At 45.5% G+C, this 144179-nt stretch overlaps 1 long non-coding RNA gene across 1 annotated transcript; it reads left to right on the forward strand.

Moving 5' to 3' along the window:
* The first annotated feature begins 16419 nt into the window (after positions 1–16419).
* LOC144823549 (uncharacterized) lies at positions 16420–89440 on the forward strand. Its single transcript, XR_013608811.1, has 2 exons — positions 16420–16552; positions 88192–89440. It is a non-coding gene; the product is annotated as an uncharacterized LOC144823549 (long non-coding RNA).
* The last annotated feature ends 54739 nt before the right edge of the window (positions 89441–144179 follow it).

Genomic DNA, 144179 nt, shown 5'->3' on the forward strand with positions numbered 1-144179 from the left:
TCAGAAAAATCTTCAAATGGCTCCCCTTCAAAATCAGATGCACCGTCACCCAAGCCCTCATCATCAGCCTCCTGGACTAAGGCAACTCCCGTTACATGGGAATCACTGGTCAACCACTAAACAGACTCCAGACCATCCAAAGCGCAGCAGCCAGGCTCATCCTTGACCTCCCGAGGCAGACCCACATCTCCTCCCATCTCAAAGCCCTACACAGGCTCCCCTTCAGCAAATGGTGCCAGTTCAAACTGCTCACCCATGCCTACAAAGCCCTCCTCAACCACAGGGTGAACTTCAACCAACCTACCCGCATATTTTGTTCCTCATCCCACTTCCTGGACCACACCCGCATCCACAGAAGCAGGAGCAGTGGCCGTGCCTTCCCACACCTGGCAACTTAGTCCTGGAACTGCTTCCCCCTCCAACTCCGTGCTTCCCCCGCCCTGCAGGAGTTCAAGAAGGACGTAAAGACCAGGCTTTTCAACTAACTGGTGCCATTCGGGGGCTACACTGGCTTACCAGGGCCAAGCGGATCCAATATAAGGCTCTTTGCCTATCTTTCAAGATGTTGAAGCTTGGCTCACCCAGCCTCCTAGCTAACTTGCTAGTCACGTATGTTCCAACTCGCCAGCTGTGCTCCCTGGGGCAGCATCTGGTTGGAGTCCCCCGTGTGAAGCGCCTTCGGGCCGGGGGTCGATCCTTCCGCTGTTTGGCAGCTAAGCTATGGAACTCTCTGCCTTTCCAGATCCGTAGCTAGGATCGCCTGCTGGACTTTAGAAAAGCAATTAAAACTTTTCTTTTTCCCTCTGTCTAGTTATTGTTTGTCCTCCTGTCCGTTTCTGGCGCCTTCCTGTTCTGATACTTAGCCCTGATTTTCTGAACTTGGCAGCGCTGGGACGCTTCTTCGCTGAGGCAGCTGTGTGCTATACAAACTTAGATAACATAACATAACTCATCTCCGCAGCAGCATCACCCTCTCCCTCCCATGTGTACTGCACCGGAGATAAGTGTTGGGGGAACGTTTGATGACTGGGCAGGGACGGGGTTTAGATATTGTCCTTGCAACAATAGATTCGTTATAGAGTTTCTTGAAGACCAGTAAGTAAATTAGCTCAATTTAAAGTGAATATAAGTAAATATAATCTGCTGATGTCCTAAAATGTGGAATGGAATTGGCCCACTGTACCCTCTGGTATAGTTTGACTTGAAGGACGGTGATAGTTGAGGCTTCACATATTAGTCAAGAATTTTCTTTTTCAAAGTTACGTGAATGAATGTACTGGACACTGAACAAAGAGACTGAGGTTGTTGTCTGCCCACTGAGAAGAGACTAAATGTGGTAAACCTCTGCAGAGAGAAGACAGACTTCTCATCATGAGCTTATGGCACAGACAGGATCTGAACAATTGACTGAGTGAAGTCGAGTTTCATCCTTGAGATGACTTTGCGGCTGGGGTACAGTCGGACACTGGTATAAGTGGAAGCGCCCTATTGAAGTTGTCATTGCAACTGCTTCTTCAGGGGCCCTGTCAGAGTTGTTTGAATCCACGGACCCAATCCCGATGATGAGAATTGCTGAGTGTTCCAACCTGCTCTCTTCTCTTAATGTTTCACAGTGCCAGGGCTGGGAATTCAAGGTGAAGGGGCAACCTCCATGTTTCATACAGGTCAATCCACTCAGTATTTGTAGAGTGTGCTAATCACCCCAAGGGGTATCCAGGGCTACTCGAATAGGCAGGTCTTGAGGCCACTCCTGAATTCGGTGTGGAAGGTAGAGGTTCGGAGGTGGATGGGGGGTCATTCCAGGCCTTGGTAGTGAGGTGGGTGAAGGAGCGTCCTCGGGCTTGAGTACGATTGATGCGGGGGGACGGTGGTGAGGGCTAGGGAGGCGGACCTCAGGTGTCTGGTGGGCTGATGGAAGGTCAGGCGGTTGTTCAGGTATCTCTTTAAGGAGTGTGTGGTCTACTTATATATCGCTGGGGTTTGCCCAGCACTGCGTGAAGGGCAGACACCAGCGGTAGGTCTGCAGAGGCACATTGCTCCAGGTGGCTCTTGTAGTCAAACACTATCCCGATCTTTGGCCTGTTCACATCTAACGTATATGTATAAAGGGGTCCCCGCAAGGGAAACGTGTTGAGTACAACACACACGACCAACCGTGGTTGGTAACACTTTTCACAAATTCATGAAAATCAAATCGATATGAGTATTGTCATTTATTTTACAATACCACTTTGGAAATATATCCACAAAGTTTCAAAAGCCCCAGAGAGGAGGGGAGAACAAGGGAAGTGAGGGACAGGGTGTGCTCAAAGCTGTGTACAGTCAAAGAAGAATAGACATAATCATAAGAGATGAAAAACAATCATATACAAATTGGCATATTACTCCGGCCAAATCTAACAAAAAGAAGCCTCTGTCTTCAAAAAGTCCATTGTATTGATTATACAAAAACCTTTCAACGGTCACATTAACAAACATTCAAGTTGGCTAGAGGGCATGTGTCGGAGGTATACAACAGGAAAGCCGTCGACGTTTCGACCCCTTGGCGTAGGCTAAATTAGGTCCTTTTAAGGGGTCTTCATCAGGACAGGTGCAAGGTAAAGGGAGGGGCGAAGTGATCTGTGAATTTAAAAATAAAGGGCAAAATCACTGTTTATTATTAGTAACCGTCACTTAATGAACATGATTTAATTATGTGGGTATTAAAAACTTAACCATGGGCTTAGGGCCAATTAGGCCTCCTAGCAGAGGAATTAGCGTGAGACCACATACAAATTCTTGGTCAGACTCTACGATATCAAATACGCTACTATACAGAGGAAGAAGTTGGAGCAATAGGCCCTCAGGCGACTAGATTATTGGAGGAAAACACTCACATGTAGTATCAACCCATGGGTTGATCAATGAAGCCTTACTGGCGCGCTTGCGAACACACACTCGAAATCAGAGGGTGCTGAAAGGAGTACATCAACTGTAATTAAACCATTGAAACAGGAGATTAGGTCAAACACTGTTTAGGTAGTGACCTTAGTCCAAAGAATGGTCATGCCTATCAATTACTTACATAAAATAGCGTGAATAGTCGGATGGCACCTTGGGTATCAATCAATACTTCATCCAGCTTCTGCAGTGAAAGATCGCTGGTGGTACACAAGGGGGAGTTTGAGTTTGCTAAAAATTATCCATACACAGATTAACATGATGGAAATGCGGGCCATAATAGCCACGTACATACCTCCGTTATGGAGTCAGTCTGGAAGCCGACCTTGCTTAGCTTCCGTGTCGGTTACCGTTACCCGTATGCGACCAACATTCATCAACAATGGGAGCCCTATGTAAGAGAATTATACTTGGTATAAATTTACCATTTCTAAAATAGTTCACTTAGGAATAATAATTGGTGCTGGCTTACTCGTAATCTCGAATCTCGAATCTCGAGGAATCTTTATATCAACCGCCAACTCCACATGATTACTTAGGCGGGTAGTAGGGCGGGGAACGTGAACGGTAAACTCGGTGAAGTTTGGCTAGAAAAAAAGAAAGAAACAATTGCAGTAATGCAAGGGGCCGGTCAAGCAACCGTACTGTTATCGCACAGGAGTTTAACTCATTTAGCCATGAAGGCAAAATACTCACAATCAATCCGGGGTAGTGGAGCGATCAAGGCTTGCGCACAGGAAACTTCGCAACGCTGCTATGCGGAGTTGGGGGCGGGGTCAGCCTTAGCTGGCCGGCATAGACATAGAAAAGTTACTTGGAAAAACTCGGGGGGGGGGTTTATTTATGTTTGTCAACACATAAATTGAATATTGACAACAACTAAATAATGTTCGTGTGTTGGCACATTTTATGGGGGCTGGCAGACCTCTCAAATCTGAGGAGATGGAAAACAGGTAAACTACGCTACACTTCTCCGCGGAGTTGGGGGAGGAGTCAACCTTGGCTTGACAATGTAAACAGAGAGAGACGAGTTACTTGGGACATCCGTTTCACGGAGAAAATTATTATTCATATTAATCAACCCCTTAAAGGATTACTACATGCGCCTGTCACCAATATTTTGAGCTCGTGCACCTCTCAAGCATGAGGGTGTAGACGGGCATCATCATACAACATTTAAAAATTGACTGCTTCCGTTCTGAACTTATATCTATCACCACTAATTGTAGGTCGTGCACCTCTCAAGCATGAGGGTGTAGACGAGCAACATCATACAGCGTTTAGTGCAACATAATTCTTAGAAACAGTTGAAAAATTAAATAGTTATGTTATGAAATTATATCCATATATATACACACCCGCAATAAATCATGCACTTCTCAAACATGAGAGTGTAGATGAATGTCATGAGGGCACTAGTCCCAATTGCAAACCATCGATATCACATTCCTTAGCAGATGGAACCAAGGGCAGTATAAGGATAGTGTTAGGAACACAAACCATAGGGGTCTGTAATTACATCATTTGAAAATCTCTTGTTAGTGCCACTAAATTGTTCAACCTAGAGCTGCCAACTGTGCCAGGCTGCTGTCTTGCTCGTTCAGGCCGTTTTTAATTGAGTCTAGAAGGGACATCCATTTGGATTCACGTGTATTCAGGGCTATTCGCAAGTTCCCACCTCTTGTCCCGAGAGAGATTTTTTCGACAGCCCACCATCTTAAGTCAGCCACCACATGGCCTGCCTTCTGCCAGTGGTCAACTAGTGGTGCACCCAATACCTTACACCGCAATCTACTGCAATGGGAGGAAATACGAGATTTGATCTTCTGTTGGGTCTGGCCGACGTATAGCAAATTACATGGGCATTTTACGATGTATATCACGCTACTGGAATTGCAGTTTGTGTGAAACTTAAGGGTGTACAAACGTCCACCATGAATAAATGATTTGGTTGGAATAGTTGTTTCGCAAGCCGTGCAGTTCCCGCACCTAAAATGCCCCAATAGTGGCGGTAGATTCCATAACGATGTGATTGTTGGGTGGCTCTCCGGCTCCAGGTAGGAGTGCACCACCATGTCCCGTATGTTTTTTGCCCTTCTGAACGAATGAAGTGGAAGTTGAGGTTGGTTGATCTCACTTGCCACCAGATGCCAGTTCTTATTAATAATCTGCTTGACCTCATTACTCCGGGTAGAGAAAGTTGTAACACAAATGGAGCGTTCAAGTTCCTTGGCATTGGAGGGTACAGGGTTTAGCAGGCTTTCGCGTGGATTGTACCACGCCCTTTTTCTGGCACGTCTCACCATTCGTGTTGGATAACCTCGTGAGATCAAGCGGTCGTTTAATGTCTCAGATTCCTTGATGTAATTGGCTCGCGTGGAGCAATTTCTCCTGATCCTCAGGAATTGCCCCACGGGCAAATTATCCTTCAGTCCTCTGGGGTGGTGACTCCCATATTGTAATAGGGAATTACGCTCAGTGGCTTTTCTAAATAATGTCGTCTGTAGATGGTCCGTGTCCACATAAATAGAAATGTCAAGGAACGGTATAGACTCAGTACTTAATTCCATGGTAAATTGGATGTTGGGGTTTCTCAGGTTAAGCCAGTCGTGGAATATAGCTAATTGTTGTTTATTACCCTCCCAGATACACAGAACATCGTCGATGTAACGGACCCAGAGGGACAACTTAGTCTGAAAAGGATTGGTGGCAGAAAAAATGTATTGATTTTCAAAATTATCCATGTAAATGATGGCTAGGTTTGGAGCAAATGTGGCCCCCATCGCTACACCCTTAGTCTGAACAAAAAACTCTTCCTGAAAGATAAAATTTTTTTTTTGCATAGCAATGCTCAGTAACTCGACTATGAAGTCCGTAGGGACTTGAACCGGGGCAGGTCTTGTGTTCAGTGCCCTCCCAATAACATCCAAAGCCTCCTGTTGGGGGATGCTGGTATACAGCGATATAATATCGCACGTAACTAGAAGCTCCTTTTGCGGGTCAAATGGTCTTTCGTCTATCAAATTGATAGTTTGAGTTGTGTCGCGGAGGTAGGCCCTGGTGTTCAATGCAATAGGTTTTAAAAAGAAGTCAATATATTTACATAGTGGCTCTAACATCGAACCACACCCCGACACAATAGGACATCCAGGGGGATTGTCAAGGTTTTTGTGAACCTTAGGCAAGGTATAAATTGTGGCCAATCTCGGGAATTTTTGATTTAAAAATTTAAATTCCTGCTCACTAAGGAAACCATCATCCAGACCTCTCTGTGTAGTTGCCAGGATGGAGAGAGCCAAATCCTTTGACGGATCATTTTGTAGCTTACGGTAGCTGATACCGTCTGACAATTGTCTCTGGATCTCTTCCTGATATTTAGTCCGATCTTGTACGACAATTGCCCCGCCTTTATCGGCGGGTTTGATAATCACGGCTTTGTTAGCACCAAGATCTTTCAGGGCCTTATTCTCTTTTTTGCTCAGATTGTATTTCACAAACTTTTTTTGAACAAGTAATTGGTCTACTGCTGATGTCACGATTTCCTCAAACGCCAAAATCTTATGGCTCATCGCATATGTGGGCGGAAAGAAGGTAGAAGGTTCTCTGAGGCCAGTAATGGAGCTTTGTTGTCTCATGGTTTGATTTCGGAAGTAGTAACCTAACCTGATCTTCCTAAAGAATCTGTACAGTTCTGTTTTGAGCAAAAACTTGTTGGTGGGTGCTGTAGGGACATAAGAGAGACCTTTGCTCAAGGCTTTTATCTCCTCATCTTGTAATTGGTAATTGGAAATGTTAATCACAGGATTGGTGTTAGACATGCTGGAACTGAGAGTGTTCAATCCAGAAGTGGGAACATCGTTCACCACCTGTAGGTGTTGCGTCTGGTCGGGATCTCTCCGTGCACCTCGGGGCGGAACGTCACCCGTTTCTGGGATTTGCCCCTGTTGCCGTCCCATCCGGAGTTCTGCTGCTGGCCTCTGGCCTGTCCCCTCGCCCAATTGTTGCCACGTCCTCGGGGGGGCTGCCATTGTCCTTGACCCTGATCTAAAAAATGAGGTTGGAATTGTGGAGGGTATTGTTGGTAATTGGGGTCTGGCGGTGGATAATTGTAAGAGGTGCTCGGACCAGTATCCCCGTCACTCCCAGAACTATAAGAGGAGTCGGAGAAGATAGTAAAATTGCGCCTTCCCCTGTAACCACCCCGCCGGCGGTTGGAAAAACGCCCCTGAGTGTCCTGTTTATAATACTCAGGATGTAGGTACGGGTAGACAACCTTTTTATCGAACTGTTTCAGATCTCTGGCTAATTTCTCCAACTTCTTAGTCTGTGCTGTAGTGTCAAACTCTTTAATGGAGACATCCAAGTTCTCCAAGGCTTCTTTGGCTTTCGTGAGCGTGCTATCACCCAGGATTTCAGCTTTAAGGTCAGCTATCTCCTTACTGAGTGAAACCACTTGCTCGGCAGCGGTTTCAACCCCCAGCACCATCCAGTGCCGGGAGCAATTATTCGCCACGTAGCTAAAGCCTTCTTTAAATCTTGGTACATCCACGAAAATGGCTGGTTCGATTTTAATCTGTAACCCCACCGGAATTATGTTCTCTTGTAAATATCTAGTGAACAAATGTCCATGCAACCGTGTTCTAATGAGTTTTTTCTCAAGTCTCTCCAAACGAGAAATTTTATCATTAAGGGTGACATCAACTGTGGGAACGGAAGTAGATAAAAATGTTGAGGACAAGTCTTTTGTCAGCTGATTAATATATTCCTCTGTATAGGATAGAAGCTCAGATTCCACCATGGTTTACTTAAATGAATTAAGACTCAAAAACCTCGCAGGTCAGCACCTGCGCAGAGGACATTACATAGAGGGGGGTTGGACCCATGCAGTCGCGGGGACCTGGGCGTTATATGGTATATGTATAAAGGGGTCCCCGCAAGGGAAACGTGTTGAGTACAACACACACGACCAACCGTGGTTGGTAACACTTTTCACAAATTCATGAAAATCAAATTGATATGAGTATTGTCATTTATTTTACAATACCACTTTGGAAATATATCCACAAAGTTTCAAAAGCCCCAGAGAGGAAGGGAGAACAAGGGAAGTGAGGGACAGGGTGTGCTCAAAGCTGTGTACAGTCAAAGAAGAATAGACATAATCATAAGAGATGAAAAACAATCATATACAAATTGGCATATTACTCAGGCCAAATCTAACAAAAAGAAGCCTCTGTCTTCAAAAAGTCCATTGTATTGATTATACAAAAACCTTTCAACGGTCACATTAACAAACATTCAAGTTGGCTAGAGGGCATGTGCCAGAGGTATACAACAGGAAAGCCGTCGACGTTTCGACCCCTTGGCGTAGGCTAAATTAGGTCCTTTTACGGGGTCTTCATCAGGACAGGTGCAAGGTAAAGGGAGGGGGCGAAGTGATCTGTGAATTTAAAAATAAAGGGCAAAATCACTGTTTATTATTAGTAACCGTCACTTAATGAACATGATTTAATTATGTGGGTATTAAAAACTTAACCATGGGCTTAGGGCCAATTAGGCCTCCTAGCAGAGGAATTAGAGTGAGAAAATCTCTTGTTAGTGCCACTAAATTGTTCAACCTAGAGCTGCCAACTGACCATTCTTTGGACTAAGGTCACTACCTAAACAGTGTTTGACCTAATCTCCTGTTTCAATGGTTTAATTACAGTTGATGTACTCCTTTCAGCACCCTCTGATTTCGAGTGTGTGTTCGCAAGCGCGCCAGTAAGGCTTCATTGATCAACCCATGGGTTGATACTACATGTGAGTGTTTTCCTCCAATAATCTAGTCGCCTGAGGGCCTATTGCTCCAACTTCTTCCTCTGTATAGTAGCGTATTTGATATCGTAGAGTCTGACCAAGAATTTGTATGTGGTCTCACGCTAATTCCTCTGCTAGGAGGCCTAATTGGCCCTAAGCCCATGGTTAAGTTTTTAATACCCACATAATTAAATCATGTTCATTAAGTGACGGTTACTAATAATAAACAGTGATTTTGCCCTTTATTTTTAAATTCACAGATCACTTCGCCCCCTCCCTTTACCTTGCACCTGTCCTGATGAAGACCCCGTAAAAGGACCTAATTTAGCCTACGCCAAGGGGTCGAAACGTCGACGGCTTTCCTGTTGTATACCTCCGGCACATGCCCTCTAGCCAACTTGAATGTTTGTTAATGTGACCGTTGAAAGGTTTTTGTATAATCAATACAATGGACTTTTTGAAGACAGAGGCTTCTTTTTGTTAGATTTGGCCTGAGTAATATGCCAATTTGTATATGATTGTTTTTCATCTCTTATGATTATGTCTATTCTTCTTTGACTGTACACAGCTTTGAGCACACCCTGTCCCTCAATTCCCTTGTTCTCCCCTCCTCTCTGGGGCTTTTGAAACTTTGTGGATATATTTCCAAAGTGGTATTGTAAAATAAATGACAATACTCATATCGATTTGATTTTCATGAATTTGTGAAAAGTGTTACCAACCACGGTTGGTCGTGTGTGTTGTACTCAACACGTTTCCCTTGCGGGGACCCCTTTATACATATACCATATAACGCCCAGGTCCCCGCGACTGCATGGGTCCAACCCCCCTCTATGTAATGTTCACATCTAACAGCAACAAATACGAAGAAACAAATTGAGGTCTAAATGGTGCATATAATCCTTTATCAATCTTCAGATTTGGTGGCGAGTTCCAAATGTGACCTTGCAATGGGAACAGAGCTATACTTCTGCAGAGCACAGTTCTGTTTCTTTGCAGGGGTATTTACTTCACCGGGGATAATAATATCCACATTCTTGCAAGTGCATAGCATTTTCTAAGAAAAATATGTTTGTGGCCTCTTCAGACGAGGAATCCAAAAACCACACCAGTGCCTTGCAATCAGACAAACTCCCTAGGGCAGTTCACAAGCACTTTGCGAGCTTGTAGTAGCGCTTGCTCTGACACACCCAGCTTTATGATGCTGAGGCTCAGCCTTGCATTACTTTCTAATCCTATCGCTACCCTTTCTCACACTGCCAAGCTTCAAAGCACTTCCCAGCCTGGACGCTCACGGAGAACCTGCAAGTTCCAGCAGCGCCAGGTTCCAAGAAAGAGTTATCACCGCTTAAGAGACCAGGCTCTGCAGGGGACAATGCTCCATAAGCCCCACACGCCCCTGACTTGAACCGGTTTGGTGGGTTTGGAGATTGGCCTAGTCATGAGTTGGTTCTGTGCCAGGTTTAGCATAGTCTTCCCAGTGGGTGAGAGTTACTCTGTTTTATGGAACCTTTCTGAGGTGGTTAACCCTTTAGAACTTTGTCTCCTTCTCTTGAATAAGACCTGCTTGCAGGGGATTCTGATGGAGAACTAAGGCAGATCAATACCAACTGTGTGTAGGTGAGACTTGTTCATTATGCTGATTATCATCAGAACAAAATACTGAATGTATTAGCCATGTCCTTTTTTTGCCGGCTGCAGGCAAATCTGAATTAATTAGTTCCTGAAAATAACTAGTGCTTTATGCACTCAGCTGCTACTTCAAATGATTGAGCTTTGTTGTCTTGTGGGAGTTTCCTTAGTGCTTCGAGGGTGCATCAATTTCTCACTGAGTATATATTGACGGTTAAATGTAGTGTCTTATTTAATCCTATAATATCTTGCAAAATTGTTTTATTAGTGTTTTCGTATAAGTCTCTCACTACTTCGCAGCCTTTTGTAAGTCCTCCAGTTCAGTGGTTCTTAGCCTGTGGTCCACGGACACCTGGCGGTCTCTGACACCTACTCAGGGGGTCCATGACTGTTTAGAAAATGAGGCCACTTTAGGAGACTAATAAAGTATACATACATTAAAAAGCATTAAAATGCTTTGTAAATATGGAGGAAATTAAAACTAATTATTAAGTTGGTATCCTTATCTTGATTTGTGGGAGCAGCACAAGTACAGAAAACAGAATTTAGTATAGAGAGGGTGACTGGAATTATGTTGCGGGGGAGCACCACATTATGGAGCACGGTCGACTAAGTAAAGCAGCAAGAAAAGGCAAATTATGCGGCAAATGCGGCAGATATTATGATAGCATTTCACTTCATTATTTTGTCATTTGTACACATAGTAATTCTGTCTACACAAAGATTCTGCCTTTTTAGTACCAGTTTAACAACTAAATACATAAATAAGCAACTGAACGATATCTATTTAACCTTTGCGAAGGGCCTTCCACTGTACGCAAGTACGTTGTTAACTTTTGATCCGTTCGAACCTGAAACCATAATTTTTTTAGTTAAACTCTGCATATTATGCAGCAGATAATGCATTATGTGCAAATGCAGCAAATCCATAATTATGCAAAATACAAAACCACAACAGATTGGTATAATTCCAGCGTCCTGTTCACAGCTGAAGCACTGATATGTGTTGACAAACAGAGAACACGCTTCAGGAGCAAAGAAGACAAAGTGATAAGCTACCGTCTAGCATATCACTTCACCTTTTAGAAATAAAACAATATCTTGAAAAATTCTGTATCATTAACATTTTGATTTTTGCTCATTTTGTTTGTGAAATAAATAAAATATTCATTGCTTTGTGTGTTTGTTTGATGTCTACTTGTTTTTGTTTTATTGTGTATTATTTTGAGGTTCAAATTGTAGAAATTGCTTAGGTGGGGATCCTGCAGTTTCAGTTCATCCCTGTTCTTTTATGAGGATGCACGATTCACTCTTCCAAATTCCAAAGGATTTTAGCATAGAGGACAATTTATTAGCCCCATCATTATTAATTCAGAAATCAGTTACAAGAAGGGTCACTGCTCTCCACGCCATATTTACTGATTTTACCACAGGAATCTATTGTAATGATCCAGGGAAACTGGGTACAGCTAACACATTGTGGGATCTTTGTTGTACTCTTGAGACCCTTTGGTAGCCTTTCCCCTCAAACATCGGTAAGAGTAAGAATATACCCTGATATGGTTGCCACCGAAAATATATATACGAATAAAAGCTTGAAGCAAGGCTGCATTTTAGCACCCTTGCTTTTTAATTTTTTACCTGGCAGATTTAGCAGAAGCGCTCTCAGCGGTGAATACCTTTCCTCCCAAACTAGCTAGTCAAAGGCTTTGCATTCTTCGGTGCTCTGATACCAGTTGGTATTCAAATAGCCCTGAATGCCTTTAATAGGTACTGTCAAGACAATAACCTAGTGATTAATAAAAAGACAAAAAAAGTCCTAGTATTTTGCAGGAAGGTGAATAAAAGGGCTACTGACAACTGAATGGCACCAAACCAGAACAAACAAATGGTTACAAATTCCTTGGTGTATGGTTGGAGGAGCAAGGAAGTCCAAAATTAAGAACACAACAGCTCGAACCCACAATGCCTCCTAGTGCCTGTGTAATAAGATACCAGTGCTGTCATTGAATCCTATTTTACAAGTAATCTCGAGTAAGTTGATGTCAACCCTTACCTATGGTTTGCTTACCTACTGTGGGAGACTTTCAAGATGGGTGGAAAACACACAATGCCTTACATATAGACTTATTTAGAATGCCAGCTATCACTGCACAAGCGCGTTTAAAATGTAATTTGCACAATAAATATTTTCTCTCTTTTAAGCTTTATTTGTGACTTATTGCTGAAAGTTCTGAGTAGTACCATCACAATCAAGTTACTACTGCAGCAAGAAATCACTGTTGCTGGGATTCCTTGGCAGGCATATTGGATGGTTGCTGTAGAAAACTTGCAATTTGAGCCTTTGTGGAACAAAACACTAGTACCAACACCACAATCTAAAAAAAGTTAGCCATGTAATAAACCACGCTCATATAATTCCATGAAGATTGGGCCTATTTAGAGCCAATGAAATACACATAGGAGGTCTGCAATAATTATTTGGAATTACCCTTTAGTTTGGAGCAAACGAGAAAACTAGCCAGAGTAAGGTTTTTGCCTGTTCAGGTTTAGTTTTTCTTCTGTCTAGGCGACACCTTTTCAGACTTTTGGTTTTACACTTAAATGCATGGAAAAGCAGGAAAGCAGTGATAGCTTAACTGGCTCTGGTCCTCAATTAACTGGAAATGTATGGATATTGCCAAGAGCGGCCCATGCAGGTAAGAGCAGTGGGGGGGTGGGGAGGGAGTCGACAGACGACGACGGCGACGACGAGGGAAAATTAAATTTAAAAAATAAAAACCACTTACCTTGCACTCGCCGCATTGCCGAGTATGATGCGGGGAACGCAAGGTAAGTGGCTTTCGTTTACATTTTGGTTTCCCCTCGTTGTCTGTCGACTTCCTCCCTACCCCGCCCCACCGCTCTTACCTGCACGGGCCGCTCTTGGATAGTGCTTTGATTTTACCACATAAAGCTGGTATTTCTAATAGAGCTTGAACCTGATGTTTTCTACAGTTGTTTGTAAAATATCATGAAGTTTGGTGTGATTTTAATTAATTGTACAATAACTGATTAATTTCTTCCTACACTACACACCACCCAATCGTGTCACGCTCTCTTCTGCAGAGACCGGGTCCTTCAGCAAAGTCTCCTAGGTATAGATGTCGCAGAGGGGCCTAGAGGAAAGAGGGTAGCGTATAGAGTGTTCCACACTCAAACCTTTTGTATGTGATCAGGGATGACCAAGAGGTTGTGGGAAACCACTGGTAGGCACACGGTAGGCTTGGACGGCTGGTTAAATGTGAAAGTCTCTATGGAGATGTCAGTTTGAGGGCCATGCAAAACTTGGTGGAATATGCGGATTGTCTCCAGCTACGTTTTTTGTTGCACCAGAAGCTAGTTTCAGGTATTGCGGGCTGTGATCTGCACATTTAAGCTTAAGAGTCTACAGTAGTTGCTTGCCATTTGAATGTTTCACCCAACATCTATTTATAGCATCCAAGGACCAGACAGCACAGTTTAAACATAGCATCTTTAACCAGGGCCGGACAGGCCGTAGCAGGCACTGGGCGTTTTCCCGGTTGGCGGAAGGGTGGGGGCCAGTTTTGGACTGGTGGGGGCTTTTTTTGTTAGTGGGGCTGGTTTTAGCACACCCCCTCCACCTCTCGGGCCGGTCCAACTTAATTGCCAGGGCTGGTTTGCATTCTCAGTCCTGCCCTGACCAGAACACGTTGTATTCCGAGCTCTGACCGGTAAAACCACTACCAAACAAAGGAGAAAATACAAAGAGATACAAACAACGAGTGAAACATGAGGCAGGGGTAACAATCACTAGAGAAATGTGATGTGAGGAGGTTTAAAGTAAAAGTACGAAAGCGAACACGTAGCTGAGTTCAATTTATTTAGTTAAGACAATTATTTATTTCATTACTATGTTTTGATCTAGTCCAACCCTTTTGTCAGCATGCAGGGCCACCATACCGAATAGCACGCAAGTGTATGGATCCAAAGAATATCCATAATAAACTGTTCGTACAAAGTATGTCAGGTAAATGATCTCTGAATGGTTAAGGTGTAGCCTCTGGTATACATTTCAAATTGATGGTGATATCTGTTGATTTTGATATTTATCGCCAAAAGATAGCTGCATTTCCTGCACTCGGCAAAGCATTTAATGCATCATACAACACAGTCACACAACGATGTGATTGGGCTATAAGGCAAAAGCTCAAATAATAATGGCACATATAAGTTTCATGTGTGTATAAAAGGCTTTTTAACTATTTGTAGATACAATATATTTTTAATTACCCTTTTTGGAAACAAGGTTGCACTGTGCACTGAAAATACCCAGTGGGAATGACATGGCCAATAATATAACTATAATTTTTGCAACCCGTTGAAACAAGGTGTTCCGTCTCAATAAACCCCATTATCAGGAACAGGTTCTGCAGACATAAACGATACTATTGAACTTAATAGGCTAATTTTTTGATGATTGCAAATGTAAAAATGAACACAAACTTTTTTGGTGCATATATTTCACTGTGGACGAGTAAGGTGTTAGTGCACATTGTACTCGCTTCCCACGTTTTGCAAGATTAAAATCTTCCAGCGTTGTCCCGCCTCGATCTAGAGAAAACAGTGCAGCATGTGCAAAACCATCTGCAAAAACAATTTAGCACGTTTCTGACCATTTAGAAAGGCAAATGTAATCAGATCAGAGCTGGAATTTGAAAATAATGACCCCAGGAACCCATGTATTGCAGATTAAGGTTTGGCATAGGAAAGGGGCGGACAGTCAATTTATACAATTATTTTTTGAAAAAATCTGTAGCAAAATTCATTGGCCACAAGGACAAGTGTGACAAATTTGTCTCGCTTACTTTATTGGTCACAAAGAGGCTGCATTTTAAAATATCTTTCAGGGAAAAACACAGGGATAAAACAGCTGCTTCAGAGATTGTTGTGTAACCCAGCATGTTTCAGGTGATTATAATTAGGTTAGGACTCTTGGTTTTATTGTGTTTATGTTTTTTAACATTTCTGTCTGTATTTAGCCATATTTATATTTTGGGCCATCTGATTAGTACTTATCCATATTTATTTTATTTTGTGTTTAGAGAATAAATGGAGTCGTAAAATGGTATAGATACACATTTATTTAACTGATAAACCTGCACTCATATATTGAGGCCTGTCGTTTTTGAGCAAATTAAAGTTTGCCAAATAGAACAACACACTATACCCACAAGTAAATATTTGCATTATACCACAAGTATATGTTAACATATAACTGTGTTTAAGGAAATCTCATCCTGCTGTCTATCTGCTCAGCTGTTTGCCTAGCATTCGCGAACCATAGCATGGAGAGCCACTCACAAGAAGCACAATTTCTGTATTTTTTAGCTTTTAAAAATTAATGTAGACAGGAAATATATTGTTTTCCGTTGTTATTTACCTGTAAATACCAGTAAAAATAGCAAATTGTCAAGCTAAATTAGAATAGTAGCAGATCACATATTTTTATCCTATCTCGACAGATAAAAGGGCTACTGCTTTTAACACTAAGATTTTTTTTTACTTCCAGTTCATAAGTTGCAGTCCTTCTAATAAAGCACAATGATGTATTTACCAGCATAAAGAAACTGAATGCAAACTGTAAGTTATGGGTGTCGATCCTTACTGTTTTTTCTCAATCTGGTGTTAGTCTAAGATTGCATAGACGGGCTAAGGAACTACTAAAGTCTTGTTAGGAGAGACGACCGCAATCACGGCGTTACGTTTCATATGCTGACTTTGTGTTTTTCTTGACCACTCACTCTTAACATAAAATGTCTACAAGTTTGGACGATATGTGATTCCTACAGCTTATAACCCTCATTGTCTTAAATGCCTTTTCCTGTACCTTTTGTATCTGATTGTGAAATAAGGAGCTGTGACATCCTACACTAGTATAATTTGTGCTATAAAAGAACTAATAAATAATGAATTAATTGTTGTCCCTTAAATCATTATTGTTGTAATTACTCATACACACAGATAAATCTTGCATTCTTACAGCTCTTACCTAGGAGGGGTTAACTAAAGTCAACTACCACTGCGTAAAGGGAGCCTCTCACAACAGAGATAGGGAAGTGATACCACTTCCCCTGGGATCACAGCTTACTGGACTTTGGACGTTGCCTTGACTCGTCTACCGGTATGTGTCCCAGTCACCCATCCCCTCCTCTTCCCATGCTGTGTCTCTCACCCTCCCCTCCTCTTTACCGCCTTCATTATCCGTCTACTTCCCCTGCTCCAACCCCCCTCCCCTAAATCTCTCACCTTGCCTGCTGTTCCCCTTACGTATTTGTGCTTATTGTTTATCTCGACCCTACATTTAACTATGTTGCCATGCTCTAAGAACTGTGTAACCTTTGTAACGATGTAACCTGTAACTATGATCTGATGCTCATGTAAAGCGCTCTGATACCTCCGGGTCTAGCCAGCGCTATATAAAACTTTTTAAAATAAAATAAATAAAACTACCCACCTGCAGGTCATAGTTTCTCTAAAGTGCTTGTGAAGTGATATGCTACGTGCCTTTGTTTCCTCCTGTTGCATTGGCATCTAGGTGTTACTCTACAGATGGCTCCCAGCCAGGATGATACTTGAACAAAGGAAGGGTTTATGGCCCTTTAAATCACTCCTTTGTGGTTTGCTGGATTGGAAAACAAGAATGCCCCCTTGCTGCTGCAGGTTGCTGCCTCGAATGGAATACAGACAATGCGCGGGCACTGCTGAATTGTGTCCCCGTGTCAGAAAATTACACAGGACAAACTCAGCATCTTTTCCTGGGTAGCCTGATCACAGATCTGGGCCAGATAAAGCTGACGTCACGTATGTGTCACGATCCACCTACTGTCCAGCACTGAATCAGATGTAATTCCCACCCATAACATGCAAAAACTTAGTTCACTGAGTTTGTTTTGTGCCCAGTTCAAACACTCGAGGTCAGAGGTGGAAAGAGGATGTGAGCAGTATTCCCACTTTCAAGTCTGAACCGAGAACCTTCAACAGAAGCAGTCAATTTAAAAGTCTTATAAAAATGCCTGGTTAGTAACTGGTCGGGTGCACTCCAACAATAGGGGCTTGGATTTCGTATTTTATTGTTTTTTTTTATTGACCGGTGAATCATCAGTGGTCATAGTATGACATTACCCCTTTGCAAGGCCTGTAAATTAGAACATTTGGGGCTTATCTCTAACATCTGACTGATAGGTTGGCCTTGAAAAGACAATGACCAGTCCCTTAACACTTCACATCGATATATAAAGAAACGAAGCAAGGGCAATATTTTTTTTAACTATGGCAGGGGTAGCATATTAATTGGACAGATTCCGATTTGGTCTCTACCACTTGATTTTAGCTGTGCCGAGTGGAGCACATAGAGGTCAAGTGTTGCCAGCTTGCGGCTGCGACAACATGTCTCCGCAAGACCTGGCTCACTTTTTATTTCTATGCCCTTATTATTCAAGTCCAAGACAAATGTTTTTAAAACCCTTGCTTAAAAAGCTGAATTTTGTACAGATTAAGCCTGCCCTTTTATATCTTCAGATGCTGCCTGATGACAGTACCTTTTTTATCTGTGAGTTTTTAAAAACAGCCCGGAAGTTCAGATTAAGCATGGAAGGATGATCCCTAGATGACTTGCACTAAACATGAAATCATGTCTTAAACAGGCATCTTCATTTTTATTTTTATTTTTGTCTACTGTATTTTTAACTTACCGCATTTCTAACTCTCTCGTGAACTACCAACTTATAAAATACTGTGTGTTTTTAAAAAACTTTTGCATGAATTGTATAATAATGTATTTTTGTGCTTTTATGACTGTTTTTCTGACAGTCGAATAAAGGATTTTGACTATGACTATGAATTGGACTGTGCTTCAGAAAATTGCCAACGTATCCTTTGCGACTTGATCAGTAGAACATTGCTTCTTCAAGGAAAAAAGTATTTTGCATATCATTAGACAGATTATTGCATATTGATTCTTTTTTAAAACATTAACTATAATCACAAATGTAATTGAAAAATTTGGGATCTGCTGGCTACAAGAATAAGTACAAAATATGGGAATGTTGGATATAAGAGTAAGAAAAACAAGCATTGGAAATGCAATAGGTCTCGCATTAGAAAAGTTGGAGTTATTGGTCTTGTAAATGACATATTTTATTTATTTGTTGGTTTTTAAAATTGCTAAATTGATGGCTTTGTCATTTACAATGCCAATAGTTATAACTTTCGCGAATGTGACACCTATAGCATTTGGAATGCAACATGTTTTGTATTTACGTGACTTAGATGGCAGCTCTGGTTGTTAGGCCACATCTCTAGAGAGCAGGAGAGTGCAGCAGGGGAGAGAAGCACAGCAATGCAATAGGTCTCGCATTAGGAAAGTTTGAGCTATTGGTATTGTAAAGGACACATTTTTTATTTATGTGCTTGTTTTGAAAATAGCGAAATTAATAGCTTTGTTATTTACAATGCCAATAGTTTTATCTTTCGCAAATGTGACACCTATTGTAACACAATATGTGTTGTGAGGGTGAGTGAGGGTGAGGGGTTGAGGGTGAGGGGTTGAGGGTGAGTGAGGGTGAGGGGTTGAGGGTGAGTGAGGGGTTGAGGGTGAGTGAGGGTGAGGGGTTGAGGGTGAGGGGTTGAGGGTGAGTGAGGGTGAGTGAGGGTGAGGGTGAGGGGTTGAGGGTGAGTGAGGGTGAGGGGTTGAGGGTGGGTGAGGGTGAGGGTGAGTGAGGGTGAGGGTGAGTGAGGGTGAGGGGTTGAGGGTGAGTGAGGGTGAGGGGTTGCGGGTGAGTGAGGGTGAGTGAGGGTGAGGGGTGGAGGGTGAGTGAGGGTGAGTGAGAGTGAGGGTGAGTGAGGGGTTGAGGGTGAGGGGTTGAGGGTGAGTGAGGGTGAGGGGTTGAGGGTGAGTGAGGGTGAGGGGTTGAGGGTGAGTGAGGGTGAGTGAGGGTGAGGGTGGGTGAGGGTGAGTGAGGGTGAGGGTGAGGGTGAGTGAGGGTGAGGGTGAGTGAGGGTGAGGGGTTGAGGGTGAGGGTGGGTGAGGGTGAGGGTGAGTGAGGGTGAGGGTGAGGGGTTGAGGGTGAGTGAGGGGTTGAGGGTGAGTGAGGGTGAGGGTGAGGGGTTGAGGGTGAGTGAGAGTGAGGGTGAGTGAGGGGTTGAGGGTGAGGGGTTGAGGGTGAGTGAGGGTGAGGGGTTGAGGGTGAGGGTGAGTGAGGGTGAGGGTGAGTGAGGGTGAGGGTGAGTGAGGGTGAGGGTGAGTGAGGGTGAGTGAGGGTGAGGGTGAGTGAGGGTGAGGGGTTGAGGGTGAGTGAGGGGTTGAGGGTGAGTGAGGGTGAGGGGTTGAGGGTGAGGGGTTGAGGGTGAGTGAGGGTGAGGGTGAGTGAGGGTGAGGGGTTGAGGGTGAGTGAGGGTGAGGGGTTGAGGGTGAGGGGTTGAGGGTGAGTGAGGGTGAGGGTGAGTGAGGGTGAGGGGTTGAGGGTGAGTGAGTGAGGGTGAGGGTGAGGGGTGAGTGGGGTGGAGAGTGAGGGTGAGTGAGGGGTTGAGGGTGAGGGGTTGAGGGTGAGTGAGGGTGAGGGTGAGGGGTTGAGGGTGAGTGAGGGTGAGGGGTGAGGGTGAGTGTGGGTGAGGATGAGTGAGGGTGAGGGGTTGAGGGTGAGGTGAGGGTGAGGGGTTGAGGGTGAGTTGAGGGTGAGTGAGGGTGAGGGTGAGTGAGTGTGAGGGTGGTGAGGGTGAGGGTGAGTGAGGGTGAGGGGTTGAGGGTGAGTGAGGGTGAGGGTTGAGGGTGAGTGAGGGGTTGAGGGTGAGTGAGGGTGAGGGTGAGTGAGGGTGAGGGTGAGTGAGGGTGAGGGTGAATGAGGGTGAGGGGTTGAGGGTGAGTGAGGGTGAGGGTGAGTGAGGGTGAGGGGTTGAGGGTGAGTGAGGGTGAGGGTGAGTGAAGGTGAGGGTGAGCAAGGGTGAGGGTGAGGGAGGGTGAGTGAGGGTGAGGGTGAGGGGTTGAGGGTGAGTGAGGGTGAGGGGTTGAGGGTGAGTGAGGGTGAGGGTGAGTGAGGGTGAGGGGTGAGGGTGAGTGAGGGTGAGGGTGGGTGAGGGTGGGTGAGGGTGAGTGAGGGTGAGTGAGGGTGGGGTGAGTGAGGGTGGTGAGGGTGAGGCTGAGGGTGAGTGAGGGTGAGGGTGAGGGTGAGTGAGGGTGAGGGTGAGTGAGGGTGAGTGAGGGTGAGGGGTTGAGGGTGAGTGAGGGTGAGGGGTTGAGGGTGAGTGAGGGTGAGGGTGGGTGAGGTGAGTGAGGGTGAGGGTTGAGGGTGAGTGAGGGTGAGGGGTTGAGGGTGAGTGAGGGTGAGTGAGGGTGAGGGTGAGTGAGGGTGTGAGTGAGGGTGAGTGAGGGTGAGTGAGGGTGGTGAGGGTGAGGGTGAGTGAGGGTGAGTGAGGGGTTGAGGGTGAGTGAGGGTGAGTGAGGGTGAATGAGGGTGAGGGTGAGTGAGGGTGAGGGGTTGAGGGTGAGGGGTTGAGGGTGAGTGAGGGTGAGGGGTTGAGGGTGAGTGAGGGTGAGGGTGAGGGTGAGTGAAGGTGAGGGTGAGCGAGGGTGAGGGTGAGGGTGAGTGAGGGTGAGGGTGAGTGAGGGTGAGTGTGAGGGGAGATGTATATGGGCATATAACGAGAAAGCGAAAGTGAAAGAACAGGTGATGTGGAGGACTCAGAGGTAATCAGAACGGAGCCGAACGCAGAGGAGATGGGCTTTGAGCTCCAGTACAGGTAGAGAGAGGAATGACAAGGACACGAGGGCAGCTTGGGAAGGACTTCTGCTGATTACCTTCAAGTACCGTCTTCCACTGCCAAGTAAACTGCTCTCAGGACAGAAAGGGCAGAGGGGGAGCATGAAACAGAAGACAGGTATAGTGACTAAGCAAAGGGCAGGGCGACAAACAAGAATAATGATCATACGGATAGGGGTTCAAAGGCGGCAGGGATGAGGCTCATGAAATTACGCGTTGGCAATTTGGATAAATACATTAAATGATTACGTTAAACAGAGTAGGCTATAGCCAGAGAGAGGAGGCATGCAGGGAAAGAAGTTAAGGCAAGAGGGAATCAAGGCCAGACTCTCCTGCTCTGGATTCATAATAGAGTGTGAAGAGGGTTATTAGATGACGTGCAATATTAGGATGTAAAACTGTTAACAAAAAAAAACCTTTAGAAATAAACATTTTTACGCAATAAAGTGCTATAGTAGTTTGATGCACTAAAATCACACTAACGCTGCTATGATTGGTTCCTGGCAGTGCTCTTTGCAACCAGACTGGAGATGCATATGAAGCGGTACTGATTCTCACAAGAATGAAAACTGGTCTAATGAACAGACTATATGTTTACAGACTCATCTATGAAACAGCAACTTTGTTACCCACAAAAACATAACTAAAACAGACAATAGGTCCAGGTCATTGTTGAGATTGCACACAACAACTTAAGACACCGAAGGGGAGACACACGGCGGGCAGGGGAGGGGGCGGAGCGGGGAGAGCGGCATGAGGGTGTGAAGCAGCCGGGGCCTTTGAAGTGAAGCTAAGCTTCACTTCAAAGGTGTGGGAGGAGTGTGGCTTTGGGAACAGATGGCGATTTGGTGATGTGCACGCGCATTTTAGGTCTATGCGCTTGCGCATTGACCTAAAAGCGCACGAGCACAGCACCAAATCGCCGCAGTTAGTTAAACTTTGTTTAAAGCCCTATAGTCTCGCTTCTCTCAATGCGCATGCGCATTGATAGGTCACGAGACCTAAAAAGGGATGAAAGACAAAACGAAATTGTATTGCATTCCTATTCTCTTTTTTATTTTATTGAGCAGAAACATATAACTGTCCATTACATCATGGAAATGAACATCTGTTAGCGATATTAATCTTCATAATATCTTCATAATAAATAGACATCATAATTAAAGCACAGGGATAGGTTGTAGCTTGGTGTTGTATTCCCAGGCCTTTATTAAACACTGAGTAAAGTGCAATGCGCTGAAAATACCTCTAAGAAACGTCCTCTTAAATTAAATCTAGGACAATAACATCAATCCACTGTGCTTCTCTCAAACCTAGATATTTTTTTTATTTTTTTTATTTTTTATTTTAAAAAGTTTTATATAGCGCTGGCTAGACCCGGAGGTATCAGAGCGCTTTACATGAGCATCAGATCATAGTTACAGGTTACATCGTTACAAAGGTTACACAGTTCTTAGAGCATGGCAACATAGTTAAATGTAGGGTCGAGATAAACAATAAGCACAAATACGTAAGGGGAACAGCAGGCAAGGTGAGAGATTTAGGGGAGGGGGGTTGGAGCAGGGGAAGTAGACGGATAATGAAGGCGGTAAAGAGGAGGGGAGGGTGAGAGACACAGCATGGGAAGAGGAGGGGATGGGTGACTGGGACACATACCGGTAGACGAGTCAAGGCAACGTCCAAAGTCCAGTAAGCTGTGATCCCAGGGGAAGTGGTATCACTTCCCTATCTCTGTTGTGAGAGGCTCCCTTTACGCAGTGGTAGTTGACTTTAGTTAACCCCTCCTAGGTAAGAGCTGTAAGATACAGTGTGTTGTGCCAAGACACCATGATAGATAAATACTATAATGCACATTTCATATTTTTCATAAGATTTATGTTATTGCAATTTATATAGCGCACTTATACCCATGGGTGTCTTGGCGCTGCAGCCTTACCGAGCCTTAATAAAGTGCTTCTATTCATCTTCTGCCCCTCCTACAAACCAATGATTTTCTATGGACATAATAGGTATACTTTACTCCGTCTTACACCTTGTCCCTTTCTAATCCATCCATATGTGTCCAAACCACTGCAAACCTTTTAATCACGCCAACTCTTTTTGCATCGGCCTCTTCAAATTTCTTTGCTCAAATCATTTTACTGTCTAATTCTAAGTATGTGGGTACTCCAGCTGTCCTCCTGTTCAGCAGAATCAAGGATTGTGCCACTAGCGAGGCAGTCGCAATTAATATTTCCACCCTTTAACTTTTGGCAAAGTTTGTCTCTGCTTTGACACGACCAAGAACTCTACAACAGTACTAAGAGCACCAAATATTTTTTCCCAAAACTGGGCCAGCATTGGGCAAGTGAAGAAGGTGAGCAGCCAATCTCCTTCTCCTATTTGCTGGCACCACAAGCATCTGTCCTCTAATTCTGGATACATTCTATGGAGGGCTTTAGGAGTATAGTATGCAATCCAGCATGACAAAAATGACATTCTTTTAAAGTTGGCGGCCTACAAGGCCTTGCTGGCACGTTGCAAGATCATCTGCCACTCAACCTCAGAGAAGGAACATTGCGTTGTCTCAGTAATCTTAGCCTGAAAATTCTTTACCAGGGGGCAGAAATCTCTATAGCAATTACCCACCCCTCTTATCTTTGGTCTAAAAAAAAAGGCAGCTGAAACTGGTGATGGAACCTCTTCTCCTTCTTCCACAAAATTAAAAGATATATTAAGAAAGGTATTAACTCTTCTAAAAACACTTTATAAAACTCTGTTGGAAGGCCGTCATTCCCACAAGTCTTCTGCAGGACATTGAGGCTAAAGCCTGCTGAATTTCAGAGCTGTAATATCAATAACTAATCCCTCTGCATGAATATTTGACAGCTGCGTTAAATTGATATAAAAAAAATAGTGATGTTTTTCTTCTTTCGAAGCCTCATATTTAGTCGCGTATAGCTTATTATAGTGGTCTAAAACATTTTTGCCACCCTTTTCTTTTTGGAGACCGAAAAGATTCCTGCAGTCTCTGATTCCTGCAGTTCAGTAATTAATGCAGCTTCCCACTTCACCCTGGTTGACCAAGCCAGGTTATTTGCCTTCCATCTGGCTTTCTTCGTATACCTGCTGATGAAACAACCGTGAGCTATTTATCTCCTCTATTATAAAGAATTCCCTTAACTCTTGTTTAGCACCGGCTAGCTGCAGCGCGGTTGCAGCTTGACCCCAGACAAGCTTATCTTCATCTGTGAGGCAGTATCAAGTGCTAGTTGGAGTTCGACTATTCGTCCACCCAAGTTTTAGATTGTGCGCCATGAAAGCCACAATCTGACATTGTTGCCTTGAAAGCTCCCAGACTGAAAAAAGGGTTGCAGTGCCCTTATTCACCTGAAAAACTCTTTAATCCATGTTTTCGTATTGGTCAGCCATTCCTAGATGGAAAGAAGAATGCGATCCATCTGCCACTTGGACCTTTCTCTTCGTCTCGCTTCTTTTGCCATCTCCACACTAGCCACCTAATGATCCCAAAATTAATTAGCCCATATTTGTGAATCAAGACACTTAAGGGAACGAGAGATCAGAAAAGAGTCTATACGAGAGGCAGACTGGAATTGATGGGAGTAGCAAGCGTATTGCAAAATTTCCAGGTGGGCCATACACTATAGGTCAATCAATTGGTGGTCTTGTTTCATTGCATCCATTACTTTTTTAGGTCTCGCCTGAGCCAGCGCATGCGCTTGACTAACGAGAGATTTACTGAGTGGACTTCAGAAATCCAACCACAACCTTTTGCTTGTGGCCTAAAGCTTGCGGTTACACGCACACACCCAGCCGCCATCTGGCTTTTCTCGCAGCACCCTTACAGCACATGATCAGGCGCCATCTGTCTTTCCTGTCGCTTGCTCTCCCAAGTGCCTCGCTCCGCCCCTCCCCCACCACAGAGCGCGATCACTTTCGCAGCCGCGCGGCATTAACACATGCACTTATGTCTGTCCCAGGCTGGTGAATGCACTGTAGAAATGCAGCAACTGAGACCAACCGTGATTGAAATAAAATCTGTAATCCTTTACAATTTTCTAATTTTGATATTTCGAAGAGCATGATGGACGTTGCCCTCTGTTACCCTGTCAAAGCTGCCTCTATTCAAACAGGCATGAACGTTCCACCGCACCTGCCCCCTCCCTCTGCCTAGCAGGGCCTCGGATTTCCCGCCCTTTATCACCCCTCACGCGATGGCCTCCTTTTCCTGCTCGTACACGACTTCGCTTTTAGTCTGAGTGAGATCTTGGAAGCGCAGATTTTGAAGAGTGATTGCTCTGCGTGTCTCTGCAGAGACGACTAAATAAGGAATACATTTTACAGGGATCCATTTGCCATCATCAGTTGCTGTTTTCTACATAGACAACGAAACCTGACTGTTTTGATCCAACCAAACGTCTGTGCTATATCTAAGCAGCACACATTGTCTAAGGCGGTGCTGCACCAGAATTCTAGTAGTTTCTGAAATCTTAAATTGGACGGAAAACTCGCCTTTCTTTCGCGGCCGCGCTGCATTAACACATGCGCTTATATCTGTCCCAGGCTGGTGAATGCACTGTAGAAATGCAGTAACTGAGACCAACCGTGATTGAAATAAAGTCTGTCGTCCGTTACAATCTTGTAATTTTGATACTTCGGAGAGCATGATGGACATTGCCCTCTTTGACCCTGTCAAAGCTACTGCTTTTCAAACAGGCATGAACGTTCCACTGCACCTGCCCCCTCCCTCTGCCTAGCAGGGCCTCGGATTTCCCGCCTTTTATCAGCCCTCACGTGCTGGCCTCCTTTTCCTGCTCGTACATGAGCAGGAAAAGGAGACCTCACGTACAATCCGCGTGAGGTCTTGGAAGTGCAGATTGTGAAGAGTAATTGCTCTGCTTGTCTCTGCAGAGACGACTAAATAAAGATTACATTTTACAGGGATCCATTTGCCATCACCAGTACATCGGTATGTCCTGAGTTCCAGTATTCATAGTGAGCGAAACCTAACAGGAAGTGAGATCCACTACATTTGTTTTCACTGATATATACTTACACTACATAAAACTTTTTTTTCAACTATTTTAATTATTATTTCAAACATTATTTTAACCAAACCTCTCTCCCCTTTACAGGATTTATTCCTGCCAAATCCACACTGCCATTCAGAGTTCTACTACTTTTTATTTCATGAGACTTTAGCCTGACCACAGCCAAGCTACAGAAAAGACTCCAGCGCATCCAGAACGCCTCCGCCTCCGCCCGACTCATCCTGGATGTCCCCCGACGCAGCCACATCTCCAGCCACCTGAGGAACCTGCACTGGCTCCCCGTCGACAAGAGGATCACGTTCCGGCTCCTCACCCACGCACACAAGTCTCTCCACGACCTGGGCCCCAAGTACCTCAACGACCGCCTGACCTTCTACACGCCCACCCGCCAGCTACGGTCCACCAGCCTCGCCCTCGCAGCCGTACCACGCATCCGAAGAGCCACCGCCGGAGGAAGATCCTTCTCTTACCTGGCTGCCAAGACTTGGAACTCCCTCCCCATCCACCTTCGGCTGACCCAGGACCATCTCGCCTTCAGGAAACAACTCAAGACCTGGCTGTTCGAGTAGTAGCATACCCCTCCCCCCAAGCGACTTGAGACCCTCCCGGGTGAGTAGTGCGCTATACAAATGGCATGATTGATTGATTGATTGATTGATCCGTTTAGTACTTCCCCTGTTTACACCCACATCTGACCATGGAAACAATATAAGTATCTAAAGAAAGAGTACCAATAAGACTTCAAAAGTGGGACTGTTCCAGAAACAGTAACATATGAAAAACAAAAGTAACTTGGGGTGAGGATAGCTGGCCATGAGAAGATTAAAAACATGCATTGGCATAGCCAAGTGTTTAGCCATGCAACAGTTGATGTAGCACCAAGGATATTGTGCTGCATAACTAAATACTTATAAGGTCCCAAAAGCCAGACCTATTGGCTATGCCAATGCTTGTTAGTATTTGGCTTCAGCTGTTTTTTTGTTTTATTTAAGGCATCCCTTGCCAAACCCTGAATATAATTAATGTCTCCCCTTAAACTATAGGACCCACTGCTCCCCTAGCCAGCTCATTAATCTTAATGATCTATTTGAAATCATCTGAAATCGGGGCATAATAACTCACAAAATTAAATAGATTCCCATTCACCCCTGCGGTAATCCAAATCCATCTATCATGAGGATCCCTCTGAACCAAGTCTATCCCTCACCCAAGAGGCCCTGTGACAACTCAGTTGCGGCTGCCGTCAGATTCCAGGGTCAAGGAATGCCTAGAGAAAAAGCGTACTGCTGCTGCTGTTGGGGAGCGCCAAGGGGGCCAACACCAACATATCCAAGCGGCTCCCATCGCATCCCATTTAAACCACGTCTCAACAGTGTTTCTCTACTGTACCAGCATCACTATCTCTTGCATCACTTTAATATAACACCATCGCCCATTGCGAATGAGCCTCAAGAAGCCAGCAGCCCTACATCACATCACACTGTGCTACACTACCGGAGCCAGAACCCATGGTCTTCACGGACAAACAGATCATGGAAAGGATAGCGAAAGGAAAGACAGAGGGTGCACCGGGTCCTAATGGCATTCCACCTATCCTATATAATCAAGACCCGGAATATTGGGCAGCAGCACTATTGCCACAGTATAATCAGATTTTAGAAGTGGGAATCATTCCAAACTCGTGGAAGGGGTCAATTATATCGCCAATCCACAAAAAAGGCAGCAAAAACAATGCAAAAAACTACAGACTTGTTGCCTTAATAGACAACTATGCCAAATATAATGTGGCCTCTTACTGGATGAACTTACTGACTGGGCAGCAGAAAAGGCAGCAATTCCTATTAATCAAACAGGCTTTTGCAAACACACTGGTACAACAACAAACATACTCGCCTTATCCCTTCTAATAGAGGCTGCCAAATCTGCCAACCACGCTCTTTTCATCTGCTTCATTGATTATTCATCTACCTTTGACAACATCAATAGGAACAAATTATGGATTAAGCTATCAAAAAGAAAAATTCCATCAGCTTCATTGTCCCAGCTGATTACACTCCATACTGACACATGGGTTCAAATCAAGCTGGGAGTTGGCGACTGTCTGTCGAGAAAAGTTCAGATGACTGAGGGCCTCAAACAAGGCTGCTTCCTGGCCCCGAATTTGTTTAACCTTTATATGTCAGATCTCTCCCCCGAGCTAGGTAACTGCAACTCCCATGCTCCTAAACTGGGTGGTTTTAACATCTCAACCTTACTCTTCGCCAACGATATTGCCTTAATCAGTCGCACGCTGATTGGTCTACAACATCTGATCAACACAGCTTTTAGCTACTCGGCTACAACTTAGAGAATACTAAGGTGATGGGAATAAACTCGAGGAGGGCCACACACAGACTGGCTAGTAGGAGGCTCCCCATTGGAAACTGTGGAATAATACAAGTACCTGGGCGTAATAGTGGACAGCAAGGTCATGTTCCACCTACAGAAAGAAGCAATAGTTAGGAGAGACACTGCAACAGCAGTAGCACTAAAAACATTAAACTCAAAATAGCTGGCTTGAGCCTCACACCTTTGCTACAGGTGAATCAAGCAAAACTCACACCCTCCGTCACCTATGAAAGCGAATGCCTATGAGGAGGCGATGCATTGATCCTGGACAGTACAGCAGCCAGGGCAATGAGAACTATATTTAGTTTTCCTAAATATACATCTCCGGCACAAATAAGGCTTGAATTCGTCCCAAGGAACCAACAAATAGCACGAAAGGGCACATACGCCAAATGCTGGCACAAAATAAAGGGAGCTGATCTGAAGACTCTGAAAAACCTACCTCTGGAAAGAGCTTGAATCCAAAAAAGTCAGTGCGGCAATTACTTATTTACAGAATTCTATAGACAGCTTGGCTCTACGAAATCTGTGGGAGAGCATTGGATCCCATAATGCTTTTAAAAAGCTGGTAAACAAAACAGTAAAAATTATTTCATCAGTGTAAGATAAGGCAGTGCTAACGAAAAGGGCACATGGTTAGTTCATTCTACAGAGTTATACTAGAGGCTCGCCTCAACCCTACTTAGGCGCCGGCTTCACGTGGTCTACAAAGGAAAAATACTTTCAACTAAGGTTGGGCATTCTCCCATCACTGTTTTATCTGCCCCCGTGGAAATGTCCACCATCAACAAATAACTGCTGACTATGCGGTGATCCAAATAAGGATATGGCACATCTGCTATGCATATGCAGGAAATTGGCCAATGAACAAAGATACATATTAAAACCTGCTTTGAAGAAAAAGGGAATAAGAACATGTAGGCAGGCAGTTCAGGCATGCTTTGAGGGCAAGGATCTCCAACTAGCCTTCCTCCTTGTCCAATTTCTAGACAAATGCAAAACAAACAATTGATGGACATGTGGTAAATAAATAATTAATTACCGGTACTATTTTTCATATAATCAATAAAACAGGTAGCTCAATAAATAAGAGTTCAGGATTCGAGGTATCTTGAGTCGACAGGCTTTAAACAGGCATAAGGACAGGAACAGGACAGCCTGCAATAGTACGGGATGGCAGCTGCCAGGGAATGGAAATCGGGGCTTGGACAACTTTCAGTAACAGTTCACAGTATATATATCAAAACAATTGCATTACATTCAATACAGTAGGCGTAGCAGTAGGCGTTTCTTGTAGCAGTCGCGAAAGATAAGGGTAAAATGATGTAACAAGAAGGCGTGTACAGGGCGTATACATAGACATGTGATGTAAACGTAACAGAAGTGTCATAAATGGGGCGGAAACATGGAGGGGGCTACCTGAGCAGCTGGGACCTTTAACCTAGTGGTGCGCGCAAACGGGCAATGACGTGTTACCAGGGAGAACTGGGGGCTATGGCTTCTGCACTAGAAGAGGAGACTAAAGTCTGGAGTGTCAGAGCGACATGTACCTAAGACATATCTGGTATCTGGTGTTTGGAGTACATATTGATAGAATCCAAAAGTTATCAGGGCAAAGGCTACTAGACACTAAGACTGGTGCATGCATAATTCTACATGTATTGCATGTACGAGGAATATTCTATGAATATTAATACAGTATTTCTTTTACATGGAGACATAAAGGCTAGACCATGACGGAAACTATTGATGCGATTCAGTAGCTTAGGAATGCAGAGAAGGAGGGCCGGACTGATAACTAGAATCATAACATACTCTTGGCAGACTGGGAGGCAGAGCCAGGCCGAGCCGGGCACTGTGAGGCATGAAAGTAAGCTAGGGGTCAGGGATGCAGGTGGGGGCTGTATCGCTCCTCGGAGAGGGTTCAGGAGACAGGAGCTGAATCTGGTGTCCGGGCCCTTTTGAGGCCTAGAAACGGGGACAATTCAATGAGTTAACGTGCACACTGTAAAATGTAGCAACGTAGGTTTACATAGGCCTAATATTCGTTGCTTTCACAAGGACTGGAAACTGGCATACTAGAAATGGACACAACTGTAATTGCGTCTTTAATCGATCAGAGGGGAATACATGCATATCGATCATGCACATATAGTATAAGATGGGGAACACGTAGGCACATACAACATGGCAAAATTTACTTTTCCACATTCCCTCCTTGTGCCCTACGTTTCCATCAGGAAACATCAATATTCATGATACCATCTATCATTTCATATAGCATCATTTGCTCGTCTCGAATTGTCTTGGAACGGGACTTAGGACTAGGAGTACAAGAGGTAGCGCACATGCCGCAAATCGCAGGGCCACATTGTATACAGAGGCAGCAACTGAATATGATCATTACTGCAATACCCAGGAATGACAGTACTTTCCATCCCCAGGCAGATATAATACTCCAGAGCCAACCGGACCATGTCCAGGTGCCTGGATTCTGGTGTAACTGATGGGCAATTTTATGAAGTCTGGTTATAGCTGAATAAACAGACGGCGCGTTATTAGGAATGAAAATGCAGCAACTAGATCCGATGACTCTACATGCTCCTCCTCTATCGGCCAGGATGACGTCAAGAACGAGACGATTTTGGAGCACGACAAATCTCATAGCAGATTGCTCTTCAGTTAAGTTACCTAGAGCAGAAGTAGTCTCATTCACTACTGCTTCAAGGGTTCTGGTTAACCTACGTATTAACTTACTATTCTGGATAGGTCCTATAAAGAAGAAGAAACCTTTATTGAAGTCTTGATACTGTTCTAGAGTAGTTTCAGTTTGATCGACAATCGGGGACTCGATCTCCCTTCTATGTCTAATGTGTACTAGATGTGTGTTTCTGTGATAATCAGATGGGGCTAGAAAAACTGGTGGCAGTAGGAAGGCAATGTAACATGTTCCATCCCAATCGAGGGGCAGACGAACATATGCGGTCTGACCACAAACAAAATAAGAATGACGTGAGGCTTTGAAAATAGATTTCCCACTGTCACTATACTCGACAATAGTAGTATAATCACTATGTCCTACATGTGCGGAACCATTCTTTCTGACACATAATTCGCCTTTGACTGGTAGTACTGAAATAGCAGGTAAATCTGGAGTAGTATCGGACTGAACATTCAGGACCATGAAATTCGAAGAATAATTACCTAAATCATATACTTCATTTTCTAGATCTAACCCTGTTCTATGGGAGAGACCTTGCTTGTCTGGAAAACATGTTCTATTCAGAAGGGACATATCAGTTGAGGATGACGTTAAAGTGGACCATGCTCCACACGAACCATTATGTGAAAACGGATAAGGAAAGAGTGGCAGAACTCCCTTCGGTGTCTGGAAAGGGGGAAGTCGACCACACACCCAACAATTAGTGGCATTGCTGGTCTGGTGTGAATAGTGCAACATTCGGATGAATGTATTATTTCGCATAGCAAGACGATAGGATAGCTCGTGAGGAGGCAGATCACTAAATGTGTGCTCTACTGTATCATTAGAAAACATATGTACATGTGAAACTGGAAAACATAAATGTAAAGCATAACTTGTGCAGGTAACCAGAAGACTCAAAAATAACAAGAAACTTAGAACAATAATACATATTTTAGAGTTTTGACTAACTCTCTCACTGTGGGGGTCTATCTCATACATGTCAGGAACCTGTCTAACCGTTTCACCCGAGAGGGACTTAGACAATTAAACTGGCTGACTTATTTTACTAGACCGGAGCTTCTGTTTATACTCCTGTTGCGGAGTTTTCTCTAACAGGGGAACTTTGAGTTCAGAGTCAAGTTCAGAGTCTGTTTTTAGGCAGTCTTTCGGAATAAGGCAGTCCTTAGCAAAAGTCTGTTTACGTATTCCATGGAATTTCTTTATATGGCTCAGATGGACCCACCCCTTCCTGCCCTCGAGCTTTACGGCGGTCCTTGTTGTTAGTAAGATCATCCGAGGCTCCTTCCAGCGGGGCTCCAGCGGACTTGAGCGATCAAAATTTCGGACGAATACGAAGTCACCGGGGACGACTTCATGCGGTTTCACCTCGGTGTTGTCTGGAAATGTGGCGGCAACCTGTGAACGACAAGAGTGTAGGGCAGACATCAAGGAAGCTAGGTAATCTGTCAGCATATTACTGGAAACATCTGTAATACTGCGGGGTCTAGGTGTACCCCACATGTTTGGGGGGCGGCCGAATACGACCTCATACGGGGACAGACCTGATCTGGAATGTGCAACCATCCTCATATAAAATAAAGCAACTGGCAGAGCTACTAGCCAGTCTACACCTTCCTCTTTACATACTTTTGCAATGCGTATTTTCAGAGTCTGATTATGTCTCTCTACGAGACCGGCTGCTTCAGGATGGCGTACACAATGGAAACTCCACTGGTACCCTAACAGAAGGGAAACATGTTTCATAAGCTCGGATGAGAATGGCTGGCCGTTATCTGAATACACGACCCTAGGGAGTCCATAGCGGGGAAAGAATTCACGAACCAACTGCCTGGCAGTGGTCGCGGCTGTGTAATCTGGAACTGGATAGGCTTCTGTCCACCTGGACAAGGCGCATACAACTACGAGAACATACTTGAAACCTCGACATCGCTCCATCTGAATATAATCCATCTGGAGGACTTCAAAAGGGTGGTCAGGAGGTTGGAATCCACCTTGTTCCACCGGGACACTTTTACCTGGGTTGAACTGACAACATATCATACAGGTACGGACTTTCTGCTTGGCTGCAGCTCGTAAATGTTTGTTGAACCAAAGGTTCTGAATACTGTCTAACATAGCTTTTTCTCCTAGATGTGCTGGACTATGTGCGGTATTAATAATGACTTGAACCATAGAGTCGGGGAGAAACCATGTGGCCTTTCCCTTCGTCAACCATCCTTGATCTGTCTGGACCCCTCCTTGTTCGGACCATTTCTTGATTTCTTCAGGAGTAGCATGTAACTGTATGTCTATGACATCTTGTGTAGGGTCCTTAACTGTCATACAAGTAGTCTGATCTGGAGTAAGTGTCGGTGTCGTGTTAACTGGAATGTCTGGAATCTGAGCTGTAAGCTTGGCTGTGCGATCTGCTAAATCGTTACCTTGGGAAATGATGTCAGTAACTTTCGTATGTGCCTTGCACTTCATGATAGCGATAGCTGTCGGTAAATGTATTGCATCTAACAGAGCTTGAATGAGGAGACCATGCTGTATCTTGGTTCCATGAGAAGTCATGAAACCTCTCTCCTGCCAGAGCACTCCAAAGTCGTGTACGACTCCGAATGCATAACGTGAATCTGTATATATGTTTACTTTCAGGTCCTTGGCACGTATGCAGGCTTGGGTCAGAGCTACCAGCTCTGCTGCTTGAGCAGACAAGGTGTCAATACGATGTGTTTCTATAACTTCGGTTTCAGTAGTCACTGCATACGCAGCTACTAGTTCTCCTGTATTTGTTCTCATACATGAACCATCCACATAAAGTGTCAGGTCAGGATCAGGTAATGCAATATCTGTCAAGTCTTGTCTTGGCTTTGTCATAGTGTTAACAACTTCCACACAGTCATGTGTGGCAGGATTTGAAGTAACTGACGGTAACAGTGTAGCAGGATTTAGAATATTGCAGCGTCTGATTTCTATGTGTGGCTGGAACAGTGTAAGTTCATAACCTGTTAAACGTGCAATTGTCAAGTGCTGAGTCTGTGTTCGGTTTAAAAGAACTTCCACCGAGTGTGGAACTTGTACTGTCAGGGAATGTCCTAACACTATGGAATCACTTTGTCTGATAGCTAGAGCTGTGGCTGCAACTGACTTGAGGCACGCAGGCAGAGCCTGGGCTACTGGATCTAATGTGCTCGAAAAATAAGCACAGGGCTTGTACTGTCCTGCTTGATCTTGTGTGAGAACAGATAATGCAGTACCATCACGTTCTGTGACAAAAAGTGTAAAAGGCTTACTGTAGTTCGGTGTCGCTAGAACAGGTGCTTGGCATAAGGCTTTCTTTAATTCATTGAAAACAAGTGTATGTTCCTGGGTCCAAGGGAGGACAGTCGATACGGCTGCCTCCTGTGTCGTTAACTGTATCAGTGGCTTGGCTAGAAATGCATACTGAGGAATCCATTGTCTGCAGTAAGAAGTAAGGCCGATAAAAGCTCGTACCTCCTTCTGTGTCTTGGGCTGTGGAAGACTCGCTATTAACTGGATACGGTCAGGTGTCAACTGCCTACCCCACTTGGACAGTAAGTGTCCCAAGTAGACCACTTGCTGGACACAGAATTGTAATTTAGAAGGGGACACCTTGTGCCCCTGTTCGGCCAGAAAATACAGAACCGTAAGTGACGCACGCTCGCAGTCACGTTCAGAACGGGCTGTGATCAGTAGATCATCGACATACTGGAGCAGGGCAGTGTCAGTTGGCATGCGGGTATTGTCTAGTTGTCTCTTAAGTGCTTGACTGTAAATACTAGGACTTTCTGTAAAACCTTGAGGAGCTCGTGTGAATTTATAGCTCCTTCTATTTAAACAAAAACCGAAAAGGTACTGGCTGTCTGGAGGAATGGGGACACTGAAAAATGCATTCTTGAGATCGATAACTGTGAAAAATGTAGCTTCAGAATCAATGGCTGTCAATAGGGAAGAAATATCTGGGACTACTGGATACTGAGGAATGATACCTTTATTAAGCTCTCGAAGGTCAATCACTAATCGATATACTGGGGGTGCATTTGGATCAGTACGTTTCAAGACTGGAATGATAGGAGAATTACATACATTGGAGTCAGTTTCTACAACCTTTCAATTTCCAATCTTTATTTCGACCATTCGGTCATAAAAGATACACAATACAAATAAGATCACATGTAACTCTGTCATAAGCAGATAAAACAGTGAGTACATATGTTAAAATAATCTATACAGACATGAGAGCATTTTAAAAAGGGGAAACATTACTAGGCACTACCCAGCGTATTTTAAAATGCGATTACGCGTGTACCAAACATTAATAAAAAATTTGGAAAGTGCAAAAACTGTTGGGCCAGAAACATCGGATTTTAAAATCCTGTACATTGGTGCGTATTCCCTGCCCCCCCAATTCTTTATCAGAGGGAGGAGCCAGTATTTCCTAGCTGCCTTGTATGCTGGGCAGAAGAACACCACGTGCAGGTCATTTTCCTCTTTGTCAAGTCAGACAGGACAGTGCTTTGTGGAGGGAGCCGATGACCAAGAACTTGTAAAGGCCCGAAAGGGCAATGTGCCATGTCTCCATTGGAGGAACAACTTCCTAGCAAGTGTGGGATATATAGGGTCCAGTACCTTCTCAAGTCTATAGAGATCCTTGGTTTGCAGGAATACAGATGATAGGGACCCCTCTGGCTGGGTAGCTTGGGCCCTTGCCCTTTTATGTTCGTGATATAAATTCGCCAGGGACCTCTTGGAGATGTTTGGTGCAACATTCGCCGGCTTAGACCACAAATCAGGGAGCCCCAATTCCACACAGATAGCTTGAATATTTTTGACCCAGGGGATGGAAAGCGCCTTGGGGTGATTCAGTAGTTCGACAAGTTCCGCCCTATAGTCGGCGAGATTATTGCTACTCCAAAGCCTACGCCAGAAGGCAATGGGTCTCAAGCTTATCTCGTCGGCAAGTGGTCGTAACCCTAGATCAAGCCTCAAGGGGAGGAGCGGAGTACTAGGGGGAAGTGCGGTTATCTGTCTTATGAACTTATTTTCTGTTAGAGACAGGTTCCGGCATGGCATATGGCCCCACAGTTCAGCCCCGTACATGATCGCCCCCCTGGCCTGGGCCCTATATATCTGGATTAGAGCCCCCAATGGGCGGTAGGACGAGCCGGTCATCATCCGGGAGATGCCCCCAGTAGTTTGTATTAATTTAAGATTTGCCCTACTCTGGTGGGGTCCCCAGGTCAAGGTTTCGTTGAGGGTCACACCAAGATATTCAAAGGTGGCTACTCTTTCCAACCAGACGGCACCCAGATGTGGATTCGGGCGCTGCTTCTGGCTTGGGTTCAGAACCATAAATTTGGTTTTATTAGCATTGATTTCCAGCCCTCTGTCACAGCAGAAAGCCACAAAGGAATCAAGTATCCTTTGTATGCCCATGGGGGTTTTCGATAGCAGCAGTGTGTCATCCGCAAACATAATTGCGGGCACCCTGCTGCCATTTAGTTTTGGGGCGTCAGTATGGTCGGTGGCATTGAGATGGGCGATTACCCCGTTGACGAAGAGGCAAAACAGGGTCGGCGCCAGCACACAACCCTGTCTTACCCCTCTGCCCACGGGGAATCTGTCGGTCAGTTCCCCCGACCTCCCACACCTCACACGGGCGTAGTTATTGTAGTGGAGCCTCTGCAAGATCAGTAGGATGTCTGGGGGTACACCCATCTCCGCCAGGACGCTCCAAAGTTTCCCCCTGGGAACCAAGTCGAAGGCGGCCCGTAAGTCCACAAAGATTGTGTACAAACTGCCGCCCTCGAACTTTGCTGTCCTCCAGTAGATCAGATTCAATCTAAAAACCTGGTCCACTGTGGACACCCCCCTCCTAAATCCCGCCTGGTAGGGACTAAGTGCGCCCACCTCCTCCATCCAATCCTGAAGCCTGTTCAACAAAACCCTGCCGAACAGCTTCTGTGCTACATCTATCAGACTAATCGGTCTGTAGTTGACTGGGAGGAGGGGCGAGCCCTTTTTAAAGATGGGGACCACCTCAGCCCCCAGCCACGTACAAGGGATTTCCATCCCGCCTAGAATACTGTTGAAAAGGGCGGCAAGGTAAGGCGCCCAAACATCGGGCTCCTGTTTAAACAGGTCCCCCGGTAGCCCATCTAGTCCCGGCGCCTTCCCCGAAGCCAGACCTGAGATGGCAGCAGTAACCTCACCTAATGTTATTGAGTCCCCTTGGCAGCCCGGCCAGTCCACCTCTACAACCACTCCTTGAGCAATAAGTTCATCAATAATTTTGGATAAGGCTGCTACAGCCTCAGGTGTCAATCTGTACTGTCTGATTTGTGGTAAAACTACACCTTACTTGAGAGTCACTCGATGGGGTGTGATATGCATACAACCTACATCAGTTTGACCTTGCGCCCATAAATGCTGTGGTACATTCAATAATCTTGGATCAAAATCACGTAATACATAGTGACCTTTAAAATCTCTCAAAAACAAACGGACCCCTTCTGGGGAACAGCAAATAACTGCTCCTAATTCTTTTAATGTCTTAATGCCTAACAAATTTTCTGGACATGATTTCGTGAGTAACAAATCAGTGGTTCGGGACAAGGGACCAACTTCTAGAGTAATTGGTTTCGAAATTTCATTAACAATTGGCTTTCCTGAAAATCCAAGGGAAACATTTTTAGAGCCTGAGAGCGGAGCCCCTGGAACCTCGTCATGACTGATAGTAGTCCTACTTGCCCCTGTATCAATCAAAAACTTTCTGTCTTTCCCTAATACTTGACTGTGTACATAGGGACCCTCTTGATCTACAGGTATCTCGATGAGAGGCAAGCCTACCTCCCTCTCTAGGCTGTTTCATGAATACGGCTGATAATCTGGATACTCTGTCTGAGCATACTGGTACATTTGCTGTGTAACATGCTGTGTTGCAGCGATAGGCTGCGGTGCTGGAACTGTCAGTTGTGCATTCTGTGGTGGCTGAGAAGTCTGTGAAACTTGTTCTTGTCTAGGCGGACGTGGTCTTTCTTTAGTCTTACCAGTAGCTATGTTGTGTTTCAGAACTGCACACTCGTTTATAAAATGACATGGCTGTTTACAGTAATTGCAGGTCCCTTTAACGGGAGCTGTAGGATGACTGGCTTGATTCGGACCCCTCTTCTGACTGTCTTGTGGAACAGATTGTGCAACTAATACTTTCATTTTCGTGTCTTTCATACGTCTTCTTTCGTGTTCTTGCTCTTCCCTGATTCTGTTCTGGTGATACTGGAGCATTTGTAACATTTGTGACGGAGTATTAGCTTGCCAACTACTTTCGACTTTCAATACTCGATTTTTAACTTGTGGACTTGAATTCTCGACTAGTTTGGTAACAAAAAGATGAGGGTACGATTCACTACTTGTTTTCAGACCACTGTTAATAATAAAACATTTTTCGAATCTAGAATAAAAATCACTAGTATCTTCATCTTGTTTCTGTTTACAGGCTGAGATTGCATCCCAGTCTTCCTTTTTCGTGGCTAGTAATCTTGGCAAAACCTGTATCAATAACTCGGGCAATTCTTTAACTTTACCCCCAAGACCGGTACCTGGTACTCGTGAATTTTCTTCAGCTTCTAGGGCTGTCCAATCTATCTTTTTCTCTCCCACCTCCCATTCTTTTTCCTTGAGTTTTTCATATACCTCTGCGGGCAACAGGACCTTTAACATTTTAATGATATCAGGATAAGTGTATTCTCCCATACGGAGCATGTCTTTTAATTCACGGTGGAACCCTGCTGGATCTTTGTCGTGACAGGGAATTAACTTTTTCATCTCTAAGAGTTCCATCTTTGTGATAGGGGTGTAAACAAATACTCGTTCTAGTTCACCACCCGCTGTCCTAACTGGGTGTACTTCTCGTAACGGATGCTGTCTATCTATGCAAAATGATTTACTTTCTGGAGGTGAGACATGAACAAAATGCGGATTTAAAAACGTTCGATATTTGTGGCGCTGTTCTAGAATGATACTAATTAAATCGGTACCTAGACCTCTCCATTTATACTGGAGTAACTCGTTCAATACATCATGTAACGGACCTGGATCAGAATGCTGTCCCTCATACAGTGTAATGAGGTGCTGGATCATATACATACCCACCAGTCGCTGCTCGGCTGGGGGCAGTTTCAGAAACATTTGTGCCACTATTTCGTCTGGAAAAGTGGTAGAATCAGTAGTCCATCGGACTGCTGATCGGGCTAGTTCTTGTTCATGCATGGTACTAAGCTCACTATAACCGATTCGCGATTTCAGAATATGATCGGTAGCTTGGAATACTTGCTCAAGAGAACCTTGTTCTGGTGCTGGAGGAGGGAAAACTTTCTTGTGATCTAGGCGTGAATGTCGGTCGGGAAGTCTAGTTCTACCTACATACGCTATTCTGGAGGGATTCTCGTCGTCTACCTCTTCAGTAGAAGAGTTGTCTTCTTTCTCGGTTACTTGTGCTGGTTCTCGTTTCTCGTGTATCTTTATTATTTCCTTACGGATTTTCTTGTACATACTCTCTATACAGTTCTGTGTCTTGTGTCTTCCCTCGGCTATATGGTCACTCCACCTGGTCAGGACTTTCATTTCTTCCGGATCTTTATCCGGATAATCTTGTTCCCTTATTAAACAATTAATTAGAAACTTTAAAAGCATGAGTTGAATCTCGACTGTCCTTTGAACCATGGCATCGCCAATACTTCCTGGATCTACTCCTGTACGGATGAAACAATATATTCTGTCTAGATAACCTTTCATATTCGGTAGGGTGTCCAAATATTCGGTCACCCGTCTTACACGTAATGAATACAGGACCATATCATCATCGCCTGGGACCGGATCATAACGGCATTCGGTAAGTGCTCGCTTGATATCTGCGACTGACTGAAGTTTGGGCGAACGCTGTAACGCTCGTGCATGTAGCTCGAGTAATGTGATACGTCTGGGTTGAGGCGGGGTTCCAGGAGGACTTCCCCCCGTGGCCCCTAGACTAGAATCGTCAACGGGTACTTTACGTGCTGGGAGAGTGACTGATGTAGCGGGTACATGTACTGTAGGCTGGACCGGGGGTACCGTAACAGGTGCTGTAACGGGTGCCCCGTTGGCTGGAGGAACAGGAATTACATTATTTACGGGAGCTGGCGGAACAGGATTTGCATATGCTGGGACTGTGTCGTCCAAATAGGACGAGAGAAAAATATCAGCTGCGGTCGGTTTGTGACGTAACTTAATCGGAACTAATGGCGGTGGAAAATTACATGGTGCTTCCGGGGTTGCTTTCGGCAAGCCCTCGGCAAGAAGAGGATACATACCCTTAATAAGGGCATTTCTCTGTCTGACTGTTCGGCTTTAACTCGTTCTCCTACTTCGATTAATTCCCTTTCTTGGGCTCTTTCCGAGGATTCTCTACTTAATTCTGTTTTTCTGATTTCTTTTTCCGTTCTTCTATGAGATTCTTTGCGCCATAACTCGATGGCATCTTTCTGTGACTGTCTGGATTTCTTTTTCCATAATGCTTCTTCTACTCGCATGATGCACTCGGCATCCCACGTACCTGATGTGGGCCATCTATATTTCTCTTCTAATTCCTTGGTGTACTCCACCCATAAGTCTAGATATAATATGGCACTTAAGCCATGCTTATGATACATAAAATGACCTGGACTGTCCCTAGGCGGGACAGGAACTGCTTCCTCTAATAACCCTTTTCTGGTTTTTAACTGACGTAACTTCGAGAATAGAGGCATTGTCTAGGCTGGAATCTGGACACAATACAATACACGATAAACACAATAATGACTGGAAAAACAAATCATTCATACCACGACATTGAAAACACATGGAATAACATTTAAAATAACAGTTCGGACAGAATATTACCTGATATACTGAGAACAGAACACATGAATTTCTCGAGAACGGAACTTACTAGAATGACTAGATGCACTGCTAAAACAGCACGAAACTTACCGGTCCCATAAAGAGACACGTCAGGACCCGCATCCACCTAGGTGGACACTTCGTGTTGGATCTGTGTACCCAAACCCACGGACCAGAGACAAATTAATTGACCCTGTCTAGATACTACCCCAGCAACGGTACTCACCGGGCAGCAAGAACGGAAGGCCTCGGACTGGACTGGACTGCTACGACGACGGACTACGAACTTCGGACTTCAGTTACAGGTGGGCCTCCGGATACCTCGGACCTTGGACTCTCGGCTTGGGCTCTGGTCGGGACTCGCCGCGTTCCTCACCGCCTCGTCTGGATGCTGGACCGCAACCTCCGTCTCCTCCGTGGGCCTGAGGGATACTTGAAGCAGAAATATCTGCACGTGCACGGTATGGTTCCGTCACGGCTGCAGAGGATCGGGGGGCCTGCGTGGCTTCGCCGGCGCGTGGGGAAAGGGCAAGTCCCTATTCGGGCGCCATTATGTGGTAAATAAATAATTAATTACCGGTACTATTTTTCATATAATCAATAAAACAGGTAGCTCAATAAATAAGAGTTCAGGATTCGAGGTATCTTGAGTCGACAGGCTTTAATCAGGCATAAGGACAGGAACAGGACAGCCTGCAATAGTACGGGATGGCAGCTGCCAGGGAATGGAAATCGGGGCTTGGACAACTTTCAGTAACAGTTCACAGTATATATATCAAAACAATTGCATTACATTCAATACAGTAGGCGTAGCAGTAGGCGTTTCTTGTAGCAGTCGCGAAAGATAAGGGTAAAATGATGTAACAAGAAGGCGTGTACAGGGCGTATACATAGACATGTGATGTAAACGTAACAGAAGTGTCATAAATGGGGCGGAAACATGGAGGGGGCTACCTGAGCAGCTGGGACCTTTAACCTAGTGGTGCGCGCAAACGGGCAATGACGTGTTACCAGGGAGAACTGGGGGCTATGGCTTCTGCGCTAGAAGAGGAGACTAAAGTCTGGACTGTCAGAGCGACATGTACCTAAGACATATCTGGTATCTGGTGTTTGGAGTACATATTGATAGAATCCAAAAGTTATCAGGGCAAAGGCTACTAGACACTAAGACTGGTGCATGCATAATTCTACATGTATTGCATGTACGAGGAATATTCTATGAATATTAATACAGTATTTCTTTTACATGGAGACATAAAGGCTAGACCATGACGGAAACTATTGATGCGATTCAGTAGCTTAGGAATGCAGAGAAGGAGGGCCGGACTGATAACTAGAATCATAACATACTCTTGGCAGACTGGGAGGCAGAGCCAGGCCGAGCCGGGCACTGTGAGGCATGAAAGTAAGCTAGGGGTCAGGGATGCAGGTGGGGGCTGTATCGCTCCTCGGAGAGGGTTCAGGAGACAGGAGCTGAATCTGGTGTCCGGGCCCTTTTGAGGCCTAGAAACGGGGACAATTCAATGAGTTAACGTGCACACTGTAAAATGTAGCAACGTAGGTTTACATAGGCCTAATATTCGTTGCTTTCACAAGGACTGGAAACTGGCATACTAGAAATGGACACAACTGTAATTGCGTCTTTAATCGATCAGAGGGGAATACATGCATATCGATCATGCACATATAGTATAAGATGGGGAACACGTAGGCACATACAACATGGCAAAATTTACTTTTCCACAGACAGAATGCTGGACAATGCAGACATTCATCCCCAGTCACAAGAATCTGGGATCTGGGCTGATCCTGTTCCTTGTGGGAACAGTCCAGCCCAATCTGCCAAGCCCTGTCCTCCCTGGACCAGAAACAAACAACCTGGTACCGGTTTCAGGCAATCACCCTTCATCAGCCAGGCTAGCTTTAATCCAGTGTGTAGTGAGCATGGGACCCACGTCTGGGCATACCCTTCCCACTTAGGGCGACATATGCAAAAGAAACAATTGATGGACGGAATGCTGGACAAGCAGACATTCACCCTCGGTCACAAGGATCTGGGTTTAATCATCCATCATTCTTTTGCTCACCACACCACCCGAGTTTGGACCCAGCCATATGCAAATCAGTCTTGAACCTGTTCCTTGTGGGAACAGTCCAGCCTGAACTGCCAAGCCAGGTCCTCCCTGGACCGAAAACAAGCATCCTGGGACCGGTTTCAGGGTATCACCCATCATCAGCCAGGCTAGCTTGAATCCAGTGGTGTAGTGAGCACTGGACCCACGTCTGGGCATACCCTTCCCACTTAGGGCCACTGGAGTCAAGCTATCCTGGCTGAAAACGGTCGTAGGATGCTTGTTTACAGTCCTGGGAGGATCTGGCCTGGCAGTTCAGGCTGAACTGTTCCCATTGGGCGCAGGGTCCAGACTGATTTGCATATGGCTGGGTCCAAACTGGAATGGCATGGTGAGCAAAAAAACGATGGATTTGGGCCCAGATCTCTGTACTGTGGTGAATGTATGACATTGTTCTGCATTCTGTCCATCAATTGTTCTTTTTGCAATTTCTAGAGAAAGCAGAAAAAAATGTTAACTTCTAACTTGGAGACACTTGGTAGGGCCATCCTATGACTCACCTAAGCTCTACCTGCCTTGGTGGCAGGACTGGATAGAAACTCTACCTGCTCGTCTCACCCACTGAGAGATTTCCAGCATCCAAGTGCCTCCATTATCTGCAATGTACAAAAAGCAATAACTTTACAGCTGTTAACAGGTCACCTGTAAAACCAATAATTATGGGCTGGCACATGTTACCAGGCATATAAGGGCTTGAACTTTAAACAACTCAACGACTATTGTTTTATCAAAGTGTATTTTAAAATAGGGTCTCAAAATATTGTACTTTTTTGACATATTGTTTAACATTTGGAATGGTTTTTAGTAATCACGCAATAAAGGTTATCTTACTGCACCAACGGCATCTCTGCAGCCCGGAAGCGGAAACTGCTGTGAGTTTTGGGGCTAGGGGGCAGGCCGGTCACGTTAGCGGCAGCACATATGGGATCGCCTGCCCCCACCCCTGAATACAGAGCCCATGTATTCCTATTCTCATACAGTTGACATATAGATTATATTACAAAAAATGCCAAAGTAAAACAAAAATCATATTTTGTACTTGCTATCTTCTAGTTTAGTATCATTTGTTACATTATATATTCTGATGATGATGATATAAAGCCCAATCAACTGTACTGTATGCAGATGTGTTTCAACTTTGTACAAGTTGTGGAATGTGAGTTAAAGCCATGATTTCAAAGGTTTCTATGTTAGAACATTGATCAGGTAAATAATAAAGTAACTGAAAACATTATTGTAAAACTTCTCTAGATATCATGTACTAAATCTCTATAATGAAAGATGTATGGGTGGAGCAAGCAAAAAGGATTAGAAATGTTACTATTTTGATAACGTAAATAGGTCATTTTATGTTATGTATACCTTATTGTAGGTTGAAAAACAAAGAAATAACTTTGTTTGTTAGAGGCCATGGTGCTTTCAAATTTCGGTACCATTGGGATCTGGTTTACATAAAAGTGAATTATATTATTGTGACAGTGAGATCTTTTAGTTTTTAAGGTGGGCTAAAATGACATTTATGACATTCAATAGTTATTTGGACTATGAGGGTTTGTGAGTTTCACGGATATGATAGCCGTGCTCAAAAACGCACGATGGTCCATTGCGAACTGCAATTTTCCCTTCAATGTCAAGACCACTTATTTATAGTCGGCCATCGGGTGTCCTTTTACTCTATGATTTCAATGATAATTCTAAGTTTAACAATGGCAGCCAGTTTATTTTTAAAAACAGTTTTTTAAACCCAGTTCATGAACCAAGTCAACTGTCAGGAAAATGTGTTTAAAATCTTAAATGCTGGTAGAGTGCAGTAATGGCCTTTGGCATGGAAACAACTTTTGTTGCCGGGGAGGATGTGAGGTGTGAAACTCTGCAAGCTTTAGACATTGTGCATCTTGCAGAAGTTAAAAAAAAAAAATTGGTGAGTCGGCCAGAGGTGCAAATTCCTACACCCCTAAATATTAGTGCTGAATTTTTATTCTATGAACTGTTTCAAAAGTCTTCAGTGTAAACTGCTCAATTAAATATGTTGTGTTTGCTCTGCAAAAGATATGCATTATCAGCACACATATATATATACAATGCCCACACATATTAGATGTACCGACTTTGTAGTTAGTTCGTTCAAAATGTGTATTTATAAAAGTAAGAAAGTTATTATTTATTTAAAGAGCACTGTGATGCAGCATAGTTGTAACACAATGAAATATTTTTTTAAAAAAAAGGTAATTTCAGAATCCATTTGAATACAAACTCGGAATTTCGAGATACCCAGCATACTGTTGAAAGCGTGTGAATATTAACAGCTGGGTACCGGAATTGGTCTAGCTCTGTTTGGGCATAACTTGGTGTCCCATCCTACCTGGCAGTATACACAGCAAGCACATATTTAACTAAGCATAGTATGAGGGTAGTATATAAATAAAAGTTCTCATTTCATGTATTTTAAATTAGACTTATTAATGTGTAGATACTTTAATATATGATAAGACATAACATACTGATGCAGACCGGTGAAGATTCCAGCTTTGATTGAAACATGTTTGTAGTCTGACTTAAAAACAGTTTCTAAGTGGATCAAAACAGCAATTGCAGTGTGACCTTTTTACACTGTGCATATAAAAAAATAAAACATTTTACATGGTGTCCCTTGGGGCTTTCATCAGATTTTGCCAACTCACAGACAATGATGTTTTTGTATGTACATGGCAACATTAGATATTTCTTATTTTGTCTCATCAGCGTTGACTTCTTTTGACACTTTCAACTACACAGGGCCTTTCATTAGGCCTCACCACACAAAGCTGCTTTTCTCTTCAGTCTTTACGAGAGTAAGAGAGACCCACGCTCATTTTTTAGAGAACAATATCTGAATGTTAGAGCTGAACGTCAAAATGCTGGGCCACAAATAAACAGAACTCCAAAATTCTTATGATGCACAATGGGTTGCTAGAGCTGAATAACAGCTACAATAAAACTGTGGACTAAGCAGGTTATAAAGGTGTTACAAAAGATCGAAAATTGGAAGTCTGCATGGTCTTTTTAGGTTCATATACCAAGGGTCCATCAGAGACGATGTATAGGAGGAGGCGACCTGATGAATTATGCCATGATTTATTTATTTATTTGAATGTTTTATATAACGCAAACAAGACCCTCACGGATATCAGAGAGCTTTACACTTGTTAACCGCTTCCGCGCTACCGCGTTTTCCCGCTGTGCGCTGGAATTTCAAAAATGCGCGGTTTGTGACAAAGCCAGCTCGTCATCCGCGTAGCGCAGGGAACGCCCATGACGAGCTGGCTTTGTCATTAGGGCGGAAGGGGTTAAAGAAGAAAGACATATACAATCAATATAAATATAGTCGAGAAAGGAACATTATATGAAGGAATCTCTGAGAGGGCGGGATCGCCTCCATGAGAGGACAGAAAGTCAAACAGTAAAATAACCAGCGAGCGGTATCGTGACAGGTCCAGGTAGGCTGAGCGAGAAGAGTTCCAAGGACCTAGGGCAAAAATGTGTTCCTGAGTTATAATTTAACCTCTTTCTTAATTGATGCTGTGGAGGGATTCAGTCTGGTTTCGGGGGAGGTGGGGGGAGTTCCAAATTCTGGAGGCGATGCCAGGGAAGGCTCTATTGTAGGTTTTCTAATTTGAAAATCTCTGAGGTTTCAGCAGTAAATTGCAGGAACTTATGTGTCTTAAATTCCAAGCTGAACTCATCAAACAAAGGAAGATTCTAGAATGCCCATTGTTTATGCCTGCTGGTGATTCAGAACTGGGTAAAGACCAGAACTGGGTAAAGATACACACTTTTTAGGTCTCGCCTGTCGATGCGCATGCGCATCGAGCAAGCGAGACTATGGGGGCTTATCCACTCTTTGTCCAACTTGCAAGGAATCGTGGCGATTCCTTGCAGTGCCCGTGACTTTTAAGCTCAATGCGCATGCGCATTGAGCTTAAAAGCGCGTGCACATGCCCCCAGCCGCCTGCCTTGCCTACTCTCCCGCCCCCTCACTTCTTGATTGCACGGCCGCTAGGCCGTGCCTCCCCTACTCTCCTCCTCCTACTCTCCTCCCCTCGCCGTCTGTTCCCGCACTCCTCCCACAGCCCCGCTCCGCCCCCTCCCCTGCCTGGTCGCGTCGCATTGGTGTAAACATCCAGCCCTTCCATGAGCCCTCACAGAGTCCAGGACTGCCCGCACATGCCTTTGAAATGTCTCTCAAGGACAGACAACTGCCTACTGGGGTGAGCTAACCCTTTCAATGCCTCTTTGATAAACACCTTTACCTCATCCTGCAGGGGCTCCTCGAGACCCCCTGACATTTCCGCCACTCTTTTAAAGGCAGCTACACAGACTGTTTGGCTTCTGTGTCTGCCTGCTCACTTCCTCTCCTCTTTCCCACATTGCTTTCAACCCCAAATTAAACACAGCAAATTAAGCTTTCAACATCGCCATGCAGACCCAGCCCACAAACATGGTTTATTCTGATCTTTTTTTAATCACACACGTAAGCCCCCGCTCCGCCCCCTCCCCTGCCCGCCGTGTCGCATTTCTCCTCCCCCCTCCCCTTATCTGCCTTCCCTCCGTCTGTTCCCTCTCCCCGCTCCGCCCCCTCCCCTGCCCGCTGTGTCGCATTTCTCCTCCCCCCTCCCCTTATCTGCCTTCGCTCCGTCTGTTCCCTCTCCCCGCTCCGCCCCCTCCCCTGCCCACTCTCCCTTTCTATTCTCCTTTACCACTCCACTCTGGACTCCTTCATTTTGTGCTGTTTGACATATTTCTTCTCTCATCCAACTCTTCTGCGGGCTCCCCTACTTCTCACTGTAGTTTGCAACAAATCCATCCTCCTTAAACCGTGTACACCATTTGCCTTTCACCCCTCCATTCCCTCTCCTGTCGCTCCCTTTAAATTCCCCCCTCCTTCCTTTTACTACCACTTTCCCTCTTTGTCACAAAAAAACCCTTTTATTCACTCGCTTTTCGTCTCTTTCTACCCTCCTCTCCTCCTATTCTTTTCCCTTACCCTGTCTTTTCTCCCCCTTTTGTCTTTCGAATCCCACTCTCTCTCCCTCCCCTCCCCCCCTCTCATTCCCCAACCCATTTCAGAGCTCAGTTCCGGAAGTGCCTCTTGGCAGCCGTGAGCTGCTGGGTAATTGCGCGTTTTGTAGCATTCCCAAAATGCATCTTTGACAGCTTGTCCAATGCTTCAATCTCTCCCCCAAACCTAGTGGGGCAAGTGCTTCGCTGCGCGCCGCAGCGGCGCTCCAGCGCGCCGGTAATGTTTCCAACCCACTGATATATCATAAGCGCCATGTGCTGTTTTGTGGCTGAATTTTTTTTTAAAAAGGGGAGCGGATATTAAACATCATACGGTATGTTAATGTCAAGTACGCCTGGATAAACATTGAAGACTTTGCTCTGACTCCAGCGTGTGGGCTACGAGATAATTAACCTTTTCCAACCATCCCTGTATTTTTTCTGGATGTCCACTTCTACAATGTTAACGGCGGTGCACTGTTCCGTTTGTTGATTCGACTCTGCTGAGATAACACAGCCCCCTCCCCTGCCCGCCGTGTCGCATTTCTCCTCCCCCTTCCCCTTCTCTCTCTTCTCTGACATGCAGTGTGCGGCCCTAACTGAAGTAGTGTAAACCCCGGCGCACAATAGCCAACACCCTCACTCACCCTCAACCCCTCACCCTCACTCACCCTCAACCCCTCACCCTCACTCACCCTCAACCCCTCACCCTCACCCTCACTCACCCTCACCCTCACTCACCCTCAACCCCTCACCCTCACCCTCACTCACCCTCACCCTCACTCACCCTCAACCCCTCACCCTCAATCCCTCACCCTCACTCACCCTCACCCTCACTCACCCTCAACCCTTCACCCTCACTCACCCACCCTCACTCACCCTCACCCACCCTCACTCACCCTCACCCACCCTCACCCACCCTCACTCACCCTCACTCACCCTCACTCACCCTCACCCTCACTCACCCTCAACCCCTCACCCTCAACCCCTCACCCTCACTCACCCTCAACCCCTCACCCTCACTCACCCTCAACCCCTCACTCACCCTCACTCACCTTCAACCCCTCAGCCTCACCCTCACTCTCACTCACCCTCACTCACCCTCAACCCCTCAGCCTCACTCTCACTCACCCTCACTCACCCTCAACCCCTCACCCTCACTCACCCTCAACCCCTCACCCTCCCTCACCCTCACCCACCCTCAACCCCTCACCCTCACCCTCACTCACCCTCACCCTCACTCACCCTCAACACCTCACCCTCAACCCCTCACCCTCAACCCCTCACCCTCACTCACCCTCAACACCTCACCCTCACTCACCCTCAACCCCTCACCCTCACCCTCACTCACCCTCAACCCCTCACCCCCTCACCCTCACTCACCCTCAACCCCTCACCCCCTCACCCTCACTCACTCACCCTCACCCACTCACCCTCACTCACTCACCCTCACTCACCCTCACTCACCCTCACTCACCCTCAACCCCTCAACCCCTCACTCACCCTCAACCCCTCACTCACCCTCACCCTCACTCACCCTCACCCTCACTCACCCTCACTCAGCGCAACCACAGCATCTTCACTAAATATATTTAATAAACTTTAAGCTATTGGCAATATAAAATAAAATCCATTTTATTTACGTATTAATTATTAATTGTTTTTTAAAGCCATTGATTTTTTTTATATCAATACATATAAGTCACATATAAGTCCCGTTAATACAAAACATGTTGCTTTACAAATGCTAGAGGTGTCACATTTACAAAAATTATAACTATTGGCTTTGTAAAGAAGAAAGCTATTAATTTAGCTATTTAGAAAAAACAACACATAAATAAAAAACAAAAAAATAAATAACACCTATAGCTCAAACTTTCCTACTGCGAGACCTATTGCATTTCCAATGCTTGTTAATCTTTTGTGGATGCCCCCTTTCCACTTACCTAACACCCTGACACAACGGTTGTTGGAGTAGTCTGCACTTTCTGAATTCTGCCCTGTATTATCAGTCTTTATTTACAGTTGCTTATAAGTGGCTGTGCTGCAATATGTTGGAACCGTGCAAAACGCAATAAACTAGGACATTTGCGTTTTCGAGACCTAAACTCGACAGCCTTCTTAGTACACGTGACTTTACTGACACTCTTGTAATAAGCCATGGTATTTGACAGCTTTTATAATACGTTGTGGCCTAACGCTCTTACTTCATATTAAAGTTTATAGACAGAACCTTAGATACAAACTCTGATTGTCGTCTTATTTGAAATACAAATCTATTACCCCTTGATAAGCCGAAGTGGGGCCAGCCGAATGCTGGTAGTGTGTTGATGTCTTATTTTGACTGTTTTCGACAATCAGTATCCAAAGACAGTGGTTTCATCCAATAGATCTTCCACAAGCTTCCAAAAGTATACATTTATCTTATACCGTGATAAAATTTAAATTGTGACACAACTGTGTTCCATTGCATACTATTAAACTAAAAAGAAACCGATTAAATAGACAATGGTTAGCCTGAAAATCTTGAATGAATTTGGTTCTTTAAACTGGCGGGCAGATTTACAAGCCCCATGCGCCTCTTTTACGCCACCGTTGCGTCACTTTTGTGACGCAGCGGCGGCGCAAAAGAGGCGCCATGGTGCAGGGTATTTACAACGTGACGCATCTGGGAGATGCGCCACGTTGTGAACCCCTGCGCCAGAAGTAGGCATTCTGACGCAGGGGGAGGGCGTTCCGGCACAGGAACGCCTCCTAAAGGTGGCTGAATGAAATCTACAAGGTTTTACTCGCTTTTCAGCCCATGCTGCGTCAAAACCCTGCGCCTGCTTGAAGCAGGTGTAAGGATTGAAGCAGCATTATACACATAGGGCACCCCGAAGCCTTGCTGGAGCTGCGTCGCGCTTGTGACGCAACTCCAGCAATGCGCCGCCTTTACGACACAGATGCGTCACGCATCTATCCGTTTTTGCCCCATGGTGCGCCACATCGTAAATGCGGCGCATCCATGGTGGCGGAGTCCTGACGCACAATTACTGGCGCATCCCTGCTGATATGCAGGGATGCGCCAGTCATTGTAAATCTGCCCCTAAGTTTTAGAATCACCCTGCACTGGTGTGAAAATGTGTTCATTGTAGTTTGCTGCAGAAATGGGGGATTTCTTCTCCAGAAATGGCTTTTAAAAGTCACAATATCCCGTCTTGTTAACTCTTCTGCCCCCGAAAGGAAGGCTTTGCTCCTACCTTATTATTTGGCAAACAAGCCGTGGTACACGAGCACTGATCTCATGCCACATATAAGTTGGCACACTGCCATTGTGCCATTTGAGTGCTCCTCTTGGGAGGGGCGCCCCCGGTGCCGGATTAAATCCTGTGGAGGCCCCTAGGCAGTCGAAATGTTGCCCACCCCCCTCGCAAATTATCTCCTAATAAGTTTGTATTTTTTATCTACTATTTATAGAGTCTTAAATGTCAAATTTTCGTTTCTCTGAGTTGGTTCATTATTTTCGATCTTTTGAAAACAATTTAAGAAAGCTTGATGGTAATTTCCTTTCAAGATCAAATGAATATTATTTTGATCCGCTGCCACAGGACCTATAAAAGGAATGGGGCCCATAGGCCGTCCCTAATTTGCCTACTTGGTAATCCGGAACTGGCACCCCGGGTTTCCCACAAACTCCCAAGAGTCCTCCCCCAAGTGGGTTCAGTCACTCACTGCACCTACATGCAGGTGGACTCCTGCCTTTATCCTGAATCTGTGGTGAGGCCCCCTTCACTGACGGGTGACCCGGAAGTTTTAAATCCTTTCTTTCTCTGTCTTTCACTAACATGCTGTGCTTATTGAAGGGGTGAGCTTGTGTCTGCATTGGGAAAAGAGCCTTGTTTGTCATCAGGTGCAGAATTCCAGCATTTGCCTGGTTCTCCCAACGGTGTGATGACATATATAGCTCTAGGTGTGCATTCATGAGCAGCTTCTCTAACCAATATTCGTCATTGGCCAGATAACACCATTTAGGATAATCTTGATTTAAAACTGGCTCATGCTAAGGGTTACGGGTGATGTGATAGGCAGGGGCGCTCCACTATTGGGGCGGAGGAGCGTCGCCCCACTGCTTTCTCGCAGTGCGAGAAGCAGAAACATAAAATGGTAAAGCTACCATTTTATGTTTCTGCTTCTCGCACTGTGAGAAAGCTGAGGGGTTTGTTGGAGGGTGGGGGGCGGGTCTGTTTGTGGACAAGGGAGGAGTGGCTTGCCCAATGCTGCGGGCCCTGACTGTTTGGTCAGCCATCTGGGGCCGACCAAACTAGTCATGCACAGTCTCCCTTTTCTCCATGTAGGCTGCTTGCAACCTACATGGAGAAAATGGCCTCCCCCTAGACGCCTGGCTGTCAGCGTCCCCACCAATCACACTGCTGCCATTGGAGCGTTGTGATTGGCTTATTGGAGGGGAGGGAGGCTGCCTGCTTCCTGTGGAGCAAGTGAGAAGGAAAACGCAGGACCCGGCCACGAGTTGAGACGGTGCAGGACCCAAGAAGTTATGTTTATTAGTTTTTTAAATTAACCCTCCCCACCCGCGAGTCATGCCGACCGCCACTGGCGATAGGGCTCCCTAGTCTGACAACAACAAAGAGACGCTTCGGTAATCACTAAAACCACTCTGGTGGCTTGCCTCTCCACATCACCACACGGGTAAGGGATCCAGACAAACTGCCTCTCCAGGTAGGTCCATGCTGTGCCTCTACTAAAGTAGCAGTGTGGGAGACATGTATGCTTTCTGGTATGCAACGTCATTCGTTTCTCTTTTGCTTTGTAAACAAAGTTTGTCTATTTTTTTGGGAGTTTTATATAGCGCGAACTTGACCCGAAGGTATCAGAGCGCTTTACAAGAGCACCAGTTGCGTTACACAAGGACACATTCATTTTTGTTAGGCACGGGGAAATTAACCCCTTCCCTGGTGCTGCGAACGTCCAACGGCCGACACGGCCCCGCCACTCCGCAGAACCGCCGCACTGCTGCGAAATAACAGCCGCGGTTAAGCTGTTAAGTGACTTGCCCAGAATCCGCGTCATTGCTGAGACTCAAATCCTGTTCCCCAGATCTGAGATTGACCGCCCTAGCCATTAGGCCACATCCTCTCCCCAGTCTATCTCTTTCTCTCTACCAATGTCTCTTCATCCCCACCCCCTGTAAACACTCACTATTCAAAAAACTGAACAACTCGTTACTGAAAAAAAGGCAATCTTTTGGCCCATTTGTAGAAATGCGTCACTATTGCTATGGCAAATGGTGTTACTTTGCCTTACCTAACTGCCCACCTAGCGTCCTTCCCTCGCGTGTAGAACTTTCTGCCCAGTTTTTATTCCACATTCAGAAGGTTATTGTTTGGTGGTTTCAAAATACATTGTGCGTGCGTGGGTAGCCCGTGCGTTGTACAGTATTTGCTCGAACGGCCGCCCGCGTGCTTGTTCCGTTACCTCGAAACACATAATAGAAGGAGCGCCGCTTGTTTGAAAGCAACCACAGTGGTTTTTCCAGTTCAACCACCGGGCTGCGGCCTAGATGCCGCTTCTTTGTACACAGCCACACAATGGTTTTCCTCTAAATATAGACGCCCACAAAGCAGCTGCTTGAAGGGGTGAGCTGAGCTGCTCTGAGGCGCTGGTGCGGCCGGGAGCGCTCTGTTGTGGTGTAGCGTAGACCTCGTGTGGTTACTGGGGCTCTGGCTTCTGTCTCTCAGGGGAATTACTCTGCGGTCGTCTGTTTGCATGATGTGGTGTAGTGTGGACGCTGTCAGGTGTTTGTTTCACATTTCGTTTCTTTAAAGTTGTGTGACACACGAAGTTTTTTTGTTTTTTTTAAACCGCCATTTTTGTTGTTGGAGATTTAGCTTCACTAATTTAGTGTGCTTTATGCGTTGATTTGTTTTATGGACATCGAGCAATTTATATTCCGAAAATACGTACTGTAAATATAATATTGTATTCACCTTAACAAGGGGTTTGGGGGGTTACATATCTTTCCGTTTATTCATGCCCATTTGTGTAGGAGCTGTTGTAAATGAGTATTTCAATGGAGGGCATACGTTCTAGAGTTTGGTATTGGAAGATAGGTAGTATTGGAAGATACCGAGGTGAAGAATACATTATTATGCTCGCCATTCTTTTTGGATGAGTTGCAGCAGTGACATACTATGCAGGACTCGCCCTCAGGCAGCTTCTGAGGTCTGCTGAGTGCCTGTTTCAACGATTTCACATAATTGTGTTACCAATGTCAAAATACATTCATTCCTCAACATTCCTTTTATCTAATCGTCATCCATATGACTGATTTCCTTTCTCTGTTGCTACTTTTTACTTCATTCAGTCATTCAGATTATTGTTCAACTGTTCCACTTCTAGGCTTTTGTACATCATTCCCGCCTGTGACTAATTTCCTCATGTTGCCCAGTCACCATGTTCTTCATTTTGCCCTTGTTTGCACTTCCTCCTTTTGGTTGGATATAAAGGCGGCCATTATCAGTATATCAATCTATACAACTAATTTCCGAGATATCAATTTAAGCCACCTATCAAGCTGTTTTATTCATTTTCCTCCCCTCTCTCGACAACTGTGTCTTTTTACACACGTAGAAAATGACCTATTCAGTGTATGGACGAAGCTTCAAGGGTTCATAGACGCCATGCTCGCTCATACCACCTCATTTATCTCACCATGAAAGAGTGAAGTGTTGACCCCAGGGATAAGCTGCTAAATTAGGAGGATGTGATGCATCAGCTTGGGATGCTGGCATTTTAGGAACCAGCTTTTCTTAGTGTACAGAAAAGCAAGAAAGAACCTGGGGGCATATTATCAAGCACAGGCGATAAAATTATCGCCGCTTTATTGGCAGGAAACTGCCGCTAAAGCGGCGATAATGGGCTTGATAATATGTCCTTGTGAATTCCCATAGCAGTCCAGGTTCTGGTGTTAACCTGGGCTGCAATGGGAATTCACAAGGGAATATTATCAAGCCCATTATCGCCGCTGTAGCGGCAGTTTCCTGCCGATAAAGCAGCGATAATTTTATCGCCTGTTCTTGATAATATGACCCACAGATTGGTACCCCAATTTGCGATAAAACTCTCGCAGTATCGTAGGCAGGGAGAGCATAACACCAATTGTTTTTGTTTTTTAAATTGCCAGATTTGATAGCTTTCTGAGACAAAAGACAGTTGTACCGAAACATTAGCCCTGTTAACCCCTTCGCCGCGCGGCAAATTCTGCCGCGGTGCAAGGGGGGGCTGGGCGTGGCGCTCAGGTACCCAGGACGGCTCCCGGCCGTCATGTCACAGTAGGCATGTGCTCATGACGGCCGGGAGCCGTCTAAACTCCGCCCACTGATTAATTCTCCCGCACAGGCGGGGAATTAACCGCAAGTGGGCGGAGCGGCAACGTTAGGACGGCTCCCGGCCGTCATGAGCACACGTCTACTGTGACTCATGACGGCCGGGAGCTGTCCTGCGCATGGATGTGGTTAAGCCCTCCTTACAGAGCATTGTCTTGTGCAGAACTGGACTGGTATTAGACCACATTGGTATCCACTGTATCATTAAAGAAAAGAATTAAAGAAAGATGTTTTGAGTCTCAGCTTTTTGCTTGGTTGGTCGGGACTGGTACAAGAAGCAATCAAAAGACATGCATTACTCATCATGCCTTGGGTGGTTAGTTAGTCTGCAGTGATGTGATACTCTTTGCCTCCTGTGTCTTTAATACAGTCAGGACTCTACTTCAGCAACTGACTAGGGGAATATGCAATCTGATTACAAGACCAGAGGCTCATATTGTGTTCACTCAAAGCATATGAACAACGGTCATTGCTGCATGCTCAGCGGCTCACAATAAAAGAAGTGTGGCTCACTGGTTAGAGCGGCAGACTCTGAAGCAGAGATCGGGCCCGGGACCAGGGTTCAAGTCCCGACGCGGCAGGGTATTGAGCTCAATGTCCGCGGACTTGATAATTCTCGCCTCGCCGCCTACTCTAATCATGGGTCCCATGCTGCAACTCTGGGCAATGGATTGCTTAATCTCCACAACGGCCCCTACAATACTGGGATGCCTGGCTTCACCTTGGGGGTGCCCCGGAGGGGCTTCTCACAGGGAGAGCCAGGAAGGGTTCCACAGCGTTATACAGCACCGGGACGCCCCGTTGGGGCAGCTGTGCGCTTTACAAAGTACACTACACACACTAAAACGTCTTAAACGTTGACATACTAACCCAAGGAAACAGCATTTACAACGTGGGCTGAGCCACTCGTGCCGCCTCCCCACAAGTGGAACCACGCTTGCCTTAACCATGCAAATGCCTTAACCAAGCATATGTGTGGTTAAGGCAGTGCACAGTCTAGATGCGTTGATGGGCAGGCACAGGAAGAGGAAGGATCAGGAGTCGTGGACTGGTAAGTGGGGGGTCGTATTTAGGCATCGGGTCGAGGTTGTTTTTAGGGCTGGGGGGTCAGTGTTATTTTTAGGGCTCAGAGTGGGTCTGGTTGTTTTTCAGGTTTGGGGTTGTTTTTAGGGTTCATGGAGATGTTGGGGTTGTTTTTAGGGCTGGGGGATTGGGTTATTTTTAGGACTGAGGGGTCGGGTTGTTTTTAGGACTCAGGAGGTTGGGGTTGGTTTTAGGCCTCAGGGCGTGGGGTTATGGTATGATCTTATCTACACATATCCTTTACCAGTCATACCTTTACCACGAAATTGCATGGTAAAGGCATGCGTGGCAAAGGAATGCGTTGTTAAGACGGATTCATTGTTCGGGCAGCGTTGTAGAGGCATGCGTGGTTTAGTCGTGCGTGCCACTGTCATACAACCTCTAAACCAATCTGTGGACTTCAGAATATCTTCTAGCTTAGTTTAAGCCCAGAACACTTTTGAGGCTATAACCCTCATAACTGAAGGTGCCCTAAAGTGGCCCATATCCACACCTGGCAAAGCAGATGTTCTCATTTCCTTTGTCACATGTACATACTGCTTGAGGGATCTCACCACACACAATTTTGGATGTGAATGGACATTTGAAAGTTCCACATAAGTGGAGGCATTCTTGGTTCACCCTGCAATATTAAAATGAACACTAATAGGAGAAAAATGTGTAGCAGAAACATCTAAAACTGTGACATCTAATATCAGGGATAACAGACACAACACTGCTTCCCACCTAGCAGACAGACATTTAAATTATAGATATTTATTGTGAAACCATGACTCAAACAACTACAAAACCAATTTAACATCAAAGTAGTGGAGTACCATGGCTTGGAAGGATGTATGTACTTTATTTCCTTCAGTAATCTGCACAAAAACAGGGGTTTCCCAAGCGGTTTCCCATCAGCCTTCTGGTGTCCTGCTGATATTGCTGAACTATAACCATTATTTGTCCTGTAAGACTTTTTCCAGCTGCTAAGGATGCTAAGAAGTGTAACAAACCTGTGACATCTGATGAAATTTGATCAATACCACGTTCCATCCACCAACTACCCCATACTTCCCAAGCTGAACTGTTGACCCTAACTGTGCCCTGAGCAATAAGTTTCTGAAGATCCTGGCATGTCTGTGAATATCAAGAAGGGTTCCATACTACTAGGCTCGGGTCGCCCTGTAAGACAAGACTGTTACTCTGACCATAGGGGTTGCTCAGAATCTATGGGTAAAATGGCAGCTGGATAGGACAATTCACAGATAGCTCCAACAGAGTGGGATACTACGGCTGACTTCTCCACAGCGTTATTACCATCATCACCTATGGTTTCAGGATGAAACATATTGGCTGCACAATGTCTCATAGTATACTTAACTCACGAAACTTATGTCATGACCTTCTAATGAATTATATCAGCAGTATAAGCAGTATAAGGAAACAGCATTTTAAAGACACTAGTTTGTGAGAAATAAATGTCTTCCATTCAATTAAGTCTGAAAAAACTTTTGTGATGCAATCACTTATTTCACAACATCCTTCAAAATCTTTCTATAAGTGACTCATGCTGGTCTAACTACCTTTGAGTAATAAGGTTTTTTTTCATACACTCATTGTTGATATAGACATTGACTACGTAGAGTCTTTATTGGCCCAACTCTCATATTAGCATCAAAACCCACCCGAACTAGGGTATTTAGCAGCAGGTCATGAGTGTGTCCGCCTTCAAAAGTAAGTCTGTCACCTATGCTTACCTATCTGAGCCAGAAATCAGTAGATTGTCCATGTGAAGGAGAACTGCACATTTTACCTTTCCTAGAATCTGAAGTGCAACTTCCTTTGTGCATCTATATACCTTCCATGTACTTAGATCTATATATATATTACTTTTCTCCTAAAAAAGCATATCCAATACACTACCCTATTTCTCATCCTATACCTCAATCAATCTCTTTAATCTACATAGACCTACCTCCTTTATGCATCTATATACTTTTCATGTACTTATGGATCTATATAGTTATCACTTTCTTCCAATTTAGCATATCCAATACACTATCCTATTTCTTACCCTATACTTCTCTCAATATATCGTCTACCCCAACTTTCTGACTCATCTCAAACTTCTTTCTACTACTCTTTCCAATGCACAACCCTTTCTCACCCTATACCTCTACCAATATATCCTCTACATTCACTCTCTCATTTATCCCAAAACCCATACCACTACTATGATCCTAAAAAAAAACCTTTGTAGACACTCCCCTACTCTACCCCTCCTTGCATCATCTGACACCTCTTTTACTATACCGATCCCCCAAAACAAGCCTTTCTAATCTCTTCCCTCTGACTCTTCCCCTCCATATCGCCTTTTTACTCATCCCAAAGCATCTTCCTACTACTATGTCTTCCCAAAAAATATTTTCTAAATCCTTCACTCTTCTTTCCCTCCACTATCATTTACAATAAAAATAACAGACTAACATGTTCACTTCTCAAATTTCATATTTCACTATACTAATTCACCACTAATCTTTTATGGGTTCCAGATTAGCGTGCTACTCACCAAAAGTGCTTCAACAACTCATCAGAGGTAGCAAGCACTATATAAATGCAAACCTTTTTCCCTTTTCTATCTGTCCCCAACGCTTCTCAAGCCAAATAACTGACTAACATATCCACCTCTCAAATTACATTCATATTTCACTATACTAATTTAACACTAATCCTTATGGGTTCTGGAGTAGCGTGCCACTCACCCAAAAAAGTGCTTCAAAACCCCACCAGGGGTAGCAAGTGCTACATAAATGCAAACCTCTTTTCCCTCTTCTTTCCCGCCACTAGCTTTCTCTATCCAAATAACTGAATAACATATCCACCACTCAAATTACTTTCATATTTCACTATACTAATTTTCAACACTAATCCTTTATGGGTTCCGGAGTAGCCTGCTATGACCTCCAAAAAAAAGTCTAAATCCTTCACTCTTCTATCCCTCCACTATCCTTTTCAACCAAAATAACAGACTAACATGTTCACTTCTCAAATTTAATATTTCACTATACTAATTCACCACTAATCTTTTATGGGTTTAAGAGTAGTGTGCTACTCACCGAAAAAGTGCTTCGACGCCTCGTCAGGGATAGTAAGTGCTATACAAATGCAATAACAATACAATACAAAGGAGCCCTCGGGAAGCTCTAAACAATGTATGTGCATTGTGGACATCTTCTTGGACAATCTTGCTCCATTTGAGAAGATGCCACACCTGGTCCCCTCCCCTGAGACTTGCCTCTGATTTTAATACTAGATCTGTGTATGTAGGTATTACCTCAGGATAGAGAGGGTCCCCCAAGATCTTCACCCATTCAGCTGTACATAGAATTCTAACCCTGAATAACAACTTCTCTTGGTAAGAAGCTTAAGCTCTGTCTACCTCTTTTCTGGTATCCTTACCTACTCTGCTTAGGAAGGTTACAATTTTTGCATCAACTGCTGAGGTCAGGGATGCTTTTTAGGTCGCAGCCTACCACACAGATATCTTGTGGATATTCAGTAAGTTGACCTAGGAATGCAATCCACTGTTGCTTATCATTGGCATTGTGGCTTGTAACTCACATTTTTTTTGCTGTCTTTGTTAGCTTTATGCTGTCCAGCTCGAGTTCATCCCCTCTGTTGCCCAACCCTTGTTTATTGTTTACTGTAGTCTTCCACAAACTAGCTTTCTGTAAACATGCACTTAAATCTTGTTCTTATCTTGTGACATTTGCTGTGCATTCAAAGACAGAGGTCAAATGTCAGGCTGGTTCTTCTAGGGAGCTTGATGTTTATTTTTATTTCTCTGACTTCAAAGTGAGAGGATTTATGTGACAATCATGATGGTTCTTGAGAAGTGCCTGAGTAAATCTGTACCATGTTATTTTTTTCCTAGCACGCAACAAAATTTTAATATCTGTAAAAAACCTGTGCTGGCGATTAAATCAATACACTGGGTGGTGACATTTCCACACATTGTGCGCTGTATACATGTTATCAGTAAAACTGTGAGTGCAAATGTAATGGTCATTTCAATTGAAGATGTGTTGTCTGTAAAGGCAGTACCCTATCATACCATGCATACTCCATGTTAGCCCACTCCAGTCTACTCTGCACCTCTCCATGTCACTGCACTCTGCTCTTCACCACTCCACACTACACCACGCCACGCTACTACACTCCACTCCATACTGCATCACTGCACTCTTCTCTGCATCACTCCACTCTACACCTCCCTACACCACTACACTCTATGCCAATGCACTCTACCCCACACTACTCTACCATGCACCACTGCACTCTTCTCCATTATACTCTACACCACTTACACCACTCCACTCTATGCCACCCTACTCAGCAACACTGCACTGTATTCCAGTGCACTCTATGCCAATCCCTTCTATGTAATTCTAATGTACTCTGCACCACTGCACTCTACTCTGAAACAATCTACTCTACACCACTGCACTTGGCACAACTGCACTCAGTGCCACTCCACTCTAATCTGCACGTCTCTACGTCACTTCACTCTATGCCAATGCACTCTACACCAATTTGCTAAAAACCCATGCACTCTACAGCAATCTACTCTGCCCCACTGCACCTTATGCCACTGCACTCTACACCACTCTATTCTACTCTGTGTCACTTCACTCTGTGCCACTGCACTCTACAACACCCTACTGTGCACCACTGCACTCTATCCCAATGCACTCCATGACACTCTATTATACACCACTGCACTCTACAACAGTATACTCTGCAACACTGTATTCTCTGCTACTCTACTTTATGCCACTCAGCATTATGCCACTCTACTTTATGCCACTCTACGCCACTGAACTCTGCATTGCGCCGCTCTTCCCCACTGCACTGTATGACACTTCACTCTACTCTTAAACAATCTAGTCTGTGCCACTGTTGTCTATGCCACTGTATTCCATGCTACACCACTGCACTCTGCACTACTGAACTCAAAACCAATACACTCTAAGCCACTGCACTCTACTCCACTCAACACCATTGCACTCTGTTACTTCACTCTGTACCACTGCACTCTACACCAATGCACTCTACACCACTCTACTCTGCAGCACTGTACTCTGTCACTGAACTCTATGCCACTTTACTCTATGCCACTGCACTCTACTCTGCACCACTCTGCGCCACTCTACTGCACTCAGTGCTAATGCACTCTACACCACTCTAATCTACTGTGCACCACTGCACTTTATGACACTGCATATTACACCACTTCAATCTATGTCTCTCTACTTTGCCCCACTCTACTCTTTGCCAATGCACTGTACCTCACTCTACTTTGCACCATTGCAGTCCTCGCCACCGCAATCTACACCACTCCAGTTTAGGCCACTCAGCTCTTCATCAGTCCATTCTATGCCTCTCTACTTTGCAACGCTGCAGTCTATGCCAGTGCAGTCTACGCCTTTACTCTATAACACTCCACTCTACCCTGCACCACACCACTCTGCTCTGAAGCAATCTACTCTACGCCACTGCATTCTTTAGCATTCCAACTCACTCTGCCAAAAGATTTGGTCTTTGATGTGACTTACAGCTGCACTGATGCCAGCAGTGGCAGTCTGGGAGGGGGGGGGTAATTTGGAGGTAAGGTAGGTGTAAGTAAGTGAAGCATATACATCTAGTGTCTCAAATGCACAATGAAAAACCAGGAAACCTGGAATTAATCCCAGCTTCTCCACTTTACCAAATTGTGTGATCCTGGGCAATTGTTTTATTTCACTTTCTCTCCTTTTTCTTCATTATCATATATAGGAGCACCTTGAAATGCACGACTTAAGGATGTGTGCTGTGCAAAATCTTTTCCTGTGTATGATTTTAATAAAGTATAATTTTGTTCTTGTATAGTAATAAGCCAGGCCACCCAACGAGTGCACATTCAACTAATTTACCTCTTATTTCACTATTGGCATTGTTGTCAGGGTGGGGAATTTATATTTCTAAATTAATGTTTGAAAACTATTACTTTAAAAAAAATCTCAATGCACAAATATAATCTAATGTACTAAAGTGAAACGGTTCTTCATGTTAACGAAATACAATTTTGAAGAGAATGTCATATTTTTACCCTTTTTCTGCAAGATGTCTTAAAGGTGTTGCTCAGGTTAAGCAGTGCAGGACTCTCTAGTTACTTGTTTCTTTAACATCAATTATGCTTTAAATAAATACTTGCCTGTTTATTCAACATTTTTTTAAGGTTTAGTGCTGTTTTGAGTAAACAGCAGCCCAGTGCTGAGGTGGACCAGAAGGCCGCATGTAAAGGTCAGGAGGGCCGCACGCGTTCCCCGGGAAGTACTTTGAGTATCAATGCTCTACTCCATTAAAATCTGCTCCACAGACACTCTACTCTATACGACTCGACTCTACAGCACTCTACTCCACGCCATTCTATACACTACTCTATGATGCACTACAAATCTCGCTTATGCCACTCCATGCCAATTTACTCCACTCTATTCTATGAAACATCACTCCATTCTACGACCATCTACTTGCTCTATGCCACTCTGCTCAACAACACTCTACTCCACTGTACGCAACACCCTCTACACCACTCCACTCTGCTCTTCACCACTCAATGACACCCTATGCCAGTCCTCTCTATGACACTCTACTCAGCTCTGACATTGTACTGTACTCTACTCAACTATATGCACTTCCACTCTATGACACTCTACTCCCTCCACGACACTCCACAACACTGTACGCTACTCCATGACACTCCACTTCTCTCCTCTCCATGCCACTCGACTCTACTGTACGCTACTCCATGCCACTCAATGCCCCTGTACACCACTCCATAAAACTCCACTCTAATCCACTTAACAACACTCCACTTCACCCCCCTCTCGTTTATCCCATTAACTTTTAACCATGCTGAACAGCAGCCACTCTGGTGTACAACATTGCTAAAACATATTGTCAAAGCCAATAGCTCTTGCATAGGCGAGACCTATTGGCGTTGTCAATGCTTCTTCAGTAATGGTTGGCCTAGGGCATGCTCCCCTCATTTTAGCTCTAGTGGCCGATCAGTACGTTTTCCAAACTTAGCCTTTACATAATCATCCACAAAAGGAGGAGGGAACCACTCTTCAGAAATAGGGTGTTGTAGCAATTCTGGGTCTAACATTGGATTACCCTCTGCGTCCAAGGTCATTGTTTGCTGCTTATCAGCCTTTATTTTTTACTGTGGCAAGGGTACTCGGTGAATTAAAGAGCTATGATGGGTATACCCTTAGTATTTTTTTAAATCAAAAGTTCCCTGTTAGTGGTTGGTTCCACCGGAGTGCTACGGACCTACACGCATGAGAAGAACACACCTATGACAAAGCATGCCACTCAAAACTTTGGGTGGGGTGTCTTCTCCTTATATATTTAAATATATGTGATGTGGTAAGTGATTGCAGACAGTCAACTCCGGATTTGGAGCCTGTACACCTTTTGGTGTACAGGCATCTTCCTGGTTGTCCTCTGCTGTGGCGGTGCAAGCTTCAACAGCAGAAGGTCCAGTCACTGCTCATAAAACAGAAGGTGTGAGCCTTACCTTGTATGCATGCACCTGCAGGGCTGATATAACACAGCATTACACGCTGTGGATTCCTTCCCTACTCCACAGGTTGTTACTTCCTTCATATTACTGTCAATTGTAATAAACAAATGAGATGCTGTGTGCTCCCTTCCTCTCCCCCATTGGTTATTGTGTTACGTATTGCTGCTGCTGCCATTTTGCTTCTCAGTCCATCGACCCTCCATCCTAGTGGGGATGTCACTGTTGAGCGAGATCAATGACTTGCTTTGATTTATCTAGTCTGTGAGTATGAAAGACTTTGGTGAATGGATGCGTTTGTGCTGTTTGCCACAAGTCCAGTACAATTACCCTGCCCAGTCATGAACCAGCTGCTCCAATCAGGTTCACTGTATTGCACAGGCACGAGGTGCGTCCCTGAACGAAGGCCATTTTGCTGCACATGTGTAGCATGGTTACATGGTCCATGCATGCTGGGGATCTGGAGTTCCTTATGGGTTGGTGCACTGGACCTGAAGTCATCCAGGGAGTGCAGCTGCTGGAAACTGGTTTGGACCTGTTCATGTGAAGCCAGACACACAGGAGCAGAGGGTTAATGTCTGCTGTCACTATGGTTCTGGGAGAGAGGGCTAAGACTCTGTTGACTGTTCATCTGGTGCTTGTTGGCGAAACAAACACATATTGGTAAAGTCAACAGGTCTGGTCATTTGATTGTGTTTCTAATGTTTCTTACTAACTAGAGTTGCCGACTTTGAAGCTGTGGAACCGGGTTCGAGTCTGTCAGGAGGCTCAAGCATCCTGTGATCCTGGGCAAATCACTTAATCTCCCCGTGCCTTTAAAAAATGAATGTGTCCATCTGTAATGCAACTGGTGCTCATGTATAGCGCTCTGATACTTACAAGTCAAATTTGCGCTATATAAAACTGCATAAAAAAGAGAGAAAAATGATTTTCGTCGATACTGGGCAGCATTGACAAAAAAAGCACAAGTACATGTGAATGTGTCATCCTGCATGCACACGTATGCAGCATGATGCTATGGTGGCCCAATGTGATGACATACATGCTAATGCGTCACCTTGCAAAAACGCAACACTCAATTAAGAGCAGGGGCTGGCCCAAAGGTCACTCACTAGATGTATAGGTTTTATTCAATTAGTGATAATAGGTCTCCAGCTCAGACAGCGCTAGATCTCAAATCGGTTGGTTGTGCACATGATATCCAGGTCAGTCATCTATACTGATTAAGAGGGGGGGGGGTGTTTACCACAGGTTCACTAGGGCAGGGGTCTTGAAAGTAAATAAATGGACAACCTTTGTCATTAAAGCCACACCCACCTTCCGGACAGCCTCATCAGCAAAAGCAAATCATGTAGGCTCACAAGTGAAGGAAACGGAATCCGCTTAGGAAACATTGATGCAGCATTGTTTCAAGGTTAGGACGTCTCCATTATTAAACAAGCCTTTGCAATGCAATAGGTCTCACATTTATGCAAGTTTAAGCTAAATGACAATGCCTTTTATGCATGTTTTACAAAATATAAAATAAATAAAAGGCATTGTTATTTGCAATGTCAATAGCTCAAACTGGCGTAAATGCCTGACTTACTGCATAGCAAATGATTGTTACATTAGTAAGTAGAAACACTCCCTTTCAGCCCGCGCGGCAAATTAATTAAATAAACAAGCGCGGCCGGGAAAGTGAAAGCGGACCGCGCAGCAAATTTAAAAAAATAGTGCCTACCGAATTATGAAGGAGGCCGTGTAACGCCACAAGTAAAAGATCCAGTCCTCATGGTAGGTAACAAATGGTGACAGGGCGGTAACAAGGAAGGACTAACAAGCCTCATTATCAATCTGAAGCCAGCATTTACCAAGGACAATGACACCAGCCAATCAAAAATATGGGCGGAGAGAAGGCGACGCTTCCACAGCATACTTAACTACTGCATGCCTCGCCGAGCGAGCAGGATCCACCTAAAATTGACACAATGTGTCTTCACCTATGTCCTGAAAGAAAATATGGCGCAAATTGTTATAGCCCTTGTGGTGAAAAATCACACTACCCTAAATAGCATCCGCACACTCACACCCTCTCAGACTTGCAGTCACACACTACCAGAAACAGTTTGATGCCCCTCATAAAACATCAGAAGCATTCACAAATACACACATACTAGCAGTCTTGCATTCACATGGCTATCAGAGTAGCGGTCACAATAGAAGCCAACCAGAAAAACTCTAACACCCCTCAAAAAAACATGCAGCCACACAATTCACACAGCATTCAGACCATTCACAAAGTGGCAGTCTAACCCTACTGGCAGCATGTTCTGTCTCCTACTACCAGCAAGACTCCACCACTTGCAGTCACACACTACTCTCACACTCCTAAAAAACTGTAATTTACAGAAAAACTGAGGGGCATATTACCAAGCAATAGCGATAATTATCGCTATTGCTTGGTTAGAGACAAAAATTTACCGCTGAGCTGCGGCGATTTTTATCGCAGATAAACCTTGGTATTACCAAGGTTTATCGCAAATGCGATAAAAAACGCCCGCAATGCATGAATATCGCTGAAAAGTCAGCGATATTCATGCATTACCGAGCTAATGCTCTTAGCCATGTTATCCACCTCCCATTGGATAACATGGCTAAGAACTGCTCAGGGCAGGTGTTAGCTTTTGGAGATATTCGCGCTTAGCGCGAATATCTCCAAAAGTTGGTAATAGGAGATAGCGATGTTAGCGACTGTTTCCAGTCGCTAACATCTTGGCACCCCCACTTTGCATGTCATTAGTGATAAATATCACTGACATGCAGAGTGGGGCCCAAGATGGTCGCTATCTCCTACTAGCTGTCGCTAACTGGTGTTAGCGACAGCTAGGTAATAGGGAGATAATTTTATCTCCGCTTTCTTGGCTTTTAAAGCCAAAAAAGCGAAGATAAACCCCCTTGATAATATGCCCCTAAATTTACTAGTCTGGTTGGAAACTGAACGTGCCTCTTCATTGACTGCTGAGTTTATGTGGGTGGGATTGATGAGCAAGAGGGTTAATGCAAAAGTGTTTCAGTGAGTGGATGACTAGGTACATAAGCGGAGGGATGAGTGACCGAGTGCCTGAGTGATGCGCAATTGAGTGTGAATACTAGGGCATCCATGCACTTTAAGTTATGAGCCAGATCTATGAGGGTCCTCAAGTTTCGCACATATTCATTGGCCATAAGCTCAATGGGACCCCATAGATGGTTTGGGGCACCCTGTGCACCTCAGGGCTGTAGGGGCTTGTAGTATGCCCCTGACTAGGGGCCTTGACACACTGGCTATGCCTAGAGGTGGACCAGCCATTGAAAGCTTGAGCCTGAAGCCTGGCTCTGGCTCAGCTCAAGGTCCTGTTGGAACGTGGAGCCCATAAAGAGACAAACTTTAAATGTGGCTTCTACCTGCCTCCCTCCCTTTACCCAGGATGTGGTGTTAAGGCCAGAAAATCCGACTTTTGAACTTGGGAACCAGTCTTATGTCCTGGCGTTAATTCACCACTCTGTGATAACTGGTGCTCATGTAAAGCACTCCAACACCTACAGGTTGAGTTCACACTATATAAAAAAAGCACAAAGAAGTAAAAACAAAGTCTTAACATTTTATAAAGTGAAACCAGCTAACCCATGTAAAGCACAGCTTTCATACTTAAACTGTATGATTTTAGGCACATATTTTAGTTCTCAGAACTCCTTTTCCCTCATTATCTCTTTTAATGAGCACTTCTCATGGCAGTGCTATAACGTGAGGTATTACTGTCAAAGCTTCGACGTGTTAAATAAATATACTTTTTTAATGTTTAAGATACCTTCACATATTTTATGTGATTTTTTTGTATGATTTACAATTACATAGCAAATGTTTTCAGGGCTCGGCTCGTGCACGGGCTCTATCTAAGAGCCAAGCCAGCCCGTTAATTTGTTGCCTCACCCACCTCTAGCTACGCCCCTGTGAGACTCGATATCAAACTCTCTTAAAGTCTCCAGAGCAGGCTGGGGATGGAAAGTCAAGGCTCCCAGCAAGATGCTGCTCTGAAGTGAGGGCAACTCCCCCACTAAAAGAGCACGTGGGCCTCAGAAGCCATCGAAAGGACTTTCCGTCGCTTTGAAGTGATCATGTGCCGCATTATTGCTGCCTCCAACCCCCCATTCCCTCACACCCCCAGCCTCCATCAGAGCCTCGCAGAATGCTGCAGTGTCCCCAAGAAGCTGCGGTAGTACCACCCGGGCCTCGCGGGCACAGCTGGGGCATTGTCTGTCAGCGGATTTACGCAGACACAAACGGGAAGACATCTTTATTTCCACTAGAGTTCCTTTGCCTGTTCTGCCCGGGGCACCTGTGTAAATAAACACGGACCACACACAGCCGTCTGGCTCCTGGAAGTGGAGGGGAGTGGCTAAGGGTCTTTCTTCGGAAAGATGAAGCAACTATTGCTTCACGAGCCCCAGGAGTCCCCGGGAGTCCTCCCTGCCTTGACTAGAGTATCGACGGCCTGCGCTCGAGCTGGCTATTCGTAGAAACCCCTACCGTGTGCCCATCGCCTTTTAATAAGGCACTTTATATTAAAATCATATAGGGGAATTCTCTCTGAGACTTGTTTTTGCACAGTGGCAACCATTTTTATAAATGACACAATGGCATCGATGAGTTTCTATCTCTGCCTAGTACGCAGCTATACTTCGCTTTGCTTGACGCACACTGCTGCACACCCCTCACTCTAACTCATTCTCTCTCACTTTCACTCTTCCTCTATCTCTCACAGTCTCTCGCTTCCCCAGTCTCTTTCTCGCACTCTTTTCCCCCTCCTATTCTCTGTTTGCCTGCCCTAGCTGCCCTTTCCCGATAGAGAGCACTTGTCTGTCTACCTTACACGTGCACTTTTCTATCTCTTCTTGACACGTCTGCACACTACCTGGCATGCGCCTCTCTCTAGCCTAGCTGATGTAGACAGGTGCACTAGTACTGTTTGACACACACCAGCATCTCTCTCCCCGTCTGACGCACAGAGTTCGAAGCGCTGTCCCAAACCTCTTGCAGGCTGGCATCGCTGCCTCATACGAATGATTGGCAGAGTGTATACTCATAGTGTGACGTATGTGGGAAGAGAAGAGCGTTATGCACTAGGCATGACAGGTGCTCCAGTCACATTACCACGGATTTGTGTTGTACTTCAGCACAATTATTCAGAAAAGTTGGACTCGTATACATCACTCAAGGCAATGTACCTTTGCGGTGTGACGTATTGGGCAGGTGCTGCGTGAGTGGCAGAGTGGTGCTCCTGTCATGTCACCGTAGCCTTGGTATGGTGTTTAAGCATATACATAAAGCTGAGTTGTAAAAAGGTATACACGTGCTTGTCAATACTTCCCGAACCAGGGTGGAGGCTTATTGGAGGAGCCTTATTTGTCTGGTGATCTTGGCTGGGGTGATCGAGTCACTCGCCTGGCAACAACTAGTCATTTTCAACTCTTTGGAACCTCATAGAAGCTGTCTGATTCTGATTGTGAGAGTTTCAGAGTTGGTTGCCTCCACCCAAAAAGAGCTTCCATGATTTACGACTCCTTGAACTTGCAATGAGCGGAATCGGTGCGAGTCCTCTCTGAGGGCGATTCTTGGCTGGTAAATGCAGAGCACCTTGAAGAAGCCATTGCAGATCTGAAGCACTGGGGTGTTGTAATCTCCACCATAATGGCAATTAGTTGCCTTTGGCATTCTCCTTTCGAGTTCGTAAATGTCACTTGATTGTTTTGATGATGCAGAATGTTGTGTTTTTAGTGATGCTATTATATGCTGCACTTAGAAAAGGCAGTAGTGTGCAGATGGTGGTAGGGAACTAAGCGAGGGTGGATTAGGAGGGACGCCAAATTTTGTTTTGCCTGGGGTACCAAATTTGTTTTCCCCCAGAGCGCTATCTAAGCAAAGACCGGCCCTAGTTATATGTTTATGGTAGAGCTGAGTTAACCCCTTCGGCGCTGAGCTCGTCATCAGTTGTGCCGCTCGCACGCTGATGACGAGCTGAGCTCGTCATGTAACGCGGCTTTGAAAAAAGCCGCGTAGCGCGAAAAACGCCGCAGCGCGCATGCGGTTAAAGAATTAACTAAACCCATCAGAAGTAAAACAAGACCGTGAAGTTATCACCACCACAAATAGGTTGCTGTTGGACCCTGGCCTTTTTGGCTGGTTTACCCCTGAACTTTTTGCTTTTGATGGCGACCTGGCATTCGTGATTTCTGGCTTGGCGCACTTTTTCCCTGTGTCCCAGGGTTAAGTGCGTGCATGTAGTGAGGTTGGCCTGCCCTCCCATAGGAATGCATGGGGAATGTATGTGACCATGTTAGTTCCTGATGTGTGGGGAGTGAAGGCTCGAGTGTCTAGTGTGGAAGTGCCACTTCTAGACATGGGTGTGCGTGTGCAGTGAGTGTGCTGGCGTGTGATTGGCTGGAGCTGGCTGGTGAGCCTGGCTCCAGGAGTCTGGATGGGTCTGCCCCGGTGGTGAGTGGAGAGATTAGCATGCTGATGTGAGGGAGGGGTGCACCTGGGACCTGAAAAGGGCTGGGCTTTCCCCACACAATGCTGGCTCCGCCCCCTGTGGTGTGACTGATGACCCTAGCCTAACTAGTGAATAGGAAGAGTGGCTGAGCACATCAAGAGTGCTCCAAAACCAGCTGCGACTGGTTTCTCTCCCACCTGTGGAATTTTAGTTCGTGAATTGAACATCATCTGCGCCATCTTGCCCATTCCTCAGACTCGCGTATGAACATACATGACAGCCATTTTAGGTACCATGGTCTCCCTGTTCACGATCGATCATCAGCGCACTTCCCTGACCCTGCAAGCATCCCCCATGCACCCTGGCTGCCCCCGCGCTCACATGCACAAGTCATGAACCCTCCCCTTCCGCATGACTGTCTCTGGGAATCACACCCCGCGCCTGACCAACACCTCCTTCCCTTCCATGAATACCCTCTTTTGATAAACCCTTCCTCTACGCTCGATTGTCCACACCGATCCTTTCTTTCATGAATATCTCTCCTTTGATAACCCCTTCCTCTGAGCCCGATTGTCTGCACGGACCGCTGGTCATCCCTTGGCCTGAGGATACAGTTTATTGCCCACTACTGTATGCACTCGCCCCTCTTCAAAGGAGCTACTATTGATCATGACCTCCCCAACCCCTGAGATTCGATCAGGCGCACACATTCCAAAGGAATCGGCGGAACACTCAGCTGCGTGATAGCCCCCTCCTATTGTATGGGGGGTGAGGACCTCTACTGTAGCCACGTGTTGGAATGAGCCGGAACTGGGGGGGTACCGGGGATGTCGTTTTTCATTACTTCACAATGTCTTTATTGTAATAAAGAGCAGTCACATGTCGTAAACCAGTGTATAAAAGGCCAGGCCTCAGAGAGGCTAGGGAGAACACCTCGAGACAATACCTTGTTGTCCGATCTGATGTGTTCTGCTCCGTCGGAATAAAACTTGTTTCCTGTCTTCCTGTCTCCAGCGCCTGCCTCTTTATTTGATAAACTTCGTATGGTATCAGAGGCGTTTAACGCCGGGCAAAATTACTTAAGAAACATCGACTAAATCGCCTGACCATTTTCCTGACTTTCCTCAATTGGCGTCCCAAGTGTGGGGCCCATCAGCGACACGTGGATCCAGTGGGAGAGGTCCCGACGACAGAGTGAACGACTGCAACGATCGGGAGAGCTCCTGTCCGATAGACCCTCGTCTGACAGCCGATCATCCGAACTTCACTGGTTCCAAGCAGACCTCTCCCGAGTGATCTACGGTCCAGACTGGGAACCATCAGGAGTGCCGTGGTAGCAGCAGAGAGTAGAGGACGATCGGGCGCTGGAAGCGGAAGACGAGAAACTGTCCATGCGGTCCGGGTAAGGTCGTGACACACGACGAATTGCGAATTGATTGATTGTTTGATTGATTGAAATACTAGTATTTGCATTGTCGCTCTTTGAGATATTCGCTGCCTGCAAACGGGGAGGAATAGGAATATTCTATCTCCCTTTGCGGATAGTGAAGGGTAGGTAACGCGGACTTTTGTCCCCCATTGTAATCTGCCGTACCTATTTTTCTCCCCACTGATTGATTGTCCGAACATAGATTGTTTGAAGTATAGTTCTTTTGAGGTTCTCTGCTTGCAAATAACGTAGAATAGCCATATTCTGTCTAGTCTTTGCAAACAGTGAGAGATAGGTAGTGCGGACCTTTGTCCTCTGTTGTAATCTGTCATGCCTGTCTTCTCCCCACTGATTGGTAGTTGGTACAACCCGGACCGCTTATTAGAGATGAACCATCCAGCTCCATTGGAAGGCATCCCTAATAAGGACATGTTCACTAAACAAGGACTAGTCGCTATAGCTTATAGTAAGTTATGGCATAAATATACAAAAAAGGATCCCGAAAGTCAGTGGCCACTGATCGGTTCCTTTGATGATCATAAAATAAAAGCGCTAGAAGCAGCTGTTAGAATAAATAAGGCAACACCCACCATGCTCGATAGTATCGGCATGTGGCGCAAAGAAGCAGAGCAACGAAGGAAAAGAGAAGAAGCAAGAATAGGGAAAGATTTACGAAAGGCAGCCCACCTGGCCGCTAAGGAACTAGACGAAGAAATAAGAAGGAGAGAGGAAGTTAGACAAACGCAAGAATTAGGGTCGACAGGCCAATGCCCTGTTAGGACCCCCTCTACGCTCTACCCGGAGATGCCCTCCAAACAACGGGCAAACGACGAGTTACTGCTAGGTCCTCCGATTATCTACATGCCCCCTCCTTATGCCCCCTGTCAGCCTCTAGCACAGCACCTACCAGTTCTGAGTGCGGGCGAGGGTGACTCTAGCGCTAGTGCCCCGGCTCTTACGGCCTTCGCACCAGCCACATTGGTAACAACATCAGATGAACTCGAGACTAGCAAGCAGCTAACGGCCAGACCAAATAGGTTGAGCAAAGACGAGCGGGATGGGATTGACAAGATAGCAAAGACACTGGTAGAACGGAAAGAGAGCGAAGAATATACGATGGATATGCACAATTCACATGCCGGTAGCCACAGACGGCATTTCATTTTACGGTTCAGCTACCACACCCTGAACGCATATGAGGATAGGTATCAAACTAAGGGTCCTGCTAAGCTGACAGCTCTATATAGAAAGATCGATGTTGGAGATGGGACTGAACGCGATGTGACGGACCTCTTCATGCAAACGCTTGAAGTCTTCCGCCACCTCACAGAACAGAAACCAGAGGTTAAGATCACAGTCCCTGAAACGGCTGAGTCCCCATTAGAAGTAACCAACACTATGATGCCTATCAGAGAAGCCGCCCCCTACTGGGTTCCCCCAAGAGGTCAGGGAACAAACGACGATATCAACCACGTAGATGCAAAAGGAAGGGTTGTGTACAATTGGGTTTACCAACCATGGGATCGATAAGATATTTTAACCTTTAGGCAAACCCTGCCTGATTTAAGGAAGAACCCGACAGCATTTTACACCGAATTAGGCACAGCCTTGGGCTCAACGATAATGACTCTAGCAGACATTGATTTGTTTTTCGGGTTATGTCTGCCGGCTGACGTGTGGAAGCAAATCCGGAAAGCCGAACACACAGATCTGTTCGGACATACCTGGAATCAACTCAGTGAGCTAGATAGACGACGAGAGCCCGGAAGGAAACCGATAAAAGACATACTGGAACTTCCGGACAAAATAGTTCAGAAGCTGAAAACCTTGATCCCAGAGAAAAAGGTAGATTGGTCAATAGTCACGGCTTGCCGTCAGAAACCCCAGGAAGACGTATCAGAATACTTCTCCCGATTTGAAACGGTGTTCTCCGACTACAGTGGCCAAGACATGACCACCGCAACCGGACAACACCTATTTGTACAAAACTACGTAAAGGGTCTGTCACGAGAGGTTTCCGAAAAGTTACAAACGAGCGAGAGTAGTTGGGGGGCCTCCAAACCCGCCGCTATCCTCCAAATGGCTCAGTACTACGAACACCAAAAGAATGAGAATGATAGGGCAACCGAGAGAAAGAAGAAAGATTTGAAAGAAAGGGTGATGATAGCCCAGATACAAGGGGTGGCAGTCGGGAAAGAACTACACAGGGGGAGCTACCAATCAATCGCCCCTAGAAATCCACCCCCAAAGGACCGCACACCCACTCCCTACTCTGGACGTAGGGATATAGAAGATAATCAGTGTGCATTTTGCAAAGGATTCGGGCATTGGAAGTCTCAATGTCCGGCTCTTCTGGAACTAATTAAAAATAAAGAAACGAGGGACATGACGAATGGCCCCAGGACTAGAGCACAGGGACGGGGGTACACAAACGACACCAACAGCGACAGACCAGGAAGATTGAACACATTTGACCGTCCCCGACAGAACCAGTACCAACTATCTGACAGTGAGAACACTCCCGATTTCGCATAGGACTGCCAGGGGCAAGGGAGGGATCCAGTCGAGCTCTGTGTTGACCAGCAAGGTCCTTACGTCACCGCTAAGGTCCTGGGTACAAAGTCTCCATTCTTGGTAGACACTGGAGCAACACGTAGTGTATTATCAAAGCGACTGATTCCAAGGGCACCCTTGTCTGGCTCACACATTACATCGATAGGTTTCGATGGAACGCCCTCCACAAATCCCCTGTCTGTACCTATCTCCTTTGACCTAGGAAACAACTCCACTGACACAACATTTCTGCTCTCCTCCATCTCCCCTGACGCCATTATGGGTATTGATTTACTAAAACATTTCCGAGCTGCTATTAGGTGTTCCCCAGATGGAGTCCGAGTCATCCTGTACGACAACCCGAGCATGTCCAGATCCCGCCCCGCATGACATATGTACTCTATAACTGATGCTGACCTAACATTGCTCGACACCCTACCCCTGTACCTATGGGCCAGAAACGACTCGGATGTAGGACGAATGATGATCGACCCTGTGCACATAACTGTTCGACCAGACACAATACTCCCGAAACTCCCACAGTACCGGATATCGCCCGAAGGCGAGAAGGCATTGGTAGCGATTATTCAGTCCCTGGTAGATGCAGGAGTGGTAGAGGAAGTGGTTAGTAATGTCTGCAACAGCCCTATCTTACCCATTGTTAAGAAGCAAGGTGAGGGAGATGAGAAAGCGTACCGCTTCATCATCGACCTGCGAGAAGTCAACAAAGTGGTGGTGCCACAGTACCCCGTAGTCTCAGACATCACCACCATTCTGACCCTCATCCCGTCCACTGCCACCACCTTCACCGTTATTGATCTCAAGAATGCATTTTTCTCTATCCCCATCCATCCAGACAGCCGTTATCTCTTCGGCTTCACCTTAAAAAACCGTTCGTACCGATTTTGTAGAGCTCCCCAGGGCTACACTGAAAGTCCCAGCATTTACAGCCACGCCCTCAAAAGACAGCTGGACGCCGTCCAGCTACCAGATGGAGTGGTGTTGATCCAAGATGTCGATGATATCCTTTTGGCGGCCGACACCACTCCACTTGCAATCACGGCCACCATCCAACTCTTGCACTTCCTTGCGGAGAATGGCCACAAAGTCTCCAAAAAGAAACTACAGTTCTGCCAGCCTCAAGTGACATACCTAGGCCATCTCCTGTCCAAAGAAGGGAGGAAACTTACACCCGACCGAATCCAAACCATCCTAGACACCCCCATCCCAAAAACACAGAAGCAAGTCCGTTCATTGGTGGGCCTTACCTCTTTTTGCCGACAATGGTTACCAAATTTCAGTCTCATTATAAAGCCCCTACTTTCCCTGTTGGCCAAAGATGTTCCCTTCCCACTCCCTTGGACCCCCGAATGCCAAGCGTCCTTTAAGGAGTTGCGGGATGCCCTTTGCTCGGCACCCGTCCTAGGAACACCAGATTACTCCAAGCCCTTCTCCCTCTTCACTCATGAAAGGGAGGGATGCGCATTGTCTGTTCTAACCCAGCCCATCGGCTCCAAACAACGCCCTTGTGCCTACTTCTCTGCCACTCTTGACCCAGTCGCCAGAGCTTTACCTGCCTGCCTTCGAGCAGTAGCCGCCGCTGCTGTCTCTATCCGTCAGAGTGAGGGAATTGTACTTTCGAACTCTCTCACGGTGTTAGTACCCCACGCAGTTGACACCCTTTTGAACCAGACCAAGACCCAACACCTGACTAGTGCACGGCTGACGGGGTACGAATTGACTCTACTTGCACCCCACATCACTCTGAAGAGATGCACAACTTTGAATCCTGCTACACTGTTGCCCTTGCCTGAAAATGACCCCGATGTGCCCCCTATATACGACTGTGTGACCCTCACGGACGAACAGACTAGGAGTAGAATTGACCTCCGAGACATTGCTTTTACAGACCCTGATGGAGAGCTATGGGTAGACAGCTCTTGTATCAAACTCCCAGACGGCACCACTTCAGCTGCCTATGCGGTGACGACAGCCCGAACAGTAGTTGAAACAGCCCGCATCACGCAACGATCCGCACAGGCGGCAGAGCTAATTGCCCTCACACGAGCATGTATCATAGCAGCAGGAACCACGGCGAACATTTACACGGACAGCCAGTATGCCTTCGGGGTGGTTCATCATTTTGGGCTCTTGTGGAGGGAAAGGGGATTCTTGACGTCCCACGGCACGCCCATCCTTCACGGACATCTAGTCTCTGCCCTGATTGAAGCAGTTCTCCTCCCCAAACGATTAGCAGTGATCAAATGCCAGGCACACAAGAAAGTGACGGACTTAGTTGGACAGGGAAACGCACTGGCCGACATCACTGCCCGAACCACAGCTGAGAATAGGACGACGACACGCATACATGTGACCAGGTCACAAGCAGAAAAATGGACTGACGCCAGGGAAACGATTAGGGACATCCAGTCGGCCAGCACGCCTCACGAACTGACTGAATGGGCACGGGTGGGTCTGAAGGACGATGAAGGCTGCTGGCGGACAAAAGACACAAACAAATGGTTGCTGCCTGACTCATACTTGATTCCCATACTGACTATGGCACACTCCCCTGCACACATAGGTTCTGCCCCCATGATTGAACTCATTTCCAAAGTCTGGCACAACAACAAAATCCCCGACTCAGCCAAACGCCTGGTCCAGCAGTGCCTTATCTGCTTACAACACAACCCCGGGAAAGGAACTGTAGTACCCCGGGGAGGGTTTGGGATCCCCGACCACCCCTTTGAGGTCCTCCAGATGGATTACATCCAGCTGGAGAGATGCCAAGGCTTGAAGTACGTATTAGTCATTGTATGCGCCTTCAGCAAATGGGTGGAAGCCTACCCAACCCGTGATAACACTGCCATGACTACTGCCAAAGTACTACTGAAAGAGTTTTTCCCTCGCTACGGCCTTTGTCAAATTTTATGGAGCGACAATGGCCCCCACTTCATAGCTGAAGTTATCCAACTAATCTTGAAGGGGCTGGGGGTAAAGCAGAGGTTCCATGCGGTCTTCCACCCCCAATCCGCTGGCCTAGTTGAGCGACACAATGCTACACTAAAACTGAAACTGTCAAAAATAGTGGCCACCACAGGACTTAAGTGGCCGGATGCCCTCCCACTGGCATTGCTATCGATGCGCTCCACTCCCACTAAGCACCACTTGACCCCCTACGAGGTTGTGTTTGGGCGACCAATGAACCTCTGGACTGCCCCCAAACCAACATCCATTCACGACGTCCCCGACGTCCTGCTGTCAGATTATTTATACAAGTTAACTAAAACGTTGTCTGTCATTCATCAACAGGTGCAGCAGGCCATCCCCGATGCTTCCAGGGGTCCCGGTCACGATATCCAAACGGAAGATTATGTTTTAGTCCGGAATTTTCAACGGGCAAAGAGTCTGGAACCCCGGTGGACGGGCCCCTGGCAAGTACTGATCACCACTCGGACGGCTCTTCGAGTAGAGGGAAAAAGGCACTGGCTGCACGCACACCACTGCAAGAAGGTCTCCTCGACCCTGGCCACTACAGAAAACGTCGACACCCAAGAAGAGCTCCTGAACAAAGACCGGCCATCACTGAACTGCTATCCTGATACCGAGGCACTTGAACTTGCAAAATTCCCTGATCCCACTGTGCCATCCCGGGAAGGGTATTTCCTGCGTCGAAAGGAGGGAGCTTCGGCTAAGTAGACCACGGACTAAGTTAAAATCTCAGAACGGTGGCCTAAAACAACCAAGGGTTACCCGGAGAGAAGCTAAACAAAGTCTGTGGTTCTGCCCACTACCGAGCACCTTGAAGATGATGGAAGCGCCAGATAAGAAGATGATGGAAGCGCCAGACAAGAAGATGATGGACGCAACCGGAAATACCCATTACAGGAACCCAAAGACTGACAATTTGCATAAATCAAAGACAATCGCCTTCTTCATTCTCTTCCTCCTTTGCCTCCTCCTCATGACTTCCTTCTGGATCTTGGAGGACAGCACACCCGCTCATCAGATATTGCTGACCACTGCACAGCCAACCACCATGAAAGAGCATCACCTGATCTCCCTTTCGCCTCAGCTCCGAGAAAGGCGTAAGGAGTTCTGGAACAATTCCTTCGTGCAACTATTGCACCAGCACAACCTTGCGGCAAATGCCACAAACTGCTGGGTCTGCGGGTTGCTCCCGCATGCCACTGGACACTCCATCCCCTTCATCCCTTCTCCTTTCTCAGTTCACGGCTCCTGCCTCGCCTGGTTGATCCTCTTGCAGGCAAGCCACAAGGACAACGCCGCTTCTGGTCAAACAGTGTCACACTTCTACTATGGGTTCTGGTTGAACAAAACAGGAAGGATGTCTGCCCCCTTTTGTCCTGTGACCTCAGGTTCCTCCTTCCATATGAACATCCCTGCCAAAGAACGAGTTGAAATGCAAGTGCTCCACAATCCAGCTAGACCCGCCTTCTCCCACCTGCGGAAGCGAACGGCTGCCACTCTGACTGTGGCCCTGTCTGTCATCAATGTCACAGGTCTCGTGTGCCTCGAAGGCCAGGGAACACAGCTTGTGGGTCACAGTTCCTGCCACATCACCAGAACATTAGTCTCAGTTGACCCCCCCTCCTTTGTTGCTTCTGCGAATATGTACTTTGTTTGTGGCATCAAGGCTTACACTTGGCTCCCGAAAGGTTGGAGGGGTACGTGCTACATCGCCTTCATTCTCCCCCCCACGTATGTGGCCCCAGCCTACCATCACCGGAAAAAGCGCGCCGGAGACATTGGACAAGCCGACTCCACCGGAGCACAGTTCCTGGATGCGGTGAAGGGACTTGTTCCTCTGTGGGGCCCAATGGCAAATAGCCGCGCTATCCGACATCTGACTCAGGCAGTAGAAACAACCATTAACATCACGGCTGGCATCCTCGCTAACAACACGGCTGAGCTTCAGGCAGTCCGCCTGGTGGCTCTTCAAAACCGCCTTGTTCTAGATGTGGTTCTGGCCGACCGTGGAGGAGCATGCCGCATCATCGGCTCCAGCTGTTGCACCTACGTGCCAGATAACTCGCCTTCAGTCTACAAAGCAATCGAACACCTCCACAGACTATCCTCAGAAGTTCACCAGGAGCAAGAAGGATGGTCACTTGGAAGCTGGTTTTGGGACACTTTGAAGGACTGGGGATGGAGGTTGTTTACATTTATACTGATACCAGTCGTGGTACTGTGTGGGTGTTGCTTAGGTATTCAATGTTTGCCACCTTTGTGTTCACTCATTTCTAACTGTATGTGCCCTAAGACTTTTGACTTTAGAACTGAGCACATGAGTCCCGTCTATGAGATAGAAATACGTGGTCTTATGGGGATAGATCCGAATTGACAAGCTGGCGAGACATGTTAAAAGGGAGGACTGTGGAATTTTAGTTCGTGAACTGAACATCATCTGCGCCATCTTGCCCATTCCTCAGACTCACGTATGAACATACACGACAGCCATTTTAGGTACCATGGTCTCCCTGTTCACGATCGATCAACAGCGCACTTCCCTGACCTTGCAAGCATCCCCCATGCACCCTGGCTGCCCCCGCGCTCACATGCACAAGTCATGAACCCTCCCCTTCCGCATGACTCTGTCTCTGGGAATCACACCCCGCGCCTGACCAACACCTCCTTCCCTTCCATGAATACCCTCTTTTGATAAACCCTTCCTCTACGCTCGATTGTCCACACCGATCCTTTCTTTCATGAATATCTCTCCTTTGATGACCCCTTCCTCTGAGCCCGATTGTCTGCACGGACCGCTGGTCATCCCTTGGCCTGAGGATACAGTTTATTGCCCACTACTGTATGCACTCGCCCCTCTTCAAAGGAGCTACTATTGATCATGACCTCCCCAACCCCTGAGATTCGATCAGGCGCACACATTCCAAAGGAATCGGCGGAACACTCAGCTGCGTGATAGCCCCCTCCCATTGTATGGGGGGTGAGGACCTCTACTGTAGCCACGTGTTGGAATGAGCCGGAACTGGGGGGGTACCGGGGATGTCGTTTTTCATTACTTCACAATGTCTTTATTGTAATAAAGAGCGGTCACATGTCGTAAGCCAGTGTATAAAAGGCCAGGCCTCAGAGAGGCTAGGGAGAACACCTCGAGACGATACCTTGTTGTCCGATCTGATGTGTTCTGCTCCGTCGGAATAAAACTTGTTTCCTGTCTTCCTGTCTCCAGCGCCTGCCTCTTTATTTGATAAACTTCGTATGGTATCAGAGGCGTTTAACGCCGGGCAAAATTACTTAAGAAACATCGACTAAATCGCCTGACCATTTTCCTGACTTTCCTCACACCCTGCACCCAGACAAAGGTTTTCACTGTATAAAAAGGGGCTGTGTCCCCTTACAAGTTGTTCTCTTCCTGGATCCTACTTTGGAGGGGGGCCTGCTGCTGCTGAGCACCAGGAGGACCGCCACTAGGGATTGCCTCCCTGCCTAGGAGGACCCTGTGAGCTGGCATCTGGGCCCAGCCTTGCCCCCCACATCCTGAAGGACTGTTTGCTTTTTTTTAGGGACTTTGGAGCGCTTTATTTTTCCTCCAGCGCCTGGGAGCGCTTTATTTTTCCCCTAGAGCTTGGGAGCGCTTTATTCTGGGACTGCTGGGGGCCTGCAGCGCAGAGAGGCTGCGTGGGGATCCCCTTTCTGCTAACTTGCGGCGCGGGTGCCCACCCCGCATTGCCTGCCGCTTGTGCCCATCTCCTTATTTATTTATTTCGAGGGAGCCCACCCCTCATCTTTTGCCGTATCTAAATCACAGCCGCCGCCCGGAGATCCTCAAGGAGGCGCTGCGCCCGCCTCCCTACCAAGGGCCGCGCTGCAATTGGCGGCCCTCAGTACAGGAAGCCAGGCACCAGATGCCCGGACGTGGGCGGGCCCAGCCGATTCTCTCTTCCTCTTCCCCCGGTCGGGGGAAGCCCAGGGGAGCCTCTCAAAAGACAGGAAGCAGCGTGTGAGGCCGCGGGGCTCCCGTGCCGGAGGAGAGCCCCGCCTGCTGTGAGAAAGGAGAGCCCTGCGTGCCGGCCAAGGAGAAGCTCCGACGGCGGAGAGGGAGAGTCCCGAGGAGCGGGAGCTCTCCTGTGTCCCGGGTGGAGAGGAGCAGCGCGGGAACGACGAGGAGCCCCCGCCAAAGCAGCCCGGCGAGTGTGGGCGTCTGGGGGCTCGGCAGTGGTTCTAGAGCGGCCCCGGATGGCAGAGGGCCGCTCCATCGTTCAGCAGCAGCACCCTGGGGCATTGTAGGTTTGGAGCCACGAGAGGCTCCCGGGGGCAAATTGTTTATTCTAAGCCCATGAAGGCTCGTGGTGGCATATATGTTCTAGGGCCCCCGAGGCTCTTGAAGGCCACATTTGTTTTCGAGTCCAAGAGCAGGACTCCAACGTCTGGCCAGCATCGTTGTTTAGAGCCTAGAAGGCTCTGGGGCATTTTGTTTATTTCGAGTCCCCAGAGGGTGGACTCCAACGTTGGGGCCACATTTGCTGCAGAGCCAACGAGGCTCCAAGGGGGCGATTTTTGGTTACAAGAACCCACGAGAGGCTCCAGGTTCCCACGTTGTTCTTTTTAGTACAGGTGTTACTAGTGAGGTCATGGTGCCCTGCGTGATATTTACCTAAAGTGTTTTAGGATTGCGGAGGTGGTGTTTACCTGTTACCAGTGAGTACTGATTGTGTGCTACATGTGCTAACTTTGGTACTACAGTTATGATATATTCTATGTGCTAGTTCTAAAAGTGATTACTCCTGACAGCGGTCCAGGTGGCCCTGTCCCATGTAAATAATCCCCTCTACATTCTGCCCGTGCCCATGGCACCTTGTAAAGTATATGTTTATTATCTAATGTTTGTGGTATAAGACAAAGACTATGTTTTATATATACCCTTGTGTGGAGTTTCCTTTGTGGTGGGCCTAGGGTGTTGTTGCTGGGTGCGCGCGCAAACGCTTTACACATCACCTCTGAGATAAGCCTGACTGCTCATGCCAAGCTTCCAAGGGCGTGAGCAGAGGTTATCTTGGCGGGTAACTTCCTTGCCCTGACTAGAGTGGTGGTTTTTGCCTGGCTTTGGCGCAAGCCTCAGCCAGCCAGAAATTCCCATTTCTAACAGTTGCCATGTACTTCTCAATGAGAAACTCCGTAAAAGTTTCTCCTGCATTTTTAGTGGGGTCGTTTGGCACTACCCCAGGGTCCGGTAGCCATTACGGTACCAAAAAACACATTTAATTTTCTTTTTCAATATAAATGGCTACCAGGCGCTATCTAGGTAATAATTACCCACCTAAATCAATCAATAAGGACTTATAAAGCACTACTATTCACCTGTGAGGGTCTCAAGGCGCCAAGACCAACCTGAGATAACAAAGTACATGGGCGACACTGACAGCGCACAAAGGTATCTGGTGCTCATACTCACAACTGATTTCATGGCAGGTCTTTGGGTCCACACCCATACAATAAAAAGGCAAACGTGCAAATCAGGCCAGTAAAAATAACTTCAATCTTGTGGAGCATAAGACTCTCACGGCTTGGGATTTGATCTTCTTCTCACATGTCCACAGGTTTAGAAGGAATATGCGATCTCTCTTAGATCTAAATGAGTGATATTAATATGGATAGATACGATGTTGATGTAGACCATGTTATATGTACACATAATAACAAACTCGATTGTTGAATTCACCGGATATGACCTCCCCCCTCAACCCAGAGTCAGAAATACGTGGTCAGGCAGGCACTACGACCTATGCCAGAAGCTACTGATTGACAGATCACAGGTGGGGGTGACACTTAACCCTTAGACAAACGTGCAAACCAAAAAACCTGGGTCAACCCTACAGATAGGCAGCAACACCACAATTGTCTCAGAAGATTGGCCCCAATAAAACACGTTTGGTCGGAGGGATGCGCGTTCCCAAAAACATTATAAGTTAGAGGCCACACTTAGTTAGGAACACATAGCCAATCAGAACCAGCATGCACACTACATGCAGTGATCACGTGCTCCCCTTGCCGGACATCTGATCACCTACCCACTGGCCCTGTATTGTGTCCAAGCAAAGTCGAGACCCACTTGTGCTTCTTATGAAAGGACCAGATTTATGGCCCTGTGACTATGCCCAAATTTCCTTCTTCAAAGGAATGCATAAATCGTTTTTTATAACCTTTCATGTAATGTATAAAATAACGGCTGAAACCAGTGTGCTTGGAGACAGTCTTGGAGTTGCCTGCTCTCCCTGCCACTGTGCTTAATTAAACCATTGTTCCTATTTTGCCAAATGCCTCTTGTCTTTCATTTTTTTCCCAAGGTAAATTCATATTCGAGCAACAGCAACACTGTCCAAAAGATGAAGGTCTGCACGTGGCCAATGAGATCAAAGGTTGTGTATTGAACTTTGTAGATCTAAATGCAGAAAGGTTTGAAGTAAATGTGGTGGGATCTGCCAGGATCCACGTGCACAGTGGGGTCTAAGAAATGTAGAGGAGTTTGGTTTCGAGCCATGTGCACATTGGGGTCCAATAGATGTGGAGGGGTCTGTATGGGATCCATGTGCTCTTTAAAATTTGTCTGGATCCTGTGGCATTCACATACAGAAGTGAGGCTTTGAAGAGTCTGAAGTACCCTGCCTGGAACCCACAGACAACAAGAGGTTAACCTAATGCGCAATGTGCAGCAGTGGTCCCACAGCTGGAATCCAGATTGTCTCAGTCGCTGTGTATATAAACGGCGGCTTGGAGCCAACGGCAGAGGAGGCTCAGTTTACAAATTACAAGGAATCCTTGTCACACGTTCTCGCCCACGGCCATCCCAGTACCGACTGTAAATGGTCGACAACCCCGGCCGTGGCCCCACCGGACAGGGCCTGTGTGATTCACCAGCCTTCGGTGAGCAGCGGCTCCAGGGCGCGGTGGACTAATCTAATCTACATGGAAAACTCAAGATGTCGTGTCAGGACAGTACCGCGGAAGCAGGGTCGGTGACATGCCAAGCAGAGCCTGCCTTTCACAGGGAAGCAGTCTGGACATTCCCAAGGGTTAATTGGCCTGTTTGGTACAGGCGGTTCCAGCAACGCAACCCTCCACCCCCTCTCTCTGTTCCTCTACCCGGTGGTTTTACAGCTCGAGAGCGCGCGTGCACGTCCAGTTCTCACAGTCTGGGTCATACTAGGGCGCGGAGAATGGAGGGGGGAGGGGGGCATTGGTGATTTCCTGGTGGCTTGTAGTTTACCGCATGTGGGCACGTTCTCGCTGTAGCGTTGAAATAGGTATCCCGGAGTAAAAAAAAACATACAACCCCTGGCCCCATTTATTTTTCAAACTGTGTCTGTGTGAGAATCACAAAAACCCCAGGACCACTGTGCAGAGGGTGGACTCGTCTACAATGCTTGCGTGGTGGAGTATAGGGGCTGCTATGACGACATTTCCGAGAGTTGATTTCTATTCCCTGGCGCCCCTTGAATTCTATATACACTCTCCACTTCTCTAAATTGTTCTGCGCTGGGCTAAGCCAATTCCAGACCCACGAGGGAGGGTGGGGGAGCGATACGCCCAGAAATGGTCTGTTCCATGTTGAAGCTGTGGACGTGGGAGAGTGCAGAGGGGGTGGAGGGTTCTGCTGCTGCTAGAGATGATGTGGCACTTTAGATTAGGACATTTCATTACAGTTCCACAGCTCTCGCGCCCACGTTATTCACATCTGTACAGCGCCAACACCGTTGTTGTGGTATTGTGGCGCATTATCTGTCAGCGTGCCCTTTTCTGTGTTTCCGAGAATTTCATCAATGGGACTGGAGAAAGAATTATTTAATGCTTTCTGTTGTTTTCCTGGTGTATGGTTGTGTGGAATTATTTGCAAAGGGTCTGTCTGACTGGCCTATGTGGCATCTGACAGTACCTGCAAGGGCTGGTCTGACAGCTCAGGGCGTGGGTCTGTTATTTTGCTGTTTGTAGGCCTGTTTTATGCTCCTGTGGGCTGAACTTAATTTTTTTAGGGCAAAGGCGTTTTAGGGTTTAGAGTCGGTAAAGGTTTTCGGGTGGTGCAGGTGTTTTATGGGTTTAGGGTGGGTATGGTTTTTTTGGGTTGCAAGGGGATTTTTAGGATTTAGAGAGTGTATGGGTTTAGGGTACCAATGGTATTTTTTGGGTGGTAATAGGTTTTAGGATGGCAAAGGTATCTTTAAGATTTAGGGTGGCTTTTGGCTTTGGGGAGGCAAGGGAATATTTTGGATTTAAGGTGCGTGTAGGTTTTTTGGTGGCAAGGGTATTTTTAGGGTATAGAGTGGGTATGGGTTTTTGGGTGGCAAGGGAATTGTTACGATTTAGAGTGGGTGGGTGTTTTTGGGTGGTAAGGGAATTTTTAGGGTTTATCATGGGTATGGGTTTTTGGGGGGCAATGGCATTTTTCAGTTTTAGGGGTGTCCGTTTAGGGGTTAATAAAGCAAGAAATATACATATATATGTATTTTAGATGTGTGTGCATATATATATATACACAAACAACGGGCACTCTCTGGTAATTACAGAAAGTCCAACTAAGAGGAGTACACTGCTAGCATTACAAACTACTATGAGAAACTACAGACATGGAAAGAGGGAGGCCTACTAGTAGGAGCTGAGTACAGGTTCCTACACATCAAACACCCAGTGTCACCCTGTTTTTACATGTTGCCCAAGGTGCATAAGGATGACAAAGACCCGCCTGGCAGGCCCATAGTGTCCGCGAACGGCAGCCCCCTCGAGAATACCTCCATCTTCTTAGACACTTTTCTTTTTCCCTATGTTCTCAATTTCCCCTCATGCTGCATAGACAGCACGGACTTCATCAATAAGATCGAGGGGATCACCTGGCAAGACAATTTTTGGCTAGTCACCATAGATGTAGTTTCCCTCTACACTTGCATTAAACACTCTGATGGTATGAATGCCTGCAAACATTTGTTGAGGGACAGATCCATCTTCATCTACAAACAGACAGAAATGTTACTGGAAATGTTGGAATTTTGTTTACTGAATAACTTTTTTCTGTTTGAGGACAGGTGGTTTAAACAGGAGGTTGGGACAGCGATGGGAAGTTGCTTTGCGCCCAGTTACGCTTGTATGTTGATGGGGTGGTGGGAGGAGCAAGTTCTATGGACAGATGCCAATGAACACCTCACACGACACATTGCATTCTACACCAGATACATAGATGATATCTTTATGATCTGGGGAGGGCCTAAGACAGATCTAGTTAGATTCCTGAAATCCTTAGATAATAATGATGTCAACCTCAGATTCACCAGCAAACAAGATCAGGGCGTTATGGACTTCTTGGATGTAAGCGTCAGGATTGAGAGTGGGACAATACACAACAGCCTGCATAGAAAACCTACGGCAGGTAATAGCGTTTTACACGCTAAGAGTCACCATCCAACAAACCTTAAGAACAGCATACTGTTTGGAGAATTTCTGAGAGCCAAGCGTAGCTGTAGTTCCCAGGAATCGTTCAGAAAAGAACAAGAATGCATGATAAAAAGATTCAAGACAAGGGGATATCCTGACGAGGTAATGCTGGCCGCCAAAGAAAAAGCCGAAGCTAGAGACAGAGGGGCTCTCCTAGTAAAAAAGCCAGGGAGATCTGCAGGGAATGATAAAACCAACAGTGTTAGAATGATCACCACATTCAATGTGGAAGCAGACCAAATTCGAAAAACACTTAAACGACATTGGCACATTGTGAAAAATGACCCCGTCATAGGAGGCACAGTTAGCAAACAGCCACAGATCACCTACAGGAAGGCGCGCTCCCTGAAAGATATGCTGGTCAGGAGTTACTTGGGGGCTCCCAAGAAACATACATGGTTACATGAACAGAAGGGCTTTTTAAAATGTGGAAAATGTAAGGCATGTGGGACTAGCAAAAATCTGAAATCATACCCATTACCCACGGGGAAAACTGAGCCTATTAGCAAATTTATTAATTGTAACACCGATTTCTGTGTCTATGTGATTGTGTGCCCATGTGGTAAGTTCTACGTAGGCAGCACCATTTTCCCCATCAAAAAACGCATCCTAGAACACATGAGGGCAATCAAGAATGTTGATGTAAACTATGCGACAGCGCGACACTGGCTACGTCATCACAACAAAGATGTTAACTGTTTTTCATTTTTTGGCATTGACAGAGTACACCAGCTAGCCCCAGACGGGGCGATAGAGTCAAACAGCTACGAATTCTGGATTCAGAGTACATCATCCGCCTCGACTGTAAGAATCCTTTTGGTCTGAATGAAGATGAGGAGTTATACGTCCACATTGGATGAGTACTCGGCGTCCTTTTCAGTTATGTTCCACCTCCCTTTCTGTTTCTGGACTTCCTGATGCTGTGATTGCTGATTTCTATGGCCATACTGTCTCAAGGGAGAGGGCTCTCTACCCTGATGCCACAGACAGGACATTGAAATTTCACAAGTTAGCATAGTTTACCCTTCCAAAATTTCATCCCTGGGCCACGGACACAGCTCCGCATATATCACTACTGAGATATCATATTCTCACACATGCATGTCAGACATGACCAAATCTGGCCCAGGGCCTCTCTTTCCCCCCCCCCATCCCCCCCTCCTTTCTCCCTTTACCAAATTTTACATTATTGCACATCACACCACCGCTCACAACTGTATTACCCTTAGTTAAACCACTCCATTTTCAGGCTTGTAAATAGTTAGAATTAGGGTCACTTTTCGCACAAATTCCTGCATTAGGAGCATGGGTTGCTCCAATGCCACTTTGTACCTTAGGGACACCTATCTTACACTCATTCGGACAGGGACCTACATCGCAAAACAAGAGGACATCAAGCATATAGGAATTTTATATTTATTTTTATTCATTTGGTTTAATTTATCTACAACTCGCTGGTCTGCCAGAATAGAATAGCATGATCTATAGTTGCAACATTCCTATCTGTACCTTGGCCTGGTTTGTCCTCTGCTGGCTAATGTTCCACGAGTCAATATGCACTAAGCCACTTGGCTGTAATTTCTCTAGCACTATGACATGAAATAGTAGCACTGTGAATTTGTAGACTGTTGTATTCCTAAATTAGGTAACAACTGTTAAATATATATTTTCTCTACAATAATGTCAATTGTTTTTTTTTTTAAATGTCTATTTTCATTTACAAATTCATGTGATTTTATTTGCAATAACAAGATGTATTATTATGCTCCAACTCGTTGCTTGAGTTTTAAATATGATGGTGAAAACGATAGTCTGTTTTCCAGCTTCTTTGTTGCATTCTCGGATGTTGATCCGTCTTCACTCTTCATCACTGTGCACTTTAAAATGGTGGATTGTATTGTAAGCAATTGGCTAGTGAAAAAGACCATCCGGTCGAAATGCGTCGCCAATAAACACACACTGTGAAACACGGACCCTGGAGTGCGAGTCATTTGTTGTCCTGGAGAAAGGTTAACTGGGAAACCTTCGTGAATATATATATATATATATATATATATATATATATATATATATATATATATATATATATATATGTAGCAATGTGTGTGCATATATATATATATATATTTACACATATATATATATATAGCATCGAAATCTCCCACATTCGCTCCAGCAGGGTAAAGACGAGCCACACGGATTGCTCCGGTAAATAAAGTTCCTTATTACGGTGGCAACAAAAGATGCGTTTCGGCCGTAAAGGGGCCATAGTCATATATATAGTGATAGCCAAACTTTATTTAATCCCTAAAGTTCACAAAAAAACTACACCGGTTCCAGGCAGGCCCATTATATCAGCCATAAATAGTGTAGGTGAAACTATTATACAATATGTGGACTTTTTCCTTCAAGATTTTGTAAAAAAATTGCCCAGCTATGTGAAGGACACTGGTGACTTTTTAAGAAACGTACAAGGGATTAAATGGTCAGATGATTTTCTTTTTATTACATTGGACATTGAATCCTTGTACGACAGTATAGAGCATTCCATTGGTTTAAGGGATATTCAGTATTTTTTAGATTTTAGACCAATAGAGTTTTATCAACACAACAAGATGCTTTTAAGTCTAATCCCGTGGTGTCTGCACAACAATTGTTTTTTATTTGGCAATGATATTTATTTACAGAAACGTGGTGTTGCAATGGGAGCTTGCTTCTCCCCCAGCTATGCATGTCTGCATATTGGCTGATGGGAGGAGCAGGTCCTCAAGGTGATATATGCTACTGCTTTTAATGAACATGTTTTGTATTGGTTAAGATACATTGATGACGTTTTTATTGAGTGGCAAGGCAGCAAATCAAGTACATCTGAATGTATCAAACAGATCAATATCAATACGGCTAATCTTAGATTTACTTCTAACATCAGTAAGAGTAGTATTGATTTTTTGGATGTTAAGGTTTACCAAAATGAAGGGAAATTGTGTACCACCTTATATAGTAAGGATACTGCTGGCTATTTAATTTTACATGCTAATAGTGCTCATCTTACGTCGTAAAAGGATATGTAACAACAATGAGGATCTGAACAGATGCACAGAGGAGGTGTATCATAGATTCAGACAAATGCTATGTTATGTTATGTTATGTTACAGTGAATTTATATAGCGCATTATCACCCAGAGGTCTCTAAGCGCTGTCAACGGCCGTCAACCCCGGTGAGAACAAAAGTGAGCTGTTCGGATTGGCCCCCATGCCTCTAGAAACAATACAGTTTTTAAACTCTTCCTAAAACATAGGAGATTCATTTCCTTACACAGTTCACTAGGAAGACGGTTCCATGTCTGAGGGGCAACGGTCGAGAAGGCTCGCCCACCCAAGGACGATCGATTGTACCACAGGCAGTCAAGGTAGCAGGCCTCCGCTGACTGGAGGACCCTACTAGGGCAATCGTTATTCTGTCGGCCCTTTATGTAACTTGGGGCTAAACCATGGACGGCCTTGTGCACAAGACAAAGACTTTTAAATTTGGTTCTTTGTAGAATTGGAAGCCAATGTAGATTCTGCAACAGGTGGCATCATTCATTACCACCTGTAACCTACATAGCAGATTTTTGGGCAGCCCAAGATATAGAGCGTTTCTGTAATCAAGACGAGATAGAATCAAAGCAGAGACTGCCAAGCTAAGTGTGCTGAAGGACAGAAGAGGAGATAGTTTCCGAAGCTGACGCAACAAAGCCACAGTGGTACTGACCACCGCCGATACTTGCTGTGTCAGGGACAAGGAGGCATCAATCTTGATGCCAAGGCTTTTTACAACCACTGCTGATTCAGGGAAAGGCCCCAGATCTGCAGCCCAAAACAGGTCATTCCAAGGGTTTAAGGTAGTAGTAACCGCTAGGACCTCTGTTTTCTCAGGGTTGATTTTTAACGAGTTTGCCAACATCCAGTTGATGGTAAATTTAAGGATGTCTTGCATTCTCAAATGAGCCCCTGGTGAGTGATCAATCTGACTCAGAATTTGGGTATCATAGGCGTAATTGTAAACTCTACGATCCAACTGATTCAGTGCTGCAATTAAAGGCTGCAGATATGCATTGAAAAGCAGGGGTGACAGAGCTGAACCCTGGGGCACTCCGCACCCCAGCGAGGCTGGATTAGACACTAGCTCTCCTAATTGGACTTGCTGTGACCGATCTCTAAAAAATTAGGTCAGCCAGGCCAGAGCCATGCCCTGGATCCCTAGATCCCTAATCTGCGCTAATAATTGGCGATGATCAACAGTGTCAAACGCCGCAGATTGGTCTAGTAGAACCAGAGCGCATGGCACTTTTTTATCTGCCCTAATTCTCAGGTCATCCAGCACGGAAAGGATGACCAATTCCGTGCTGTGTTGGGCTCTAAACCCTGCCTGATTGGACTCAAGAAGCTTATTAGACTCCAGGTGGCGCGTAAAAGATTGTAGTACATGTAATTCAATGATTTTTGCCAAAAAGGGTAGCTGAGAAATTTGCCTAAAATTCTTAAAATATTTTGGATCGGTGCCCTGTTTCTTTAAGAGTGAGATCATCCGAGCTTCCTTGAATTTTGAGGGGACTAACCCCATTTCCAAGGAGCGATTCAGGAGGGAAAGCACTTTATCCTCAATGCCCGGCCAGGCCATTTTAAAGATTTTGGGGGGACAGGGGTCTGCAGAAGAGCCCGATTTCACCCGACCCACCAAGGTAGAAAGAAGGTCCTTCGTAAGTAAGGGAAGAGCAGTCAGAAGATTTGTTGGCCTGGGGGAGGAGTAAGGAGGCCCAATTGTGCAGTGCAAGGTTGGAAAATGCTGAATTTCTATCATCAGATCCCTAATCTTACCCAGAAAAAAGGATTGGAAATCAGCACAATCCTTCTGACTGAAGGGGCTATAGTGAGAAGATCCTCAAAGCTGCCATAAATAAGACCAATGAGTGATCGAGGGAGTCATTACTCACTAATACTGTAGAAAAACCAGCTAAGGATGACTGCCCCGAGGTTGATTACTGCCTTCAGTAAACAAGAGAGAAAAGTATGCGCCATTGTTAAACGTCATTGGCCTGGTTCTGACAGATGGTGTTCTGTCCACAAGATTACCATCACAACCCACTGTTACTTACAGAAAGGGCATTTCAATGCGCATGCAGATAGGGAACGTTTGCCCAGAACTAGCAGCTGCTAAAACGCGGTTGCAACCAAAAGATGGCTTCACAAAATGTAATACTTGCAGAGCCTGCAAATTTGGTAAAAATACCACACATTATTCTTCGCCATTTAGTCCAAATGAGATAGCCGTCAAGGGTAATTTCTCTTGTAGAACAGAGTTTGCAGTCTATATCCTGACATGCACCTGCGGACTCAAGTATGTGGGCAGCACTAAACTGCAAGTGCATGTCAGGATACTGCAACACTTGCATGCCATAGTAAATAACGACCCCACGTATCCAGTAGCTCCCATTTCAAACAAACACATAATAATGATTTAAGTTCTTTGAGTTACTTTGTGGCAGCTGCCATTCCAAAATTAAATGCGGAGGGGATCGGGAGAAAGCCCTGAGGCAATTGGAATCGAGAAAGATTTTAGAGCGTGACACCAAGCATCCATATGGGTTGAACAACACAGAAGATTTGCACAGCTTTGTATAGCTGATTAGTTTTATCTCGTCAGGATTTGATAGTTATGATGAACCCTTGATGTACGATTTCTGTATCCGTTTGTAAATAGGCACTTTTCTGAGCAGCGGTCTGTAGTATGGAGGTACAGTCAGGTTTGGATTTTATTCAAGTCTGTGTACACTCTATTACTTGTGGCCTATATAATGTGAACGTTTTTAACATTTGTTTAGGATTTTTGAAGGTCAGAACACTTTTTGGCATTAGCACTTTAACATTATTTGCACTTCAGTGTGCACTGGACACTTTGGTAGCATGTATAGGCACATTTTGATGTATGATGCTGTGGTGTCCTCTAGTACTTAGAAGGAAGGGTGGAGTAGGTTCTAGGAGTAATCGCATTTAAGAATGCATTTAAGCAGGAATTTCCCAACAAGTGGAGGGCCTAAATCAATATTTATATTTGGGATTTTATGCGTATTATGCGTATTTATCAATTTGTGGTACATTCTACAGTGTATTGGAGATATTTTGCACATATAATATTGAATTGATTGTCATATTTGAATATATTTATATAATTATATATTTATATATTTATATATTTATATTGTATTTAGACCCTTTGGCATTTTATAAGAAAATGGAATCACCGATTGAAATAATGTATTTATACGGGAACATTGGATTATATCTGGGACCTATCACCTACACATGGACTATGAAATTCATAAGGACCACAGTATATATCTAAATATGGACACAACAGTAATCAAGAGAAGAATAATTGAAAAAAGAGAAAAAAAGTAAAAGAAAAAACATGAAAGGAAAAAAAGGCCAAGGGCGCATGTTATAAAAGAAACTTTGGGTGTTCTTATATTTGTGTGTACAAATATTTTTTGTATTTCTATTTATGGTGTTCTATCACGTGGTATCAGCATTGCATAACAAGCATTTGCAATGCAATAGGTCTCGCATTAGGAACGTTTGAGCTATTGGTATTGTAAAAGACACATTTTTTTATTTATGTTTTGTCTTTGAAAATAGCTAAATTAATAGCTTTGTCATTTACAATGCCAATAGTTATAACTTTCGCAAATGTGACACCTATAGCATTTGTAATGCAATATGTGTTGTATTTACGTGACTTACATGTATTGATATTACAAATAACAATGGCTTTTAATTTTTGTAACCCCTTCGGTGCTCATGACGAGCTCAGCTCGTCATGGCATATACCTCTCAGGTGCTCATGACGAGCTGAGCTCATCATAACCACACTCGTTTTGGTTGCTGTCCAGCACAGCAGGGAAATAGCTCTAGCAGCGATGTGGGTAAATAATTAATACTTAGGTGTTCTATCACGTGGTATCAGCATTGTATAACAAGCATTTGCAATGCAATGGGTCTCGCATTAGGAAAGTTTGAGCTATTAGTATTGTAAATGACACATTTTTTTATTTATGTTTTGTCTTTGAAAATAGCTAAATTAATAGCTTTGTCATTTACAATGCCAATAGTTATAACTTTCGCAAATGTGACACCTATAACATTTGTAATGCAATATGTGTTGTATTTACGTGACTTACATGTATTGATATTACAAATAACAATGGCTTTTAATTTTTGTAACCCCTTCGGCGCTCATGACGAGCTCAGCTCGTCATGGCATATACCTCTCAGGTGCTCATGACGAGCTGAGCTCATCATAACCACACTCGTTTTGGTTGCTGTCCAGCACAGCAGGGGAATAGCTCTAGCAGCGATGTGGGTAAATAATGAATACTTAAATAAAAGGTATTGTAATTTATAATGGCAATAGCTTAAACTTTTGTAAACAACTTTTGTGAAGATTATGTTTAGTGTATTTTATTGTGACGAAAATCCAAGAACAGAAGTGAAATATTAACATCTTTTTGTTACATTTGTAATAAAGCTTGAAACATTGAGAGAACATATTTGAACCAGTTGTTGTTGAATGGTTGCACAGATTGATGCTGTGGTGGCGCTGAGTGATGTTGTGATGGTGAACGAGTGATGCTGTGGCGTTCAGTGATGCTGTGGCAGCACATAGTGATGTTGTGGTGCCCCTGAGTGATGCTGTGGTGGTGCTGAGTGATGCTGTATGCTATGCTATGTTTTGTTTTGCTATCCTGTTTTGTTTTGTTATGCTATGCTATGTTTTGCTATCCTATGCTTTGATTTGTTATGCTATGCTATGCTGTATTTTGTTATGCTATGCTAAATTTTGTTATGCTATGCTAAGTTTTGTTATGCTATGCTATGTTTTGCAATGCTATGCTTTGTTATGCTATGCTATGTTTTGCTATGATATGCTATGTTTTGTTGTGTTTTATTATGCTATGCTTTGTTTTGCTATGCTATGTTTTGTTATGCTATGCTATGTTTTGTTTTGTTTGGTATGCTTTGTTATGTTTTACTATGCTATTATAGGTTTTGTTTTGATATGATATGTTTTGTTGTGTTTTGCTATGTTTTGTTATGCTATGTGTTGTGTCTTGTTATGCTATGTTTTGTTATGTAATGCTATGCTTTGTTTTGCTATGCTATGTTTTGTTTTGCTATCCTATGCTTTGTTTTGTTATGCTATGCTATGTTTAGTTTTGCTATCCTATGCTTTGTTTTGTTATGCTATGCTATGTTTTGTTGTGTTATGCTATGCTATGTTTTGTTGTGTTTGGCTATGCTATGCTTTGTTATGCTATGCTATGTTTTGTTATGCTAGGCTATGTTTTGTTGTGTTTTATTACGCTATGCTTTGTTTTGCTATACTATGTTTTGTTATGCTATGTTTTGTTATGCTATGCTATGCTTTGTTATGCTATGCTATGTTTTGTTATACTATGCTATGTTTTGTTTTGCTATGCTTTGTTATGTTATGCTTTGTTTTGTTATGCTATGCTTTGTTATGCTATGCTAAGCTGTGCTATGCTATGCTGGTGAGGGTGTGTGGGGGGGGGTGAGGGTAATGGGTTGTGAGGGAGAAGGGGTGTGAGGGTGAGGGGGTGTGAGGGTGAGTGAGGGTGTGTGAGGGTGAGGGTGTGTGAAAGTGAGGGTGAGTGAGGGTGTGAGAGGGGGTGTGAGGGTGAGGGGTGAGAGGGTGAGGGTGTGAGGGTGTGAGGGTGTGTGAGGGTGAGGGGGTGTGAAGGTGTGTGAGGGTGAGGTGTGTGAGGCTGAGGGGGTGTACGGGTGAATGAGGGTGTGTGAGGGTGAGGGGGTGTGAGGGTGAAGGGTGAGGGTGTGAGGGTGTGTGAGGGTGAGGGGGTGTGAAGGTGTGTGAGGGTGAGGTGTGTGAGGGTGAGGGGGTGTACGGGTGAATGAGGGTGTGTGAGGGTGAGGGGTTGTGAGGGTGAGGGTGTGAGGGTGAGTGAGGGTGTTTGTGGGTGTGTGAGGGTGAGGGGGTGTGAGGGTGAGGGGGTATGAGGGTGAGAGGGTGTGTGAGGGTGAGTGAGGGTGAGGGGGTGTGAGGGTGTGTGTGAGGGTGTGAGGGTGAGGGGCTGTGATGGTGAGGGTGGGTGAGAGCGTGTGTGAGGGTGTGTGAGGGTGAGAGGGTGGGTGAGGGTGTGTGAGGGTGAGGGTGTGTGTGAGAGTGAGGGTGTGTGAGGGTGAGGGTGTGTGAGGGTGAGGGTGAGGAGGTGTGAGGGTGAGGGGGTGTGAGGGTGAGGGGTGTGAGAGTGAGGGGGTGTGAGGGTGAGGGGGTGTGTGAGGGTGAGGGAGTGTGTGAGGGTGAGGGAGTGTGTGAGGGTGAGGATGTGAGGTGAGGGGTGTGGGAGGGTGAGGGGTGTGTGAGGGTGAGGGTGAGGGTGTGTGGGGGTGTGAGGGGGTGAGGGTGAGGGGGTGTGAGGGTGAGGGGGTGTGTGGGTGAGGGTGTGTGAGGGTGTGAGGGTGAGAGGGTGTGAGGGTGAGAGGGTGTGTGAGGGTGAGAGGGTGTGTGAGGGTGAGAGGGTGTTTGAGGGTGAGGGTGTGTGAGGGTGAGAGGGTGTGAGGGTTGGAGGGTGAGGGGGTGAGGGGGTGAGGGGGTGAGGGGGTGTGGGGTGTGAGGGTGTGAGGATGAGGGGGTGAGGGGGTGTGGGGATGTGAGGGGGTGAGGGTGAGGGGGTGCGAGGGTGAGGCGGTGTGAGGGTGAGGTGGGTGTGAGGGTGAGGGGGTGTGAGGCTGAGGGGGTGTGAGGGTGAGGGTGGGTGAGGGTGGGTGAGAGCATGTGTTAAAACTTGTGGTCCAGTTGTGGTTGATGCGGAGATTCGTTTCTTGTTTAAACCTGTTTTGATGGTGATCGCCCAGTTGGAGCCCATGGGTGCCTTTCTGCTGAGCTTTGAGGGCATCAGAAGAGAGCGGCACCTTCCCATTGTGATTAAACAAACGTATGCCCCTTTTTTGTTGACATACTTTGGGTGGAAGCCCTGGAGCGATGGCGCTTGAGGTCGCGCGGGGAGGACGAGGCTCGGGACGGGCAGGAGGCTGAAGCTTTTCACAATAAAACATAGACACTAGATGGCAGTGAGTATCCACCACATTAAACAAGCATGTAGTCAGGCTGATACAAAGAAGCCTCTCGGAGCAGTGAAAAACAAGCTCTCAGGATTGCGTGGGGAGGGCGGGGGAGCGGAGCGGATTCCTTGAAAGTCTGATGGGGGGCGGGGGAGCGGATCCTTTGAAGTTTGATGCCGAGGCTCACAAGCTGATAACAAATGGTGTGTGATGTGATGTGCACACGCCTGGCTCACAAGTAGTGTATCGAATCCGCTGTTTGGGGAGACTTTTTGGAAGCCTTACTATAATTTTGCCTACCATACCTATGGGATGGAATAGATGAGACCTAAAAATGGCGTTTCTTTCTCTCTGATTGTGTGAACAAGGGCAAGTGGTTCGTGAATCCTTTGTAGCTGAAGAAGTGTTGACTAACGCTATGAGCAGACGAATGATTTTGGTGATTATATATATATATATATGTATATATATATATATATATATATATATATATATATATATATATATATATATATATATATATATATATATATATATATATATATATATATATATATATATATTCACTGAAAAAACCATAGGTTTCAGGCATTATATAGTTAGGAATTAGCTTTTAAAAAACCTTTGAAATTCACTCAAAAAACTATAAGTTTTAGGGGTGTTATAGTTAGCTGGACATTTCACTCTTACAAAACCATTGAAATTGCTCCTATATAGTTAGTTGTACTAACTATATTTCGCGCACCCGCAATCCACTACTGATGATGTCACATATTAGATCATTCATGACATGGTCAGTGACATCACTGATGACATCTCAAATGACATCACTGATGCTAATTCCTAACTATATAAGGCCTGAAACCTATGGTTTTTCAGTGAATTTGCAAGGTTTTTTAAATACTAATTCCTAACTATATAAGGCCTGAAACCTATGGTTTTTTCAGTGAATTTGCAAGGTTTTTTAAATGCTAATTCCTAACTATATAAGGCCTGAAACCTATGGTTTTTTCAGTGAATTTCAAAGGTTTTTTAAATGCTAATTCCTAACTATATAAGGCCTGAAACCTATGGTTTTTTCAGTGAATTTCAAAGGTTTTTTAAATGCTAATTCTATTAGCGGATAACGTTTAAATATATTAATATCCTAGTGGGACCACCTGAGCAGCCCTAGGGGGTCAGGGTGTTTCTACCCTGCCCCCTTTTTGTGTTCTACACTTTTGTTTTTCTGCTTTCTTGTGCCTCAGTCTACTAAGACCCAAGATGGATGCCAACACTTCCTGGTTAGAAGTGTTGACAGCCAATGAGCATGCAGCTTTCTCGGGAAGGCATGCTGATTGGCTGTCACTGTCTTTCAACACTAGCACAAGATGGATGCCAACACCTCCTGGTTAGAAGTGTTGACAGCCAATGACCATGCAGCTTTCTCGGGAAGGCATGCTGCTTGGCTGCCACTGTCTGTCAAAACTCCAATTATTTACAACAAGGGGTGGTGAGGGACAGAGTCTCTGAATTAAGCAGAATACTCTCACCCAGTCAAGAGATCAGGGCTAGATCCAACACCGTTTTTTAGCTCATTGCACCATCCCAGTTTCAGAACCTGGCTGTATGCAAATTAGTCTGTTCCTGTCCCAGTGCATGATGGGAACAGGGCAAACCAAACTACAAAAGCCAATTCTTACACTGGGAAGGAAACAAGCTTCCGGGGACCGGTTTCTGGCATTACAGCCGTCTTCGGCCCGGCTTGCTTGAATCCTGATGGTGCAATGAGCAAGGGACTCATGTCTGAGTATACCCTTCCACGCTTAGGGTGGACAAAATTATTTACAACAAGGGGTGGTGAGGGACAGAGTCTCTGAATTAAGCAGAATACTCTCACCCAGTCAAGAGATCAGGGCTAGATCCAACACCGTTTTTTAGCTCATTGCACCATCCCAGTTTCAGAACCTGGCTGTATGCAAATTAGTCTGTTCCTGTCCCAGTGCATGATGGGAACAGGGCAAACCAAACTACAAAAGCCAATTCTTACACTGGGAAGGAAACAAGCTTCCGGGGACCGGTTTCTGGCATTACAGCCGTCTTCGGCCCGGCTTGCTTGAATCCTGATGGTGCAATGAGCAAGGGACTCATGTCTGAGTATACCCTTCCACGCTTAGGGTGGACAAAATTATTTACAACAAGGGGTGGTGAGGGACAGAGTCTCTGAATTAAGCAGAATACTCTCACCCAGTCAAGAGATCAGGGCTAGATCCAACACCGTTTTTTAGCTCATTGCACCATCCCAGTTTCAGAACCTGGCTGTATGCAAATTAGTCTGTTCCTGTCCCAGTGCATGATGGGAACAGGGCAAACCAAACTACAAAAGCCAATTCTTACACTGGGAAGGAAACAAGCTTCCGGGGACCGGTTTCTGGCATTACAGCCGTCTTCGGCCCGGCTTGCTTGAATCCTGATGGTGCAATGAGCAAGGGACTCATGTCTGAGTATACCCTTCCACGCTTAGGGTGGACAAAATTATTTACAACAAGGGGTGGTGAGGGACAGAGTCTCTGAATTAAGCAGAATACTCTCACCCAGTCAAGAGATCAGGGCTAGATCCAACACCGTTTTTTAGCTCATTGCACCATCCCAGTTTCAGAACCTGGCTGTATGCAAATTAGTCTGTTCCTGTCCCAGTGCATGATGGGAACAGGGCAAACCAAACTACAAAAGCCAATTCTTACACTGGGAAGGAAACAAGCTTCCGGGGACCGGTTTCTGGCATTACAGCCGTCTTCGGCCCGGCTTGCTTGAATCCTGATGGTGCAATGAGCAAGGGACTCATGTCTGAGTATACCCTTCCACGCTTAGGGTGGACAAAATTATTTACAACAAGGGGTGGTGAGGGACAGAGTCTCTGAATTAAGCAGAATACTCTCACCCAGTCAAGAGATCAGGGCTAGATCCAACACTGCTTAATTCAGAGACTCTGTCCATCACCACCCCTTGTTGTAAATAATTTTGTCCACCCTAAGCGTGGAAGGGTATACTCAGATGTGAGTCCCTTGCTCATTGCACCATCAGGATTCAAGCAAGCCGGGCCGAAGACGCCTGAAATGGCAGAAACCGGTCCCCGGAAGCTTGTTTCCTTCCCAGTGTAAGAATTGGCTGTTGTAGTCTGGTCTGCCCTGTTCCCATGATGCACTGGGCCAGGGACAGACTAATTTGCATACAGCCAGGTTCTGAAACTGGGATGGTGCAATGAGCTAAAAAACGGTGTTGGATCTAGCCCTGATCTCTTGACTGGGTGAGAGTACTCTGCTTAATTCAGAGACTCTGTCCATCACCACCCCTTGTTGTAAATAATTTTGTCCACCCTAAGCGTGGAAGGGTATACTCAGATGTGAGTCCCTTGCTCATTGCACCATCAGGATTCAAGCAAGCCGGGCCGAAGACGCCTGAAATGGCAGAAACCGGTCCCCGGAAGCTTGTTTCCTTCCCAGTGTAAGAATTGGCTGTTGTAGTCTGGTCTGCCCTGTTCCCATGATGCACTGGGCCAGGGACAGACTAATTTGCATACAGCCAGGTTCTGAAACTGGGATGGTGCAATGAGCTAAAAAACGGTGTTGGATCTAGCCCTGATCTCTTGACTGGGTGAGAGTACTCTGCTTAATTCAGAGACTCTGTCCATCACCACCCCTTGTTGTAAATAATTTTGTCCACCCTAAGCGTGGAAGGGTATACTCAGATGTGAGTCCCTTGCTCATTGCACCATCAGGATTCAAGCAAGCCGGGCCGAAGACGCCTGAAATGGCAGAAACCGGTCCCCGTAAGCTTGTTTCCTTCCCAGTGTAAGAATTGGCTGTTGTAGTCTGGTCTGCCCTGTTCCCATGATGCACTGGGCCAGGGACAGACTAATTTGCATACAGCCAGGTTCTGAAACTGGGATGGTGCAATGAGCTAAAAAACGGTGTTGGATCTAGCCCTGATCTCTTGACTGGGTGAGAGTACTCTGCTTAATTCAGAGACTCTGTCCATCACCACCCCTTGTTGTAAATAATTTTGTCCACCCTAAGCGTGGAAGGGTATACTCAGATGTGAGTCCCTTGCTCATTGCACCATCAGGATTCAAGCAAGCCGGGCCGAAGACGCCTGAAATGGCAGAAACCGGTCCCCGGAAGCTTGTTTCCTTCCCAGTGTAAGAATTGGCTGTTGTAGTCTGGTCTGCCCTGTTCCCATGATGCACTGGGCCAGGGACAGACTAATTTGCATACAGCCAGGTTCTGAAACTGGGATGGTGCAATGAGCTAAAAAACGGTGTTGGATCTAGCCCTGATCTCTTGACTGGGTGAGAGTACTCTGCTTAATTCAGAGACTCTGTCCATCACCACCCCTTGTTGTAAATAATTTTGTCCACCCTAAGCGTGGAAGGGTATACTCAGATGTGAGTCCCTTGCTCATTGCACCATCAGGATTCAAGCAAGCCGGGCCGAAGACGCCTGAAATGGCAGAAACCGGTCCCCGGAAGCTTGTTTCCTTCCCAGTGTAAGAATTGGCTGTTGTAGTCTGGTCTGCCCTGTTCCCATGATGCACTGGGCCAGGGACAGACTAATTTGCATACAGCCAGGTTCTGAAACTGGGATGGTGCAATGAGCTAAAAAACGGTGTTGGATCTAGCCCTGATCTCTTGACTGGGTGAGAGTACTCTGCTTAATTCAGAGACTCTGTCCATCACCACCCCTTGTTGTAAATAATTTTGTCCACCCTAAGCGTGGAAGGGTATACTCAGATGTGAGTCCCTTGCTCATTGCACCATCAGGATTCAAGCAAGCCGGGCCGAAGACGCCTGAAATGGCAGAAACCGGTCCCCGGAAGCTTGTTTCCTTCCCAGTGTAAGAATTGGCTGTTGTAGTCTGGTCTGCCCTGTTCCCATGATGCACTGGGCCAGGGACAGACTAATTTGCATACAGCCAGGTTCTGAAACTGGGATGGTGCAATGAGCTAAAAAACGGTGTTGGATCTAGCCCTGATCTCTTGACTGGGTGAGAGTACTCTGCTTAATTCAGAGACTCTGTCCATCACCACCCCTTGTTGTAAATAATTTTGTCCACCCTAAGCGTGGAAGGGTATACTCAGATGTGAGTCCCTTGCTCATTGCACCATCAGGATTCAAGCAAGCCGGGCCGAAGACGCCTGAAATGGCAGAAACCGGTCCCCGGAAGCTTGTTTCCTTCCCAGTGTAAGAATTGGCTGTTGTAGTCTGGTCTGCCCTGTTCCCATGATGCACTGGGCCAGGGACAGACTAATTTGCATACAGCCAGGTTCTGAAACTGGGATGGTGCAATGAGCTAAAAAACGGTGTTGGATCTAGCCCTGATCTCTTGACTGGGTGAGAGTACTCTGCTTAATTCAGAGACTCTGTCCATCACCACCCCTTGTTGTAAATAATTTTGTCCACCCTAAGCGTGGAAGGGTATACTCAGATGTGAGTCCCTTGCTCATTGCACCATCAGGATTCAAGCAAGCCGGGCCGAAGACGCCTGAAATGGCAGAAACCGGTCCCCGGAAGCTTGTTTCCTTCCCAGTGTAAGAATTGGCTGTTGTAGTCTGGTCTGCCCTGTTCCCATGATGCACTGGGCCAGGGACAGACTAATTTGCATACAGCCAGGTTCTGAAACTGGGATGGTGCAATGAGCTAAAAAACGGTGTTGGATCTAGCCCTGATCTCTTGACTGGGTGAGAGTACTCTGCTTAATTCAGAGACTCTGTCCATCACCACCCTTTGTTGTAAATAATTTTGTCCACCCTAAGCGTGGAAGGGTATACTCAGATGTGAGTCCCTTGCTCATTGCACCATCAGGATTCAAGCAAGCCGGGCCGAAGACGCCTGAAATGGCAGAAACCGGTCCCCGGAAGCTTGTTTCCTTCCCAGTGTAAGAATTGGCTGTTGTAGTCTGGTCTGCCCTGTTCCCATGATGCACTGGGCCAGGGACAGACTAATTTGCATACAGCCAGGTTCTGAAACTGGGATGGTGCAATGAGCTAAAAAACGGTGTTGGATCTAGCCCTGATCTCTTGACTGGGTGAGAGTACTCTGCTTAATTCAGAGACTCTGTCCATCACCACCCCTTGTTGTCAAAACTCCAAACCAGGAAGTGTTGGCAGCCATCTTGTGCCTTGTTAGAACCAAGGCACAAGAAAGCAGTGAAACAAAGGTGTGAAACTCGCAAAGGGGCCAGAGTAGAAGCACCCTGACCCCCTAGGCCTGCTCAGGGGGTCCCACAAGGACCCAGCGACTTTAAAAAATATATATATATATATTTGTTTTGCCTTGGGGGTCCTTGTGGGACCTTCTGAGCAGGCCTAGGGGCTCAGGGTGCTTCTACCCTGCCCCCTTTTTGAGTTCTACACATTTGATTTTCTGCTTTCCTGTACCTCACTCTACCGAGGCACAAGATGGCTGCCCACAATTTCTGTTTTAGAGTGTTGACAGACAGTGGCAGCCAATCAGCATGCAGCTCGTGCACGTAGGGGTACGCGCACGTACGCGTAAGGTACGCGTACGTACGCGTACGGTACGCGTACCGGTAAGCTTAGGGGTAAGCTTAGGGTGAGCTGCTATAGATATATATGTGTTTTTGAAGTTAATTTTCATAAAAACCACTGGAGCAATTTTCACCAAACATAGCAAAGGCACATCTGCGTACCAGTCCCTACAATTTTGCCAAGTTTGGCGTAATTCCGTTCAGCGGTTCGGGCTGTAGACTTGTCAGCCCGCCTATGGAAATTAACATGGGGAAAACACGTTTTGGGACCCCCCTTTTTTCTCGGCCCCCACTTCACGAATCCCCACGAAACTTTCAGGGAAAGAGCGCAGCGGAGCTGGCCAAAAGTTTGGAAAAATACACACAAATTCCTCAACCGGCGCCAAAGTTATTCCCAATAGAATGTTGCGGATTTCCTATGGTAGCCAATCCTAACTATATATACCTACTGGCTATCGCCAGTAGGTAATATATATATATATATATATATATATATATATATATATATATATATATATATATATACACACATACATACATACATACATACATACATACATACATATATATATACATATATGAACAAGGCGGCAACGCCGAAACGCGTCTAAGCAGCAACTGATCTAAGGAATAAAAAGTTTGGATTCAGATTCACGGAGTCAGCGCCTTCTTTGATTGTAAAGTTTGGTATGCAAGAATATATATATATATATATATATATATATCACTGCTCCAAATGTGCCCCTCGGTAAAGGTGCACCCTCCAGCAGCTCGCACAACGGCGTTCACCAGGCAAGGCTGGAAATCGTCCTCCGATAGGATTCACAGTTCTTTAGCCGATCATTAAAAAGCCTGACGCGTTTCTGAGTTAAATACTCTTCATCAGAGGCTCAGCGAAAGTTCGTGCTATGACACGCCCATATTCAAAATTAATTCCCCACAGATGGGTTTCAAACGCAATGTTCACTGGGCTTTGTAGGCTGTGTCACATTCATAAATCCATAGATGGATGCACGATAAATTTAAACTGTCCATAAAAGCCCTGAATGGGCCTCGGCGACTCGTTCCAAGCCATAATCCTGTCAGCTACCGGTTCCCACATGAGACTCCGAAAATTCTGAGCCTCGGGACCCCCAGTAATCACGGGATGGTGCGCCTACTCGCGGCTGGGCTGCCGCGTATAACATCACTGCTCCAAATGTGCCCCTCGGTAAAGGTGCACCCTCCAGCCGCTCGCACAACGGCGTTCACCAGGCAAGGCTGGAAATCGTCCTCCGATAGGATTCACAGTTCTTTAGCCGATCATTAAAAAGCCTGACGCGTTTCTGAGTTAAATACTCTTCATCAGAGGCTCAGCGAAAGTTCGTGCTATGACACGCCCATATTCAAAATTAATTCCCCACAGATGGGTTTCAAACGCAATGTTCACTGGGCTTTGTAGTCTGTGTCACATTCATAAATCCATAGATGGATGCACGATAAATTTAAACTGTCCATAAAAGCCCTGAATGGGCCTCGGCGACTCGTTCCAAGCCATAATCCTGTCAGCTACCGGTTCCCACATGAGACTCCGAAAATTCTGAGCCTCGGGACCCCCAGTAATCACGGGATGGTGCGCCTACTCGCGGCTGGGCTGCCGCGTATAACATCACTGCTCCAAATGTGCCCCTCGGTAAAGGTGCACCCTCCAGCAGCTCGCACAACGGCGTTCACCAGGCAAGGCTGGAAATCGTCCTCCGATAGGATTCACAGTTCTTTAGCCGATCATTAAAAAGCCTGACGCGTTTCTGAGTTAAATACTCTTCATCAGAGGCTCAGCGAAAGTTCGTGCTATGACACGCCCATATTCAAAATTAATTCCCCACAGATGGGTTTCAAACGCAATGTTCACTGGGCTTTGTAGTCTGTGTCACATTCATAAATCCATAGATGGATGCACGATAAATTTAAACTGTCCATAAAATATACACACACATACATACATACATACATACATACATACATATATATATACATATATACATATATATATATATATTATCCAAACACGCTCCAAGGTATGCTGGGGGCCCCTCAGGAGGTGGCGTGTGCTCCGGACGAGCAACCCGGAAATGAAATTCACTCCAAATAGACGTATAAGCACGCTCTCAGTAGCTGCCACAAAAACGCCGAACAGGATACACTCCAAGGGTGTTTAATCAAATGCTACATGTTTCGGCTTCTCACAAGCCTTGATCACGCAAATGAGAATGAATGTGCAAAACATTTAAATCCAGTGAAAAAATAATAGAAAAGAACATAGGACTGCAAGAATAGTATGGCAGACATCTTAACAGAGTCAAATGAAAATAGATGTAGGGCTAGTGGAGAGTTAATAAAATAACGTCTTAACAATGACCTGGGGTAAGAGTAAGAAACATAAATACTCACAAATGATAAACATGAACATGATGCTGCACGGGCCATCAAAAGTTGATGCCAAATCCAAATAACATAAATCAGTAGTTATCATGGGTGGAAAACAGAATAATATCCATCGCGCAGCTCGCAATATGAGAGTGTCCTGCAAGCGGCGACAAGTGCCGCGGAATAAAGGAAACAAGCCGGAGAGTACCGGACTAAACGTAGTAGCTAGTGCTGTCGCTAGTTTAAAGGGACAGTCCAACCAAAGTAAAACGTGGACAGGAAATACTTGTCCCATCTACACAGGAACACCAAGAATGCAGCACAATTTATAGCTTGCAACAAAAGTCCAGGTCATAGCCCAAAAGGGGCTCCACATAAGCCCAAGGTCTGCAAACCAGTCCAGGTAGTGTTCAGTGATGCCCAAGTGGGCGTGCTCTTAGACAAAACAGGAACATGGTGACAAATAATCCAAAAATGAAGGAACAGATCCTGCAGTACTAAAAAAAGAAACACGGTATTAAAATCAACATGACAATATCATGTGCACAAACAAATAAACAAGCTCTACAGAAGGGGGAAGGTATTACAGATGAGATAAAGAACAGGAAGTGCCCACCTAGGTGTAGTCATTTTTTAGGTGAACCGCAAGTTCTTCATCTTGGTTCAACCCCCCGGGGGCCTTGGTGCTGAAGGAAATGATATATTTCGACTCAATTTGTCTCAATTTTAACAGCCTATTACCACCCCTCTGATTTTTTGTAACCTGCTCGAGGATGAAAAATTTCATCAAGGCAGGATTCGAGAAGTGGTGCTCACTGAAATGTCTGGCTACCTGGTATTTAGCATCTTTATGTATGATGGCCCGATAATGTTCAAGGATGCGTTTCTTGGCGTATGCGGTGGTGCTGCCAATATACCATAAGTTGCAGGGACATACAATGACATAAACCACAAATATGGTGGTACAGGTTAGGAATTGGTTTATGGCCTTGCTAACCCCATTGTAGGTGACTTTCTTAACTGAGGTGCTAGTTTTACAGGCCTTGCAATGACTACAAGGAAAAAAACAGTTCAAACCCAACTCTTGCTTGTTAGGGTATATCGTGATATCCCTGCGAACACAGATATCTCTGATATTCCTGCCTTTTCTGTAATTGATGCTGGGTTTACTGTCAATTAGATGGCCAATAATAGCATCACTCGTAAGAATATTCCAATTTTTTGAAACAATCTTGTGTATATCCTTGGATTCTCTGCTATATGTAAGGATCAGTCTAGTTTTGTCATCCTCACTACTGATTTCTTCAGAAGGTTTTTCACGCAACGTATCACTGCGTGTAATAGAATCAGCTCTTCTCTTAGCTTTCTTGAGAACCCAAGCCGGATAGCCCCTGAGTTGAAAACGTTCCAACATTTCAGATGCAACTAATTGATAATTGCTTTCAGTACTGCAGTTTCTTTTTGCCCTCAGCAGCTCCCCAAAAGGGATACTCCATTTGAGGGGTTCTGGGTGACTGCTGAGGGCATGAAGAATGCTGTTGCCAGCAGTGGTTTTTCTGAAGAGGGAGGTGGTGATTTTGTTATCTATGATCTCAATTTTGACATCTAGATACTCTGCTTTCTTCCTATCTATGTTGCTGGTGAGTCTGATGTTCTTGTTATTATTATTGAGAATCTCAATAAAGTTGGACGCTTCTTCCTCAGTGCCTTTCCAGACCATGAAGAGGTCATCAATGTACCTCCACCATGTAACCACCAGACTAGTGTGCTCGGTAAGCGATGGGTCCGTGAAGATGGTATCTTCCCACAGCCCCAAGAAAAGATTCGCGAAGCTGGGCGCAAAACACGAACCCATCGCTGTACCAATCTCTTGTTTGAAGATGGCACCATCGAAGAGAAAAAAGTTGTTTTTTAGACAGAAATCAATCATTTCAAGGAGCATTTTGCTGTGCTCCCGGAAACGTAAAGCACGTCCATCAAGAAAATGTTGGCATGCTTCCAGGCCTTGTTTGTGATCTATAATAGTGTATAAGGCTTGGACATCCATGGTAATCAGGAGATAACCCGCATCCCATATGAGTTCATTAAGTTTAGAGAGAAAGTATTTGGTATCTTTGACATAACTTTTCAAACCCTGGACCCAGTCCCTCAAATAGTGATCCACATATTTTGAGACATGTTCAGCCACACTGCCACGGGAAGAGACAATGGGTCTGCCAGGCGGGAGATCCATGCTTTTGTGGATTTTAGGGAGCAGGTAGAGCACAGGGAGAGTTGGATTATCATTTCTCAAATACCTGTACTCTTCCCACTCCAAAATCCCCTTATCCTTCCAATCAGTGAGTTTGTCCCAGAGTTCAACTATACTGTTGTTGTATAGGTCAAAAGTGGTAGTGGTATAGTAATTTCCTTCAGAGAGCTGTCTATAGGCCTCTGCCACATATTGATCCCTGTCCATAATGACAATATTGCCACCTTTGTCCGCAGGACAGATGACAATAGTGTTATCTTCTGCCAACAACTTCAAAGCTTTCCTCTGATTAAAGGATAGATTGTCTTGTCCAGGTCTGAAATATCTTTTTCTGTTGTGTCTCAAACTGTTAAGTTCTTTATTGACACAATCATGGAATGTGTCAATGGCGTTGTGGGCCATCTGGGGAATAAAGGTCGATTTGGGTTTAAAGCCAGATGCAGCACTTTTATCCGTTAGAAAGTTAGCTCCCATCAGCAACTGGGTATTGCTAGTAGTGTCGATAAAATCTTCGTGAGTATAACCATTTGATACCAGAAGATCAGCGTCATTTTCATTCTCAAGATGTATAATGTCAATCAAAGCATCCACATCACCTATCCTGAGAGGATCCTCCGTCTGGGACACCGGTTTCGGCGTCTGTTGGTGTCCCACACTGCCTTTCAGTTTGTGCCATTTCTTAAGTTTAAGTTTGCGAATATACTTAAAAACATCAATCCTCGATTCACTGTAATTAAAGTACATAGAGGGACAAAAGGACAACCCCAAGCTAAGAATAGTCAGTTCAGTTTCGGTAATTGTTCGTTTAGATAAATTGATAACAGTTTTTTTTACCGTGTTGTTGTCCATCATTGACCTTTCCTGGAGCGTGTATTGGCTCTTCCCACGAAGCCCCTTGTGTTGCCTCCTCTCCCAACGCTGTCGAAGCCTCTTGCCCCGGTTCCTGCGTTTCCGCGTCCCCTGGCTCGTCCTCTGGCTCGTCCCCGACCTCTCGGTGGGGTTTGTGATGAGGGTGGTGGTGCCGGAGTGGTCTGATTCGTCCGTCTGCTCCAGCGCAGATGACGATATTCGTCTAAAAAATTCGGTTTTCTTGCTGGAGTTTTCACTTGGGCAGTGTCGTCAGTGGATACATTCGAGACTTCTGATTCCGTCTCACTTATTACTAGGGAGTCCTCTTCTCCCCTCATTGTGCTTTCGTCTTGTGTGATCTCAGATGTGTTGGCATAGAGGTGATCGTATTTCCGACTGAAGGTCAAGATCCTCCCAGTATCATAGTCTTTGTAATCTCTCTGAAGTTTTCTCTCTTTACGTGCCTTAATGTCCTCTTCGTGGCGTTTTAGTCGTTCTTTCATTTCTGCCACCAATTTTTTGACATTCTCATCATCGGCATGTGTGCTTATTTCGTCCATCAAAGCATTTATTTCTTTGAGTAGACTTTCGCGGTCTAACCAGGCATATTTGACAAGAATTTCCAACATCTTTCTGGAACTATTGGCAGAATTTATGGACCATTCGGTCAACATGTCGGGGTTCGGTGCTTCATACGTGGGGGTGGTGTACATGCGTAGTCCCCTTGGCACCATCTCCTGATCTATATAATTCTGCAGGGAGGTTGCCTCCCACCACTTGGAGATTTCCCCTTTCTTGAGTTTCTCAAGTTTATTAATTTTGTCCTTGATGGTTTGTGGGGGGTGAACATTCTTAACAGCATTGCCAGTTGGAACCCCCTTCTTAGTTCTGGCGAACAGCACGTGTGCTGCTGCTCTTCTCTCATCCTCTTCCTCCATGTGAGAGCTCCCTTGGAAGAAATGACTCCCTGTAGCGATATGCGGCGGCCGCCCTTTGTGAATACAAAGTTCCTCCTGCTAGTCTGGTTACTGGACAATTGAAGGGAGGAGAAAATGAGTAATAGGCGGAAAAATGAATATTCTTCTCAGCACGGTAAATAGAAGGACAATATGCCACAACACCAGTGCTGGTCGCGGGAGCGCTAGTAAGGGGAAAAGGGTGCCGCGCCGTTAACCCGTGGAAACGCGGCGTCGGGAAGCAAGCCAGCCAACACCCCGCTCCCTAAGGACGGACGCAGAGCCCACAGCCCACAATCAGACACTCACCGCGTGAAATCGCCTTCTCCTTCCCAATAAAAGGGTACAGAATAGTCCAGTGTTGATATAGCCGGGCCCAATGCAACCTTCGTAAATAATATCCAAACACGCTCCAAGGTATGCTGGGGGCCCCTCGGGAGGTGGCGTGTGCTCCGGACGAGCAACCCGGAAATGAAATTCACTCCAAATAGACGTATAAACACGCTCTCAGTAGCTGCCACAAAAACGCTGAACAGGATACACTCCAAAGGTGTTTAATCAAATGCTACATGTTTCGGCTTCTCACAAGCCTTGATCACGCAAATGAGAATGAATGTGCAAAACATTTAAATCCAGTGAAAAAATAATAGAAAAGAACATAGGACTGCAAGAATAGTATGGCAGACATCTTAACAGAGTCAAATGAAAATAGATGTAGGGCTAGTGGAGAGTTAATAAAATAACGTCTTAACAATGACCTGGGGTAAGAGTAAGAAACATAAATACTCACAAATGATAAACATGAACATGATGCTGCACGGGCCATCAAAAGTTGATGCCAAATTCAAATAACATAAATCAGTAGTTATCATGGGTGGAAAACAGAATAATATCCATTGCGCAGCTCGCAATATGAGAGTGTCCTGCAAGCGGCGACAAGTGCCGCGGAATAAAGGAAACAAGCCGGAGAGTACCGGACTAAACGTAGTAGCTAGTGCTGTCGCTAGTTTAAAGGGACAGTCCAACCAAAGTAAAACGTGGACAGGAAATACTTGTCCCATCTACACAGGAACACCAAGAATGCAGCACAATTTATAGCTTGCAACAAAAGTCCAGGTCATAGCCCAAAAGGGGCTCCACATAAGCCCAAGGTCTGCAAACCAGTCCAGGTTTCAATCACTGAACACTACCTGGACTGGTTTGCAGACCTTGGGCTTATGTGGAGCCCCTTTTGGGCTATGACCTGGACTTTTGTTGCAAGCTATAAATTGTGCTGCATTCTTGGTGTTCCTGTGTAGATGGGACAAGTATTTCCTGTCCACGTTTTACTTTGGTTGGACTGTCCCTTTAAACTAGCGACAGCACTAGCTACTACGTTTAGTCCGGTACTCTCCGGCTTGTTTCCTTTATTCCGCGGCACTTGTCGCCGCTTGCAGGACACTCTCATATTGCGAGCTGCGCGATGGATATTATTCTGTTTTCCACCCATGATAACTACTGATTTATGTTATTTGGATTTGGCATCAACATTTGATGGCCCGTGCAGCATCATGTTCATGTTTATCATTTGTGAGTATTTATGTTTCTTACTCTTACCCCAGGTCATTGTTAAGACGTTATTTTATTAACTCTCCACTAGCCCTACATCTATTTTCATTTGACTCTGTTAAGATGTCTGCCATACTATTCTTGCAGTCCTATGTTCTTTTCTATTATTTTTTCACTGGATTTAAATGTTTTGCACATTCATTCTCATTTGCGTGATCAAGGCTTGTGAGAAGCCGAAACATGTAGCATTTGATTAAACACCCTTGGAGTGTATCCTGTTCAGCGTTTTTGTGGCAGCTACTGAGAGCGTGTTTATACGTCTATTTGGAGTGAATATATATATATATATGGTTAATACATACCTCATACCTGTCATATTTTTCCACGCATTTGCCTTTACCACGCATGCCTTTTCCACAAAAATGTAAATATTTATTCATTTATTTATTTTCGAGATTTGTATTGCGCGACAAATACCCGGAGGTGTCTCGGCGCATATAATACTTTATGGGGCAAAGGCCAGCTGGTGGAGTCATTGATCAAATAACCAGGTTTTCAAGGATCTGCGAAAAGCCATGAGCGTGGGGCAAGTTTTAATAGCTATAGGAAGAGAGTTCCAGAGTCTAAGGGTTGCCACCAGGAAGCGTCTGTCTCCCCAGGTAGAAGTTCTAGTACGGGGGACAGGTAATGTGAAGGTGGAGGCTGATCACAGCGATCTTTTGGGGGCATAGATCCTAAAGGCGTCTCTGAGGAAGCGAGGCCCATTCTCATGTATGGCCTTATAGGCGATACAGAGTGCCTTGAATTTAATTCTGCTCCTGACTCGTAGCCAGTGCAGATGTCGTATGCCAAGGAGGTTGCATGATGTTTAGGAATACCAGGAAGGATCCTTGCTGCCGCATTTTGAACCGACTGCAGTTTATTTAGGATTTGTTCTTGTGAGTTAAGAAAGAGGGCATTGCTGTAATCCATTTTGGAGAAGACCAAGGTGGTAACCAATGTTTTCCCTGCTGAGGCCGGGAGGTATGGGAGTAGTTTTTAAATTTTCCTCAGCATGAAAAAAGCGGATGAGACCACCTAGTTAACATGATGTTTAAAAGATAACTTCTTGTCGAAAATAACTCCCAGGTTTCTGACCTTGGCAACCGGTACTGGGGGGGACCCATTTGCTTAGGCCACCAAATGGGAGACCAGTCCGGAGAAAGGTTGCCAAAAGTCATCACCTCGGTCTTATCCGAATTAAGTTTCAAGCAGTTGCCCGACATCCAGGAGCAGATGGCAAGCATCCCCTCCTGGAATCTCGAGGCAACTGCTGGGCCATTCTTATGTACAGCCAGCACCAACTGCGTGTCGTCTGCATAGGTGGTTAGAGACAACCCGTGCGTAATTTATTATTATTATTATTATTATTATTATTAAGCTTGTAAAAGCGCTTGGTTACTCTAATGGAGTGTCCTCGCGCTAGAACATCATCAACCCCCAGCGACTGTCCTGAGCTACCGCCCACCCAGCGCATAGGCTAACAGACCAGTAGGTCAAGGAGTATTAGTCCCAGCTACCAAAAGGGTGTCGGAAGAGCCAGGTTTTAAAATTTTTACGGAACAAGGACTACCACAAGCAGGACCTAAGATCGGCAGGCAGATCGTTCCATGCTTCAGCTGCCAGGAAGCCGAAGCATCTCCCTCCAGCTCGAGGCTTCCGCACCCTGGGCACAATCACCTTGACTGACAGGTAAGTCCTTTATATAATTACCTGTAAAATACTTATGCTTTCGTGGTAAAGGCATAAGCACGGTAAAAAATAAATTGTGGTAAAGACATTCATGGTAAAGATGCATTCATTGTAATTGACTCATAGTAAAAGCATGCATGGTAAAGGCATGCATAGGTTAGTTATACAACCATTTTGGAGGGAAGATTTTGATTCCCTGATGCCCCTTGAATTCCATAGAATGTCCACCTCCTGCTTCCACATCCTATGCATGCTGCGAAAGATCTTCAAATGATTGCCTCAGAACACCAGAAGGACTGTCATGCAAGCACTGATCACCAGCAGGCTGAACTACAGCAACACTCCCTAAGCTGGAATCTCCAAACAACTCCTACACAGACTCCAGACCATCCAGAACACCACTGCAAGACTCATACTCGAACTTCCACGCTGCACCCACATCACACTACCCCTCAAGAAGCTTCATAGGCTCCCCGTTTACAAGTACAGCCAGCTCAAATTAACCCTACACAATGCAAGACCAGAATACCTGAACAGCCACATACACTTTCACCAACTCACCAGACACCTACACTCTGCCTGACTCACTCGCACACATTCCCTGCACCTGCAAGAGCAAAACTTGAGGTCGCTCATTCTCCTACATTGCACCCAAGCCATGGAGCAACCTCCCTCAACACATCAGACCCGCCTCCTCACTTCTTGAGTGCCGCAAGAAGCCGAAGACCTGGCTCATCATATAAGACTTTCGGGGCCTCAGACCTACACACATTCCCAAGTGCCTGGATACCCTCTCGATTGATGATTTGTGCACTACACAAATCAATATAATATAACATAACAAGTTCAAAACTGCCCCAGTTTGCAAATGTGGGCCATTCTTTTAGCTTTCTGGTGTGCTAATGGTGTATGTCCCAGTCCAATACTGTTTGTGTGAGTTAACATGAAAGGAAAGTGAATTTCAACAAGGAAGATCTTTGGGAATTTTTTATGTGCTTGGGTGTGGATTGCAACGACCTTCTGTTTTTCTTTACATTAGGGAGGTGAGATCAACTGTTCCTAGTTCAGTCAGAGAACTGTGCTTTTTACACAATAATCACAGGCCTTGCAATGAAAAATGACAAGTCTGAGATTCTTCAGGGATTTGTCTGCACAGTGCTATCTAGATGCCTTTGGTACTATGCTGCACGCATGATTGAGGGGGTTATGGCTAACGTATGACAAATTGTGGGTGAGATTGGAAGGATGGTGCGTGGTATTACCAGAATATTTATAACATACTTCTACTCAGAAGCTCCAGCACATCTCCACCGCATCAAGAAATAAAAAAAACAATCTTTCAAAAACCTAAATTTTGGTGTGGTGCTCTTATGATCACAAATGCCAATTCATCGACCAGCTATATTTCATTTTCTTTAGTGTGTATTACGTTTTACTAGTCTATATTTCACAATACTTACCTAGATGAGGCAGAAAAACACAGTACCAAAAGTGGGAGGCACTTCATTCCACACCCTTTTACCCCATTTTCCACCCAAGTCAAAGAAGAATTGTATATGCTTCTCTGCCTTGGCGATACAGCCAATCAGATTGGCCAGACTAGCAAACTACTAGCCATTCGCGCAACATTTCAGCAAATCAAAAAGGTCAATATGTAGAACCCACATTTTGCTCTTTTTAACTGGGGGATACAGGCCGGTGGAGGGGAGTGGTATTTCCATAGATGTGGTTCTGCTATTTTTGCACAAAATGGACTATGATTGTTTTGTCCACTACTCTCGGACATCAACTGAGAACAGTTCTAAATAAAGTCAGTAACTGTGCTTCTGATGAAAAACATAAAGGATGTGGTTCATGAGCCTATGCCATATATTTATGAGCATTTTCAAATACGAAACAGAGAAACTGATGTCAGGTTGAAGCACATTGATTGTTAAATGTTTTAGCAACTTTCCCTTTTGGTGTGAATAAAGAGGAGCGTTTCAACATCTGTTCAGTGTACAATGTTCTGGCTGAAAGTCATGATTTTGCAACATTAACATATACAAAATAATCCTACTGATTAATAACTTACTATTTGACAGTATTGGGTGGAATATGAATGAGAACGTGTTTATATATTTGTGACTGATTGAAAACAATCTAAATAATGTGCTCATTCGTATGTGTTCCTGTCAGTGAGCAAGATGGCCGCCATGTTCAACAATAAATATGTATAAGGTTCAGGCACCAGCTGATCAGTTGTTATTAGGTTCATTAGCGAACGATTAAAATCATGTGAATATGCATGCCGGTTTGTGCTGCGATTGAACGGTAATTAGCATTGATTACCAGTAATTAGTGTTGCTGCGAGAAGAACGGGTGCTACTAGATTCCAATAGCGATGGTTTGCAAGTACCGCCCTACAGAATACGTTCAATTTGAATGGGTATGGCAGCAGGTGAGTGTGCATTGATTTCATTAAATATAATGGGCATGTTTTAGAAGAGCGCACACCCTAGACTGGGGGCAACATAGCTGTACAATGCTAAGAAGCCCAACATAGTACATGATACAGCCAAAGACCATTACATAAAAATACCACGATTGCACAGATTCAGTAACATTGCACTTTAAGCATGTACTGACACTTTTGGATGCATTAGTACAAACAACCTTACCTGTCTGACAGAGCTCCTGTAATCAGAAAGAAGGAATTCATAAAAATCACACAAGAAAGGGGACTTTGATTCTGTCCTGTTGATGATCTTCTTTATGGGCATGTGGTTGGACCAGTGCTCAATTTGAGTCATTGGTTTCTGGTGATGTGCACCGGCACTCAATCATCAACACCGGCGCTTTCAATGAACACCAGTTAAGGACACATTCGTGGCATGGGAAGGTTAAGTGATTTGCCTAGAATCACAGGATTTTGATCCTACTCAGAGACTTCAACCTGGTTCCCCAGCTCCGAAATCGGCAGATCTTGCCTATACACCACATCCTCTCCCCATTTTCATGGTTAGTAGTTGGTTTTGTTTTAAGCGACGCTAACAAGAGAAACCGGCTAATGCAAGCTGCCTCCTGACAAGAGCCCCAGCACTTCTTTTTTTTTACAAATGAAACACTGGGTTGGACAGAAGTTGTGGTAATTTGCCTATGAAGTAGGTCCATTGCTCATAACTGACAGAGACATTGTTAATGCAATCCTCATGTCAGATTTACATTGCTAACAAATGCAAAAGGTGCCATTTTACATTGTGTACTCTGTAGCAAATACAATAAGGGACTTTACATTGATTAACTCTAAACACTAAAATGTCTTCATAGATAGAGTTCTAGCTCTAGAGGTGCCATACATGTCTGGTTTTCATTGTGTGTATTTATAATTTTATGTTTAGTATTTTCTTATGTGTGAATTACAGTCCTTTTCTTTTTAAAAGTGAAATCACTTCCTGAATATTGATTTATAATGTGTTAGCGGATTGGATATTGATTTATAATGTGTGAGCGGATTATGTGGAGAATTGAGTTTCTAACACATATGCTCTGTTGTATCCTCCTTCCCCCTAAGATGGCCGCTGCATCCAAACATAATGATAGCCGATTGGTGTGGTGTGCTCCCAGCCCCTCTCCCAAAGGTGATCGCATTATGTTTTGAATACTGCCGAGCTTTTTGCAGATACACCCATCGCAGTGGAAGATGACAATGATGGATACAGTCTACAGTCTCCTATGCTGATTTACCTAGATTATGGCTATGGTGTTTTTTGTTGAATGTGTGAATGCAAGCTCTTCTGTTCCTCTTCTGTGTGGCTGCTTCCATCAAGCTCAAAATACCGCACTTGGGTCCTACTTATGAAGGGCACTTTGCTGCACTTATGCACTGTGAGTATACATACATGGGGGAGCTGGAGTTGCTTCAGGTCGGAGCAAGAGAGAACAACTGTTAGCAACTGCTACAGAGCTGTTCATATGAGAGGAGGTGTCTGTCAACATTAAGCAACCTGGTGTACGGGGCTGAGACTGTGTTCTCTGGTGTAACTTATGCTTGGTGAGCCTTTAAATACCACTGCTTATGCATATGATTGTGGAGTCAGTGATCCTTGTGGAAAACTTGGTAGGTTGGCGTGTCCTGCCAATAGTCACTGGACAAGGGTTCTCAAAAGAGAATAAATGAACAGCCTTGTTCATTAACCCTCCCTACTACCAATACATGGTCAGCCTATTTAGGGAAAGCAGACTGTCAAGGCTCACAAGTGGAGGAAGATGACTCCGCTTAGTAGTAGTGCTTATGTAGTAGTGCTTATATACGCACGTATCGCCCCCGAAGGGGTCTCAAGGTGCTGTACACACACCGCTGTGGAACCCTTCCTGGCCTTTCCCTGTGAAGTGCCCACTCCTGGGCACCCCCAAGGTGAAGCCAGGCATCCTAGCGCTGTTGGGGCTGTTGTGGAGATTAAGCAAAGCTCTTGCCCAGAGTTGCAGAGTGGGACCCATGATTAGAATAGGCACCGAGGCGAGAATTATCAGGTCCGGGGAAATTGAGCCCAAGACCCACCGAAGCGGGAATTGACCCCTGGTGCTAGCCAGATCTCTGCATCAGGGTCTGCTGCTCTAATCATTGAGCCACACTTCTGAGTGTTGCTTTAAGAATAGGGCGAATCCATCATTAAATATGTACATGGCTTATCTTCAGCTGTGGCCGCAACAAAACCTTGAGGGGAAACAGTTCAAACCATATGAATGAAAACCAAAACACTCTAAACACTCTAAACACTGAGAGCACTCTGATATCCCTCACAGAGCAGCAGTCACTCCCGGCAGCAAGTACATATATACATCTCACAGAGTAACAGCCACACAGTAGCAGAAGCATTCCTACACTCCTCACATACTAGCAGTCTTGTCCTTCAGACAGCGGTCACTCAACCATCAGAGTAGCAAACACACACTAACAGATGTGTCAAATCCACACACTACTGCAGCAGTATATCCATCCCTTACTGAGTAGCAGTCTGATACTACTGACAGTCCTCTCACACCCATCATAGACTAGCAGCCAGGCACAAACAGATACACTCCTCCCTGTCAGACCGTGACAACAGTCTCACACAAACTGGAAGGAATCAAAGCCAATTTTTATGGCTGATAACTGAAAGTGCCTCTTCCTTGATCGGTGCGTGTGTATGGGTATGTTGATGGGCCAGTTAGTGAATGCATAAATTAGTCAATGGGGGGGAGGGTGTGAATAGATACTTAAGTGCCAGGATAAGTGACTCTACATTTAGCATGAGTGATTGGATGCATGGATGGAAGCATCCAGGTACTTTCACTACAGCCAGAACTATTGGCTTTGACAAGACTTGTTTTATTTTTGCTCCATCTATGCTCACATAACCTGCAAGAAAACCATTGATTCACAGCAGCCAACATCACACCACTCACACTGAAAAACTGTACTTATTGAAGCAGACACAAAACACCTACCTAATTAAGACCGTCACTGACATGACACCTTCCCCTCTCAGGGACCCACTTACAGCTCCGACTCAGAGAACCCATAATATATTACATAAACACACCTGATATGCTTAGCATCCATCTAACATGGTCTGCAAATAACGCCTGCATTTCATCCACTGAAGCCAAATGGCCCCATGTACATCAACAACATTGCACATTCAACTCTACTCTCAACCAGACACATATCATTCACCTCTCACATTCCACATCTCCCACTCACATTACACTTAACACATAAATAAATAAATAAATAAATAAATGCACACCTGCTATGCAGAACACCCACACCATACTGTCTGCCAACACAGGGATGAAACTTTTCAATGATGAAGAAGGTGCAGTGGCACCTGGACCTGGGGCTTTGAGGGGGCCTCTGCACTCCAATCATTGGTGTTTTTACGAGCCAACAATGGCCCCATTTGCATGCATGCGTCAGAGTCCATGGCTGCCACCCTATGCTGCAGTGTCAACACAGCACAATTACACCACATTTCCACTTCATCTACATATACCACAAAGTACCCACATCAGGTCACTGGTCTGCACACTCCTGCCACATCACTTGTAAGATCCATAACATACTTAAAATATCAAGACATCCACCTGCAGAATTCACGGTGATCATATTTATTACCATTAGTAAAGTTAGGTCATCATACTGCATCATACAACCTAATCAATAAAACCTACAGAAGCCACTAATCCAGCAGACACAACACTCTAGGCACCCACGAAAAACACACAGAGAAACACCACTCTTGTCAACTCATAGAACCTCCTTTGTCACAATAAACGTAATGTAGCAGACTTATAATTCACGCAGCTCATATCACCACTCTCTACTACAGGGGACCTTCTAAAAAAATCTATCTCATACCTCCCAAAGACATCCCATCTTCCTACAATAGCCCTCACATCACATCTCTCAAAGCAGCTACATGAAATCACCCACTTTTTTACGCGGGACACCACTCACAACTACAATCACCATGACAGCTCTCATATATGAACTACAACACCCATACCCACTTCACACCTCTCACAAATGAACTATGATCACAGCATCACACCTTCAAACCATGATACCCACATCACACCTTTCACATATGAACCACCACACTAACATCACACCTGCACCTCTAAATACCGACCAACACAGCCACATCATACCTAGTTGCAGCAATATGAAATATCTACTCACTTCACAGCCTGCAACCATCACAACTGCAGACTACATCACACCTCTCACATAATTATCCACAAACACAACATGTTACACAGCATCACAATTACAATCTTCACAATTACAAACCACATCAGCAACATAACTCTTAACACACAGTCATCATGCACCTGACAACTACCAGCCACATTACACCCGATGCCCCATATGCAACGCATAATAGTGTTTACTGTTTCTAAAATGCTTATCTCACTCCAGGGCTATTATCAAAGCCTCTGTAATGGGAGATTCTCGCGGTTTGTGTTTTTGGCCTTCCTCCCACATCCCTGCGGTTGACAATAGTTGTTTTGTTTTTGCTGACGAGCTAATTATTCTGCCTGTTGTGGTCTCCTCTTCCTCTCCCTCTCTTCGTCGTTGTGAGTGAACCACTCTACATCTGAATCCTTTCCTTTCATGCCCCAGGTTTGTTGTGTGATTTTTTAAATGTCTGGTCTCTTTAAGAGGTGATGCACGAGCCAAGAGTGGTCACTGTCACATAGTTCAGTGAAGATTCACAGCTGGCTGCTAGCTTTCCACTCCCTCACGAGTCTAGGAAACAACGTGCCACTGTGGTTCATGTATGCAACAGATGTACTGTAGAAATACTTGGCGAATAGTGCAGTATATGCATGCCAATAATGTGATAGTCAGTTGAAGTAAGGGATATACATGCATAGAAACACCACAGCTTGCAGGCAAGGTTTGTCATGAACCCTGTACCCTGGGACTTTCAAGGTAATTAGGGTGGCAAAGGAAGGGGTTTGTCATGTGCACAACACAGCCAGTGCGGTGGTACATGACATAGCCAGAGGCTTCTATCACACGCAGAAACATGATCCGGGTCTCTGTAATATTCATTATTACTGGCATATCAGCTTCCCAGTTCTCTGTGCCACCCAAGTTATGGCACAGTCATGGCTGCTTGCTCCAAGCTTGTACTGTTAAGCTGTTTCGTGCAACAGTTAAGGGTCTTGGGGCATATTTACAAGGGGCTAGCGCCACCAGAACATCACTTTTAATGTGTACACAGCTTATCTTCAGCTGTGGCCGCAACAAAACCTTGAGGGGAAACAGTTCAAACCATATGAATGAAAACCAAAACACTCTAAACACTCTAAACACTGAGAGCATTCTGATATCCCTCACAGAGCAGCAGTCACAGTCACTCCCGGCAGCAACACACGTATACCTCTCACGGAGTAACAGCCATGTAACTGTCATGTTTAGCAATGTTCTGGCTGGCGATATGCCCTTCTCCATATTTACAAAGCGCCTCTTTTTGTGGCTTTACGCCACCTTGTAAATAAGGACACGTTATAGGCATCACTTAGCGGGAAAGGGGCTTGCAATGGACATTGCTGTAGGCATTACACCGCAACACCCATTGCTTTTGACACTGCTCCAGATTTACAAGAATCTCTTAATCTGAAGTAGGGCAAAAAACTAGTGCCATGCAAGACCAGGCGTTAAAATAGCAAAAGAAGGAGAAATACATTTAATTCTTCACGTTTATGCCCCTTCCTGCACATAAACAAGCATTAAATAATGATTTGCTACTTCTAAGAGTGCTGCATTCTGCATCACACATAGAAGTAACAAATTGCCATTAGTAATTGTTTAAGTGCAGGAAGGCACACCTTCCTGCACATAAACAATCATTCCATGCAACACAGGCACCCTTGCACCATGGTGCAAGGGTGCTGTGTTGTCACTAGGCAGCTAAATTTAACGCCAGTGCTAGGAAAAAAACAGGGTTGTGTTGTATTTTTGTGAATACGATGCATCCCCTCATTTTGAAAACTTCGGAGCGCAGCGCTGCCAAATTTGGCGCAGCTCCATGCTCTGACATTTTCTCGTAAATATGCCCCTCTGAGTTTTGCCTGGTTAGTGAAGCCACAATAAATATGCTACATTTAGTTCCTGTGCCAACCAAACGCTGCCAGTGCCAGTGGTGCTCGAACAAATTTCAGAAATGGGGTGCTGCTATCAATTTTGTAATACTGCAGTCAAAGGGATTGTGAAAAATCCAAGTGTCACACAAAGAACAGGTGTACAAACAGGGCACAATCATTCAGCAGGAGAGCAGTAAAGAGATAGTATTAAGCTGGTGATGCATTTGGGAGTACACTGTCACAAATGTATTTCTAAAGCATCGAATGGTAGCACACCGTCAATTACAGACAGCACCTTTCCATTGAAATGACCACTAAATCTGCAGAGACCTACAGTTGTACTGATAACACTATATAGCTCACAGTATATAATGTTACATCAACAAGTAAAGTGTCTTCATTTGTTATTTGTTTGATCCTATTAAAACCTTTGTTCCCATCTCACTTCAGAATTACAAAAAAATGCTGTATGTGTACTTTCCTAAATGCTGTTTTTTGAAATATTTGTACAGTTCACTTACAGATATTTAATTGTATTGTGTGTTAAAAAAATAACATACTGCAGCCAATCATTTTACACTCCCTGTGCCCCAAGATTGTCACATAGTTCAGTTTACAAAACCCGCTCAATTTGCTGTCAGAGTAAGAAAAGTAAATGACAATTTCCATGTAAAAACAATCATTTTGTCAGAAGACATAGCCTGACATTTAACCTCTGTCTTGAATTGCAGAGGACATGAGACGAGGTAAACAAGCATCTTTATTGCTCATTCACCTTAAGATCCTCAGGATATTATATTTTGGGGCGGGGGGTTGAGGAGGGGGGTGGGAGGGTGCGGCAGCACCCTCAGCACCCCTACTTCCAGCGCCTATGGCAGTGCTGGTCTCTGTGCCACACAATAGTTCTCGCATCATAGCCAGTTCTGTGTAAATCACCATGGTACTCTCCAGACCGTGTGACACATAGTGGACCTACCAGATGTGTCTACCACTCAGCGTCGGATTGGTAACGGGGGCATTCGGGCAATGCCCAAGCGGCCGGGGTCAAAGTTCCAGCTGAAGGCTGCTTTTGAGCACCCTGGGGGCCGATTTGGGCGGTGTCTCTGCTGTTCGTGTTGTGTCGACTATACCGCCAGAGGCCCAGTGGGTGTCTGAGTGGCCTTTCTGGAGGGAGATCGGCACTCATTACCTCCCGTATAGCAGCAACAGGTACAAGCAGGCGCGCAACACCCATTGGACTTACCGGGCTTTAACCCCACACACACACACACACAGAGCTGCACCCGAACGTTTCACAGGTCTTAAAAGACCATTTGAATGTTAATTAGACATTGCAGTTGTTTCACCCCTTCTAAGAGCCCCTGCAGCTCCACTCTGCCCACTGATTAAAGGTTCGGCCCCCCCGAAATTTTTTCTCAGCCCCCTCCCCGAAATTTGGCTCTAGTTGCGCCTCTGGGTACAAGTGTCACCCCTTTTCTCTCGCTGGGCCTCCCATTAATGTAGGCATACTGAGCAGGGTAGGGGGCCTGAGAGAAGTGCACTAAGCAGCACTGAAACAGCACTCAGGTGTGTTTCATTAGTGTAAACAGATGCGACCTCACCCCCTCCCTTTATGTAAAATTGTGCTGAAAGCAGTGATTTGAGGGATGGCATTATGCAAATGTGGGACGATTTTTTTTTGCGTGCCCGGGCCGATTTTTAATCCCAATCCAACCCTGTGACACTGAACGCCTTTATCCCTTTCCAATGAAACACATTTGAATTTGGGTCTGTGCAATACTCTCCATGGCATCCATACCATGTATCACACACAGGCAGCAGCAGGAGTACACACAAACGTCACTCTCCGATTCCACCTACACATACTGGTAGTGCCAGGCGTGTGGCCACACAGGACACCGTGCCACAGGCTATTTCTGTGAAATCTCAGTTTCGAGTCAATAGCAGGAAAATAGCCACCGATGACCTGTGTAAAGCGAAGTCAGTGTGAAAAGTGTGATGGTGGTGGCCCAGCGAAATGGACAGTGCCATATAGCGCTCACATACCAAGTTCGTGAGCCTTCATGTACGTGTATTTTTTGTGCTCACTTTCGTGAACGAGCATATTGTAGGTTTATGCATCTGTGCATGCTCGAATATGGGCGTTTCTGTATCTTCATACTCACTGAAAGAGCCGCGAAAATGTCTTTGTTGTGACAAGGAACCGCACTGCCCTTACCCCCCCCCAAGTCGACAGAAAATAACGGAATAGCCGCCAACGAATGTTCTGCTCACGTGCAATGAGACAGATAACACGCAGTCGATAGATAGATTGCCCGCGTTGAGCGGATACTCGTTCCGTGCCCTGGTCTTGTGACTTAACAGTCAGCACAACATAAAGGCCGCCATTATGCGTGGCATCAAACTTCCGGTGAGGCCCTACCGGCAGTTAACAGCCCTATCTAAATGATGACATCGGTTTCACATCGCAGATCTGTGGCGCTTCTGACAGTTTAACGTGTTATAGAATGAGTGAGTGCTCAGAAACTTGCGGCCGGTGCTTTTAATTGTCGGCACCCCTAATACCAAGGCTGCGTGGCCTGGGATAGACTTCATGGTTCTTCCATCCACTGTCAGACTCTCCTGTGCCCCTCTATGGGACACTCTCTGCGGGTCCCTTCTTTCTCCCTTGGTGACGGGTTTTCAGTTTTTTCCTTCTTCTTTCACCTTTGTATGTTTTCCTGTCTTGCTGGCATGGTGAGAAAAATTGGTGCCATTACCAAGAAATGAGTTTTGATGGGCCCCACCAACAATAGACATCTCAAATTAAGCACTGGCCCTCAACAGATTCCGACTGCTGGAAACGGCTGAAAGTTGTAGGGGCAAATGCCAAAGTAAAATGAGGAATTACTGGGGAAATGACAAGCAATGACCAATGTCCCTGAAGGTCCTCATTCCCAAGGGTACCTACTAAGGTCTCACTTGTTATCACTGGAAAACCGAGATGTGGGAGGTTGGATTTCCAGGACTTTCATAGAGGGTGTCAGAGTAGTGACTATTTCATTCCCAGCTTCCCCAGTCCAAACATGTTGCCTCACATCATTCTAATGTTCCTCAACAAGCCATGATTATGCATGGGGTGTATATTACCGAATATGGATGCCCGTGTTTGACCACAGTTTTTAGCAGGTTGAGCTGATCTATCATGGGAGGCAGGTAATTAATTATTGCATATAAAGCTGAGTGAGTTCTCACTGACTGACCCTCTCTCACCCTCGCACTTAGAGCCTGATTCCGATGTCGGTTGCGTGGCAGAAGCAGGACCGCCCAACTAGAAGTCGGCAGTCCCACTGCCCGGATTACGATGCAACCGCCTTCCCGGCAGTCGCAATGTGTATATTTTCTATTTCTGCGTGTGCTGCGGGCTGTAGTATATGCCCCAGTAGAAAATAAACACATTTAAAACATCCATGCACTATGTGGCAGGCACCATGCATGGCCTGCCACATGGTGCAGGTATGTTTAGGGGGGCACCATAGTGGAGGGCCAAGGGGAAAGGGGGCCTTGCTAGGGACCCCCAAAGTCACTTTCCACCTGCCTTACATGGCGGGTGAACCGACATGAAAGGGCAGGCGGAAAAGGACATTGTAGACCCTACAGCGGTGCCTGAGCAGGCACCCCACTCATTGAGGGGATTACTGACCCTCCGACGTACCGACAGGCTCCTTGATCCAGTCGGAAGCGCAGCAGACGGTCCCTCTGCCAGATGCCTCGGCCATTGCATCGTAATGCGGCGGGTGGACTGCAGGGGACGATGCCGATGGGGACGCCACCGACGAGCCGTAGGTGTCAGGCTCACCGACATTGTAATCAGGCCCTAAGTAAATAATTTAATGTGTAAGTCATGCACTCATTCCCAGTGCTCTTGAAGAGTGTTTTCACAAATACTTCAGCAATCTGTATGTAGGTGTGTGTGAAATAGTGAAGTCTGTGAACTCACAACTTTGTGCTTATCTTATTAAACTTTTCAATCCTTCACAAAGTGCGCACATATTATATATTTTTTTAAGCAGGGAGTACTCACATGCCTTAAAAATGCACTTCAGCTGCGAAGGGTTGAGATCATCGCAGCCAGGTTTACAAAATGATTGCTGGGATCAAGTCACATGACCCAAATTTGAATCTTACTTTTGAAGAATTGCAGGTAGGACAGGAGTGCTGAGGGCTTATCTTCTTGTTAAATGTAAGTGATTTTACCCATTTTAATATTGAACAATACTGGTAATTTCATTGTCATATATATCAAATATGTTATATCTCTGCTCCCTGCCACTTCTACTCCCCAGCCGTGGCTGGTGAGATTTAAAAGTGGCGAGCAGAATACGTGCCTGAATTGCAATGTGCGAGCAAAGTGAATTTGCCACACTTCTTAAAAGTGTTTCCCGGGGCAAGGGGGCATTTGCCTCCAAGAAAAATTAAAAAAAATGGAATCAAGTAGTGCATTATAAAGCACAAGTTTGTCCGGAGCCATAGCGACTGAAAGAGTGCTCATGAAATATTTCAATATTTTCATGGCGTACCAATGAAGCATGACACTCTCCAGAAGTTGACCCCATTAAAAAAAATATATCATGGGTTAACCCAAAGTGTCAGGAATTACATCCAGTATGACAGGGCCAGAATATCACCAAGGGTGAATTCCATTTGTCAAGACTTACTGCCGGTGTTGCAGGGCCAGCATTTTGTCATGGGTGCCCCATAGCCTGGCTGCTCCCTCTTATGCCACTACATAAATCCAATATGTCAGCACCAGCATTTTGCCATGGATACCCATACATGGCAAGAATTACACCCAGATCACCAGGGCCTTTATTTTGACATGGTAACACAACTCTCCACCCGTTTGCTGTGGGCACCCTCCCACACAAACCAAGAACTACCTCCAGCATGCAAGGACCAGCAGCACGCTCGCAAACATAACACACTCACACACATGTGCTTTCACACATACTGGATCTTACATATACACTTGTTCGGGCAAATGGCATAGTCAGTGCTTGTTTTCCTGCGTTATGTGACTGAAAAAATGCATTCCCATTAAATAGGTGAACAGGGATTATGTTAGATTTTACATGTGGTTCAAGCAGTAACAAAATCAGGCAGTTGAAAAGAAAAAACACGACAGCATGTTAGTGATCTAATGTCATATGTGACTGTAGGAAAGTAGGATCTGCGTTTGTGGTTCCCCCCACTTTTTGCTTGATGTGATACTGTTTCTGACTAGTCTGACTGGGATCCTGCTAATCAGGACCCCAGTCTCTGTTCTTTCTCCCCTAAATTGGTTTTGTAAGTACTTAGGTATATCCCAGATTGGACACTAGTGCAACCTTATCCCAGTACCTAGTATATGTACTCAGGGCATAGGTACACCAGGGGTCCCTTATGGGCTGAAGCATGTATTATGCCACCCACAGGAGACCACTCAATGTGTAACTTTAGGCCTGTCATTGCAGCCTATGTAAGCTGGTGCTAACACCACTTATGAAATATATAGGTTTACCTATATCTAGGGTCACTACACTTCAAACCTATAAGTCACCCCTAAGGCAGGCCTTACAATCCTGAAGGCAGGGTGCTTGGTTCTATGTGGGAGGGTGCCCATACTTGAGCATGGAGTCCATTCTCCTGGGTTGTAAGTGAGACAGCCATATGACATATAGAGGGGCACCTCGTCTTTACGCGATGACCATTTCAAAACTGGCTGTAACGATTCCTATCTTGTTGGGTATCACTGTAAAACTCCTCTGGGAGGCCCTCAGTACTCCCGGTACTAGTCTTCCAGACCCGGACAGCAAGCTAGGGTTGCTGCTGACTAGAGACACACTTCTGCCCTCCTGCTGCTGAGCCAAGGTCAGGCAGGGGAAGGCAGAACAATATGTATCCTGTCACAGGGAGGTGTGACCACCTCCCAGACAGAGTTTAGTGTATTGGAGCAGGGTGAGGGTGATTGCCAGTGTCACACTTCGTGCCCTTCATGCATAGTTCAGTTCAAACCACTTCAGGGAGCCACTGGCTCCTGCTCTGGTGCGAACCGGGTCAAAGGACAGGGGAGTAGCCTCCCCCTTGGTCAGCCCCTTCTTAGGGAGGGTCCCCTGTATCGTCCCAACCCTTTCCTTAGTGTATTTAAGGGTTTACCTAAGGGTGGGTCCTTAGATTCATTGGGTGACAAGACACATTTCCGACACCACTTCTTCTTCAACCGTCTGGGCACTCTGGACTTCGCTCTGGGCATCAATGCTGCAGCTGGGAAGACTCCTGCTGCACCTGATTTCGTCTCCCTGCTCATCTGCTGCAACATCCGTACCTGTGCACCATACGGACACCTTCCAAGGCTTGTGGGCATCCAAGACACCTGAAAGAATCTCCCTTGAAGTGAAGGAGTCCCCTGCATCTGCAGGCACCACAACTAAGCTGACCAGTCTGCTGATCCTGGGCTCCCACAGACTCCGAAAGGCTCAGCAACAGAGGTGGTAGTTCTCCTTATCGCTCGAGGCCTGCCCTGTCCTCTCAGCAAGTTTGAGGCAAGTATCCCTTGTTGGAGCCGCAGGAACCGAACCCCTCAGTACCATGTTGACTTGGAGTTGCAAAGGCTTGTTGGCTTTCTTTCACCAAGATCTTGGGGCTCCAAGTAGCCCCAACCTTAAGCATCTCCAGTAACCAAGGTCTTTATCCTCATCGCATCACTTTGCATAGTGGGCTTGCATCTTTGGTGAGCTGCTCGAGTTCCTCTTGTGACTCCAGTTTCTCTGGACTGTGGTTACTCTTGAGGGTCATCTTTGAATTCTTTGGGCTCCCCTGATTGCTCGGGCCTGCCCTGACTCCCCTGCTTGTGGTGGGTCTCCCAGACCTTGCTGGTCCCTACATTGCACCTTCTTCAACTTTCATGCTGGTTCCAGGTGCTAAGGCTTGCTGGTGCTCTCACCGGACACGACCCCTCAACTCTCGACATCCGACGTAGGACAGATTGTTTCCGGCTCCTGGTCATCCCCAGCATCGCCTAGTCCACACAGCTGCAGATTCAAGGTCACTTTCAGCTTCCCTGCAACAACCAACATCAGTGTGCATTCGTCTTCCTTGCCTCCTGGTAACTCCTGAGTGGCATAGAGTCTGTCCCCTGTGCTTGCAGGTTCTTCAAATCTTGAATCCACCTTTGGGTTCCACTGGACACTTTTACCTTCCCCAGCAGCAGCATCTTCATGAAGTCCTCCATTGGGTTCAACAGTGGTTTCCAATGCCACTTCAAACCTATCCACATGGCTTCCCTGGTGTAGGTATCTTGGATCCTAGGGTATCCACGGGTGGGGTGTCTTCCACAGGATTTCTTCAGGGTCCACTGGGAAGGGTCCTTCTTCTTTAAAATTGCAACAGCGACTTACCCATTGACTTGCAATGATCGCGCGGTCTTATTCCCACTCTGCACACTGCCTCCGTGGGGCTCCTGGTTACCTACCTGGGGTGCTTCCTTGGGTCCCTGGCGCTTCTACGTCTTCTGGGTATAGTCTTGACTCAAGTCGTGGTTCACATATAGCTATTTTAGTATATGGTTTGATCTCCCCATGGTGACCACTGTGTATGTCATGCTATTTACCTGTTTCTATTACAAAGTATTGTGTGCATTGCGTATTTTTCCCGCTAGGAGGTATTTGTATATGTTAGCGAGTGTCTTATAATAAATACATATTTTTTTAAATATACTCTGTGGTTCTTTTTTACTTAATCTATACCTATAAGATTATGTACTGGTGAAACTAGCTGCTTTACGCTCCTTCTGGACTAAGCCCGAAGGCCTCTCTCGACAGCTACCACTTAGAAAGCTTTCTAATGTTGTCTGAGACCACTAAAATCACCATAAGGGTTGTCTAGCATGGTGCAAGGTGCCCACTTACATAGGTGTACACCATATACCAAGCTAGCTTCTCACAATGACTCTTTCACGTCATCCTGCCTTTTTGGCCATGTTCAATGTTTACACAAAACTACAAGTCCCATAATGTAGCACTGAAGTCCCTAAAGAGCTAGGACTGGCTAAAGGTGTCACACATGACGGGGATGGAGGGGTGGTAACTATGCAAAAGTGTTAAAAGCACAAGATTCAGCGAGGTGGTGAAGGCAGAGATTATATTTAATGTGCAAACGTTCGAATTCCATTTCTAATAGGCAAACATTTACAACCCTCTATGTGGTTTTCTAAAATTCATTACCCTAAACAATTACAGCTCCATATGGTATGGGCCCCATTGGCAAAGTTCCACATGCAACCCCTACACCTCATGTGGTGGCTGTGTTGCAGCAGCAGTTACCGAATCTGAAGTGTGAATACAAATCAGCATTGGCAAAGCCAATATTTCACTCCTTTGACAATTATTGGCCATTTCAGTGGATTTTAGAAATGCTACACAGGATTCCCGCTGCTGTGCTGCATAGATTAGTAAGGAAGAAAAGCATATGATGCAGCCAGCTGCATAATTTTGTAGGTGTGCATGGCTACATGTTCTCGTATAGAAAATTACACAGCTGCTTTTTTACCTTTTTATTTGCTGATCTTAGTTAGATGGCAGGTAAAAAGAAAAAAATAAGCAAAATTGTTTTTTGAAGCGTCGGTGGGTGGGCCAAACTGAGAGTGCAGTTATTGGAAATCAATGCAGGTTTTGTGAAGGAGAAACAATGGGTGACAGAGAAGGACAGTAAGGTTAGGATAAAGCAACACAGAGGATGGTAAGTGGAAGCAACATAAAAAGTGAGGGTGGGAAAAAGAAGCAAGAGGTGACAGAAAAGGAGGGCGTGGGTGGGGGGCAGCAACACTGAGGATGAGGGTGGAAGAAGCAATGAGTGAAAGTGCAACATGGCGAGGGCGAGGAGACGCACATGGGCGAGTGCAGGGGAGTGAAGTACATAAAAAGACAGCTGCAAAACACATGCACTCTCATAGACAAAAGATATTCTTGAAGAACAAGCAGTGGAAGCATAGAAACCAGCCAAATAAAAAGAGATGGTAAAGAGGCTATACTCCATGGGTGGGATAAACATTAGATTGACAAGCTATGACACGAATAAGAAGCAGTCAAATGAGAGTGACAGGAAAGCCAACCAATAGCATGCAATGGGCTGGCTGCACGACTCTGTATGTTCTTCGTAAGCCCATAATATGTCTTTTGCAAACAGATTTCTGTGCTGTCTCGTTGGCTATACCTGAAAAAAAAGATTCGATGCTGGTGCTTCTGTTCCTGAGCAGAGCCCACACTTTGGTGTGTATCCACAAGTCCTCCAGCTGAATATTGCTAGGCTTGAGCTATCGTGGCCCACAGAAGTTGGCGGTGATAGCTCACAGTGGACTGTCACAACTGGGCAGCAGTACACGTTCAAGCCCCAACCTCTGGCCCTTCTAGCACCCGCCCCAATACAATGACCACCATCTCTTGCAACGTGTCTGTGGATCTGCCCACTATCCCTGAGCACCAGCAACATCATTGCCGATGATAGAGCCCTTGCCCACTCACCTGCGATTTTTTACCTGCCACACTGTCAGCTTCTTGACTATTTTCCACTAATGGGATGTCCCCATCTCGATGGGTGCGACATACTGCTGCTGGGAAACAGCTCACTTTCTGCTGTGCTGCTTTCGTAACAACTTTGCATCGGCAAAGACTGTTGAGGTAGAATAAAATAGCCAGGATTTGCCAATTGAACATTTTTAAATTCTTGAGACCTCATAGGCAGACCTCTGTTTGCCCCTATCTATGAGCCGTGCCCGAACCAACAACTTCCATTTCTGCCAATCACATTATGGAGGCTGGTACTGATGCAGACTTGGTAAGGTGCCCAGAGATGGGTGATAACCACTGGTGACATCTGAATTCAAGCCAATGCCATGTGATTTAGCAGATGTTTCTTAAATCGGTTGATTAGATTATGAAGACGCCCATAACTTAATCAGATTTCCACACTGTCTGAAAGAAAAGATTCAGTTCGCTGTTGAGATTTTGTCACAGGCTGTGGCAAATCACTGATACATCCTAACTTTTTTAATGTATCCACCCAGACAATCCCACTTGATTCACTTACCCTATTTTCTATGACAGATAGGACCAGTGAATCCGTTTTTGTTTGCTGGACAGCAAGTTATTTTTGTACATCGACTCCTTTCAACACAAGTCATCATGTGCTGTTATTAGTTGCAATTAAGCCCTTCCTGCTGATGGCGATATAAACCGCTGCCTCCTACTGAGCCAGCTAGACTTGTTCTCAAACTGTTCCTAAGGTGACATTAATCTTCACTCACTTATTTTCCCTCACCCAAATTCTTTGCCCTCTACTGTCAAAGAGGAAGTCACCTCCCAACTTCAGTCCAAATGTCTCATTATTTAACTAAACATGTTAATCATGTGACCCCAAATTCCCCATGGTGACTGAGATGCATATTCTGCCACGGTTGGCTTCCAAATACCTCTTAGTCTGCTTCCCATTTGCATTCAATATATTTCCATTAGGGACCTTTCAGAGTTTATTTAGTACAGCCACACAATCAATCTCAGAAGGACACTGGCCAATGCCTGGTACTTACAAGCCCCCACTTTGTGGGCCCACAACTAATGTGGATGAAACCTTGGTCAACTTGCAGGCTCATTTTTTTTCAGTAGCAGTTTTATATAGCGCAAACTCGACCCGAAGGATTTGGAGCGCTTTACTTGAGCACTAGTTACGTTACACAAGGACACATTCATTTTTGGTAGGCACAGAGAGATGAAGTGATTTGACCAGAATCACAGGATGTTGAGCTGATGCCGAGGCTCGAACCTGGTTTCCTAGCTCCCAAGTCAGCAGCTATGGCTGTTACGCTACATTGCACTACCTATTCACTTACTGATGAGCAGCTACTAAATCTGGCATGACAGCACAGCTTGCTGTCCCTGTTGGGTCATCAAACACCATTATAGATGCAAAGGGCCCTATTCACAAAAGCAATTTTGAAGTATTTAATGTAACCTAACAGCTTCAAAAAGTAGATCACAAACCTGCAGTCAGAGATCTCCATCTCTTCTTTCTTTTCTGCATGGAGATCGCCACTGCAGGTGCGCCACTCACAGCACACAGAAAGTATATTGTAGCAAATAGGTTCAGCCCCCCATTTAGCCCACCATGATTTTTTGCTTATGACTGCCAGGTTTTTTTGGCCTTCTAATGAGAATGAGTCTCACTACCAGAGCCTCATGTGGGATAAAGTCACAGTAATTGGACTAACTATGAAAACCGCCAATGTCTGTCTTTTAAGCCAAAGCTGCTGCTGCACAGCTAGGGTAAGAGGCACTGGGCTGTTTACATGTGACCACCTGTGCAATCTATATGTGCAAGTGTGTGGGCTGCATGTATGAGACTGCCATCGTGCACAGCCCGGTAACTGTGCATAGGTAGCCTGTCGCAGAAAGGACTCAGCAAGGATTCCTGCTGACCTGAGGTTAACATTACAATATGAGTGGGCATTTATAGTGTAGGTCTGTGGTGCTTATTGGAAAATATGCAGTTTTTTCACTGCATTATACACAATGGCAAAATCTGCCTCAAAGGCAGTTTTGCTCCATTTAGGCCTACAGGTTCCAGCTAAGCACCAAACAGGAGTAAAATATGCACAAGAGTATGAATTTGCAGTTCCCAATAACACACATTCGCCTCTTATGGGATATCAGGTTTTGCCATATTTCTCTGGCTCATCAAATAATCATATTCACAGCCTTTGACAACCCCCCCCCCCCACCTAGTTAATTACTCTGCTTCCCAGAAGAAGGAACAACGGCCGCCACACACAAAATAATCAGTTATCAATACTTTACTTGAAAAAGAAAGGTGTGTGGGGGAAATTTACAGTTGATAATTAGCTAGTCACAATGTACATGTGCTGGGACAGCCATGGCTCACTAGAACAAAGAAGGGGTGCCAGACCTCTGGAGACAATGCAGTATAGGCTTGTCTTTGAAGTTTTGGTGGCAAGGGATCAGGCAGTGGTGTCAAGTAATGGTGGAGCTGAGACACAGAGAAAACTTGAAGTCGCCATTTTGGATTGTCCCAGAATGCTCTGCAGGAAGGTTGGGGTGATGTGGCATCACATGATTGGCCAGGTTGTAAAATTGGTCATATGGGTGTCCAACCCCTCATTTAAGCGAGCAGAGACTTGTAAGTGTAAATCTAACTGGAGATCTCTGCAAGTAAATGGTTAGTTTCATCCAGCAGGAGATCTCTGACCTAAGCATAAGTGGAGGGTTCCATGTGCAAATTTCTCCGCATTTATCTTCAATTATGCAGAGAGTGACTTAATAATTGACAACAGGACTGGTGGTAATCCAACACAAAAGTATTTGTTTGGTTCCCTGAAAAATGCCTGGCTGCACCAGCATCGAAATTGCCCAAGAAACAAGCATTTACAATGCAACGGTTTCGCCTTTGCAAAAGTGAGAGCTATGGGCATTGTAAATGACAACATTTTTATTTATGTGTTGGTTTTGAAAACAGATAAATAAATGGCATTGTCATTTACATTGCCAATAGCTTAATCTCTCGCAAATGTAAGACCTATTGTACCCTACTGGACGAGCTCCATCAGACAGCAATTACTACCACACACACACATCCCGAGCCAGCCACACAAACACACCCAGAGCCACACACACACACACACACACCCAGAGCCACACACACACCCACACACCCAGAGCCACACCCGCCCACACACCCAGAGCCACACCCACACACCCAGAGCCACACACACACCCAGAGCCACACACACACCCACACACCCAGAGCCACACACACACACACCCAGAGCCACACCCACACACTCACAGCCACACACCCAGAGCCACACACACCCACACACCCACAGCCACACACACCCACAGCCACACACACACACACACCCAGAGCCACACACACACACACACACACCCAGAGCCACACACACACACACACACACCCAGAGCCAGAGGGAAGCAAGCACAGAGAGGGGGCAGGGAAGCAAGCGCAGCGAGGGGCAGGGAAGCAAGCGCAGCGAGGGGGCAGGGAAGCAAGTGCAGCGAGTGGGCAGGGAAGTAAGCACAGCGAGGGGGCAGGGAAGCAAGCGCAGCGAGGGGGCAGGGAAGCAAGCGCAGCGAAGCAAGCACAGCCTTGTCTTTTCAAGAAACCAAGGTGACCTCAGGCGGCGGGAGAAGAGTTGGTTTAGTTGTGGTGAAATCCCTTCATTTTCCGATTCCTCGATTCCTTCCTCTGCAAAGAGGAAGGGCTATACGAAAGCTAATGCTTGTATCTAGTTACATATAAACAGTGAACATTAACATTTATATAGAGCTCACATGGGGGTCATCTCCTACAAACATCTTCCCTTGTAGCAGAGATTTGCTTAAGCATCCTCTGAGCTGAAGGCTACCTTTGTGAAGTGTGCGGAGCTCAGCGGGATACGAGGAGGTGGGCGTGCCCTAGTTTATTACCTGGCTCAATGTACATTGCTGTCCATTAAGCCAGTGCTACCTCTGAAGTACACACGATTTAAAATGAGTAACATCAAACGTCTAAAATGCCTACAATACAAAGTTCAACAGTCACGATCCCAAACTGCGAAGCCAAGTTTGTGTGCTACAACGTGTAATCTGGTAACACAGGGACGCTGGAGTGGTCTTTGACAAAGCCCTTGAACCTCGATTTACCACAACATTTGTGTGCATACAAAAAGCCTAGAGAAGATGAACTCTTGTTGAATATTAACAAGCGTCTAAAACTGAAACAAGAAACTCACTGCAGTGCATATACAGCGATCTCGGCAGTCGATGCATTAACCCACCGAGACGCGCTCCAGGCAGTCAAATAATGCATGCATACATAAATAATAAGGGACCGTGAGCAACCAAGAATTACGAAATATCTACGACTCTGCAATGCAGTGCGTGTGCGCCCGTGTTGTAAAGAAATGCAGAGCACGGCACGGCAGCCTCCATAGTAAACCGCTACCTGAATGCACGGATAGCGGATCTGTAAAGCGTTGCAAACCCTGCACTAAGTATAGCCGAAGACTCACCTTCCTGGAGGGCACGATCCACCTTGCGCCGCTTCCCTCTCTGTGTCTTGGTGGGATGCATGAGGCAAGAAGGATGCATCCGGTGATGATGGGGAAATCACCGCTTTAAGCAGCACCAAGTTCAGCATCCAGCACCACACGGGGCTCTCCGGAAAGGGCCGTCTGCAGCACGGCACTGGGATGTGAGCTCACACACCGATAATTCATTAACCAAAAGCCCCCACCCTCTCTCTGCTAACACAAAGCCAGTCCGAGGCTGAGCCTGTACTCAGCCAGGCAAATACAGTGAACAGGACCGGCGAGGACTGCCTGCAACCAGCCGACAGACCCAACATGGCGGCTCCCTGTCTTGGACTGCCATCTGGCTGGGTGCCCTGAGAGCACAGCTGCCTCCACAGCGTGAGCCCAGCAGGGAAACCGAAAGAAAGGGACGGAGAGTAGGACCACTGCAAAGAGTCTGTTCAGACTGGGTGTGAGCTTTGGGAACATAACTCAGACTGTGTGTGTATTAAAGTATTTAATGGTGCAGCAAGTGCAGTGGCACCGGGCGCAGAACATTGAGGGACCCATTGAATCCGAATAATGTCTGTACTTCACTACTCCAACAGAAATCAATGTGGGCATTTTATTAGCCTGCAGCAGGGTCCTTGGCACTCTTGCTAAGCCTCTACAACCCAGAGAAGCTGTGTAGCTTCAGCTCTAGTCCATTGTGGAAGCAAAAGGAAGGGCCTGAGAACGAACATAAAGTATATTTGATTGGCTTGGGTGATTTACAGTTCTCTGTGCGCGAGTTTAGTAGGCACCCGCACTCTGTGTTGCCAAGACTATCAAAACTTTACCCAGGTTAAAATTTATATTTTAATTACCGTGTATGTCAGGGGTCCCCACTGTGGAGCATTAATGGGCTGGCTTGATTTAACAGCAGTGCCAATTTTTGGACAAAAGATTACAAGTTATAAAAAAAGCCGTCAGCGTCTTTGATGCCTAGCAGTTCCAGGGGTCAGTCACCAGGGCACATTTCTCGTCGAAAGCGTCGCATAATGGCAGCTCGGGCGCGTGGCTTACACCATCAACATGTCGGGGAGGAGATTTCAATTTTCTCCGGGTTCTTATCGCCGCTTCCAAGGCTCGCTCCGGCTGCTCGCCGACCATTTTCCCTTTCCCCCCTCGGCTCCCGTAGCATCCCATCTGTTTGAAGCCCTAATGGGGCTTGCAAATTACAGGGAGTGCCACGAACGGTCTGGTCATCTTCGCTCAAAAGCTGTCATGTGTTAGTAAGCACGCTGACATGTCACACACAGGGAGACAAGAGTAATCGCCTCCTAATAACGTGACAGGCCGTCTCGAGTTTCAATGGCGCATTCATTCTGCACACGCATGCTTTTTACAGGCCCGCGGTGTTTTGCTGTTGATTGCAGGATAACAAGCACCTACGAAGACACAGGGGGCGGGAGAGGACACGGACGGCGGGAGGAGGGCGGGAGAGGACACGAATGGCGGGAGGGGGGCGGGAGAGGACACGAACGGCGGGAGGGGGGCGGGAGAGGACACACGAACGGCAGGAGGGGGGCGGGAGAGGACACGGACGGCGGGAGGGGGCGGGAGAGGGCACGGACGGCGGGAAACGTGCACAGGACAGCGAGGGAGGGGCGGGGAGGCACACGGAGGGGGCGGGAATGGACAGCGCATCTGAATTCACTTTCAGTGAAAGGGGAGGGAACGGGGAAAAGCGTAACTCCGCCCTGGGAAAAAATCTCGGGAACGCCCCCGAATCTGGTCCGGCCTTGACGGACAGATCCGGCACTCAATGGCTAGCCTCCATTTATGGAGCTAGCCAATGAGAGCCGGGGGACGTTCCCGAACTGCTTAGTGTCGACATAGGATTTCACCTGCGCTGAAAGGCTGCGCAGAGCGCAGCCTTTCGGCAGGCGAAACCCAAAAAAGGAACTACGTTTAGTAATGCCTTACTTTGCTTGTAAGGATAGTAGGTGTAACCACAACCACATCCTGCTATGACTACATTTCAAGCAGATTCATACTTCCCCCTGGTAGGTGCTGTCATGCTTAAATCCAGTTCTCATCCTGCAGAGTCCTTTCCATCAGACATTTCCACCCCAGAGGGTCCTCCCTTAATATATTAATTATCATTCCCATTATTTTTGGTTGACACTTTTTCGTCTGCAAGGTTATTCACTTGCTGACAACTGTATTAGGCAAAAAATCCTGATATTTCAATTTCATGAATATCGAGTCAAAATTGTGTTGTACCCAAAATTGAAAAGTAAGTAGAAATATAAAAGCCTTAAAATATAAAGACTTGATATTTTCAGTATTTGGCTGGCAGAGTAGGAGGACTGAAAATGGTTTGGAACTCAACTTGCTGTTCCCCATTGAATCATTCTTGCCATTTTAACTGATTGTACCTCGTTTATTTAGCACGGTTGTGTGTTAGGATATCTCTTAAGCAACAGAAGGATATTTTAAGGTTTGCCATAAAAAATTACCCTTCGAAAAACTTGAATGTGATGTGAGACTACATTCAAGCAAAATAAAAATCACAGGAAATGTTTGGGGCAAACAAAAAATGTTGGGATTACCACACTTAAGAACATATATATTCTAAATTGGCATAGTTAGTGATGTGATACTATGCTGAAATGAAGTAAAAAAAATCCAGATCATGATATATTATTTGTTTGGGGAAAAAAATATGTTTTGACCTGGAACATATATTATTGAATCTATTTTTGAAAGCTGAGAGGAAAATGATGGCACATTACACAGAATGAATCGAAAACATGTGCTGCATGAATGGAATCAAGAACATATTTATGGCTTTAACTATTAAACATGTTTACTGTTTTTTTAACTTTATGGCATCTTAAGTTTAAAGCAAAATTAGATTGTTTTGTAATTCATATTTTTAACTCAATATTTGTGTAGTTTCCTATTTTTGTAATTTTAAGCCAAATATGAGAGACATCTTGTGCAGAATACTCAAACGAGGTGTGTGCTACACATATGATTGAATAAGACTGTTGTGCTCCAGTCACACCTCCTTTGAAAGTAGAAGCTGCCCAAGTCGTTGTTTTTTGATGGCCTCATACTCACGGGTAGTGCCTCCGATACCCACAATGAAGCAGGAAAACACTACTAATAAAACCACACATAACCCAACCTTTCCAGTTTCTCCAGTAGAGCAAATCCTTTGTGGCATCATTAATCACCTGTAGGACAGCTGCCACAATAGGGTATCACTGAAATATGGCTCTGGGCAGTATCTTCATATCAAATGCTGGATGGTAGATGCTGGATCAGAATAGATAACATGACACTGATCATCACAATGGGCGTGGTTTCACTTTGACTGGGTTCTTTGTCTCAAGCCCGATCTACCTTTATAACTGCCATGCGGCGTAAATTTATGTGGTACCAGTGACACTAGGGTGACCAACTGGCATTGGTGCAAATTCAGGACGGTGAGTGTAAAAATTCAGGACAAAGGGTCAAAATTCAGGACACAAATTCAGGACAGGAGGTCAAAATTCAGGACAAAACTTCAGGACAATTGGATAAGTTTTACAGACACATCAATTGTATATAAGTAAGCCCAGCCATATCTAGAAATATTCAGCCATTTGCAAACCTATCCATCATGTATCCTTCCATCTATCATTTCCCTCATCCATCCCTTCATCCATCCTTTCACTCATCCATCCATTATCCATCCGCCCTTTCACCCTATCCATCTGTACACTCATCCATCCACTCTTCTAACCATTTACCCTTTCACCCATCCAGCCATCCTTTCACTTACTCATCCATCCACCCAGTCACTCATCCTTCCACCCATCCACCCTTTCAGTCATCCATCATCCTCCCTTTCTATCTCCATCGACTCTTTCACTTAGCAATCCTTCCTTCCATCCACCCATCCATCCATCCATCTACTCATCCGCTCATGAATCCGTCCATTGACCTTATCACTCATCCATCCATTCTCTCATCCATTTATCCTTTCACTCCTTCACTCATCTATTCATCATTTTGTCCATCTACCTTCCCTTTCACTCACTCATCCATCCATCCTTACATCCACCCTTTCACTCGTCCATCCATTCGCCCTTGCACTTATCAATTCGTCAATCCATCCATCATTTCACTCATCCATCCACCCACTCACTCATCATCCACCTTTTCACTCATCCATCCTTTCACTCATCAATCCACCCTTTTACCCATCAAGCTACCCTTACACCCATACATCCAGCTATTTCCCTTTCTCTCTTCCTTCCTTTCATTCACTCATCAATCCATCCATCATCTCCCATTATCCATCTATTCAATCTTTCATTCATCCATTCACCCTTTCACTAATTCATCCAGCCATCCCTTCACCTACTCACTCGCCCACCTTTTCATATTAATTTTGAGCTGAGCCTTTTTGAGAAGAGGCCCATCAAGAACTTCACCCTCGCTGCAGGAGCCATTCCAGGACTGAGACAGGAGCCACCCGGGGTGGAGACAGGATCCAACACAGGGGGGACAGGAGCCATCACAGGCCGGGGGTGGGGGGTCAGGAGCCATCACTGGGGGGGGGGCAGGAGCCATCACAGGAGGGGGAACAGGATCCACCAGGGTGGACACAGGGGTGGGCATGCAGTATTCTAGTATCATCTTGGTCTCTTCCAGGGTGCGGTAGGGCTCCTCACCCCCTCCTGGACAAGACAAGGAGAAGACAAGCTCTGTTTCCAAAATGTTAGTTTTGCCCCCCTTGCCCCCACACTGATGTACAGTACTGAAAGGAGATACTCCAAGAGAACTGATTTAACTGATTGTCCTCCATACTTTGTTAATCAGAGTAGGTGTGATTGTGCCATTTCTTTATTTTATTACAATATAGACTGCATGTTTACAATTTAGTGACAGTAATTGAGCTCAGTGAAAAGAACCACGTGCTGCCTCGGTGTAATCAGGGCCGGTTCTAGTATGTTTGGGGCCCTGGGCAGAAAGGGAATGTCTCACACCAATTGCAGATACAAGACGCATTCAGTGCTGTTTGCATCTGAATAGAGGCCCCTGCTCCCTGAAGCTGCAGCCCCTCCCTCTGTCACCTTCAAGCACCTCTTAACAGCTCATAAAGGGCTGAAGGTGTGAGGGTTGCTGCCGATGTGCCTCTCCAATGCTGCTGATCGGAGTCTGTTACTCCCGACCTCAACAGCATTGGAGTCAAGAAGGGAGGTGGGTGCCAGCTGTGCGACCAGTTAAAATTACGGACAAAAGGCGTCCGTTAAAGAATGCTTCACGGACAACGGACAGACGGCCGTAATTACGGACTGTCCGTGAAATTTACGGACGGTTGGTCACCCTAAGTGACACTGACGACTTTTTTTTGTCCATGCTGCTGTGGAGCCCTTAAATTTGGCAGGAATTCAGGATTAAGTCCTGCAGTCAAGGTTTTTCCTTTCATTCTGGTATTTGTAGTCCTGATTTGAAAATGGTATAATCAAGAGTAAAAGTTGCAAGGGCCGCTACTGGCGAAATGGAGGACAGATTTGAGGGAGTGGGCTCTGGCAGAGGAGGGGCACATGCGTAACTCCAGGAGGGATAACAAACTGCCTGAGGTACTAATCGCGTGGGGAGTGATGATCCAAGAGATAGCGGGACAGGCCCCACAACCCACACAGAAATGCTCAGAGGAGACACCTTCCACAGGGGGGACGAACCCAGGCCAGAGGGGAGAGACACAAGGAGACCTAGCATGAATACTAAGATGCATTGACCTCAAGTTGTACAGACCCGGCAGGAGGGGAGGGGGTATTAGGGGAACTGGGGGGAGGGTTTGGAAGGGAGGTGGGGGAGTTTAAATACAGTTGAGTTATGATGGAACACATAGAAACGAAGCGAACAGCGTAGATTGGGAAACCTCCACAGATGCGAGCTTAGGTCTAAATTCTGGCATGTATTATTATCGAAATGTTCGCCAGCTCGGCTGAGGTGACGAGATGTATGATTGTTTCTGTACATGGTCTGCAGATTTGGAGGAACAAACTAATAAAGAAATTTATTTTAAATAAAATCAAGAGTAAAAGTTTGCAGAAAGAAAAATCCAGTATTTGACCAGTTGCTTACACATGAACTTGAGAAACGTGAGGGCTCACTAGCTTTCTTTGGTCTCTGAACATTCATAGTTTGTGCCAGGAATGCCTTATCTTTTGCACAATCACAGATATATTGTCATCAGAGATACCGATGGGACTCTGATCACGAATGATAGATTGTAAAACACCTGTTTCCAGGTCATCATTTACAGAGAAGGCAAATTCCAAAGTACAGAATGTATGTGAGAACATAATCCGACACAAAAATCACAACAGCACGCGTGCAAATGAGCAGTGCATACTTTTAGGAAATGCCCTGAATAAAGGGGGCCTTGACCAATCTGGTGTGAGTGCTTATGTTGGCGAGGGCTGTAGGAGACCTGGGATTGACGGAAGAACATTATGGGATACAGCCGTAGATCGAAGAGTCTAACAGGAGAATCAGGCATGTTGTTTTTAATCCGTTGTTGAATTTCCACCAAAGAAGACATTGATGGCATGCAGTATGGGACTGGAGAGTCAAATATGTGGTTGGTGCAATGCTTGATAGTCTTGTAGAGCGTTCTGTTTCTACTGGCTGGAACATTGATAGAGTTGGCCTTGTACTTGGTGTTGTGCTTGGCTTAGTCTGATATGATGAGCTGCATGCACATTTTATGCTGGGAATTTAGAAGCACAATATCTTCAGAGGTTCTGCTTTTCTCCCATTTTATTTAGCTTGTTATACAGGGTGGTGAAATAAGTACCAGGAACTGCGGGAAATTCTAATTACTTAACGTTTATTCAGTAGAAGGACCCACGACCTTTCTCCAGCATGCAGCGTCCAAGAATCCCAACTGTACGCATTCCATATTATGGTGACATAAACCATGACGCACTAGCATTCCATCCCTACAACATTTCATATTGAAACAAAAGTAGTAGCTATAACTAAATACCTGCATAACACCACCATCATATTCACAATAAAAACAAAAAAAGCAACAATTAAGTAACAAATACACTATACAACATATATACAAAAGGTTATTAATACCAGAAAGGATTGCAAATTATCCTATATAACATAATCTCTGAATCTGACAGGGTTTAACCGATCTCTTGCACTCCTACTTGCATTCACACCATCACCACCACCATTCACTGGGGTCACATAACCTCCACCAGTTCCAAATTCATCTCCCAGTCCCTCTTGCACATCACAACCACCATCATCCAACAATTCTAGATGAAACCAATCGCGTTTCTCTTCATCAACGCCATGATGATCCTTTCTATCTTTGAGATTATTTGAAATAATATCTGCTTGTTCTTTGCTAAGAGCAGCAATAGCATTTTTATTCCACCAACCTTTGTTCTCAAGAAGCACAGCCCGTTTGGAGACTCTCTCCACTTTGGTAGGCTTGGAACATTTTGATTCTCCTTTCATCCCTTTCATTGGCTTTTTCACTAATACTCAATCACCAGGCACAAGATCGCTTTCCTTAGCA

Source organism: Lissotriton helveticus, chromosome 3_1, assembly GCF_964261635.1.
Source record: "Lissotriton helveticus chromosome 3_1, aLisHel1.1, whole genome shotgun sequence".
Taxonomy (NCBI): Eukaryota; Metazoa; Chordata; class Amphibia; order Caudata; family Salamandridae; genus Lissotriton; species Lissotriton helveticus.